The sequence below is a fragment of the Microcaecilia unicolor genome, chromosome 14, assembly GCF_901765095.1.
Source record: "Microcaecilia unicolor chromosome 14, aMicUni1.1, whole genome shotgun sequence".
NCBI classification, from domain to species: domain Eukaryota; kingdom Metazoa; phylum Chordata; class Amphibia; order Gymnophiona; family Siphonopidae; genus Microcaecilia; species Microcaecilia unicolor.
In genome coordinates this window covers 31,181,386-31,291,624 of record NC_044044.1, presented here as the reverse complement: position 1 = coordinate 31,291,624, position 110,239 = coordinate 31,181,386, and the positions used below count along the sequence as shown (strand labels likewise).

The 110,239-nt window shown below is 47.0% G+C and overlaps 7 protein-coding genes across 12 annotated transcripts in view; 1 reads left to right on the top strand and 6 right to left on the bottom strand.

Moving 5' to 3' along the window:
• The window catches only part of IRF9 (interferon regulatory factor 9), a 12,692-nt gene extending 6,715 nt beyond the window's left edge, over nt 1-5,977 (bottom strand). For 2 of the 4 annotated variants that reach the window (XM_030187368.1, XM_030187370.1), the window contains exons 1-5: nt 5,692-5,977; nt 3,757-3,937; nt 1,004-1,187; nt 506-624; nt 82-178 (exon numbers count right to left, since the gene is read on the bottom strand). In XM_030187368.1, the coding sequence (XP_030043228.1) occupies nt 82-178; nt 506-624; nt 1,004-1,187; nt 3,757-3,936 (580 nt within the window). In that variant the 5' untranslated portion in view covers nt 3,937; nt 5,692-5,977. Of the gene's footprint in view, nt 1-81; nt 179-505; nt 625-1,003; nt 1,188-3,756; nt 3,989-5,691 lie in introns of those variants that run through there. The other 2 variants (XM_030187369.1, XM_030187371.1) reach the window with 2 other exon arrangements.
• Nucleotides 5,978-9,846: 3,869 nt separating this feature from the next.
• RNF31 (ring finger protein 31) lies at nt 9,847-29,109 on the bottom strand. Of its 2 annotated transcripts, none has more exons than XM_030187307.1 (22): nt 28,957-29,109; nt 28,101-28,355; nt 27,705-27,851; nt 27,183-27,338; nt 25,971-26,030; nt 25,792-25,858; nt 24,951-25,140; nt 23,948-24,428; nt 23,218-23,475; nt 21,558-21,821; nt 21,282-21,464; nt 20,369-20,575; nt 18,891-19,064; nt 18,712-18,810; nt 17,070-17,159; nt 16,860-16,974; nt 15,731-15,849; nt 13,455-13,568; nt 12,881-12,938; nt 12,575-12,695; nt 11,800-11,968; nt 9,847-11,261 (listed from the first exon to the last, which is right to left on the bottom strand). In XM_030187307.1, the coding sequence occupies exons 2-22, from the start codon at nt 28,299-28,301 to the stop codon at nt 11,196-11,198; spliced, it is 3,339 nt and encodes a 1,112-aa protein (XP_030043167.1). In that variant the 5' UTR covers nt 28,302-28,355; nt 28,957-29,109; the 3' UTR covers nt 9,847-11,195. The 2 variants fall into 2 exon arrangements, with proteins under 2 accessions (XP_030043167.1, XP_030043168.1); XM_030187308.1 differs by having other exon boundaries at nt 12,575-12,671.
• A 1,157-nt stretch (nt 29,110-30,266) lies between these two features.
• Nucleotides 30,267-33,741, top strand: EMC9 (ER membrane protein complex subunit 9). Its single transcript, XM_030187373.1, has 6 exons — nt 30,267-30,704; nt 31,693-31,911; nt 32,069-32,148; nt 32,243-32,312; nt 32,444-32,538; nt 32,930-33,741. The coding sequence occupies exons 2-6, from the start codon at nt 31,714-31,716 to the stop codon at nt 33,111-33,113; spliced, it is 627 nt and encodes a 208-aa protein (XP_030043233.1). The 5' UTR covers nt 30,267-30,704; nt 31,693-31,713; the 3' UTR covers nt 33,114-33,741.
• Nucleotides 33,742-37,235: 3,494 nt separating this feature from the next.
• On the bottom strand, nt 37,236-46,165 carry PSME1 (proteasome activator subunit 1). Its single transcript, XM_030188116.1, has 11 exons — nt 45,939-46,165; nt 42,577-42,609; nt 42,079-42,141; nt 41,870-41,977; nt 40,787-40,823; nt 40,322-40,419; nt 39,850-39,918; nt 39,623-39,690; nt 38,900-38,954; nt 38,658-38,744; nt 37,236-37,432 (listed from the first exon to the last, which is right to left on the bottom strand). Exons 1-11 carry the CDS (start codon nt 45,975-45,977, stop codon nt 37,352-37,354), a joined length of 738 nt encoding a protein of 245 aa, XP_030043976.1. The 5' UTR covers nt 45,978-46,165; the 3' UTR covers nt 37,236-37,351.
• Nucleotides 46,166-52,422: 6,257 nt separating this feature from the next.
• Nucleotides 52,423-56,618, bottom strand: FITM1 (fat storage inducing transmembrane protein 1). The gene is made up of 2 exons (XM_030186395.1): nt 56,096-56,618; nt 52,423-55,227 (listed from the first exon to the last, which is right to left on the bottom strand). Exons 1-2 carry the CDS (start codon nt 56,284-56,286, stop codon nt 54,609-54,611), a joined length of 810 nt encoding a protein of 269 aa, XP_030042255.1. The 5' UTR covers nt 56,287-56,618; the 3' UTR covers nt 52,423-54,608.
• A 589-nt stretch (nt 56,619-57,207) lies between these two features.
• Nucleotides 57,208-68,676, bottom strand: DCAF11 (DDB1 and CUL4 associated factor 11). Of its 2 annotated transcripts, XM_030186393.1 has the most exons (14): nt 67,501-68,676; nt 66,888-67,015; nt 66,401-66,519; nt 63,079-63,143; nt 62,291-62,391; nt 62,027-62,173; nt 61,584-61,638; nt 61,177-61,245; nt 60,817-60,874; nt 59,616-59,801; nt 59,280-59,433; nt 59,025-59,177; nt 57,694-57,800; nt 57,208-57,592 (listed from the first exon to the last, which is right to left on the bottom strand). In XM_030186393.1, the coding sequence occupies exons 1-14, from the start codon at nt 67,650-67,652 to the stop codon at nt 57,464-57,466; spliced, it is 1,623 nt and encodes a 540-aa protein (XP_030042253.1). In that variant the 5' UTR covers nt 67,653-68,676; the 3' UTR covers nt 57,208-57,463. The 2 variants fall into 2 exon arrangements, with proteins under 2 accessions (XP_030042253.1, XP_030042254.1); XM_030186394.1 differs by lacking the exon at nt 66,888-67,015 and having other exon boundaries at nt 67,501-67,647.
• A 6,517-nt stretch (nt 68,677-75,193) lies between these two features.
• Nucleotides 75,194-86,413, bottom strand: PCK2 (phosphoenolpyruvate carboxykinase 2, mitochondrial). The gene is made up of 10 exons (XM_030187068.1): nt 86,207-86,413; nt 84,228-84,482; nt 82,436-82,620; nt 82,050-82,253; nt 79,938-80,125; nt 79,304-79,466; nt 78,705-78,923; nt 78,446-78,583; nt 77,134-77,229; nt 75,194-76,680 (listed from the first exon to the last, which is right to left on the bottom strand). Exons 1-10 carry the CDS (start codon nt 86,233-86,235, stop codon nt 76,226-76,228), a joined length of 1,932 nt encoding a protein of 643 aa, XP_030042928.1. The 5' UTR covers nt 86,236-86,413; the 3' UTR covers nt 75,194-76,225.
• Between the last annotated feature and the right edge of the window lie 23,826 nt (nt 86,414-110,239).

Sequence of the window (110,239 nt, the reverse complement as noted above, 5' to 3'; positions counted from 1 at the left end):
ACTGTCTGTATGTGAGTAAATTTATGCAGGCCTGGGGATCACAAGGTTTAGACAGATAGGAGAGCAGACTGGTTTCCTTACTCTCTCGGGGGCTGGGGCTGCTGCCATTGCTTCCGATGCCGGAGTCCTCCAGGGACATACAGCTACTAATATCTGATTCATTTTCCGATTTCAGCCCCTGCAACATGGAAAACAGTGACACACACTTGCTGCATTACAGCCCACCAGTTCAATAATGTCACAACACAAGCCAATAGATCACGATCACAATACAAATCCAGCACCACACCAGATCAGAGAATGCACCCTCACACCAACCCACAACAAAATTACAGACCAAAAAACTCAGACCGCCACAATAAACTCACAACAAAATCATGGTACATACAAACCCTGACGTCAACACACATCCGTGCCATGAGATCACAGAACACATCCCTACATACCAATCCACATTCCCACAACAAAATCACAGCACACACGTACATCTCTACCGAGATCTCACCAAGAGATGGAGGTCCAGGGTGACAGAAGCTTTGGCCTCAACCTCCTCCTCATACGACGGGTTCATCTGCTCATCCTTCGTGTTCTGCTTCCTTCCTTTGCAGCCAGGTAAGTGCCTTACTACAGAGAAACACAAAATGAGATCACAGTTGGGAACAACAAGTCTCTGGGTCACGGTGGGCACAGTATCTTCTTGGCAGCTCCACAAACACTCAGCATTCATTGGATCTGTCCTGTTGGGGACACGGCACAGTAAATCCTCAACCTTTCCAATGCACAGTCTTAGAACCTCATTCCCCTGCATATCCTCAGCACTTGTCCTAACCCATGCTTTGCTGCCCCGTTCCCCAGCACTCACTGTTCTGATCCTCATGGGGAGTAGAACATGGGGCCATGTACCCTCAACCTTTCTCATACAAATTCACAGCCCCCCATCTCTTGCAGTTCTTCAGCACCTTTGCCCATGCACGCCTTTGGAGGCCCCATGCCCAGCACTCACTGTTCTGTTCTGTGGGGGGCACAATGCGGTACACCTTGTAGGGTTCGGATATATCCAGCTGGGATCGCTCAGAAATCTCCTGGAACTCGGGGCTCTTGTTCAGCGCACAGCGCAGCCGCGTCTTCCACGTTGCCGGGTCTGCCTTGTCCCCGTTCTTATATTTCTTCTTAAAAATGGCCCACGCCTGAAGAAGCAAAGGGCACATGCATCATTTTCCAAGCTGGTATTTCCCAATTCTGCACAGGAGGCACACCTAGCCAGTGGAAGGGGGGGGGGGGGGGGGCGGTTTCAAGACTGATATAGTGAAGATGGACAAAGCTTATAGATTAACCTATTACCCCCCAGATTTATTGTGGCCGTCCTGAAACCCTCATTGGCTGGGTGTTACCTCCTGGGAAACACTGTTCTGAGCTCTCCTACTTGCACAAATCGTACGCACAGTTGGAAACAGGTAAAAGCTGGATCCGCCAGATCCTCCGGGTCACAGCTCTGGTGGCTTTTAAAGTTGAAATCCAGAGGATCTGGCTTCCTTATCCATAATCTGTCAACCTTTGGTCACCAGATCCTCCAGGTCACAGGTTAAAAGCAACGGGACTTTTTCTTCACTTCCAGATCCAATACTTTCAACTTGAAAAGCCAACATGGTTGCAAACCAAAGTATCTGGCTTTTTACCCCCAGACCACACACAGTTTGTTTCAGCAGCGATACAGGGTTGTCCTGCAGCGATCCCTTCTACACACACATACTGACTGCTCCAGCAATGAGCCAGGCCCTACCCCACAAAGACCCCCCTACACAGGGTGAGAGAATAGATATCTGATTTTTGAAAAGTTGTTTAAAAACATGGTTCTTTGTGAAAAGCATTTGGTTATGCAGAAAATTATGTTTGAGATCGGTCACCTGAGCTCCAAATCTTGAAAGGAGTTTAGATACGACCCGTTTGCGATGACTGACTTGTGCAGTTTTATTTATTAGACCAATATTTACTTTACTGTAACACCCTTCGGGCTTTCTAGTGAGGCATGAAGTCAAGTCAAGTACACAAACGTTTCTCAAACCAGCCTTGAGGTACCGCCTAGCCAGTCCAGTTTTCTGGATACGCACAGTGAATAAGCACGAGATACATTTACATGCTATGGAGCAGAGTATACAAATACATCCCATGAATATTCATTGTGGATGTCCTGAAAACTGTTTTTTGTTTTGTTTTTCCTGTGGAGTCTGTGGTTATACGGTCCCCTCTGATAACCACCTAGTCTCAGAGAAAGCTGTAATATGTGGGAATTCTTTCTCTGATCCTTCTACTTACCATAAGAAATATATCATTTGGACAAGTGGAGCAATAGGGTTCCTACTACTACTTAACATTTCTAGAGCGCTACTAGGGTTACACAGCGCTGTACAAATTAATAACTAAGGACGGTCCCTGCTCAAAGGAGCTTACAATCTAAAGGACGAAATGTCAAGTTGGGGTAGCCTAGATTTCCTGAGCAGAGGTGTTGTGATTAGGTGCCGAAAGCAACACTGAAGAGGTGGGCTTTGAGCAATGATTTGAAGATGGGCAGGGGGGCCTGGCGTATGAGCTCAGGGAGTTCCACGCATGGGGTGAGGCGAGGCAGAAAGGGCGGAGCCTGGAGTTGGCGGTGGTGGAGAAGGGTACTGAGAGGAGGGATTTGTCTTGAGAGCGGAGGTTACGGGTAGGAACGTAAGGGGAGATGAAGGTAGAGAGGTAATGAGGGGCTGCAGATCGAGTGCATTTGTAGGTTAGTAGGAGAAGCTTGAACTGTATGCGGTACCTGATCGGAAGCCAGTGAAGTGATTTGAGGAGAGGGGTGATATGAGTATATCGGTCAAGGCGGAAGATAAGGCGTGCGGCAGAGTTCTGGATGGACTGAAGGGGGGATATACTGGACCAGCCACCCCCAAGATATGGGGTGGCAGAGAAGACAGAGGCTATGTTCTTTCCAAGGAGAAAGTCTTTGCTTTGTTATTATCTTAAATTGGTAAGGAATAATCAGGCATTAAGGGAGAGAGAGACCACCGCTGTAAAGATTTACTCACTGTTGATCATCTCAGCCTCTACCTAAATACAACAGTGACTTTTATCTTATCCTTATGTGTCCTTCTGTCTGTCCTTCCCTTATCCTTTTTGGTCCTGTTTGTCCTGATTTAGATTGTAAGCGCTTTTCAGCAGGGACTGTCTTTCTTCTTCATGTTCAATTGTAAAGCGCTGTGTACGACTGGTAGCGCTATAGAAGTGATTTATAGTAGTAGGAACAGCGCTCCTTGCTGAAGATCAGCATGACCTTGAATTCACAGCTTTCAGCAGAAAGTACAGAAAGATGCAGCTCTCAGGCATTTTAAGTTTGAGCCTTTAGCTATGCAGTTCATGGGTCATAGCTGACCTGTCAGTGGTCAGAAAAGTGCAAATCAATTCAAAACCAAACTGGTTGGGGGATACTCTAGGACTGGCTTGGCCACCCCTCCCCTACACGCATACTGCTCCAACGATTGGGTTCAACCTTATCCTAGCAAGGCACACTCTCATATACACATTGCTCCAGACAGTGGACCCTACCGTACTCAGAGATCTCCCCTACACTGCTTTAGAAATGAGACCCAACCCTACCCAAAGAGACCTTTACATACACATCACACACACACTGCTCCAGCAATGACCCAACTCAGATCCCTTCACTCTCTCACACACATCACTCCGCAAAAAAATCACTTTGCAGCACCCCGCGAGGACCTTAAAGATGGCTGCATCCTCATCGTGGCGGAAGTCCTGCTTGCCTGCGTGCTTCCAGGGGATGCGGAACATGGTCTTTCCAGAGTCATCCCAGAGCAGCCCGGGATACTTGCCGCTTTCCACCTGCTCTATAATCCACTGCTTCAGTTTCCGTGTGGATCGGACACGTCCCGAGGCCATCCTGCACAGAAGAGAGATGGTCAGTGCGCAGTTGGTCCCCTTGATTTCTGTTCTGTAGGAGACACATTTGTAGCAGGGAACAAGGTCAGCAGGGGGCAAGCTGAAGTCTCTGAATGGCCTTTCTTACAGACCACAGAACTACATGGGGCTTTTTTTGAGGGGGTACTGAGTACCGGCACCTTTTCCATTGTCTGCTAAAATTGACCCATGGTCCCCAAGTTTTAATGGAAGAGCTCAGGCTCTACACACCAATTCTGCCTTGCCATAGATTCTGTGACTGGTTGCAGGGGGCCTGGCTATTGTGGGGTGGGTCCCTCAGTGATCACCCCAGCCATGAAGGGTAACATAGTAGATGACGGCAGAAAAAGACCTGCACGGTCCATCCAGTCTGCCCAACAAGACAAACTCATATGTGCTACTTTTTGTGTATACCTTACCTTGATTTGTATCTGTCATTTTCAGGGCATAGACCGTATAAGTCTGCCCAGCAATATCCTCGCCTCCCAACCACCAGCCCCGCCTCCCACCACCGGCTATGCCACCCAATCTCAGCTAAGCTTCTGTGGCCTGGCATTTGAGTACCGGCACCTTTATCACTAAAAAAAAACGCATTGGAACTACAATTCCCAGCATTCAGGGAGGGGGGGGGGAACAAAACCCAGTTCAGTCTATTCCCAGAGCCACCAGTTAATTCTCAGAAGATGAGGGTGATGACAAGGGGGACCTGTATGTGGCATCACGGCCTGTAAAGTGTCCACACACAGGGAAGAAAACACACTTGTAAAACTGAACACACACACACACACACACTTTGTGGTTCAGAAAAGGTCAACAAAAAGCATAAAAGGGATAAAGCACCTCCTTTATAAAGAGAAGTTAAACGTTAGGGCTTTTCAGCTTGCAGAAAAAAAAAACAAAAACAAATGAGAGCGAATACAATAGTTTATAAAATATGAGTCGTGGAGGAGGTAAACAGGAAACAGTTGTTTAACCTTTCAAACAACATTGACAAGAGGATGATATATGAGCAGGATTGAAAAGAGGTTTAGACAAGTTCCTGGAGGAAATATTATGAGCCGGGTAGACTTGGAAGAGCCATTGCTTATCCCTGGAAATAAATCTGCTTTTGAGATCTGCCAGGTAGTTGTGAACTGGACTGGACTGGCCTCTGTTAGTGACAGGATGCTGGGCTCCAGGGGCAGCAAAACATCTTTAGTTGGAGGGGCCCCTAAACTCACCAGCCCTTGGGCAAATGGACCCCGTGGCCCACCCCATTCTGCTGGGCTCAATGGACCTTGGCCGGACTCGGCATCACTAAAGTTCTTATGATGGAAAAGAAATGCAAAAGCAGCCTGGGAAAATACTTGTTCTGGAGTGAAAATGACACACCGGGGGGGGGGGGGGGGGGGGGGGGGGGGAGGGTGTCAAAATTAGGCAACCCAGACCTGTGCGCTAAGATTGTATTCTATATGGCATCGGAGCGCCTAGATTCTGTTACAGAATACACCCTAAACGTTTAAGCCTCATCACTTACATATGTCAAACGCAGGTGAAAACTTGCAGTATTCTATACATTTGCAGCTAAGTGTGTGACCCCCCCCATGCCCCACCCCCTTTGCAATTATGCACTAAAGCATTTAGGTGCTAATTTATAGATTTGCACCTTAAGTGCAGTTAGGCTGCTAACTAACCCCATTTGGGGGCTTAATTTGTGGCAGACTATACAGAATTCGAGGGTACCCCTGGTCCTCTCACCTGAAAGTTTTTGCAGGGTCTCAGCTCTTTGGGCTGTCTCAGGTTGGGAGTTCCCGGCGGTCTCAGTCTTGCCGTCTCTCTTTTAATTTCTGGAGGTCTCAATCTTCCTGCTGTCTTCTGCTGTAATTCCCGGAGACTTAAGTCTCCCCTGATGTGTTCATTGGAGAGTTCAGTTTTCTGCTGTTGCTCTGTCGAAATTCCTGGAGGTCTAGGTCTCCCTGCACTCTTCTGCTGTCTCAGTGCTGCAGTCCCTGGTCCCCCAGTTCCTGCTTCTGTTTCACTCACTTCTGTTTCTTTCACTCTTCACACCCTTTCCCAGAAATCATGTGACCTGAGCCAGTTGCTTCTGCCAAAAGTGCCAACATGGCTGTCTGCCACTTGGGGGCACCAAACCCCTCAGTAGAAATGATCACAGCCTGCCCCCAAACTTTTGTCCCATAAGCAGTGTCCCAGAGACCCGCACCGGTCACGCAGATCAGGGACTGAAAATACGAGGGCAGACTCTGGGAAAATGAACAGTGGGAATTCAAGTGCAGTCATTTGCAGTCTATATAAATAAAGATTGTGCAATGTCACAGCCTGTATGACAATGTTACTGTATAACTGTCGCTCCAGAACACTGTCATTATCAGTCTATGTAACAAGAGAATTGTATAAAATGTTGCTGTTAACATTACAGTCTGTTTAACATATAACAGTCACTCTAACAGTGCTACTGAATAACTGTCACTGTCTACATGACAATGTCACCGACTGCCTGTCAGTCTAATTATAACACATATACTGCAACAGCATCTTCATCGGTTGCAAAGCCCAAATCACAAAAACAAAACTCCAAACCGCACAAAACACAGCAGCCAGACTCATTTTTGCCAAATCACGATTTGAAAGTGCAACACCACTACGCGGAAAAACTTCACTGGCTCCCTATCAAGGAACGCATAAACTTCAAAGCCCACACAATGATCCACAAGATCCTCCATGGCGAATCTCCAAGTTACATGGCCGACTTGATCGATCTACCAACCAGGAACGCGTCCAAATCTTCTCGAACATATCTCGATCTTCATCTTCCCAATTGCAAAGGCCTCAAATACAAAACCTACTACGCATCCAACTTCTCCGTTATAGGCAGCAAACTCTGGAACGCAATACCTCGACACATCCGAACAACCAATGAACATCTACCTTTCCGAAAGCTGCTGAAAACTTACCTCTTCAAACAAGCCTACCCAAACAACCCAACTTAATTCTCGAACCTAATCCACACCACTAGCACCACCCATACTCTAATCCTCTCCCCCACATCTCTTCCTATTGTTCCACTCTCTATAACTGGGTTGTCTCTGTGATACTTTGTACCGTACTTTGTATTATCACTGTGATACTTTGTACCGTACTTTGTATTATCTCTGTGATACTTTGTACCATACCTTGTAAGCCGCACGGAACCTGCTATCGAGCAGGAAAGAGCGGGGTATAAATGCTATAAATAAATAAAATAAATACACATGAAGTCCACAGTCACTGTCCCAGAAATACACCAATACATTCTTTTCTGAACTCTCATCCCCCGTAATTTTATCACACTTAAACCTTCACTCACAGAAAATGTTATACCAAATGTTCTCTTTGCCAAGGTTCTGTTACCCCATTATTTGCCCATTGTCTCTTCCTATTGTCCCATTGTTCTTTTCCTTGTCCCATTCCCTAACGATACCTTGACTCTGTCTTCGCGTAACTTCTCACAATGTAACCCATAACTGAATTGTAACAAATTGTATTTCCATTATTTACAATGTATTTTAAGCCACACTGAGCCCGCAAATAGGTGGGGAAAATGTGGGATATAAATGCAATTAATTAATTAATTAATTAATTAATTAAATTTACCTCAGTGCATTAGTGTCAGGAATCATACTCAGCCCCTAGGCACCACCGGGATTCCTTCCCTCCCCCCTCCCCAGTACTAGGAATTGCACTGCCATCCTCTAGGTACAATGAGATCCTTAAATCCCAGCATAGTGGCATTTCAAGCTCTTTGAGGCAAAGGATCAATTCATTTGCAAAAAGATGCCCTAATCCCATCCATTCCATCTCCTGCATTAAGATCCTGAAATGAAAAGGCTGCAGAGATTGTCCAGACTTATTAGGACATGCTGTGTCACGTCTTCTTGTCCAAATGCCCTCCCTGTCCCACCCTGTCTTCTGGGTCTCACCGTCATCTTGGAAGTTCTTCCATGCTTCACATCTACTACTACTACTACTACTTAACATTTCTAGAGCGCTACTAGGGTTACGCAGCGCTGTACAATTTAACAAAGAGAGACAGTCCCTGCTCAAAGAGCTTACAATCTAATAGATAAGAGTGAGACAAATATAGGACAATCAAGCCATTGTGACATCACTGATGAAGTTGGCTCTTAGGCATTGGTGGAATGAGGCATTATGACATCATAATCTCAGCTCTGGTTAAATCACTGCTATATGTAATACTACTACTACTACTTAACATTTCTAGAGCGCTACTAGGGTTACGCAGCGCTGTACAATTTAACAAAGAGAGACAGTCCCTGCTCAAAGAGCTTACAATCTAATAGACAAGTGAACGGTCGGTCCGATAGGGGCAGTCAAATTGGGGCAGTCTGGATTCACTGAACGGTAAGGGTTAGGTGCCGAATGCAGCATTGAAGAGGTGGGCTTTAAGCAAAGACTTGAAGACGGGCAGGGAGGGGGCTTGGCGTAAGGGTTCAGGAAGGTTGTTCCAAGCATAGGGTGAGGCGAGGCAGAATGAGCGGAGCCTGGAGTTGGCGGTGGTGGAGAAGGGTACTGAGAGGAGGGATTTATCCTGTGCACGGAGGTTACGGGCGGGAACGTAAGGGGAGATGAGGGTAGAAAGATAGTGAGGGGCAGCAGACTGAGTGCATTTGTAGGTAAGAAGGAGAAGCTTGAATTGAATGCGGTATCTGATCGGAAGCCAGTGAAGTGACCTGAGGAGAGGGGTGATATGAGTATATCGGTTCTGGCGGAATATGAGACGTGCAGCAGAGTTCTGAACAGACTGAAGGGGGGATAGATGGCTAAGTGGGAGGCCGGTGAGGAGTAAGTTGCAGTAGTCCAGGCGAGAGGTAATGAGAGCGTGGACGAGAGTTCGGGTAGTGTGTTCAGAGAGGAAAGGGCGAATTTTGCTGATGTTAAAGAGGAAGAAGCGACAGGTCTTGGCTATCTGCTGGATATGAGCAGAGAAGGAGAGAGAGGAGTCAAAGGTGACTCCAAGGTTGCGGGCAGATGAGACGGGGAGGATGAGGGTGTTATCAACTGAGATAGAAAGTGGAGGAAGAGGAGAAGTGGGTTTTGGTGGAAAGACGATGAGCTCGGTCTTGGACATGTTCAGTTTCAGGTGGCGGTTGGACATCCAGGCAGCAATGTCGGATAAGCAGGTCAATACCTTTGCCTTTGTCATCTACTATGTTACATGGAAATTCAATGCCGGAGCCTGGCATCGAATGTCTGGGGATAAAGCTGCGTAATGGTGAACAAAATGCTCCTCTCAGTGGCAGCTGAATTCAGGAAGCGACTCGGGACATTTTTTATTTGGTCACTTCTGAGACAGGAAGATGCTGTTTATCATAAAGTAATTCTTTTGTTGGATATTTTTCCTAGCAGTTCTTTTAGAAAACCCACCTAGAATATAAATATATGCATTTGAATTTGTATCTAATCCACTTTTATATTTCAACGTTTTTATTGAAGACGGTACAAAAACAGCAATGTCAACCATGAATACACAACAGACAAACGTGAATTATCCAGTGAAGCTTAAATATGATAAACCGTCCTCAAACCTTTTTATTTTTTATCCCCCCCCCATCCTAATTCCCCTAGTGACCCTACCCCACTCCCCAGAAATACAACAACTTACATATATCAGCTTTACAGTGACAAAACAGAAGCATTGGACTAGAGGTCGTTGAGGCTGTAGAGTTTTACTCCCCCCCCCCATGAAGAGAGTAGAGGGACTGTACTCTGATAGCCCTCCTACCGCCCCCCCCCCTCCTGGAAGATCTCCTTATCAGAAAAGGTGATTGCTGATATACCCCCAATTGAATTCCCCCCCCCTGTAACCCCCCCATCTCCTAAATCCCCCCTCCCCCATCTGCTCTACCATCACTTTTCCAGTTTCAATGAGGTAAAGAAAAAGAAACCCTTAATCCCAATCAATTGCCACTCATTGCCGAGGGGAAACCTAGACAATGCTCCAAGTTTGTTGACAATATGACTCCTCGCTCTATGAGACATAGTGTTGATATATCCTTCCCATGTGTATCTAATCCACTTTTAAAGACCTGATGTTTTCACAAGGCTCATGGTGAATTTTGTAATCACAACTCCACCCGGTCTATTTGTCTTGCTGTTTTTCTGTTCTTGTGTTAGTTGTATCTGTTTTCGTTCATTGGCGCTGCGTACGTCTAGTATCGCTATAGAAATGATAAGTAGTAGCAGCCGTATATTTTTTTTCCGGTATTTTTACATTTAGGTTTTCGTTAATTGCTTAAGGGCCACTTCTTATACTTTAATTGTTTGGATTATTCTTGACCTGTAAAAGTCTACTGTTGTGTTAGAAAAGTCATTTCCAGCTGCTGGCCGCCATTCCCTTGAGGGAACTTGGGTCCTCCTAGCAGGGCCCCTCAGTCACTCCCTTCCCTTCCCCCAATCATGAAAATGAATGCTTGTGAAGAAATGTGGGTCCTTACCTCACAAAACTTAAAAAACAAAAATCAAAGGCATTCTTCCCACCGCAGCCTGTCTGTCCCTAACCCTTATCATCAGGCCATTTTCCCCCCTGCTAGTCTCAGTGGATCTTGCACTGTGTTCTTCTCACATGTAATGTTCTTGGCGTCTTTAGAAATGCATCACTTAGGTATTAAATACAATTCACAATTTATGCAAATCTGCTTTGTGTCTGACCCTAGGAAAGGGCGGGATATTTAGATTCATGTAAGCTACTAGTTCTGGTGTGTTAATTATTATTGGCTGACAAATGCTTTTTTTTATATCATCTCGTAAAAGTATTGTACCATGCCTTTAGGCATTCTGGCACATAAGGTGCGTCATCAATGCAATGTTTATATATATTTTTTTTACCTAATGGTTCAACGCCAGAATTCAAACTCCCTAGCCCTGAGCACAGCACCAATGCACAAGTGGCAGGATTTACGCACCACAGCTCAATAAGGAATCCTTTTTATTAGAGATCAGTGCACTTTTCATACGTAGTTGTACAAAGAGATTCACACAGATGGAGAAACAGGCTCTACCTGTACAACTTATTTTGGGAGAAAGAGATAAAAGCGAGGGGGGAGGGACCTTTCAATCACGTAACCTTCCCCTGAAGGTCTTGGGTCTGCCACGATTCTGGGTATCTCCCAATTAATGCTGAGGTTCACCGTCCACCTTTCACTCCCCAAACAAAGGGCTTCTAGAGGCAGGCTGAGAGAAAAGGGTTAACGTCCAACCTCGATCTTCTTTCGAGGAATATTTTCTCCGAGGCCGACCTCCTCTGTCAGCTTCTGTCCAGCGAGAGCGAGAGAGAAAGAGAGAGAGGAGTGGACTGTAAGCACCAATTTCTGTATGGGGACCTTAGAACAACCTAGAAGCCAGGTCACTGTCCAGCAAGAGAACTCTTGTCCCTCAGCACCACTGCAGGACTTCGTTCTCTCTTCTCCACCCCCACTAGTGACATCTCACCCTGTGTGGCACCAGTGTAAGGACTCAGGTCTGGCAGTCCTTTAGGACTCATCCCTACCCCAGGAACCGCTACAGAACTTGCCACCTCCCCAACTCACACCCACCCCCTCCTCCTACCAGGTACCACTGCTAGGCTCACCACCCCCGAGGAACTGCTGCAAGATTTGCCCCCCCCCCTCCCCTCCAGGAACTGCATCAGGACTCACACCACTCCCCTCCACGCACCAGGTGCCATTGCTAGACTCACCACCACCCTCCCCCCCACCCCCAACGAACTGCTGCAGGACTCATCACCCCCCAGGAATCGTTGCAGGACTTGCCTCCCTCCCCCTCCGGAACTGCTGCAGGACTCCTCCTCACCTTCAGCAACCGGGTCCTGTAGGTTCGATCATCCTCTCCAGCTGCTCGTTGGGGCACGGCCAGGAGATATCGCTTACAGACAATCTCGGCCTCTGGCAGGTCATAAAGCAGCACAGGATCCAGGGAATCACTGTTTATGAGTCTCACCAGATACTCCTTATAGTGCGACCTGGGGGGAAAGACACAGGGATTGATGGGAGGCAGGGGTGAGAGGAAAGGAGGGACTAGAGGAAGTACAGGGTCTGTCAGCACAGGAGGAATGAAGGGAGGCAGGAAGTCTCTCTGCACGGGATGGGCGAAGGGAGACAGGAGGGGTCTCTCTGAAGGGGATGGGCAAGGGGAGGCAGGATGGGTCTCTTTGCAGGAGATGGGCGAGGGGAGGCAGGGAGTCTCTCTGCACGGGATGGGCGAAGGGAGACAGGAGGGGTCTCTCTGAAGGGGATGGGCAAGGGGAGGCAGGATAGGTCTCTTTGCAGGAGATGGGCGAGGGGAGGCAGGGAGTCTCTCTGCAGGGGAAGGACAAGGGGACGCACAGAGTCTCTCAGCAGGGGAGGAATTAAAGATTAGAAGTCTCAAAGCAAGGGAGGAAAGAGAAGAGATGGGGTCCTGGAAGTGGGTTGGCGGTCTCAATGGAATAAGAATTAGAGGTGATAAGGGTACTAGAGGGACCAGAGGTCATAGGGGTCTCAGAGAAGAAAGCAGATGGGGGCCTCTTAGAAGGGGATGACAGAGAAGATGTGGGTCTCTCAGAGGTGGAGGAGAGCATGTCACTTACTGACAGAGGCCTGCATATCCCATAGGTGTCTCTTTCCCACAGGGCTCATCTTTCAACCCAGTCAAGGTCTCTTTCTGCTCCATCACACGACATCCTCCTGAGAGAGAGAGACAGAGAGAGACTGCAAATATGTAAGCCAGACACATACATAGAGGGAAACAGTGAGAAATAAACAGCTTAAGTCAGAATGGGGATTAAAAGAAGAGAGTATAGGAAGCCCGAGGGAACGAGACAAAAATACATACAAACATGTACAGAGGGTAGTGTGGGAGAAACCCCCCACCACTGAAACCCATGTGTTCTCACCTCCAGGAGCTAGTTGAGTCCCAGCTGGGGGGTCTGTGTTAAACCTAGTATTTTTAGTCTGGAATAGAGAGCAAGATCTATCAGGTACATTGTCTCACAAACGCATCTGCAGCACCGAGGACTTAAGCATAGTAACATAGTAGATGACGGCAGAAAAAGACCTGCACTGTCCATCCAGTCTGCCCAACACGGTAAACTCATATCATATGTGCTACTTTTTGTGTATACCTTAGCTTGATTTGTATCTGTCATTTTCAGGGCACAGACCGTAAAAGTCTGCCCAGCACTATCCCCACCTCCCAACCAGCCCCCCCCCCCTCCCACCACCGGCTCTGCCACCCAATCTCGGCTAAGCTTCTGAGCAAAGAGAGAAAATTATAACCATGTCTGCCACAGGCCAAACTGTAACTCGCACATCTGTAACAGAAGGGCACAGAAAGAAAGGAAGAGGGAGATGCAGAGGCCCCCATGTCTCAGAAGAAATGAGTAACAGAGACCCTCGGTCCCCCTGCACTCTCTCCTGGAGATGCCGTACTAAGATCGCCCTCCCCAGGCCCCCTCAGCCCTTCCTCACCTGGAGCAGCCTTTGCAGGTGTCCCACATCCCAGTCACGCAGGTAAAAGAGACAGTCCCGGGGGTGGTGTGCGTGGAGAGATTTACGAACAGGGCAGATTTGCAGAGAGCATTTCTACAAGAAGGGAGAGGGTTACAACTCACGACCCCACAGTAAAAACACATAACTTACATCTAACATAGTAACATAGTAGATGACGGCAGAAAAAGACCTGCACGGTCCATCCAGTCTGCCCAACAAGACAAACTCATATGTGCTAGTTTTTGTGTATATCTTACCTTGATTTGCAAAAAAATGCATGCTCACACCCCCACCTCCCACTCCCTTGTGGCAGAATCAACTCAGCTGTCTGCCCACTGGCTTTCTCTCATCCAATCCAATTTCCACCAGCAGGTACAGCCAACCAATCAGCTCAGCTAGAGAAGGGGGTTCAAAGGACCTGAGTGTCAGGGATGTACCAAGATGCAAGGGGGGGGGGGGGGCACAAAAACTGTGCCCTGTCCATTACCTCCCTTACTTGGCCAGCATCTCCCATTCTCCCTTTTGTCTCACTCCCCACAAGTGTACCCACCCACCTTCCCATAGCCCCCCCCCCCCCCGGGACCTACCTGATGGATGCCCTGGTGATCTAGAGTAGAGCTGGCAGCAGTGATCCCCGCTTGCTGCTGTCCATACCGGTTCCAGGTTCAAAATGGCGGCCACAATCTCTAGCGGTAGACCACCAATCAGGCAGGCCCAGGGAGAACCTATGGGGAGGAGGGTCCTCGGGAGATGGATGTGCTTATCGGGGGGGGGGGGGGGCTTACAGGAGAAAGAAGGATGCTCTGCGGAGAAGGATTTGGGAGGGGGATGAGTTGTAAGGGGCAGCTTGGTAGCTTGCTGTGGCCCAGCTAAGTGTACTAGCTTTTAACAGATCTTTATTGATGTTTGCATTTCTTCAAGAAGCAAAACCCTTATAAAAAGCAGAATAGCAATAACTAAGTAAATTAAAAATAATGAAATTACAGTAGGGGGAGCAGCAACTCAAACAGAGGCTCCGTCACACGCTCAGTACTGACATCCAGTGGCTGGAAGAGAGAACTGCAATCTGCTGTAAGTAACAGCCTAGTAGATGACGGCAGATGAAAGACCTGTACGGTCCGTCCAGTCTGCCCAACAAGATAAACTCATAGTATAATGTATGACACATATACTTGATCTTGATGATAAGTTTTGCCCTGTCACTATGGTGCTTATTTTTGAAGCAGATGGAGTAAGGTGGTGTTGCGGCTGGGTTTAACTGCAGCAAATACGTAGTAACATAGCCCAGAAAGGCAGGTACATTATATCTGCTACTACTATTAAAAATTTATATAGAACCAGAAGGTGTACACACCACTTTAAAGACACATAGAAGGGACAGGTCCTGCTCCATAAAGCTTAATACCTAAAGGTGGACATAGAGGAAGGAAGCATGGCACTTGAAGCATGACACTCCCCACACTCCTTCCCAGGAACTGCGTTCACTAGGCAAATCTCTCCTAATTGCACCCTTCTCCTCCATCGCTAACTCCAGACTCCGTTCCTTTTATCTCGCCGCACCTTATGCCTGGAATAGACTTCCTGAGCCATTACGTCAAGCTCCATCCCTGGCCGCCTTCAAATCCGGGCTAAAGGCCTACCTGTTTGATGCTGCTTTTAATTCCTAACTTGTCACCTGCTCGTAACCTTTATCTTGTCTTCCTGTCTTCAATAGTCCCTTTTCCCTATGTGTCCTTCTGTCTGTCCTACCCTTATCCCTTATTTGTCCTGTCTGTCTGTCCTGATTTAGATTGTAAGCTCTTTTGAGCAGGGACTGTCTTTTCTTCATGTTCAATTGTGAAGCGCTGCGTACCACTGGTAGCGCTATAGAAATGATTTGTAGTAGTAGTTGAAGGGTAGTCGGGCAGCACATCCCTTCTCTCATTCAATAACACATGGTTAGGTATGTAATAGCAATTTCTATTAAAGAGGAAATAGAGGTAAAGTGCTGCAGACTTGGACGACGTATTAGTCTTACAATTATTGTTATGATTTTTTTTTATTATTTATGTATGCAAACATATTTTGTGTTACCTTATTTTTTTTCCCCTGCTTTAATAAAATTTGGCTTGAGTAACGTGACTATGAACAATTTCCCCAGAATTTGCTAATCCTTGCCACAGAAACTGCTTCCCATGTGCAGGAAACTAGGGTGGGGTGGGGGGAACTTCCGTTGCCAGCCGGCGCAGCACAGACGCGCACATGGAGCTACTTACGTTTTTCGCATGGAAGGTGTTGTAGCAGCCACTGCAGAACTCGTGACGACACTGGGAGCATTTGAAGTGCATGCAGCCGCCCCGAGCCAGCGAGTAGGAGAATTTGCAGTTAGGACAGGCTGCAAAACAAGACAGCCGGTGTTCTGTCAACCCTGAGGTAACCCTTACTCATCAAACCAGCACAGAAGAGGTTAAATCCTCCTCCACCCCTCACAGAGGGGGTCATACTCTCCGCTTCCTAACACCAGGTGCATGACAATAATACCATCACCTCCATAGGCAAAGTTTGGGATGGGGGTCTATAAAATAATGAGTGGAGTTGAACGGGTAGATATGAAGCGTCTGTTTATGCTATCCAAAAATACTAGGACTAGGGGCATGCGATGAAGCTACAAAGTAGTAAATTTAAAACGAATCGGAGAAAATTTTTCTTCACTCAACGTGTTATTAAACTCTGGAATTCGTTGCCAGAGAATATGGTAAAGGCGGTTAGCTTAGCAGAGTTTTAAAAAGGTTTGGATGGCTTCCTAAAGGATAAGTCCATAGACCATTATTAAATTGGACTTGGGGAAAATCCACTATTTCTGGGATAAGCAGCATAAAATATATTGTACTGTTTTGGGATCTTTCCAGGTTCTTGAAACCTGGATTGGCCACTGTTGGAAACAGGATGTTGGGCTTGATGGACCTTTGGTCTGTCCCAGTATGGCAATACTTATGTACTTATGAGGGCAGTGCTCCCTCCAGATGCTATGGGTGTTGATGCTGTATTGGTCTCCCCCCCCCCCCCCCCCCGACAATATGAGTACCTAACCTTTTGCCACTCCCTCTCCACGAAGTAAGAAGTCCTCCCAGAACATTAGAACTGCAGAGAACAATAACCACCCCCCCCCCACACTCCCAGGAGCATACGGGTTACATTTTCCTCTCCCATCACACAAAAGCAGGAAGGGGGTTCTCTCTCCCATTCCAAAATACCAAAAAGGGGATATGGCCTTCCCTCCCATGAGCACTAGAGGGGAGGGACAGATGCTCCCTTTCCACAACACCAAATTGTAAGTGCCAGGAAAGCATGAGAGGTGGCCTCTCCTACAGAACAGGATGGCACGGACAAAGACCAGGGAAATACCTATCCCATTTTCCTGCAGATACATTGCGAGGCCCTGAACCTGATACTGGGGGTCATTTTTCCGCTTCCACTCCTGGAAAGCTTCACAGCTGATGCCCTGGTGCTGTTCTTCCCACTGTTATTGGATAAAGAGTAAGAGAGAAAAATATTAGTCTCGGTTAACGGGCACCCAGCTCCACCGGCTTCTTTCCCAGGGTTCTTAGTACTCACCGGCCTTTTGCAGGTAATGCAAAAGCTTTTGCGACACTGAGGACATTTCACTTCCAGCTGTTCTCTTTCATAGATAAACCCGAACGAGCACTGGAAAGAAAAGAAATGAAAAAAAAAATCAGAAATCAAGTGTGGCAGCAACGCATTGTGGCTTCTGTCTCTTATGGGGATGATACAGATCTATATATATAAAACTCACCCTCAACGTTCTATTGTCTGCTGACATCACTGAAGCCAAGGTTCGTATGTTCGAAGCTCTGAAGCCACGAAAATCACAGTCTCTGGGCCCCGCCCTCGCGTCAAACGTTATGACATTGAGGGCGGAGCAGATTCTCACTCAGGCCACAAACTCCGGATTTCCACACTGTAGCTCTGCTCCGCCCTCGCGTCAAAACGCGATGACGTCGAGGGTGGGGCACGAAAACCGCCACCCACACGGAGCTACAACGGAAACAACAGCGGTGCACGCCATGAACCAGGTAAAACTGCGACGAGCCATGCAGCCATGAAACCCTTGCTAGCGCCCGTTTCATTGCTCTCAGAAACGGGCCTTTGTTTACTAGTGTTTACATAAACCTCAAGTACAATATTTAGATTAGAAATTCAGCAATAAAACAAACAAGGACAAAAAAGAGAAACAACAATCATGAAATATAGACTTAAAATCATCAAGGCCATTGGGGTAGGGGAACCAAAGAAAAAGAAGTCATAACCAAGCCAAAATGAAAACAAGGAAATGAATACAGGATCAGCGGCCTACTACCCCACAGATAAATTGACATCATTGAATAGGTTCAAAGAAGGGTAATACAAAATATGTGCCTAAAATCACACAATCACTAGTCTTAAGCCCAATCGATTACTACAATGGCATAGACGCAGGGTGCAGAGACCCTACTTCTCAAAAAGCTACAAACTGCCCAAAACACAACGGCTCGACTAATCTTCGGTGCATCGAAGTTTAAAGTTCCAGACCACTTCGTGAGAACTTACACTGGCTCCCTGTACAGGAGCGCATAACTTGTAAATTTTGCACCCTAGTCCATAAGATCCTCTACGGAGCAGCTCCAGCGTATACGGATGCCCTTGTCAACTTGCCACCAAGGAATTCACTTAGCTCTTCTCGTTAATACTTAAACTTCCATTACCCTGCGTGTTCTGGACTCAAGTATAAAACCACATACGCTTCCACCTTTTCCTATATTGGCACTCATTTGTGGAATGCATTGCCTAAATCTGTAAAAACGGTTTAAGATCATCTGACTCTCAGGAAGTCTCTCAAGACCTACTTATTTGGGCAAGCTTACCCTAAAGATCCCGCCCTGCCTCTGTGATTCCTGGACTCCAACTCATATAAAGACCTTGTGGACTTAACTACTTTCTCTTAACCCTGTACCTTCCTGCCACCCATATCACTTTCAATTTATTGTACTTTGCTGCTTGTTAACTAAATGTTGTAACCCACATTGAGCCTGCCAGCGGTGGGAAATCGTGGGGTATAAATGATATAAATAAATAATCATATTTTATATGGCAGCTTGGGGGGGCGTGGCCTGTCACTCTCTGAATGTAGTGCTATAACATTACACTGCGGCCTAGTGCGTCGTGGAATTGTGCACCATGATCTCGGTCTCTCACTCACATGGGTGCACCACAGGAACTTGGGGTCTTTCATAAGCACTCGTTCTGTAAGTTTCTTGTGGAACAGGTTGTAAACGTCAGGGTCCAGGCAATCCCGAAGCTGCAGGGAAGAGGAATAAATGAAATTAGTCCTGGGACGAAAAGTGAAAAGAAACAGCCCTCTTCGTGGCCTCTGCCTACCAGGATGTCGAGGGTGGAGAAATAGTTGAGGAGTTCGGCTTCGTCGCTGATTTCTGGCTCATTACAGCTGGGACATACCATGTCCTTAATGTGCTTCTCCTTCACTGCGATGGTGAAATGCATCTTAAAGCATTCCGGGCAAATGGTGCACTCGCACGAGGTCAGAGACTGCATCTGTAACCAAAATGACAGTCACTTGCACCAGAGAACCTCATCTGTGACAGGACAGAGAGTGTAGCGCATCAGGTCAGAGACCACATCAGCAACCAAAGCGACACACGCACCGGACAGCAAAGAATTTGAACGAGATCGCGGACCACGTCTACAGCCAAAGACACACACCAGAGACCACACACCAGAGACCACAACTGTGACAGGAGAGAGTGCAGCATGTGCATGAAGTCAGACACTGAATTTAAAACCACAGAGACCACATGTTAACGGCAGAAAAGTGTAGCACAAGTTCAGTTCACAAACAACACGGTTTCGATATGCCAGGGGTAAGAGACTGCTACCCAGTTCCCCCTACGCCCTTGTACAGAGCCAGGCAGAAATTAGGTGGTGAAGGACTGCTCCTGCCAGGGCCGCCGAGAGACTAGGCCGGGCCCGGGGCAAGGGCGCCCCGCCTCCGCCCCCCGTCACTCCCCCCAACGCTGCTGCCCTCTGGTGCTCCCCCTGCCGCTGCAGTCCCCGGTCTCACCTGCCTGCCTCCACGGCTCCGGGCCCCCAGCATTCGAAGCGGCAGTCGCAAATCTCCTCTCTTTCTTTAATTTGCTGCATTTGTAACCCACATTTTCCCATCAATTTGCAGGCTCAATGTGGCTTACATTATGCCGCATTGGCGATCGCCATTTCCGGATAGAGAATTACAAGTGGTATTGCATTAAGGCAGATAAATGGTACAATAGAATACAAAGAGGTATTGCATTGAAGTTCCTGAATGATAAGAGTTATAAAATAAGTTAGATAATCAAATATAGAAAGTTAATTTCCGGCATGAGAGATACAGTTCATTTCGACATGAGAGATAAAGGGTAGTGTGTGTATTGTGTAACTTTATGAGTGGTAGTGAAGGTTTTAATTTGATGTAAAGAATTAATTTTCGTCTAGTTCATGTGGCGTCTAATTATCTTTTATTTAGGATTGGTCGTTGTGGTCTTCTGGCCTTCCCTCCCTGTGTCCCGCCCTTGTCTGATGTAACTTCCGGTTTCCGCGAGGTTGGGACACAGGGAGGGAAGGCCCGAAGAGAGGAGATCTGCAACTGCCGCTTCGAATGCAGGGGGCCCGGAACCAAGGAGGCAGGCAGGTGAGACCGGGGACTGCAGCGCCAGCGGCCTGACCCCGGGCCCGGGGAATTTTGTCCCCCCTGCCCCCCCCCCCCCCCCCCTCAGCGGCCCTGGCTCCTGCCAGCAGAAACACATCCACTAAAATGAGACTGCCTTCCCACCCTACCCTACTGGGCAGCAGAGATCACATACACGGTTCCTGGGAAGCTCCAGACTGCACACAGCGCACTCCTGTGCCAGCATCCTACGGATGAACTCCTTGTCATGAGACTGCCGGACGGCCTCCACAATGTCCTGCAACTCATAGCTTCGGTTCTGCTCTTGCATAAGGCTCACCACCAGCTCCGCCCGTCCCCAGCTGGGGAGGGAATACACTGCCAGCACACGGCGCACCAGAGCCTGCCAAAAGTAAACAGACATGTATCAAAAAGCATCATAGAGGGAGGGCTCAGGAAAGCCATGGAGAGTCCATGATGCAGGTAGAATGGCAGTGGCAGGATGCAGTGAGGCTGTGAATGCCATGGGATGGGTTGGGATGGGAGAGAAGAGAGTGGGAATGGGATCGGAGGATGCAATGATTCTGTGAGCGCCATGAGATGGGGTGGGAAGGTGGTCCATGGGAAAACAATGTGGCGTGAGAGCTGAAGGCAGTGATTCAGTGAGTGCCATGGGATGAGGTGGGAGGGTGATCCATGAGAAGGCAATATGGAATGAGACCTGAGGGAACAGTGATTCAGTGAGCGCCATGGGATGGGGTGCAAAAGAGGTCCATGAGAAAGCAATGTGGAATGAGACCTGAGGGTACAGTGATTCAGTGAGCGCAATGGGATGGGTTGGGAAAGAGGAACATGAGAAGGCAATGCCTGAAGGTACAGTGATTCAGTAAGCGCCATGGGATGGGGTGGGAGAGAGGTCCATGAGAAAGCAACGTGGCATGAGACCTGAGGGTACAGTGATTCAGTAAGCGCCATGGGATGGGGTAGGAAAGTAATCTGTGGAAAGACAAAGTGGAGCGAGATCTGAAGGCACAGATTCTGTGAGCAGCATGGGATGGGGAAGGAGGAAGCGACACTGTGAATGCTGCAGAGTTCAATCAGAGGGGTACCTGCTTATCCTGAGTACTGAAGTTGAACTGCAGCTCCTGTTCCTGCCAGAGTCGGGTGTGGAAGGGTGCCAAAAGTTGCCGCTGCAGATCCGTCACAGCTTTGTTCACATCTCCGGCATTCATGTACAAGGCCTGCAGAACCTGCTCCTGCTCCGTGAACCCCACCGCTCGGATCTCCTGCATCTGATGGAGAGAAAGGTCAATCCTAACTGTAAGATGCTCCACATATCCTCCCCCCCCTTTCAACTTCTCTCTCCCCCTCCACATGATACTTACCTTCTTCTTCCTCTCACGGGCACAGTACTGGGCAGCCTCCTCGATGTTCCCTTCACAGGCCAACCAAGCCCTTTTGGCCTCCTCCTGCGTCACTGCCCCCACCGCAGCTTCGTCCTTGGCTTCACTGGTCTGTGCAGCTAGCTCCACCACCGTCTCCAGTACAAACGGGAGTTCTGTTTGCAGCCAGTGCACAGGAACCTCAGTGCCGGAGTACTGAACCGCGCAGAACACCTCTTCAGGCTGCAGCCCAAACGCCTCTCCCACCTGGGGAAAGTATAGCACATTATCTTAATACAGAGAAGCAGGTGCCATCAATTTATGACGGCCTTTTATAGTCATGTTGTGCTTATGACAGACAGGAGTTTCCACTGGATGTTGTTCTTATTTCCATTACTGATTTTTTTTCTTGATTGTTTTGTTATTTTTATTATTATGGATTGTTTATGTTAGTTTTATTTTACCATACTTTTTCCCATTATTCTATTTTTTTGCACGATTGTACACCACTCAAATAAACTCCAGCCTTCACGAAAACACTTATACCCAAGCCTAACTCTAACCAGAACCAAACTCCACCTAAATCCAACCACGAACGTCAACATAACACTCGCACCATCCCAATCCAAACCCTAATCAAACTCCACCAAAACACCTAACCCGCAACCAGAACCCAAAGACCCACCTGCAACCACACACTAACCCTAACACAACATTCACCTAGGCCGAATCCAAACCCTCACTTGAATCCACACACTTGCACAAGCCCAATCCAAACCCTAATCAAACTCCAACCTCTACCCAAACATCTAACTCAAGCCTAACTCTAACCAGAACCAAACTCCAAATAAATCCACACACGAACCTTAACATAACACTCGCACCATCCCAATCCGAACCCTAATCAAACTCCACCAAGACACCTAACCCGCAACCAGAACCCAAAGACCCACCTGCAACCACACACTAACCCTAACACAACATTCACCTAGGACAAATCCAAACCCTCACTTGAATCCACACACTTGCACAAGCCCAATCCAAACCCTAATCAAACTCCAACCTCTACCCAAACATCTAACTCAAGCCTAACTCTAACCAGAACCAAACTCCACCTAAATCCAACCACGAACCTTAACATAACACTCGCACCATCCCAATCCAAACCCTAATCAAACTCCACCAAAACATCTAACCCGCAACCAGAACCCAAAGACCCACCTGCAACCACACACTAACCCTAACACAACATTCACCTAGGCCGAATCCAAACCCTCACTTGAATCCACACACTTGCACAAGCCCAATCCAAACCCTAATCAAACTCCAACCTCTACCCAAACATCTAACTCAAGCCTAACTCTAACCAGAACCAAACTCCACCTGACTCCACACCCTACCCTAACAGAACACTCGCATAGGCCCAATCCCAGCACCTCTTGATCCTGAGCTAAACCCAAGCTGTTATAGCCAGCTTAATTTCCCTCAGAACCCAAACCACCACCTGAAGCCACAAAATAATGAAACTCCTCAATTCAGTGTTCGCCTCGTGGGTACAAACCATGAACACAGTGTTTGTATCATGTGTACAGACGTGCTGTATCAAGTCTGGGCACGTGTCACACATGCAGCCTTAGAGTTCATTCAGATGGTAGACTCTGACCCGTATCATATTGACCAGTCGCTGCCCATCCTCTCGTAGTCTCTCCTGTCGCAGTCTCTCCACCTCCTCACAGGGCGCAGGTGACACAGACAGCGGCAAAGCATTTAAGCATTGGAAGTCGAGGCCCTTGTCCTGGGTGGAGTTCGCACCAGGGACAGCAGTGCTGTTGACATCATTGCGGCTTCGATCGCACATCTTACACACGCGTCCTGCAGCGGTGTTCCAAAAGGTGCAGTGGTTGCACTCCCACCCACCGGCCTGCAAAGAAAGAAAGAAAGAAAGAAAGGGAAAAGGGTTGCACAGCCACAACCACGTTTTCAGGCACAGAGAAGGGAGGAGAGAAAGACTCAGTGCATTTCTCCTAGCAAAAAAGGTGCCGGTACTCAAATGCCTGGCCACCCTTCAGGGGTGGGGTGATCACTGAGGGACCCATCCCACAATAGCCAAGCCCCCTGCAACCAGGCACAGAATCTATGACAAGGCAGAATTGGTGTGTAGAGCCTGAGCTGTTTAATTACAACTTGGGGAAAATGGGTCAATTTTAGCAGACAATGGAAAAGGTGCCAGTACTCAGTACCCCCAAGTACCCCCTCAAAAAAAGCCCTGGAAAGACTTACAACCTAACACACACATGCAATATCACATTCCCCACCTCAAGCCTGCAGGGAAAGGATTAGACACGCCCATCACCATACTCCCAACCCAATAAGACAGAAGCCTCTCAGTGTACCTCCTGTTTCGGTGATCCCACTTGAAGGATGCTTTCGGGCTGCCCCTCTCCTGGTGACAGGCTTGGCCCCCTGGCAAGACGTGGACGGTCGCACATTGCGCACAGTATGGCGGCTGCCTCGTTCTCAAAAGTGCAGGTCTGGCAGGACCACCTCCCTCGGCCCCCTGAGAGCCCTTTATCCTGATCCGGTATCCCCTTGTAGCCGCGAGGCTTATCACAGCACACGCACAATACGGCTCGTGCCTCATTGACAGTCCGGCAGCACGCACAGTGCCAAGGCGGTCGCCCCGTGCGAGTGATGGAAGCGTCCCACGTAGCAGATATCCTCGGAGCACTCCCTCCAGGGATCGGCAGTGCCTCTGAGCCTAGACTCCTCCAGTACGGGGCGGTCTTCTCGGAGAAAGGAACGGCGTTGGCAGAGTTTTGCAGAGGAACCCACGGAGAGGGGGTTACAGAGGGGTCTCCTGCCAGTGAACAGGGGCTGTGAGAAAAGAAAACAGAAGGAAGATCCTGAAAAATTAAAAAAAAGGTCTTATCTGCAAAGCCAAACAGCCCACCACTCTCACTATATTGAGGAGGTCTGGCTGGTGTGAGGTGTTCAAATCCCACCACACAGCCCTCGTTTCTGTATGGAGTCTTTAGTCTCAATTTTATGATGGTTTTGAATGTTTTATATTTTTATGTGGTTATTATGTTTAGCTTTTCTTATTCTCTGAACCGTCTGTAAACCGTTTCGGTTACCTTGTGCTGAGAAACGGTATACTAAATGCAATACATAAACTTAGGAAACTAAAACGAGACTGCACAGGCTCAGCACTCCTACCATCTGCTGAGACAGAGAACAGACTGACTTTCAGGGGACTGCACAGCTCACTTATAGGCTTATCTGAACCTCAGTGGTTCTCTGTCTCCACCTGCTGGTAGGAATGCATAACCATCTGTGCCGGTCTATAGGGACGCTATGGAAAAACACATTTGAGGATGTGGAAAGGGTAGGCCTTACCTGGTGCTGAGAGGGGAGGAGAGGAGGCGACTGCGACGTTTTGGCACAGGGAGACGGTGATGCTGGGCCCTCGACGGGTGCTGGTGCAGGCGTCGGTCACACTCTGAGCACAGAATCTGATTACAAACGGGACAGTGAACAGAGGCCTCCTCCCCTCCACACAGCATGCAGGGCCCTTGGGTCAGGAAACCTAAAAGTGAAAAGCAAGACGGGCAAAGATCAGCTGCCTCCACCATGACTTAAAGCAGGGTGGGGAAAACACCTTCTCCAAACGATGCAGTAGAACCCATAACTGGTTTGGAAGGCTAATGCGGCTTGAGGAATAGGAAGGGAGCCCCCCTCACAGTGCCAGTGCTGGTCCCTGAATTGGGCAGGCTGAGGCATCATTAAGGGATGAAAATTATTATGAAATTAATGGGGGTGAAGAGGGGACAAAAGAGAAAAACCCACAGAGCTTATTCCTGTGGCCTTTCTCCTTGGCTTCATAATCTCTTGGATCTCCGATTTCAGTCAGCCCTTCCCCTCTCCCAGCATCACCAAGAGATGTGCAAACAGCAGAACGTCACTAAATGTGGACCTTATCTTGCATCGCTGGTAGGTTTCAGCTGGACACACAACTTGACAAAATTAATACTGGGTGGTGGGCTGGATCCAGCTCATGGGCCATGGTTTCTAACTTAAAGCTTCCCCCCAAACCCAGCACTCCTCCCTCATGATAAAACGCCCTCTACAGCCAACACACCACCATTCCCTACAAACCCCCCCCCCCCCCCCATTGCCAGCACTCCCCACCATTCCCTACATTAGGAATACTAGAATAATGTTGACAAACGTTTCTTACTTTGAGGATCAGCAGGCCCCGGGAGAACTCCTTCATGCCTTAGGACCGAGTCAGAAACGAGTGGTGCCTGGAAGCAAAGGGAAAATGACTGTTTTTGAAATTCACAGACATTCTGTCACTTGTTCTAAGTTGTGGCTCCCACAGCATACCACAGAAAATACTTCCTTCTCATGGCGTACCTCAGGCAAGGGACCCCTCTGCAGGAGTTTGCTGAAGTTCTCTGGGTGAGGATGCATGTTCTGAAAACAGATGGAAAAGAATGAAATTACCTTCTTCCCCTAAGAGCTGAGGGGAGGCAATCGATAAAGGTAGTCCCAACTGCAGGGTTGTCTAAGCTCCAAGCATCTGCTCTGTCCTGCTGGTGTACTGAACCTCTTCCCCTGCTACTGCCTTATTGACCCCTCCCCATTATACGGATCCCACCTTTTAGGTTGACTGACGCATGGCCAAAATACAGGATATCCACTGCAAAAAAAAAAAAAAACTCCTACCAAAAACATTGATGGGCTTATAAAGTTGACTTGTCAGCTAGCCCAATGGCTTATGTAGTGAGTGCTATGCATGGCCATGGAGTGAAGGATTGGGTTCAATTCCTGACTTGGCTTACTGGAGTCAGATAGGGCTAAGGATTGCTGCATGAGGGGTTAGATTAGTGACCAAATAATGGGTCCATGCTAGCCGAGTACCTAAGAGACCTCAGTTGGCAGCTTCTGGCCAAGGAATAGCCCTACGATGGCCAGTTGAGGGGGTGAAAAAATTAGGGAAATTCCCATCTCTAGTACCTGGCAGATAGAGAGATTTAGCAATATCCCAGATTGAGGAAATGTAGAAGAGGCATATTTTTTTTTGGGGGGGGGGGGGAATGAAGGAGGAAGTAGTGGATGGATAACCTTGAGCGTTTTTCTGGGTTCTCAAGAAACCACGGAATACCAGAGATGGAAGCGGTGGAATGTTGGAACCGAGGACTGTATAAATAGGAGCCAGGTCACAGAGGAGAGGGTGAGAAGAGGCAAGGAGGAAGGGGGATGGGCGTGAGAAAGTTGAAATGAGGATTATGGAAACTTGGGAAGTTAAATGTTTGATGATAAAAATGGGCAACTTGCAACACTGGTACTGAATGTCAAACTGAGTAGTTGTCAAGAACCTTCCAAATAGAAGTTTATGAAACTATAGTCTGAGAAAGGCCAGTTCCATAGTACCATCTCCCAAAAAGATGAGGACCACAAAGGGAACGAGACAGAGCGTTTCCTTGCTAAACCACCACACTAGTGCTTTGGCTACGCCTAATATTCCACTCACTCTAACCCCAATTCCCTCAAGCCAACCCAACGAACCCCTTCACCCTGCTTCTTTCGTACGAAGACCATGTCCCTACATTCCTGGCTCCTTACCGAAATGAGAAGGTTCAGCTCCAAGCGCAGCAAAAGAATGTCCACAGTCACCGAAGCCACTCTGAGAACATCTGGGGCCTCCACCTCCTGGGGAAAACTCATTCCGTCTGCCTGCTCCTCTGTGTATCCGTAGAGTCGTAGGACCTGGCGCCCACCCTGCAGGGAAAAAAAACTGCCTGGGTCTGAAACACAAAGCAGAGAAGTGTCCCCACCCCTATTAAAGAAGAAATGGGGAAGACCCCCAGAACTTTACTGCTGGGTATCTTTGAGGGCTCTGATAGAGGGGAGGAGGGAATCCTCATAGCTTTACTGTAACTGGAGAGGTGTCTCATGTTGTCCCCTGAGAGATGTGACCTACAGACCCCATAGATCTTAGCTCCTCCTTGTACTCAAGTTTCAAGTTTATTGTAAACTTACAACCCCCCCTTATCAACAACGCCCAGCTAAAGCGGCTTACAGACTAAAAATAGCTGAGAGAGAAAAAGAAAGGACGATACATATTACTCCCAACCCTTCACATACAGTGATAGCGTCCACGGTGCTCCGGAAGACGGGATTGTTGAACTTCACGGCTCTCCAGAACTTGGGTTTCTGTGGGTTCAGCAGATTCCGTCCATACTTCTCCAGGATGTTTAAAGCGGTGGAGATCCTTCTCAGGAACTCAGGGGGCTGGGGAGGGAGAAAGGAGAGGGCCTAGACATGTTCATCCAAAAATCAGACTATGACTCGTTCGATTTCCCTACCCCTTTGGGGTAAAGCAGCCCTGACCTCTGCCTCTCCAAAGATGATACAGCTGGGAGACCTAACCATTAGCTCTTTAACAGTAGGGCACCCATGATCCCAAAGCCCTCTTCTATCTGAAGGTGGCACAGCTGTGACCTCCACTCTCTGATGGTGGTAGAATCATGACTCTCTCACCTGTCCGACGGCATTGCTCCGTATGATGTCACAGGCATCAATCTCATGATACTTCTCGGTGAGTGGCAGCGGACTCTGGATTAGTGGCTGAAGACAATCCTCGGGGACCTCTGAGGGCTGAGCACTCAGCACAGCCAACACCGCCTCCCGCTCTTCCAGAAACCGGTGAATGGTCTCCTCCCCTTGCCCTTCGTCTATCATCGCCCTTGTCGTGGTCTTCTGCAGTGCCTGATGCAATGTCGTGCCTGTGACAAGCTAAAGGGGAAACCAGGGATGTTGGTTAGTCCATAGGAAAAGCACAGTATCCGAGCCCAAGACCTCTACCCGCAGTTGACGGATGTCTTCCTGCTAACCAGTGTGCCGAACTTCCTCTGGGTAATCTGACACTGGGGTTAAAACCTGTGACTGGAGCTGATGTTTATATGGGTATCTGTTACTGACCCTTGACCACTGGGAAGCGGCCCGGGGCTCTTTTACTGGGGCCTCAGATGATCACAGCAGGAGCCGGAGGAATGGATGGATTATGGGGCCAGGGAATGAGGTTGTGACTTTCCGTGACACTGTATACAAAATCTGTATTCACTGTTTACGTAAAATGAGTTACAACATATACAACTGTACGTAAATAAACATCAATAGTACTTCATACAAGGAATAACAATGCAGGAAGAGAGCTGTTTTCCTTTTATAATGCAGGATACCAGCCCTAAAAGCACCTATGAACAGTGTATATGGCAGCGATGGGATAAGAACAGAGAGAGAAGGAAGTGAGTGTGTGTGTAGAGAGAACAGACAGTAAGCCGAAAGTGGGTGATTTACTCAAGCAGCAATGGCTCAACTTTCTGCAGTGACTCACCTGGCAGCAGCTGCCCTCTCTCCCCACCGCTTGACCAGTAGCCCCTGAGTGAAAGCAAAAATCCTGTAGCCAGTCCCAGGCTGGGAGCAGCACTCCCACCTCCTGCTTCCAGGAAGTGTCAGTGAGAGGAGGCAGACAGGCAAAAAGGAAGGAGAGGACACCCAGAGCAAGGGAGGAGACACTACAGTAGCTGTACTCTTCTGAAAAAACCTCCCCTCTCAGTTTACAGAGTAGTAGCCCCTTCTTATCTCTTCCCTTCTCTAACTACTGCCAACTCCAGACTTCGCTCCTTCTGTCTTGCTGCGCCCTAGGCCTGGAATAGACTTCCTGAGCCCCTACGTCTTGCCCCATCCTTGACCATCTTTAAATCTAGATTGAAAGCCCACCTCTTTAACATTGCTTTTGACTTGTAACCACTCGCCTCCACCACCTACCCTCCTCTCCTCTTTCCTGTACACATTAATTGATTTGCTTGCTTTATTTTTTGCCTATTAGATTGTAAGCTCTTTGAGCAGGGACTGTCTTTCTTCTATGTTTGTGCAGCGCTGCGTACGCTTTGTAACGCTATAAAATGCTAAATAGTAGTAGTACTTAGATTGTAAGCTCTTTTGAGCAGGGACTGTCTCTTTGTGTCAGGTGTTCAGCGCTATACAAATGCTAATAATAATAATAGTAGTAGCCCCTCCTCTGGGGGCCAGGGCTGAGATAGATATTGGTGATGAGCAGTGGCGTAGCCACAGGTGGGCCTGGGTGGGCCAGGGCCCACCCACTTAGGGCTCAGGCCCACCCAACAGCAGCACACATTTAATGGTAGCTGGTGGGGATCCCAAGCTCCACCAGCTGAAGACTTCCCCCTGATGGTGCTGAAAACATTGCTCTCCACTTCAGAAGTCTGAGCTTCCTAAGCTGCCGATACTGGCAACTGCGCATGCTCAGTTTTCAGCGCATACCTGCAGCAGGCTGCCAAGGTAGAGAGCAGTGTTTTCCTGTCAGCTGAGATATTTTTTTAAGTTGGTGGGGGAGGGGGGGAGAACACTTGTGCCCACCCACTTCTTGTCTAGGCCCACCCAAAATCTGCTGTCTGGCTATGCCCCTGGTGATGAGCATTGGCAGCAGGGGAGAGTAGGCTCAGGTATTTAGGGCTGCAAACTTTACCCCACATCTAAATTGTCCAGATCCAGGAAGGGGCTTGAAGGCCAGTCCCCTTCTGTGTATTATGGGACTAGGGACTACAAATACCACAATGCAACAGGGGCCGGGGCAACGTGGTAAGCAGGGTATGCACGGCAGGGGGCGCCAGAAACTGCAGATGCTTCCTTCTTGCTTACTCGTTGCCCTTCCCCAGCTGCAAAGAACCCGTGAGATTTTTGCTCATTTCAGCAGATTTCATTAAAAAATGCCAGATCTAATCCTTGATTATCTTTCAACTCTGCGCTCACAGTTCCTTTTGCCCCAAATTCTTTCTTTCCTCCCCTCTGACACGAGGAGGTTTTAAAGGGTTTTTAAAGCTGCTCCCCAGTGGTGTTGCTCTTAAAAGTGTCCCCCCACCCAGGCGCGGAACTAGCCTTCTGGTTCCCGGTTGCCGTCTGCTGTCTTAGACGGTGAGACACCAGCTCTAGCTTCTCGCTGGTGGCAGCGCAGGAGACAGAAAAGGCTGCTGAGGATTCTTTTGCAATGACCGGCACTGGTTCTCACGGGGCTTTTTGCAGATGTTAATGACCTTTCCTCCTGCATTGTTGCTATAATTGGTAAGATGGACTATACAATTAGCACTGTAACTAATATAAATAGAAGCAATATAATATAAATGGCATAGCAAACAACAAATATATGTATATAATTTAATATAATTAAAAATAATAATTGAGCTCTGCAAAAAAAGAAAAAATATATATAATTTAATATAATTAAAAATAATTCAGCTTTGCATATAAATATATATGAATATATATAAATAATTACAAATAACCTTTTCTCTGCTGCTTTTAGCTCCTAGCCACAATTGCCCTCCCCTTGTCCCTTCCTCCCTTCTCACCCATTACTTTCCTCACCTGTAACTGCCTTGTCTGTCTGTATTATTTAGATTGTAAGCTCTTTTGAGCAGGGACTGTCTCTTTGCATCAGGTGTTCAGCGCTGCATGCGTCTGGTAGCGCTATACAAAAGCTAATAATAATAACAATAATTCAGCTCTGCAATAGTTAATTTAGCTTGTTAAATTCTGATACAAAGCTGCAGGGAGATACAGTACCTCCCCAAGGGTCCATGGCACAGCTAGGGTTTAGAGCTGAAGCACAGGTAGATAAAATTACTCCAGGATTAGAACTGAGAATCTTCTAGGGAGATAAAGTAACCCTACGCCCAGCCTCACAAACAGGTCAGTGACAGAGCTGGGGATTAGAGGCAGACACAAGGAGATAAAGTTAACTCTCTTTCCCCCTCCCCGCTCACAGAGAGACTGCTCAGTGACAGAGCCCGGGATTAGAACCAAGAGAAGCAGGAAGATAAAGTGCATTCCTCCAGGGTAACAACGTGCCGCGCGCACACACACACAGTGACAAACCTAGGGTTCAGAGCTGAGGGACAGGGAGAAAAGCAGCACCCACAGACGGTCAGGGATGAGCGCTGAGACACAGAGAAAGTGATCGTCTCCCAGGATTTCACATAAGAGTTGCTGACACCTGGGGATTAGAATTGGGACAGAACTGATAGCTTTTGTTTGTCTCCTCCACTGTCAGGTCTCCTTTGCAACCCGGGAGATGTGTGAGGTGGAGATCTCCATGCAGGCCTACGTGAAGATGTGCCTGCATGCAGCTCGTTATCCCCACATGGCAGTGAATGGAGTTTTACTGGGATATGGAGGCAGCCGGACAGGTTGCTTGTACCTGATGGACTGTGTTCCTCTTTCTCATGGCCTTCTTCCACTCTCTCTTCCACTGGAGGTGGCACTGAGCCAGGTACTGTGGGGGTGGGGGGTTCCATTTGCCCCTTACACAAGACCTAGAACCCTGCATAATTCTCCGGTTCCCTTCACTAGCTCTGCTACATGCTGTCTCTTGTCTCACTCCCCATTTTGCTGCTCGGTACTCATCTGTGTCTCCCCTTTCTCTACAGATTGACTTCTGGAGCACAGAGGAAGAAGGTCAGCGGCTGGTTGGTTATTACCAGGCTAATGCCAGCTTGAATGACAAAAGGTAAGCGTGCTCCAGGAACTCGATACAGACACACACACACACCTCTGTGTTTATGCCGCTTGTCTCTCATGTTTTCCTTCTTACACGTCCTCAGTCCCAGCACTGCTGCCCTCCGGATTGCTGGCCGAGTCTCGGAATATTTTGAAGATGCCGTTTTAATTATGGTGAGAAGGAAGCGTTGTATTTCTCGTTTAACCCAGAACGGTAACCAGAAACTGGCACATTCCTTTTCCCCTTCAGGTAGTAGGGCTATTCTCTAACCCTTTAGATTTTCGTTTCTCTCTTCTGTCTGTAGCTGGATAACCGAAGTCTCTCCGTGAATCCGGGCATCCCTCCGGTCATCGTTCTACAGCAGAAGGACAGACGCTGGATACCAAAGGACAAGACTCTGTGAGTGACCTGCAGAAACTGCTCGGGGGGGGGGGGGGGGGGGGGGGGCACAGTGCTTGAGGATGGAGGAGTGGGATTTGTAACCTGGTTTCTTTGGGTTCGTGGTTTCTGCTGCCTCCTCCTCTGGGTTTCCAGCTGAACTGGAACCAGCCCCCATTCGGGCCTACAGCAGCACAGTGAGCCCTTCATTCGCAGATGCCAGGGCTATTTTTAAGTGCCCCTCTCCTCTAGTTTTTATCCACCCTATATCTTAACCGATCTAATGCAGCCACAGTCCTGAAACCTTGGTGGTGGGTAGCATTGCTGCTGAGCCATCTGCCAGCCTCAAGGCCCGTATCCCACAGGAAAGTCGACTGCTTTCATGGTGATTCATTTCCCTTTGTATTTCAAGGATTATGTGGCGGAACTGGGAAGAAATACGCCGTGTGGCCAAAGTGATGCTGGAATCTAAGACTCACGGCCGGTTGGTAGATTTCGATGCCCACTTGGATGACATCAGAAAGGACTGGACCAATCAGGACATCAATGTAGAGATAGCCCAGCTGGTCTCGACAGCCAATGGGAGCACAGGATAGACCCTGGTGCAAGTAGACGCTTCCCCCACTGACACTCCTTGTAATTTAGGCAAGTGGCTTCATCTCCCAGTTCCTCAGGAGCCCACTTAGACTTGAAGCTCGTTGGAGTAGGGACCGAATAAGGCTGTTAAGCATTATTTTAAAAGGCAAGCTAAAAATAATTTAAAAACATGGAGCCAGTAGGTAAGAAAATGTATCGGCTAGGAAGGTGGACATGAAGACGGGGCCCCACCCTGCTTCCTGGCTCTTGGATTGGTCAGTGGGAACTATTTGCAAAGCTTTTTGTTCTGGTTGACCAACAGGAAGAGGAACTAAGTGATTCCAACAGGTTGTTCGGTTTGCTGTTTGAGATTATGAATTGACCAACTTTCTAAGTGCATAATAAGTACTACTGGGAACAGAGGTTTTTCTGTTGCTGCCTTGCACCTTTGGACTTTATAAACCACAGACCTGCTTTTAAAAAGATGATTTAACGTTTCTCAGCAAAAGGTAAAGACTTTTGAATGTGGTATTTAATGTGTTGCTTATAAAGGTTATATTACGTATCTGTTTGTTTGTGCTGCAATCCACTTTGGATGATTTTTTTTGTTTGAATAAATATAATGCAAACGGTTAAATAAAGAGATAAACAGTGCTAAATTATTCCAGTGTGACAGAGTTTCTTTTTCTGTAGCATACGTGTGATTAATAGCATCAGTCGTAGGGAGATTTACAGAGAGTCCTCTTCTTCCACACCACTCAGAGAGATCTGCAGGCGTCCTATCCTACGATAACTTCCTGGATCACCTCTGCAGTATTAGGGTGCCAGGCTGATCTGGAAACTACAGTCCTAGGAGCCTAATATTGGTGCTGCTGAGTGAAAAGGTAGAACCTATACTGGAAAACAAAACTACTGGTCCAGTGGATCAACATGGCGCCGTGGGGCAGAGCCAGCATGGGTCTACCGACTCCTGGAAATTTAAAGAAGCAATACTTAATTGTGGATGGAGAACTGGTTAAAAGCAGGTTTCAGGGGCGGAGTGCCCCAGGGTTCTGTATTAGGACTGGAGCGTCGTGTGAGCTGATCCCTAAGCACACCCTCTCCAAAAGACATTACACAATGTGATACCCACAAGCGAGCCCCCACGCTCTGGCATGCACTCCCCAAAAGACTGTCTTTACTTCAGGAAGCAGGTGAAAGCTCGGCTCTTCAACCAAGCCTTTAACGGAAGATGTAACTAACTTGTTAGTCTCACTCACACAGACAAGGATTGACTCGGGCTGCACATACTGCAGCAGGACTTGTTTATCCACTCCTACCCTAGCTGAGATAACATTTAATCATCTCTCTTATTTATTTATTTATTGCATTTGTATCCCACATTTTCCCACCTCTTTGCAGGCTCAATGTGGCTTACAATACATCATGAATAGTGGAAATATATGAGAAAGTCAACGTTTAGTATTACAGAAGAATTTTGGGTAGCATGATAGTAGAGTAACAGCAAATATTATAATACAGTTTTAGATATGACCTCATGTGCACAGTTCTTTTCACCTTTCTAATTCTTCTTACTCTCTTACCTATCTATATGTTCCGTCTTTGCTTATACCCTATGCTGTCTATTAAAATGTTCTATTACATACTGTGTTGATATTGTAAAGTCATATACTAGCAATTTCTATATCGTTTTACCAGATGGTGTTTGGAGACTCCTCTCTCCACATATGTGCACAAATTCTGATTTTTTTTATCAACCAAGGACCTCAACGCTTCCAAGCTTGGCTATTCTGCAAAGAATACGTGATCTTTTTCTGTGAAAACAATCCACGACCACTTGAACTTCAGGAAATCACTAAAAACCAACCTCTTCAAAAAAGGCCTACCCCAACGACCCCACGTAACCCTCTTCACCTACCAACACAGCATGACTATGATCGAACAGGACAACACGCAATCTTCATCCATTCCGACCCTCCACTTATACCTCATACGATCACTATACAACTTTGTATTTGTTATCCACAGACTGGGCAAACGCCTTTGACGGTACTACGTAAGCCACATTGAGCCTGCAAGTAGGTGGGAAAATGTGGGGTACAAATGCAATAAAATAAATAAGAAAGCCACCGATATCACTGGAGCTTTGTTCCTATCATTGGTCAGGGGCACTGCAAACCAATGTAAAAAAACTCAAAACTGGAGAAAAAAAAACATTGGTTTCTCAGTTTACCCGCCAACTGCCAACACCTGGAAGCGTTGAGGTCCTTGGTTGATAAAAATTAGTATTTGTGTACATATGTGGAGAGAGGAGTATCCAAACACCATCTGGTAAAACGATATAGAAATTGATACATAACCAGTGGTTCCCAATAGATAGAGTTTAAGTAATATTGTTGTCTGAATATTTTTACTGCTGTAATTGTCTATTGCTTATGTTTGATTTATTCTTACTGTACACTGCCTTAAGTGAATTCTTTCAAAAAGGCGGTAAATAAATCCTAATAAATAAAAAGTCAGTTGCATGATGAGGATTTGCAAAAGGATCTTGGGCAACTGGGCATCTAAATGACAGATTAAATTTAATGTTGGCAGGTGCAAAGGGAAGCAGGCACTCGGGGAAAAATAATCCCAACTGGTTTAGGAACCACCCTAAGTGAAAAGGTTTTTTGAATCACTGTGGACGACACACTGAAATCCTGAGCTTAGTGTGCAGCAGTGGTCAAAAAAGCAAATACAGTGTATAGAATTCTTTATAAAATAAGTACATAAGTATTGCCATACTAGGAAAGACCAAAGGTCCATCAAGCCCAGCATCCTGTTTCCAACAGTGGCCAATCCAGGTCACAAATATCCAGCAAAATCATTTCATAACGGTCTATGGACTTTTCCTTTAGGAAGCCGTCCAAACCTTTTTAAAACTCCACTAAGCTAACCCCCTTTACCACATTCTCTGGCAACGAATTCCAGAGTTTAATTACACGTTGAGTGAAGAAACATTTTCTCCGATTCGTTTTAAATTTACTACATTGTAGCTTCGTCGCATGCCCCCTAGTCCTAGTATTTTTGGAAAGCGTGAACAGACGCTTCACATCTACCCGTTCAACTCCACTCATTATTTTATAGACCTCTATCATATCTCTTCTCAGCCGCCTTTTCTCCAAGAATAAAACAGAGAATATTACTATGCCCCTGTATAGGTGAATGTGGGTCCACGTCTTGAAAACCGTACGCATCTCTAGCTGCACCATCTCAAAAATATAAGCACAACTAGAAGGGTTCAGAGAAGGGTGACGTTCTAAAGGAGACAGGATAACTGAGGAAGTTTATGAAATCATGAGTGGGGTGGAGGAGGTAAATAGGGGACTGTTGTTTACCATTTCAAATAGTACTAAGACCAGGGGCCAATCTGTGAAACTAACAGGAAGCACTCTTAAAACTGGGGAAAATATGTTTTCACTCAGTGTAAAATTAAGCTTTAGAATTTGATGCTGGACCAAGTTCCCAGAGGAAAAGTCCATAAATTATTATTAGTCTGGGTGTAAGTAACAAGGCACTGGGATCCAGCCAGTGCACGACGGGATACTGAGCTCAATGGACCTTTGGTCTGACCTAGAATGGTACATTTTAGTATTCTGATGACCAGATATCTGCAGGACATCCTATCCTGCCAGTACAGAAGGACCTGCGGGAGGTGTTAGCCTTCAGGACTGTAAAGAGATCTACAGGGATATTCTGTTCTGGTGAAGCACAGAGGGACCTATCTGGGCAGTCTTTGTTGGCAAACCTCAGGAAGACCCTGGGCAATCCTGTCCTGCTGAACCATAAACTTAGGGTGATTTCCTATCCCACTGAACCAGAGAGAGACTCGTAGGGAGCCTATCCTGATGACCTGTAGAGGTGTACTATAATCACAAGGTGGCATCCTACCCTGGTGGTTTATAGAGACCCACAGGTGAACCAAGGAGGTCTATGACAGCGTCCCAACTCCATGAACCAGAGGAATACAGGTGGGGGTGGTTCTTATCCTGCTGGACCAGTGAGAGCACTAGGACCCTTCTATCCAAGTTCCAGTACCCCTCTACTCGTCAACAGTGCATTGACCCTGCTGTTACACAGTGACAGAATTTAAAATCAGGACATCGAAAGTGAAATAAAATATTTATTTCCAAACAAAGACTCTTTTCAGTAGAGCAGACAACCGGAAACCCCATCGTGAGCATGGCTAGATGTGCAAGTCCAGGAATCTCAGGCTTACTCAGTAGATCAGGGCCTTTGTGTCACTGCGTGGTTTCTTGATCTTATCTGAATTCTTCAGGACAACGTCATACAGAATGGCCTGGGAGGAATTAGAAATAGTGAAAATGACTAGAGGGGCTGAAACAGAGAGAAAAATGGCAGTCTGTTCAGTCTGCTCATCCATAACCTCTATCTCTTCCTCTCCCACACATTCTTGCTTTCAGATTCAGTCTTTGTCTCCACTACCTCTATCAAGAGGCACCACCCTTTCCCTACATAAGTATTTTCTTAGATTGCTCCGTCTATCCCCTTAACTTCATCCTATGCCCTCGTATTCCACAGTTGAAAGAGATTCACCTCTTGTGCATTTATGTCACAGATATATTTCAATGTCTCTATCATATCTCCTCTCTCCCACCTTTCTTCCAAAATATACATATTGAAATCTTCAGGTCTGTCCTCCATATGCTTTAAGATGGAGACTTTAGTATCTGCTCTCTGTACCAACTCCATTCTGTTTATATCTTTCTAAACCTGGGTCTCCAGAATCGTGCTCGGTATTCTAAACGGGGCTTCACCAGAGAATTATACAGAGGTATTATCACCTCCTTTTTCCTATTGGCTACCTTAAGATCACCCTCAAGTCCTGCTCCTCTTTCAACACAGAAGTACTTTGCTCCCTATACTGTAACGTTCCCTTGGGATTTTGCAGCCCAAATGCCTGGCCCTGCATTCTTTAGCATTAAATCTTTTGCCAGTTTCTGGACCATTCATCAAGCTTCCCTAGTAGTGGCGGGGCAGTAGGGGTAGTCCTCCCCAGGTGCACGCTGCAGGGAGCAGCCATGCAGCTGTTGGCTCCGCTGGTTCCCTGCTCCCTCTGCTGTTACTTCCTGTTCTGGGGCAGGAGGGAGCAGGGAACCAGGGGAGCCGACAGCTGTGTGGCTGCTCCCAGCACCCCATCAGGTAAGAAGAATGCACTTGGAAGGGGGGGGGGGTGTTGTACTGCACCCAGGGGGGAATGACGATGCTGCACCCGGGGAGGGGGTGTGCACCAGGGGACGCCAGGGGAGCGGCCGCTTCCCCAAACGGAGTTCTGCCGGTACCGGCACCTATTTGTTTCTCATCGTGTTGCAGTGAAAATGTGCGGCGGCAGAAGTCCACTCTCGCGCCGCTTTCGCTCTCCCCACGCCATCAACCTGGCTCCGCTTCTGGGGTGCATAGCAGCGATCCGCCCCGGATGGCACCCGACCAAGGAACGTCACTCTTCACTAGATCCGTCCTCACGTTATGCACAATTCGGTGCACTGTCTGTCTGAGTCACTTACGTAAGTATTCCGGATGTCGGTGACCATGATCCGGATCTCGGCGTATTCTGCCTCGTCTAATTCGTGCACTAGCTGCCGGTAATCGCCCTGCGAATGAAAGAAGAAACTGGCATGAGACACAATAATACTGGCAAGATAAGCCACGCGAACAGATGGAGCGAGCGAGAAAGAGAGACCATGCAGAAGGTTACTACAAGCACACACGCCTTCTCTGAGCTCCGAGGCTTCGGTTTCGTACTCACCACATGCGGCTGTTTGGCAGCTTTTGCAACTGCATCTCCTCTCTCAGAGAAATATCTGCAGAAGAAGAAAAGATGATGGGGGAGGGGCTCGCTTGAGTTGTCGGCTATCCTAAATCTATCTGCTTATCCTGTAATTTGAACACATGAGTAGCCGTATTGGGTCAGACCAATGGTCCATCTAGCCCAGTATCCTGTTTTCCAAACAGTGGCCAAGCCAGGTCACAAGTACCTGGCAGAAACCCAAATCGTGGCAACACTCCATACTACAAATCCCAGGGCAAGCAGTTGCTTCCAGTGTCTGTCTCAATAGCAGACTATGCACTTTTCCTCCAGGAATTTGTCCAAACCTTTTTTAAACCCAGATATGCTAACCGCTGTTACCATCTCCTCCGGCGAAGAGTTCCAGAGCTTAACTATTTGTTGAGTAACAAAATATTTCCTCCTATTTGTTTTAAAAGTATTTCCATTTAACTTCCTCGAGTGTCCCCTAGTCTTTGTACTTTTGGAACGAGTAAAAAAATCGATTTACTTCTACTCATTCTACACCCAAAACCTAACTCTGCCATTTCTTACACTCCATCCTTCTCCCTCACTATTCAGGCTGCCCTCTCTCCTGCACATCCCATGTTCACACTCCCCTCCCAGTACTCTCTCCCTTTCCTTTGATATGTCTCCATACTGGATTCCTGCATCCCTTCCCAAAACCCCTTTCCCAGACCATACTTTGAGATCTGTGTCTGGAATCCTTCCAACTTCGTTCGAGTGTTTGTCATCAGCTCAAAAACCTTTTCCTAAAGCATGAAACAAACAAACAAAAAAATCACAAACAAAACTAAGAGAAGACCCATTGAAGATCAAGAAAATAGAGACAGAGAAAGAGAACGGGGGGGGGGGGGGGGGGGCTTACAGGAGAAAGGAGGCTGTCACTTTCTCTCTCAGACATCACCTACCTGTACAGCGACCCCAAAGTTATTTCCATCTTCAATCTTAGGGACCTGCAGCTGCACCCACATGGAGACCTGGGACAAACACACAGGTTGGTCAGAGAGACGAAGGCAGGAATTGTTCCCGAGAATTCAAGTACAGAGCAACCTAGAGGGAATATTCCCAAGAAACCACCTGTAAATTTCTTCTCCCTCGTTTGTTTGACCCTGATCGAATGGAGGAGTAGCCTAGTGGTTAGTGCAGCGAACTTTGATCCTGTGGAACTGGGTTCAATTCCCGCTGCAGCTCCTCATGACCCTGGGCAAGTCACTTAACCCTCCATTGCCCCAGATACAAATAAGTACCTGAATATACTATGTAAACAGCTTTGAAAGCAGTTGCAAAAACCACAGAAAGGCGGTATATCAAGTCTTATTCCTTTCCTCTGATTTTTTGTGTGGATGAACCATGACACAGTGAGGTGCAGACTGGGCTTACCAGGTTCAGCTTTTCTTTCACCTCCCTAACTTCAGGTTTCACGCGGTTCAGCAGAGCTACAATTTTCTCATTGCAGCTGATGGGCCCACAGGGGGGTGCTGAGAAGAAAATACAATGTATAAATGCTCTCGTAGGATCCCACGTCTTGCCCCCTCCCAGCCTCTGTACCACAATTCCCAGACCGAACTATTCTGAACCACTTGTCACAGTCAGTAATCCTGCAAGTGATTTTCAAAAGGATGCAAGCCAAGCTGAAAAAGATTGCCGGGGGAGGGGGGTATAAAATGGGGAACCCCCACCCCATCTGGGTGGTTGACAGTGAAGGTTCATCATGCAATTGCCCAACGAAGGCTGGTTTGAAAGGAACTGGAAGCAGAGCTGTGAGAATGGCCAGGCCGAAAGAGGAAGAATGGAGGTCAGGAGTGGAACCCAGAAACCCTGTGAACAGAAAAACCCAATACTCACCCTTGTCGTCTTCATCCTCTTTCTTCCCAGCCTCCTTCTGTGGAGCAAATTCAATATGTCTGTTTTTAAGAAAGCAATTTAAGCTTTTCCTGCACCCTCTGCCCAAGCCGTGGTTTCTTCCCTCTTGGCTAAAAATCTGGCTAATTTGACAGCACCCTCTCCACATGAGTAACTGTCACCGTACACAGCAATGTAACCTTGCTTTCTGATTCACTCCCTCCCCGTTCCGGGACGCACGGAACACTGAAATTGTTTATTTGTGTATCAAGGAGTTAGCTTTTGGAATGCCCTTCCATTTAAACTAAGGCATACATCCAGTTACGACATCTTGAAGAAGGGATTAAAGAACAAAGTTGTTTTACAAATACGTGATAAGGAAGGACATGTTGCAGTACGTTAGTGAAGATGTATTTCTGTAAGGTTATTCATGACCATGATATTAATATCTGTGATAATTCTGGATTATTCTGTTACATCCTAGATTTATTTTTGATCTAGTATCTTAGTTGTAATCTGCTATGAAATATGTTACTGGTATTAGCGGGAATGGGAACAGAACCAGGCTCTTCAATGAACAGACCAAAGACGTTCCAGGTTCGTTCCAGATGCGTCTAGTTAGCACATTTTCTACTGTACCTCAAAGGTCTTTTCGAAGACCAGTACGTTACTCTCAAGCGACTCTATTTTGTACGCTTTGTCCACTAACCCCTTGAGACTCTTGAAGAGGGCACTTTCAGGGTACCTTGTAGAGTCTTCATTTAATAAATTGTATTTCGAATCTGGAACGTCTTTGGTCTGTTCATTGAAGAGCCTGGTTCTGTTCCCACTCTTTGGCTCCTGAGATTATCCGTGGCACACCATTGTTCTTTTTCCACCTGGGTGGATTTGTTGCTACTGGTATTAGCGGGCCATAAATAAACGATAACTGTAACTATTGTCTGTTGGAGAAGATTTGACTGGTGAGTTGTCCATCACCTGTCTGGGAGAGAGGAAGGCCATTGTTCTTTGGTTTATCAGAAGTAACCCTGATTCTTTTCAGGGGGGGGAAGGCAGAGGTTCCCCTAGGTTTTTCTCCTTTCTCACCTCCTCTTTTTTCTTTTTCTCTTTCTCTTTTTCTTTCTCTGGGTCTGGGATGGGAATGTCAAGTTCAGCCCTCAGCACCGATGGGTCACGGAGGTTCAGCTCTTTCTCCTGGAAAAAAGAAGGACGGGGAGACTGCAAATTAATATCCAGGGTTCTGTAATTCCCTCTCCTCCCCTTCCCAATAATCTCAGCCAAGAAGACAACCATACCTTCAGAAACCTGTCCAGCTCAATAATCTTTTGAGGAAAGTAACTTCCAAGGAGGGTCTCGGCCTGCAGGAGAAAAATCAGGGACATTTCACAACAAAAGCCAAAAGAAAAGTGATGTAGGTCACTCTGAGGGAGCTCACGCTTCTGGGACCTCTGTGACAGGGGCAACGCTTTAAAGAAGTTCACATTTCCGGAGTCCTCACACTACTGCAGCCATGGGCACTGCTGTGAGGAAGCTCACACTGCTCAGGTTTTGGGACTTTGAAAGCCTATTTATTTCAACTGCTGTCTCTATCTTAGGATACAGTGGTACACTAGTCCTTGGGACAAGGAGACCTCAGTCTCTATTCTGGCTACTTTTTCTTTACTTTCTCTCCTCTCCTATTGAAAAATGGTGTTTTTCCCCTTTGAATATTGATTGTAAACGGCATCGTTATGTCCTACAGGACTGCTGTAGATGAGGTTTATTAAATCATAGAGGTACCCCGTCTGTCTTACCTCAGCACACAGGTCCTTGCGAAACTTATCCACCTGCAGAAATCATAAGAAAGAGCATTAATTATTGTAAGTCTCTCTCTTGTTCAACCATTGCGAGACCTGTGCAAATGGCGGCTGCTACCCTAAATTTCCAGTTCCATTCCTTTCCCACTCTGTGGCTACCAGTTGTGATGATGTATTCATCTGACCTATTTCTCTCCCTCCTTCCAGGTGTAATTCTATCCCAGATGTATCTGTCTCTCCTGCCTCCTCCGTCCAGGTGTTATTCTATTGCAGGTGTGTCCATCTGTCCTGCCTCCTGTTATTCTGTTCCAGATGTGTCTGTATGTTCAGCCTTCCTCCCACCAGGTGTTATTCTCTCCTGGATGTGTCTTGTCTGTCTTGCTCCGTCCCTCAAGTTGTTATTCTGTTCCCAGAAGCCGACTGTCCTGCCTCTCTCCCTCCTGCAGATATTCTATCCTGGATGTATCTGTTTGACCTGGCTTCCTTCCTCTCTCTTTGGCACCTCTCTCACTCCTGGCTGCAGTTCAGGTTTTCCTGCGTCCTTTACTTACTTAGCAGTCAGCTACAAATGCACTCAGTCTGCTGCCCCTCACTACCTCTCTACCCTCATCTCCCCTTACGTTCCCGCCCGTAACCTCCGTTCACAGGATAAATCCCTCCTCTCTGTACCCTTCTCCACCACCGCCAACTCCAGGCTCCGCTCATTCTGCCTCGCCTCACCCTATGCTTGTAACAACCTTCCTGAACCCTTACGCCAAGGCCCCTCCCTGCCCGTCTTCAAGTCTTTGCTTAAAGCCCACCTCTTCAATGCTGCGTTCGGCACCTAACCCTTACCGTTCAGTGAATCCAGACTGCCCCAATTTGACTGCCCCTATCGGACCGACCGTTCACTTGTCTATTAGATTGTAAGCTCTTTGAGCAGGGACTGTCTCTCTTTGTTAAACTGTACAGCGCTGCGTAACCCTAGTAGCGCTCTAGAAATGTTAAGTAGTAGTAGTAGTATTACATATAGCAGTGATTTAACCAGAGCTGAGATTGTGATGTCATAATGCCTCATTCCACCAATGCCTAAGAGCCAACCTCATTAGTGATGTCACAATGGCTTGATTGTCCTATATTTGTCTCACTCTTGTCTATTAGATTGTAAGCTCTTTGAGCAGGGACTGTCTCTCTTTGTTAAATTGTACAGCGCTGCGTAACCCTAGTAGCGCTCTAGAAATGTTAAGTAGTAGTAGTAGTAGTAGTAGCTGTGAGAGCTGCTCGCAGAGATGACTGAAGTGGTTTGCTGAAATACAGGGCTCTGGGATGGGAAGACCTGGGACAAGATTGTAAGCTCCTTTGAGCAGGGACCGTCCTTCTTTGTTAATTTGTACAGCACTGCATAACCCTAATAGCGCTCTAGAAATGTTAAGTAGTAGTAGTAGTAGAACAGGAAGAATCACTGGAATCGTGTGAACCCGCAGTTTAGTTGACTGTGCAAGGGAAAATAGGGCTACCCCCAGCAAGAAGAAGGAAACCACAGCAGCTTAAAAGTTTCAAACATTCCCCCTTCCCCCCCAAAAAGGAGAGCTCTCCTTTGGTCTATGGGGCCTCAAAACCTTCATTCTTTGCTCTGTGGGTCCTCCTCCTTTCACTTGTCTGTAGGCCTCTGGTTCCTCTATTCTGTAAAATGAGAAGCCTCTAGAACGTTTGGTCTATGACTTGGGACACCTAGAACTTGTCTGCATTTTTCTGTGCTGTGCTTCTCCCTCTTTCCCTTGGTCTTTAGTCCCCTGTATCTGCCACCTCTGGTCTACGGGCTCCTGGCTTTGCCTCTCCCTATCCAGGGTTCCCTGCATCCTCGCTCCCTCCTTCTCTGTGGTCCCCTGCATCCTCCCTCTCTCTGTATCCTATTCTATGGGCTCTGGGCTTCTTCTCTCTCAGTCTGTGTCCTATGGATCAGCTCCTTCTCTCTGAGTCTGTGGTCTCTATATCCTCCCTCCCCCCCCCCCCCCCCCCCCCACCACCCTGCTCTATGGACTCCTGGCTCCTTCTCTTTCAATCTGTGGTCCCTCTATAGGCTCCGGGCTCCTCCTATCTCAGTCTGTGCCCCCTGTATCCTCCCTCTCTTGAATAAGGACTGGCTTCTCCTCCTTCTTTCCCTTGATCTGCGGCCCCCTATATTTGCCTTCTCTGGTTTATAGGCTCCTGGCTCCTCCTCTTAGTCTGTGTCCTCTGTATTCAAGGAGGTTTAATGACAGGAGGTGGCGTGACATTATTTGTCCCATTATCTGGGCTGAAGCCAGTGGGCGGAGCTTGCGCCAAATTGGTTTGTCCAAAACAATAGCAAATTTGTGAAGTGTATATTATTTTGCATTCTCTGTTAGGAGGGGATGGGAGTGCAAAGGGAGTTTGAGTGGTCTGTGAAGGGGAGGAGGAGGGTTATATTCAAGAGCTTGCTTTATTATCTGCAGTGCTGTATTGTGGATTTCAGTCCTGCTCTATATGCCTTTATTTTTTGGCTTACGATGACAATAAAGATCTTTATATTCATCATAAGCAAATGAGCTGCTGCCCACGTTGCTACTGTCACCGAGCCGGGCTGCAGGCACTCAGAAAGTGGCAGCGATGACGAGCTGGACCTGGGCGTCCAAGCTCAGGCTATTGTTTTAATGTACAATTAATACATAAAAAGAATAGCCTCAGACTGCAGCAGCAGCTGGAATGCCCTGTCCAGGGTCGCCACTGCCCCCTGAGTGCCCACATCCCTCTGCAGCCCGGCCCGGTGACAGTGGTGCGGTGTGAGCAGAACAGTCCCTAAGTTCTGAAACTTCTGCAGCTGTAACAGAGATACAATAACATGCAAAATGACAACACGGACGCAGCACCTGATAGGTTTTTTTTGGACAAAGGTGGTGACCAACTTCAGTTTTTTTTTTTTTACATCGCGCCACCTCTTGTCTTTAAACCTCCTTCTTCTCTCTCCTGCTTTATGGTCTCCCGGCTCCTCCTCTCAGTCTGTGGCCCCTGAATCCTTCCTCTCTCTTGGACTAAGGATCCAGGCTTCTCCTCCCTCTCTCCCTCAGTCTGCAGTCCCCTAACCTTCCTACCTTCTGTGGGCTCCTGGATCTTTCCTTCCCTCGTGCTACGAATCCCTGGATTCTTCCCCTCACTCTGCATCCTCTCTCCTTTACTCTGGGGCACTGAAGACTGTGAAAACAGACCTGGATCTTTCCCCCTTTTTCAGTCTATGGCACTAGGGGCCCTCTAGAACATTTGGCATGAGGGACTGGGAGCCCTTGGAACCTCCCTTGATAGGGGTCATCTTGTGGATTCATCCTCAAATAAATCTGTCTCCCCCGGTCAGTGCACTCTCTCACCTTCTCTTTAGCTTCAGCCTTGACTGGCAGCGCTGCCATCCTGTGCCCAGAGCAATGTAGTGGTCAGATTAAAACGATTTCCTTTGTCCCACAGCCAGAGCAGGGCAAGGACGTGCAGTGAAACTGCTCTGAAGGCCTCTGGTCTCCTGGTCTTTCTCACTCCTGTGCTGTGTTCGCTTCTCAGCTCGTGGGTGACTAAGTTAGAAATCTCAAAAGAGAAAGTGAAAGTCAGGGCTGAGGAGGAGGGGAGGAGAGCCAGGCAGGGACTTCCCAGTCTGTGGGAGGGAGACAGATGTGCACTTTTCCGATTTCTCATTCTTTCACGGGTAAAGTGATGTTGTAGCTGTGTTAGTCCACTTTTAAAGGTAATAAATAGAAATATACAGGGCTTTTTTTTTGAGAGGCTACTTGGGGGTACTGAGTACCAGCACCTTTTCCATTGTCTGCTAAAATTGACCCATGGACCCCAAGTTTTAATGAAAGAGCTCAGGCTCTACACACCAATTCTGCCTTGTCATAGATTCTGTAACTAGTTGCAGGGGGCCTGGCTGTTGTGGGGTGGGTCCCTCAGTGATCACCCCAGCCCTGAAGGGTGGCCTCGCATTTGAGTACCAGCACCTTTTCCATTGTCTGCTAAAATTGACCCATGGACCTCTAATGAAAGAGCTCAGGCTCTACACACCAATTCTGCCTTGTCATAGATTCTGTGCCTGGCTATTGTGGGGTGGGTCCCTCAGTGATCACCCCACCCCTGAAGGGTGGCCTAGCACTTGAGTACCGGCACCTTTTCCATTGTCTGCTAAAATTGACCCATGGACCCCAAGCTTTAATGAAAGTGCTCAGGCTCTACACACCAATTCTGCCTTGTCATAGATTCTGTGACTGGTTGCAGGGGGCCTGGCTATTCTGGGGTGGGTCCCTCAGTGATCACCCCAGCCCTGAAGGGTGGCCTCGCATTTGAGTACCAGCACCTTTTCCATTGTCTGCTAAAATTGACCCATGGACCTCTAATGAAAGAGCTCAGGCTCTACACACCAATTCTGCCTTGTCATAGATTCTGTGCCTGGCTATTGTGGGGTGGGTCCCTCAGTGATCATCCCACCCCTGAAGGGTGGCCTAGCACTTGAGTACCAGCACCTTTTCCATTGTCTGCTAAAATTGACCCATGGACCCCAAGTTTTAATGAAAGAGCTCAGGCTCTACACACCAATTCTGCCTTGTCATAGATTCTGTGCCTGGCTATTGTGGGGTGGGTCCCTCAGTGATCATCCCACCCCAGAAGGGTGGCCTGGCATTACCAACACCTTTTTATGTTTCAATCATTTTTATTCAAAACATAAGAAGAAAAGTTAACATCATCATGTATGAACCAGGGGCGTATCTGGACTCGGGCGGTAGGGGGGGCCAGAGCCAGAGGGAGGGGGCACATTTTAGCCCCCCCCCCCCCCCGGCGCCACCGATCCCCCCCCCGCCATTTCCGGACCCCCCCCTCGCCACCAATGACACCCTCCCCCGCTGCTGTCACTTACCTTTGCTGGCGGGGGACCCCAACCCCCCGCCAGCCGAGGTCCTCTCTTCCATGCAGGCTGAGCCGCTGCAAGTTGCAACGCTTCCTGTTCTTCTGAGTCTGATGTCCTGCACGTACAACGCGCAGGACGTCAGACTGAATTCCAAATTCTGAGTCTGACGTTCTGCACGTTGTACGTGCAGGACGTCAGACTCAGAAGAACAGGAAGCGTTGAAACTTGCATCCTGCACGGAAGAGAGGACTTCGGCTGGCAGGGGCTTGGGGTCCCCCGCCAGCAAAGATCGGCGACGGGTTGGTGGCGGGCGGGCGGGCGGGAGGGAGGGGGAGGTGGAGAGGGTCTGTGGTAGGGGGGTCCAGGGCGAAATCTGCGGGGGCCCAGGCCCCTATGGCCCCACGCAGATACGGCCCTGGTATGAACGTCTGATATTTTCCCCCCATGTGGCTAAACTAACACATAGTACTTCTACCCCAACATATAGGACTTAACCTTCCCTCCCCTTCCCCTCCCACCCCCCCTTTCCCTTGCTATGGCATCAAATGAACATAATAACGCAGGGTACAGGGCAATATCTAGAAGTTTAACAGTCTACTCCTGGCAGTTGGAGTCAGAGTATTCCAAAAGGGAGTCCAAGTGAGTTGGAAACGCACTCCAGTCTTCGTTTTAAAGTCTGTAATTCCCACCCTCTCTACCCGCAGTAACGTTATCATACGCACACGCCACTGCGATACTGTAGGGTAGTTGTATGTAAGCCATTCTGAGAGTATTGTTTGTTTAGCCACTACAATAGCTTTGCGTACAAAAGCGGTAAATCCTGATGGGACAGGGTGTATGAGAACAGGATGGCCCAGGAGCAGCGCCAAGTCATACTTCCAGCCCGCCTTCCACATCTCAGAAACATATTGTACTAGCTCCTTCCAAAATCGGACTATGCCCTTGCAGGACCAAAACATGTGACCAACACCTTTTTTGTTAGAAAAAAAAATGCACTGGAAATATAACACAACATAGAAAAGAAAATAAGATGACACCTTTTTTTTTTTTATTGGACTAACTTAATCCATTTTTGGATCAGCTTTTTAGAAGGTAACCCTTAATTTTCAGATTTGATATCTTTGAAAGCTAATAAAAAAAATACAGGTATCATCTTTTTTTCCATTCTTTCATGTATTACTTTGGTAACACACCTACAAATTGTTGGCCAAGAAGGGAAAATGGGGGAGGGAGGGTGAGGAAAGCCATCTTTGACCCATAATGCTGCTAAACCCAATGCAAACCTACAGCTTTTTGAATTTGCATTTTTTTTTGACCCTGGCAGTTTTCTCATAGAAAGAGAAAATGATAAGACCGTTAGCCTTTCAGCTGAATTAGAACTGGCCTTTTTGGGGCTACGACAGGGAAGGGAAGATTCTCATTTATCTTCCACCATGTTGAGAACATAAGCTCATAAGCATCGCCATATTGGGACAGATCAAAGGTCCATCAAGCTCAGTATCCTGTTTCTAACAGTAGCCAATCCAGGTCACAAGTACCTGGCAAGATCCCAGCACAGTAAAAACAGATTTTATGTTGCTTATCCTAGAAATAAGTAGTGGATTTTCTCAAGTCCATCTTAATAATGGCTAATGTACTTTTTTTTTTAAATTCCGCTAAGCTAATTGCTTTTACCACATCCTCTGGCAAAGAATTCCAGATTATAATCGCATGTTGAGTGAAGAAATATTTTAAACCAATTTGTTTTAAATTTACTACTTTGTAGCTTCATTGTGTGTCCTTTATTTGTATTTTTTTAAGTGTAAACAAGCGATTCACATCTACCCATTCACTTCCACTTATAGACTTCTATCATATCCCCCCTCAGCTTTCTCTTCTCAAAGCTAAAGAGCCCTTACCTCTTTAACCTTTCCTGATAAGGAAGTCATCCCATCCCCATTATCATTTTTGTCACCTTTCTCTGTACCTTTTCTAATTCTGCTATATATATATTTTTAGATGTGGTGACCAGATTTGCACACAGTATTCAAGGTGCGATCGCACCATGGAGCAATACAAAGGTATTATAACGTCCTGAGGAACTGAGTTTGATTCCTGGCACAGGCAGCTCCTTGTGACTCTTGGCAAGTCACTTAACCCTCCATCGCCTGCCGCATTGAGCCTGCCATGAGTGGGAAAGCGCGGGGTACAAATGTAACAAAAAAAAAAAAAAAAAACCTATATTCTATTTGCTTTCTTAGCCACCGCTGCACACGGAGCAGGTTTCAACATATCATCGACACCTAGATTCTCTTCCTGGGTGGTGACTCCTAATGTGAAACCTTGCATCACGTAGCTATAGTTTGGGTTCCTCTTTCCCACATGCATCACTTTGCGCTTGCTGACATTAAATATCATTTGCATGTGATTTAACAACTTTGAATAACTTTGTGTTATCAACAAATTTAATTGCCTCACTAGTTATTCCCATCTCTAGATCATTTATAAAGATGTTAAAAAGAAGCGGTCCCAACACAGATCCCTGGGGAACCCCACTATCTACGCTTCTCCACTGACAATACTGAGCATGTAACCCTACTTTCAGTTATTGAACCAACTGAAGACATACATATATGATGAGCCTCGAAGGACTCTCCATTCATCAAGCCAATGCAGAACAAGCTCGGGCTCTGTCTGGGTGTTATCCTGAGCTTGCTGTGCACTGCACTGCCCTGCTTGAAGGGACAGACCCCCACCCCCTCATAATAATGTAAAAAAAAAAAGGTATCATTCACCAGGGGCGTAGCTAGACAACAGATTTTAGGTGGGCCTAGGCAAGACGTGGGTGGGCACCAAGTATTCTCCCCCTCCTTCACCACCAAAAAAAAAATCTCAGCTGGTGGGAAAACTCTTCTTTCCACCTTGGCAGTCTGCAGCAGACGTGCTGAAAACTGAGCATGTGCAGGTTCCGGTATTGTGGAGAGTAGCATTTGCATTACCATCAGGGGGAAGTCTTCAGCTGGCGGAACTTGGGATCCTCAGCAGTTACCTCTAAACATGTGCTACTGTTGGGTGGGCCTGAGCCATAAGTGGGTGGGCCCCGGCTCACCTGTGGCTACGCCAGTCACTCACAGCTTGCAGCCTTTGAAGGACACAGCGAATGCATTCTCCAGAGCTGGGATAACCGTTTTTTTTATTGCAGGATGTACAAAGAGATCCTTCCGAGGGTTTCTTGCACAAAGCTCCCATCCCACCCGCCAGGAAGAGCCTACACCCCTCACAGCAGCTGGCTGAGGACTTTTCTCTATTTACAACAGTTATAGTCTGCTGTTCACCATCTTTTATAGCAGATTAGAAATCAACATAGGAAATAAAACTAAACATCACAAAAGGAAAAAAAAAATAAAAACCCCTATCCCTAGAACCCCACCATTGGCCCCTTTAAAAAAACAGCAGGGCAAACTTTAAAAAATGACGTTACCGCAACAGGGTTTTAAAAGGAAAGTTATTGTGGAAGTTACTAACCAGCACTACTGCCCTTCCACAGTTGAAAGCATATTTCTCTCCGGCTTTCCCAGGAATAATTTTAGTCCCCTTTTCATGTTTTCTTGGATCATTGTCTCTGGTTGCAGGGGACCTTCCCTTCTGTGTTTTGCTTTCCCACTTTCCCCTTCCTTCTTTTTCTTTTGTGTATGTCTTTTACTGTCAACTGGTTTTTATTGCTTTTGTTTTTATGTGTTGTCCAGTTTCCCCTTCCCCTATATTTCAATTACTTTGTAGATCGCTCTTAGGTTTTTGCTACAGTTGCAGTATATCAAATAAATTGGACTTGAACATCCCTGCTAAACTGAGCTGTGATACTGCAACTTAGTAACTACCCCTCTTAGTTGTGTCCCCCCCCCCCCCCCCCCCCCCCCGATGCAGCCAAGTTGGACTGTTGTAGGTTAAATGGAGCCCCAGCTTTCCATTTTGCATTCTGATATTTTATTACAAGGGCAGAAAATTCTCTCACCCCTGTATTTCTTACACTGTGCTTTTCTACAACCTACCAAACTGAATGGCAGTCTAACTCCTTGGGCACCGCCAACCTAGATCTCTTGGCCTGAAAGAGAGGGGGTTCTCCAGGAGACTGGAAGTTGCCTGGGGCCCCTGCAACTTCCATAGGTGAAAGGTTTTGTGCGGCAATAAAAACACACTCAGGGGAATACTCCCCCAGCTCCTGCTCAGCCCCCAATTCCAGACCTTATATTCCTCCAGGCAAACCTTGTCTCCAACTTACTGCCCCCTCCTGGCAAAGAGGGAAAGGGAAATGGGACTTGATATACTGCCTTTCTGAGGTTTTTGCAACTACATTCAAAGCGGTTTACATAGTATATACAGGTACTTATTTGTACTTGGGACAATGGAGGGTTAAGTGACTTGCCCAGAGTCACAAGGAGCTGCTGCAGTGGGAATCGAACTCAGCTCCCCAGGATCAAAGTCCACTGCACTAACCACTAGGCTACTCCTACATTTGTGCCTCTACCAGGTACAAATGAGCTCCCACCAGGAGAGGATGCAGCAAGGCTCCCTTGGGCGCAGACTGCTTGCCAGAAGCCCCCCTACGTCCCAATCTGGCCTGGGCCTCTCCTAACAGCTCTCCTAGCTTGCACAATGAAAGCCTGACTTAATTGCCTCCGTTAGCATCCATCAGGCCAACCCACCGATCTGGGCCATGCTGTACTGTTGGCTGACTGATGGAGGAGAAAAAACAAGCCCACTCTTGAGACTCTGCCAACTCCACTGCTCCAGTATTGGAGAAAGTGAAAGGATGCGAAAGTCGTGGCCTATCCATTAAGAGACAGCTGGTGCTGTATGGCACTTCAGCGCCTTCCTCACTCAGGATCACACAACTCGCCAGCAACGCAGGCCTACACAGCTCGTCATGGGAGCGGGGAGAGACCAAGAGCTCCCTCCTGTTATTGCTGCCTGGGGCTCCTTTTTTCTTGTTATTGCGTTTTTGTTTCTTCTTGTTAAAGAGGCCTGGGGAAGCCAATCAATCCTGCAGCGGGGTGGCTGGAGAAGGGGGAGGGACACAAACTGGGTACTCAGTGGAACTGAGAGGGCCTAGATTTCTCTCAGTCTGCTCACTGAGTACCCAGGTTTCCAATCAGGCCCTGGAGGTACCTCACCAGCCCAGAAACAAAGTGCACAGGATACTTGTCACCATCTACTGGAGACACAGAATACAGGTAACCTGTGGCTGAATGGTGTCTAAAGTATGGTAGGGCTCATAACTCTTCAGTTTCTGCCTCCATCTGCTGGTTGGCGAGCATAACCCATGCATTCTGGACTGGTCTGGTGGGACGAAAAGGAATATGATATACATGTATTTTTTTTTATTATCCATAAGTTATTGCTCCTACCTGTGCATGCATTATCATCCACTTATGCTAATATTCTGGTACTTTTCTTTATAGAATAAGCTTCTAATAGGGCCACTGAGAGGGGAGACCAGGAGTCCTCAGGCCCGGCCTCCAAGGGGTCACGGCGACGCTACTGCATTGGCAAAGCTTCCAGTGGCAGGCAGAAGAAGGCTGCGTTGGTCCAGTGATGTCAGTCTCATGTGCTGGCCGGGAACTCTCATTAACACATTAAGACATTAAGTCTTCTCTGCCGTGCTGCACTAGGTCCTTCTTTCTTCCTCCCTGTCCTGCCTCCTCCTGTCGATGTACTTCCTGCTTTCACATGGGGGAGGGGGGGAGGTGGAAATGTGGCAGGAAGAGGATCTGCACTGGCAGTCAGCAGAAAAGAGTTAACGCGATAATCTGGGTCCCACGGCCGGCAGCACACACGAGCACAAGCACAGTGGCAGGAGAGAAGACGTTCTGAGGATTAAGGAACAGAGGCAGTGCCAGGTGGGCTAAGAGTACACACACAGCTCAGGACTCTGTAGGAGCCTCAAAACTCAAAGGCACAACACAGCTGGTGGTTTCCTTTTCCCCCTCCCCATCTTGAGAACAGAGAGGAGGCAGAATGCCCAAGCCATTACTGAGTTTGCCTACCCACAGCCAGACCTACAGAGCTTGCTCTGTACCAAGGGCTGTGCCCGTCTTAGCATCTTCCAGACTATTACTGCCTCAGTAAGTAGTAGTCCGACTTCTGAATTTTGAAGGCAAGCAACTAATTTGGGGGGTGGGGAGGAATTTAAACTAAAACTATTAATATAATTATGGGAAATATGAATTTCAAAATTTTTACTTCTTGATGGCATGGGGGTTTGAGGGGAGCCCTTAAACTTTTCTGCCCCAGGCCCAGCTTTGTCTCTCAGTGGCCTAGACTTTACACAGGCACTCGCCTAACACGTAAATGCAGGCACCCTGTTAAGAGAATTACCCATTAAGAAAGCAATTCCATAAAAGGCCTCCCATTTGCAGCCTTCTTTCCTTTAAAAAGTACTAGACTTACAGGTCAAATACACACATTTAACTTAGACATGACCACTTGCACCAGCCATAAAGCGCCTAGGTTGCTAAATTATTATATTCTATGATTTATGTGCATAAAACTGTGCTCTTTGCCCAGACTTCACCCATGCAATAACTATACACAATCACATCTAAGCATCAGAGTTGGAATTATGTGCACACTTGTGTACATGCTGGTACTCTGGTCATTTACTGGAGCTCTTGGGGCCTAAATGTTGATGGGCTCTTATAGAATTACCCGTTAAGGGCCTACTTTTCTAAGCTTTTTTCCTCAGAGACACAGAATTAGGAAAGTTACATCCTTAGTACATTCACCGCAGACAGACATGGCCCTCCACCAGAGGCTGCATGGTCTAGGTACCTTGACTCCTCTTTTCTGTTTCCACATATTGTTTTTACCATAGCAAATAGAAAAGAAAAAAAACAAAGAGAGATGGTCTGAGGCCTAATGCAAACAGCTTTGCGGGCACAATTCCTTAAACTTCGGAAAATGATACACAGAGAGAAAGGAAAAGAAAGAGATGGAGGGCAGAGACAGATAGAGGAGACAGAAAGTGCCTTTCACAGAGAAATAACACCACCACAACCCTCAAGAAGGCATGAGAATGGAGGACAAAGCACCCTTCTCAGCCCAGACCAGGGACAGAGAGGTGGCAGTGTGGGTGGGGCACCTTGGCATAGGAAGCAAAGTCAGCAGGCTCCCTTCAATCTGTTTTTTGGACGTCCAGGTTCTTGTGGAACAGCCCATGACCTGGGCGGCCGGGAGACCAGCGGCTTCGGTACCACCAGCGGTAGGTCAGGTGCCAGCAGAGAGTGCCCAGGGCTGCCCCTACCACTTTATGGGAGTATTCGTGAAAGTACACGACCGTACACAGCAGCATGAAGTTCCATAGCGCCAGCAGGGCGGCATTCAGAAGGAAGACGATGCGCAGTGGCACACCAGCCGGCCGGCCCCGCTCCAGAAAGTGCCGGAAGACCGCCACCTCCTCCGCGATGGTCAGACAGCAGTAAGTCAGCATGAAGGTATGGCCTGAAACATCGTAGCCACGCCAGCGGTAACCTTCCCCCTCACAGGAGCGTTTGTCCATCAGGTCGGGTAGTAGCAGCAGGCGGCCCTCTGGTACAGGCTGGAAGCAGGAACCTGTGACATCCTCGATGAGCAGGAAGAGGTGGCTCGAGCCTACCCAGACAGCCCCTCCCACCACCAGGCGACTGAGGTGACGCAGGGCGGACAGGACGCTGTGGGTGGAGATGTAGGTAGTCAGTAGGATATGCCCGCCTAACAGGAGACAAGTCCAGCCCCAGGCAGACTGTACAAACTTACTGCGGAGAGAAAAAAAAAAATCGTACCATTATACAGGGGTTAGAGTGACAAGGAGCATCAATGAACACAGCCCTGTACCAGGAATTTAAACTCAGCATGTCCGGCACATTCCCAGCAGACCTTAAACAGGGGACACAAGATGAAGCTAGAATATGGTAGATTTAAAACAAATAGGGAGAAAGTTTTTCTTTACTCAGCATGTAGTTAGACTCTGGAACTCGTTGCCGGAGAATGTGGTGGCAGCAGCTGGCCTTACGGAGTTTAAGGGGGGTTTGGACAGATTCCTGAGGGAAAAGTCCATTGAACATTATTACATTTTTGGGGGGGTGGGTGGGCGGGGGGTTGCCGGGTTCTTGAAGCCTGGATTGGCCGCTGTCGGAGACGGATGTTGGGCTTGATGGACCCTTGGTCTTTTCCCATTACGGCGGTGCTTATGTACTTTAGAAAGACAGGACTCGGACCAAGACAGACACAGACAGAAATAAAGGCCTGCATGCAGAGTGCGATAGCAAAGTTACTTACCTGTAGCAGATGTTCTCCGAAGACAGCAGAGGAATGCAGCCAAACTAGTCGGTTTCTAATCTGGCAAGTTGGCTCCATCGGTGAAATCACCGACCAGTATGCCTGCATTGACCCTACTTTGCAGAGAAACAGATAGACAGACAGACAAGCATGCACACAATAAGACAGTGTGAGACAGACGGAAAGAGGGGCACGTAGACACAGAGTGAGATACAGACATACAGAGGGACAGACAGATAAAGGCAGAAACACAGATCTACAGGCGTGCAAGACAGCCACACACACAGGTGCAAGACACAAATTATTAATATCTTGTAACAGGCAGAGACTCTGCCCAGCTCTTACATGTTAAAGAAATTGCGGTGATTGGCAAAGATAGTCCGAGGATTCACGTAGTACTGCAGCAGGGGCCCAAAGATCACCAGAGCAGCCACCCAGAGGTGATAGACATGGCGCAAACAGCTGCTGGCCAGCACCCGCGAGCATTGATCACTCCAGAAGATCACCAGCGCCCGCAGGATGCAGAGTGGACTCATTGCAAGTGGGGACGATGCCAGGGGTGTGTAGTCTCTTGCTCTCGCTGTCTCAGCTGCCTCTGGTGGGGTGCCAGGGGTGTGTAGTCTCTTGCTCTCGCTGTCTCAGCTGCCTCTGGTGGGGTGCCGGAGGAGACCTGTCTCCCTCTTGCAGTGTCCCACTGTGGGCACAGAGGACAAAACCAGGGCCCAGCTACGACGTCAGTATAACAGGCAGCAACAGCTGAGATCCTAAAACAGGCCCCAGCATTCCCCCTTCTGAAGCAACAGCTGAGACAACACACGCATACCATTCTTCAGCGAAGGGATCCAACCCTGAGAAGCAAGAGAGAGACTAACACACACTGCCTCAAAAATAGGCCCCACATTACCACCCTCTACAGCTCCAGAGACACACCATCCCAGGTCAGGGCTCCAGCTGTGCCCCCCAAAGTAAAAGATGCATCTACAATAGTTATCACTGGTTGTCAAAAAAACATATGGGGACAGACTTAAAGATCTCAACATGTGCACCATGGAAGAAAGGTGGGAGAGGGGAAGACATGATAGGACATATTTAAATACCTCCGTGGCATAAATGAACAGAAGGCGAGTCTCGGAAGCTCTGGAATGAGGGGGCATAGGATGAAAGTGAAAGGGGACGGCCTTAGGAGAAATCTAAGGAAATACTTCTTGGAATGGCCTCCAGTGGAGGTGGAGGAGATGAAGACTGTATCTGAATCCAGGAAAGCACGGGGAAAAGCACACAGGATCTCTGCGAGAGAGGAAGGGATTGTAGAGCTGAGCACTGGGGGTGAATGTATAGACCAGATGGGTCGTGTGATCTTTATCTGCTGTAACGTTTTTAAGTTTCTCTTTATAAAGAGGCCCCTCAGACCCACCGCCGCCATCACCATCCCACACAAAGGTGCTTCTAAGATGAAGTTCACATGATTCACACTCAGAAATTTATTCTGTACAGACATCCTCGCAAGCTTATCACCACAGCATTGCGTCCTTCCATCTGTTGCTGCGCCTCGGATAGGCAGAGTCCTAGATACAGAATCAACTTTGTCTATTGTGCAGAAAAGCTAAATATAACAACCCTCCTGTCAAAAAAAAAAAACCCCATAATAAAGCGTAATGTCCAGAATCATCAAGTCTTTGCCACGGCAGTCCTTAAAACTGGCAATGAGGCAGCTCATGAAGAGGAAGAGGTGTCAGTTCTTGTGGCACGAGTGGCACGGGCTTCTCCAGGAGCAGGGTCACGGAGGTCATCTTCATAGTACTCTGCCTGCCGGTACTCCCAAAGCCGCAGGAATCCGTCCCACTGCCAGTGAAGGAGGGAAAAAAAAAAGATTACGTTTGGGAATATCGTGCTTCTCCTCCTCTTCTCTCCCTCCCCATCCCAGTTCATTCCAAGTCACTTACAGAGCTGCTGACGATCTTCTCTTCGTAAGGGTGCCAGCTTACGTCACGGACACAGGCTTTGTGATTGGTCAGTTTTTTCACGATCTTTCCAGTGAGCAGGTCATATACTGGTAGGTACCAAAAAAAGGAAAAATTAGGTCATACCTGCTAACTTTCTTTCCTTTAGTCACATCAGACCAGTCCAAACACCTATGAGTTGTGACTTGATGGACAGAACCCACATTCTCTGAACTGGTCTGATATAGATGGTAAGGAAGAAGAACTTATGTCTTATCTGATAATATTTTTTCCTTTTGTCCTACCAGACCAGTCAAAAACATATGGATTATACCCATCACTACACAATCCACAAGTTTTGGGCTGGTCTGATGTGGACGCTAAGGAAAGGGGAAAGACATTTTTTCCCACACAATTTGCTCCCACATCCCTGGCACAAATTCTCCTTACGGTTCATGGTTCACTTTATTTGATATACCGCCAATTGTTAATATATATCTAGGCGGTTTACAGATTTAAAAATATAAAGGAAGGATAAAAGAATTATTTGAAAGGGGGTGAAAAAAACAAGAGATGATAAGCTGGGAAACCTAGGTTACAATGATTTAATCAGATACGGTAAGGAGAGAGACAAGGGTTAAAAAGGGGCAACTAGACAGATGGGACATAGAAAGGGGGAAAGGATGAGGGACAGAGACAGGACCAAAATAATTAAAATAGTATCAGGAATATACATAACAAACCCTTTAGCCTGGAGGGAATGACTTAGTAAAGTACAGGATTTTAATTTTTGTTTGAAGATCTTGTGAGAGGAACTACTTTGAAGCAAGAGTTACTAGTGAACCCCTCACCAATGAGTTGACAGTGACCTGTCCATGCACTACAAAGGATGAAGTGAACTCTTGGCCTCGAAAGGTGATATTTCAATAAATTGATCAGTCAAATATCGTAATTTGTTAACTTTTTGGAAAATGCAATAAACAAAATTATTACATGAATAAATAAACATCAGTCAGTCCTTAAGGTGGCACAAGCCCCCTTCTGGAACTTTTCTACAATCCTGACTTAAGTATAACCTTCCCTGACCTGCAATGACTGGTATAGATGTTTTACCAGCACAGCCGTGACCTGCTCTGGCAAGGTCATGTGTAGGAGCAGGTAAAGATGTTTTTGCCACTGTGACCTGGTGTAAAGATTCTACCAGCATGATGGTAACTTGCCCGTTTAATGTAATTTAGCATGCAGTTTCCAGCTGTCATCATCCAGGGTGGTTTCCATGATCTTGCCGGAACACTAGCCCATTCAGATGTTTTGCCAGCCCTGCGGTGACTCACCTATGACTTTGCCGGAGCAGCAACCAGTGTAGATGTATTGCTGGCCGGTGCTGAAGGCTGGAGAGAAGCGGCAGCGGATGAGGGTGTGAAGTACACCGTGACCTCTGTAAGTCATGAGAGAGCTGTCTCCAGGGAGCGACTGTTTCCTCAGAGCTGGGGGAGAGAAACAGAAGGAGAAACGGAGGGTTAAGGCAGCGAGAGGACAGAAGAGATCTTCCCAGTGTGGCAGGTGGGCCAGGAATGAGCTCCTCTCACCTCTTTTAGGTACCTGCTGCCAGCGGTAGTCCCAGTTCTGCTGCGTCACGGCCCTGCGGGATGCTTCCAGCGCTTCCTGGCTGGAGAAGCGACGGATGTCCCAGAGCTTAATTGTCTGGTCTTTGGAGTTGGAGATTAGATATCGAGCATCATTCTGTTCAACAGACAAGACACATAGGGGGGCCAATCAAGGAAGAGAGTCAGGGATATATACCAGAGAGGGGCAATCACAAAGAGAATGACACATGCTCTTTGACAGAAAGAGAGAGTTTCTGGACATTTGTCCTGGTTGAACAAGAGAATCGGTTGCTCACTGAGCCCTAGTTCCGTCCTCACCTTGCTATCGATGAAGGTAACTCCGTCCTGATGGCCGGCCAGCACCCCCACAGTCTGGGGGTTGTCTTCCCGCAACGTGCGACGGTCCCATACCTTACAGAGCGCATCATCCCCTCCAGAGAAGAAGATGTTGGAGCTGGCATCAGCAAATGCTACAGCGTTTACATCGTCCTCATGGGCATCAATCTAGCGAGACAGATAAAGTCAGTGCCACAGGAAGAAAAGTTAAGTTTGAATACCACCGAAAGCAAAAGGGAGGGGTGGAGGCTGTCCCTCAAACTGCTCAGGCTCGCCTGCACCTGGGCATGTGATCTACACTAGCACCTTCCTCCCACCGATTTGGTCCCGCTTGCCTTTGGGCGAGTCTCCCTCTCTCAAGTTATTCCCCAGTGATTTCTAAGGGCACTGGGGCCACACTCTCGGGGGTCCCACAGTTTCCAGAAAGCACCCAGAGACACAAAATACAAACCAGCAGGATTCTCAGTCAGTCCAGGACAACAGAGCTAATAAACTAATGGGTTTATTATCAGATAAATAGAACAGTGAATGGTATAAAATAGGCTGAAAAACCACAAGCAATAACAGGTAACTGAATAAGGATCTATATTAAAAATATCTAAACACTTTGTTACTACCTGGGTAGCACCTGGGGAGTTTCAGGAAAATAACTACTCACAGGTCTTAAACAGTTTTCAGTTCTCTATCTCCACCTGCTGGTTGATGGACTTACTATCCCACAGGTTCTGCAATAGTGGGAAGCTACCTAATGGATTTGCTTGTTTACTCTTTCCAAAAATACCAGAATTAGGGGGCATGCAATGAAACTACTAAGTAGTAAATTTAAAACAAATACTAAGTAGCAAATTTAAAATGAATCGGAGAAAATATTTCTTCACTCAAAGGGTAATTAAACTCTGGAATATGTTGCCAGAAAATGTGGTAAAAGTAGGGTTTAAAAAAGGTTTGGATAATTTGCTAAAAGAAAAGTCCATAAGCCATTATTAAGATGGACTTGGGAAAATCCACTGCTTATTTCTAGGATAAGCAGCATAAAATCTGTTTTACTCTCTTGGGATTTTGCCAGGTACTTTTGACCTGGATTGGCCACTGTTGGAAACAGGATACTGGCCTTGATGAACCTTTGGTCTTGTCCCAGTATGACAATGTTTATGTTCTTATGTAAAAAAAACAGACAGCTTACCCTCAGTGTCCGTGTGTTCTGCTCCCGGTCAAAGACATACAGACAGCCATCGTTGGCACTAGAAACGGAGAGAGAGAAAGAAGCATGGAGAGGGGCTCCATGATGAGCAAACACCCAAAACCATACAGGAATCTCTCTCATCACATACACATCCCCCCCCCACTCCCTCTCCTAGCAAAACAGAAGAAGGTAGGAAAAAAAAAAAGTTTTCACAACAAATCTTTGGAGACCACAGAAAGGAGATTGAAGAATAAGAGCCAGAACACCAATTACAGAGATTCTCAACCCCGTGGATAGTACGTCTTCCTCTGCCCTTACCCCTACCCCATTCACCGCAAAGATCACACCATTGATTCTTACCCTCCAAGTATTTCCCGGCTGTCTGAAGAGACTGTAATGGAGAAGACGGCAAACCTGCGATTAGAGGGACTGTGCAGAAAGACAGAAAAGGAGGATCAGTGCTAAAGACAGTCACAGAACAGGAAATCTGTCAGGTAACACAAACTGACATACAGGGACTGCACAGAGAGAGTTAGGGAATGCAGGGGTCGGTACCGGTGTGCCAGGTGGAGGCAAGAAACATGTCAACACAGGACATGACGTAAAGAGACATCCAGACACACAAATATACACACACCAAGCTGCATTAAGCCAGCATCACCAATCCAGCAAAGCAGGGGGGGGGGGGGAGACGCTGCAAGGACAAGGCGCATCTCACCTACTACACAGCGCAGCAGGTACAGAGGGTCGCCGTAAAGACCACCAACCTTAAATCCAACGCTGTGTGCGTATCAGTGTCCCCATAGATATTGCAAATGTGAACTATGAGAAAAGGAACAGAATGAGATGGGGGAGGTTAGAGACTCAGGAGAAAGAGACATACACAGATGGGGGAGATTACAAGCTGCGCGGAACTGAAGGAAGAGAAGTGCACCGATGCAGACAGAGGGACAACATGACAGGAAGGGCAACACTTTGAGCATCACAAGCAGGTCTGGTCTTCTGCCTAGTCAAATACGGATGAAACTCTGCAAACTGCAGGAATATCCACTATGGCATCTACCACACGATGACTGTTACAGAACACCCATGACTCAGTGCAAAAGGAAGGTCCGAGGCAGCTCATGCACGCTCTATCCCTCACACACACAGCTGGCACAGCCTGTGTTCACGCCATCACACCTAGGCCCAGGTTGACCTGCTTACTCACTGTAGTCAGACCAGCTGGAATACAGGAATTGACTTCCATCGGGTGTGAAAGCCACATCAAGGACACTCCAGCCCACGTCACGTGCCTTCACCATCTTAAATTTCTTAAATCTCCCAGAGTGGCAGTCATAGAGGCGGATGTTCTGGTCTGTAGAAGACCGAAAATGGGAAAATAAAAAGAAAGGCAAGCCCCTGTGTTGGGAAAGAAGAGAATATAGGGAACGAAGCACCCAGCAGGGCCGTAGGGATCAGGGCATCAAGTTACCTTGACATGCAGACATGAAGATATGTCCATCCTGGGAATAGACGCCACAGAAAGCTTTCTGTGCATAGGAGTCTGTGTAACCCAGGTAATTGGGCAGGAAACTGTGAAAGACCAAGAGCAGGAATTATTCATAACACAACCTCTTACACTAAGAGGAAGACCCCACCCCAAGCAGACAAACTTCCCACTCACTCACTCACCATGACCAACACCTGCAGGCGGGGAAGGAAAGCCGCAAGAGCGGAAGACCTAGGTCCGCTACGTATGAGGATACACGTGAGGGAGAGTAGTGTGACCAGGAGACGAACTATGTGCTAAACTAATGTTTTTCAACTTTTGCAGTGATCGCCCACACTGCGTTTGTTCCTTGATCACACTTTCCGTCTCTTTAAAGACAGCAAGTGCTACATTTTGAAGCATACATACTTCAACACATCTTTAGCAGATTTTGGAGTATATCTTTATCCATTCTACTAAGACCCCTGAAGCAGGCACTTAGCTGAAACATGGTACCATGTCGGGTATTAGAAGAATAAAGTTTGTTCAGCACATGTTGTTCGTCGCCTGGTGTTTCTTGGAAGGGGCCTACTGGTCACACTACTCTCCCTCACGTGTACCATCTGCAGGCCTCATACCCCAAGACCTCTCCTGAACACCCAAACCCCTGGCCCTTGATATACCTAGCACCCTTTTCCTGATGAAAAAACAAGCTCACAACCAATCAAGGACTGTGCTGAAGCAGCCACTCTCTCCTCCTGTATCTCTTATGCTAAGAACAAGATACCTACTGAGATACCATGCGGGAGCATTCCCCTGGAGAGAAGCTGTCATTCCGGCAGCGGCCTTTCTCTCTCTGAAAAGTCAAACAAGGAGAGCATGAAAGTGCAGCTCAGTGTCCTGCAAAACCCCTCCCCCCCCCAATCCAAATCCATGCAAAAGTGCCACGCTTAAAGCTCATGAAACAGAGGGAGAGACATATAAAACACCAGAAAATCAAAGCAGAAATGCATTTCCTCTTGTACTGTGCCAAATCCAAAGAGAGAAGAGATGCACATTTCCCAAACAGCAAAGAAAGAAAACTCAAAGACTTCCCAGAAAAGAATGAGCAGAAAAAAAAAAACTGTGGACAAATTTTGACAAATGTATGAACCAGGTCGTTCCCCGAAATCTTCAGGGACTCGGCAGCTGTTGCAATCATCAGTAGCAAAAAATACATTATGTACATATTTTCAATAGCGTTTTTGTCCTTTGCAGGTCCATGTTTATGGAACAAATTGATTGGCTCTCTCCATATGATGACATCAATATCCGATTTTAAGCAGTTGAAAACAATTATTTGTACAGGATTTTATGAGATGTTGCTATGTGAATCTGTGTGCATTTTATTTATGTATGTAATATTTGAAAGGTGATCGGCGGGATATAAATGAAATAAATAAATAATTCTGAAGAGGAGAAACAGCAGCCGGAGCAGCAAAATCTGTGGGATCCAACATGAAAAGTGACAATCTGGGTCCAGCGCCAGAAACCAGGAATTTTCTTTGGCATTTCTCTTCTTGCTTTTGTAATTCTTTCCTTTATAATCTGTTTAAGGATAAATTACAAAGTCATTTTTTTTCTTACATTTGTACCCCGCGCTTTCCCACTCATGGCAGGCTCAATGCGGCTTACATGCATTTACCCAGGAAAACCAGTTTAAACTGTTTGCTTGAAGATCTCACCAAGGCAAGCAACCCAAGTGGGAGAGGTCAAGAGAAAGAAAACTCACAGACCTAAAAGGCCTTTGCAGAGAAGTCAGAGTCCACTTAACAGCAGGGGTCATCAAAACCTGTCCTCACCCAATCCAAGTAAAAGTTTCCATAATATATGTACTTCTATAACTGGACTCCGGTGAGACCTCATTTAGAATATTGTGTACAATTCTGGAGACCTCACCTTCAAAAAGATATAAACAGGATGGAGTCGGTCCAGAGGGCGGCTACTAAAATGCTCAGTGGTCTTCATCATAAAATGTATGGGGACAGACTTAAAGATCTCAATACGTATATGACAGAGATATTTAAATGCCTATGTGGCATAAATGCACAGGAGAGGAGTCTCAGTTGAAAAGCAGCTCTGGAACAAGGGAGCATATGATGAAGGTGAAAAGGGAGACTCAGAAGTAACCTGAGGAAATACTGAAATTAAATGGCTGATATAATCCTGCTTTTGGTGAGTAATCAATAAACTCCTTTGAGAGCTAATTTCTCATATTCACCTAATCCCAGTGTCTTTCTGATTATTGACGAGGTCTCATAATTATTTTATTAACAATACTTCCATTCCATTCCTAGTTTTTATATTGTGCAAATTTCCAACAGGAATCATAGTGGGTTACAATAAATTCAATCACAGTTTAGAATTTTTTTATAGATCAAAATACTTATCAGATACAAAGGTTTTCAAAGTTCGTCTAAACTGAAAATACTCTTTAATACTACAGAATTGAATTAGCATTGAATTCCAGAAAAATAACTACAAGAACTATCGTAAAAACATTTATAACTAATTTTATTACATTCAATGAGTAATTAAATCGAGAAGACCGACAAGATCTTCATGGAAAGGGAGATGAATTTGTGGAACAACCTCAAGGGGGAAGTGGTGGAGACGAAAACAGTATCTGAATTCAAGAGAGCTTGGGACAAGTACATAGGATTTCGAAAGGAGTAGATGGCATGGATGGACCTCTTTTTTTCTCCATCTATACTTCTTCCCTTGGTGCTCTGATCTCATCCCATGAAGACTCCAGATCTACCTCTCCACACTAGAAATCTCAGCAGGAATCCAGGCCAAAGTATCAGCCTGCCTGTCTGAAATTGCTGCCTGAATGTCTCACCGTCATCTGAAAATAAACATGGCAAAGACTGAGCTTCTTATCTTAACCCCTAAACTTACCTCTCCTTTTCCCCCATTCTCTATCTCTGTGGATAACACTCTCATCCTCCCTGTCTCATCAGCTCGTAACCCTGGGGTCATCTTCGACTCCTCTCTCTCCTTCTCTACACATATTCAGCAGACTGCTAACTATTGCAACTTGCTTCTCATAGGTCTCCCACTTAGCCATCTCTCTCCCCTTCAATCTGTTCAAAATTCTGCTGCACGACTTATATTCTGCCAGAGTCACTATGCTCATATTAGCCCTCTCCTCAAGTCACTTCACTGGCTCCCTATCCGTTCCTGCGTACAGTTCAAACTCCCCTTATTGACTTACAAGTGCATTCACTCTGCAGCTCCTCAGTACCTCTCCACTCTCATCTCTCCCTACACTCCTCCCCGGGAACTCCGTTCACTGGGTAAATCTCTCTTATCTGCACCTTTCTCCTCTACCACTAACTCCAGACTCAGTTCCTTTTATCTTGTTGCACCATATGCCTGGAAGAGACTTCTGAGCTGGTACGTCAAGCTCCATCTCTGGCCATCTTCAAATACAGGCTAAAAGCCCACCTTTTTGATGCTGCTTTTAACTCCAACCCTTACTCACTTGTTCAGTACCCACGTTTTATCATTCTCACCTTAGTAATTCATTTATCTCTTATTTGTCCTGTTTGTCTGTCCTAATTAGATTGTAAGCTCTGTCAAGCAGGGACTGTCTCTTTATGTCCAGTGTACAGCGCCGTGTACGTCTAGTAGCGCTATAGAAATGATAAGTAGTAGTAGTAGACTGGATAGGCCATATGATCTTTATCTGTCTACATTTTTCTGTTTCCAGGGGAAAGTTTAGGACAAGATTGTGAAAGAGCACTCAGACTACTAGATTTTCATTCCTATACACAAGCAGGATTAAGTCCGTGAGTCCTCTGTATGTGTGATCAATTTTCACAAAGGAAGTTAGTCACATAATTTATGCTTTCAAAATTGCATACTTTGCGCTTAGGTGGAACAAAATTGTTCCTTGTTTGTATGTAGAAACTGTCAGGCCAAAACGTTTCCTGAATTGGAGCGGGCAGGGAGATAGAAGGTGACTATCTCTGAAAGGGACAGACATTGAGACCCAGAAGAAAGGAGAGAGGTAGGAACATGCAGAGTGAGTGAAATGCAGCATGCCAGAGTTAGTGAGAATAGAGGGACCTGTAACAGGAGACGGGGGATACTGCAGTCTGTGCTGGACCCCAGTTTTCCTGCAGCAAGCAGGATCTGCGTCTTAATCTCATTGTGATCCAGTCCAGCTGTATCTGGAGTAGTGTCCACTGTGGAGAAAGGATTGGGATGGTTAATCAGCAAGCCATCATCTACTCACCTACCCAATCTGACCCTGCTGAGGAGTCAGCACTCCCTGTTCTGCAACATACGGCACATGGTCTACCAGAGAGAGAGGAAGATCTGTCACCCAATGTCACAGAGAGCAAGGGGATGCACTCTTCTTACACCAGTCCAGCAGATCAGACCCCGAGGGATGTTCTCTGGGACATAATTGGGTGGGAGTCTTAGTGTCCCTTGTGCAGCTTCCTCTGTGTTCCTCTCTTTCGAGACACAGCCAGGAGTAGGATGGGGAGGGGGAGCATACCCACAACCATCCCAAGGTAACCTCCCTGCTCCCTTCCCCCTCAGGACGTACCTGATGGGGTGTAGCGATCCCCCAGGCAGCCCTCCCAGGCACTTTCATTGTCATCATCTGAGTCCGAGAAAGCCTGAGCCAGTTGCAGGCTGGCAGCCCCTCCTCCCTGAACCAGCCTCACCTGGCCCCTGCAGAGAGAGCATAGAGTCATAACCTCCACATGCAGCGCTGAGACACAGTTTGTGTGAGTGCGAGACTCTGTGTGGGACAGTGATAGGGACACACTGCCTGCCACAATCTAATCCACTAACTACAGAGTCTAAGAACATGGCACTCCAGTCCAGAGGATCTTGGTGCCCCAACCTATCTGTGCAATCAAGAGGACCTAGCAGAAACGATAAGGAACACCTCTCATTGTGTAAGAGATGTCAAATCACTCTGCTGCTGTCCTAAATCAGGCTTTTTATATGCCTTATGCACAGTATATAAAATCTGATATAAAACACCACTAATCCCCTCCCCATTTTTCTACCCAGCCATATTGTAGGATATTCTGCTGACAGCAGATAAGGCATCTGATCAACAACTGGCAGTGCCATAGGTTGAACACTCCCTTTGTCTGCCCCATGTCCCTGCATTGTGGGAGAAAGCAGTGGGTACACTCCTTAATTACCTGCGCAGGAGGTATGCCAGTACCTGGGCCAGATCCACGTTCTCCTCCTCATCCTCCTCCTCCCCCCGGCGACCTGCACCCCGGTCCTCCTGAGACTCACCCCCACTGCCGCCACTGCTGCCACCTGCACTGCTACTATTGCGGGATCCCATATTCCATCTCTAAATGCAAGGCTATTAGCACTGACAATCACCAGCCTGATCCACCGGTCACTGGCAAGGAACTGCTCATTCAAGGAACTAGAGATCCACCCACTACAACAATCACAGCCCTAGAGATCCATGCGCTGCATTATAGCCCTGGCATCAACCCACTGTGCTAAGCTCCAACCACAAATCCCTACTGCAGTAACTGCAAATGTACAATCCCCAGTTTCCCCAATCACAATCCTGGAGATCCACCCCCCCCCCCCCAATACAGGAACCTCCAATCACAGCTCTGGAGATCAACCCACCACTACAATCACCTCCAGTTATTGCCCTAAAGATCCACCCAAGGCAATTCTCAGCCACCAATCAGTACTCACAGACCATGGATTAGCCCAACCACTCAGATCTTTGATGCCAGGGAGGTAAATCAATCACACCAACCAATAAGAGTTCACAGATCAGAGCAAAACCAAAACTTTCACAAATCTAGACTGATCCCACACTACAGGGTCAAATCAGACCTCAAATGGCAAAAAAAAAAAAAAAAATAGTCAACCCCCAATGACCAATCATAATTCAAGGCTCCTATACAGAGAAAGCCTCACAGACCAATCAGCATTCAGAACAGAAATCAGGACAACTATTGATCGAGACTGATGAATCGCAGGAGCCAATCAGAGCGCAAATACCGGAGAAAGCAGCTAACCCCGGCCACCAATTAGAATTCAGGGAGACCGAGAAGTTGCATTGACCAATCAGCATCAGAGAACCCTAGCCGCGCGCTGGGAAGTGAGACATTGCGCCGGGAAAGCCTATAGAGAAAACACCGCGCTACACCTTAACCTGGAGAACCGACCAATCCCGGGGCGGACAGCACAAGCTGCGCCTGACAACTGACTAATTCGAAGCGCCACCCCCCCCCCCCCCACCACTCTCCTCCTTGTCAACCCTAGGAGGCTTATGTCAACCACAACTACTTGTTGTTTACAAGCCAGCGACTGCTTCCTCTTCCGGCCTCCTGCGCCGCTTTGCGCGCCGGTCACGAGACCCAGATGGGCGGGACGTTCCATACCTTTTCCCCTCGCTGATTGGGAGGGTGGAAGATAATGAATCGCGCAGAGGGCTGTTATTGGGCAGGAAGGCTGTCTTTCCACACGGAGAAAAATAAAGAAGTGACGCGGAGAAGGGGAAAAAGGCAATTTTATTGGCGTCCCGACTGTCCCGCCCCTGTTGCCTGGTGGAAAAAGCCGAGAAAGGGGGCGGAGGAGCGTGCCAACCTCCGAGCGGCATCTGATTGGCCATGAACTTGTTGGCATGGGAACGGACGAACTAAGCCGTTAAACCTTGCCCTTCAGTCTGAGGGCGGCTGCTGTTAGTACTAGGAACTCTGACGTCATTCGGTTTAAAGGGCCAGCAACACTTGAGGCCACATTGTGTAAACAGTGGCCTTTGACATCTTTTTCTAGAAAAAAAACAATTCTTGGTTGTGTGTCTCTGCCTTTAGCACACAGGTGGTTGAACTTGAACTGCATTAGGACGAGAGGCAGCTACAGTTTAGGAGTGGAACAATAATATTAATTTATTATACAAGGTGAAGCTCCAGGGTCTATGTCAGATCTAGCTCATCACCTACATTCCTGAATCTCCACTATCCAAACTGTAAGGGACTGAAATATAAATTAACATATGCATCCAGCTTCTACATATGCACGGTTATCAATCGAAATCAAACAAAATAAAACATGGAAAAGAAAATAAGATGATACCTTTTTTATTGGACATAACTTAATACATTTCTTGATTAGCTTTCGAAGGTTGCCCTTCTTCCAGATCGGGTTCTACATGGAACGTTGCTACTCTTTGAGATTCTGCATGGAATCTTGTCACTCTTTAGCATTCTGGAATCTTGCTATTCTTTGGGGTTCTACATGTAGAGAGGTGTGGTAGCCGTGTTAAAGGTTATCAATAGAAATCAAACAAAATAAAACATGGAAAAGAAAATAAGATGATACCTTTTTTATTGGACATAATTTAATACATTTCTTGATTAGCTTTCGAAGGTTGCCCTTCTTCCTCAGATCGGAAATAAGCAAATGTGCTAGCTGACAGTGTATATAAGTGAAAACATTCAAGCATTACTATGACAGTCTGACAGGGTGGGAGGATGGGGGTGGGTCGGAGGTATGCATGGGGACATCAAAGCATATCATTGATATTCTAACAGGATGGGTGTGGATAGGTGAGGGTTGGGGTGATCAACAGAGAATACAGCTTTATGGTTTATAATGGGCTAGGAACCCCAGATCCTTGTTAATTCCTTTCTGTTGGGTGTTAAAATATTCAATCATTCTGACTTCAAAGGTCTTACGTTCTTGTATGGTTTTAAAGTTACCTTTCAGGATTCTCACTGTGAAGTCACTGGTACAGTGTGTGGGGGCCCTACTGGCTGTATTGTTCATGTGATGTCTATGCAAATTGAATCTTGTCTTAAGCATCTGGCCTGTTTCTCCAATATAGCATCCTTCGCTACATTTTTTACACTGAATGATATATACCACATTGGAAGATGAGCAAGTGAAAGATCCCATGTTTTATTTTGTTTGATTTCTATTGATAACCTTAAGAGTGGACTAACACAGCTACCACACTCCTTTACATATGCACGCAAATTTGGAATGAATTACCAAAATCCATAAAAATAACACATGACATAGTGAACTTCCGTAAACTATTGAAAACTTATTTATTTATTTATTATTTATTGCATTTATATCCCACATTTTCCCACCTATTTGCAGGCTCAATGTGGCTTACATAGTTTAGTTATGATATTGTCATTCCAGGAAATCAGATACAATTAGTAATATGTAGAGATTAAGTAAGGGGAAGAAGAAGGAAGTGATTGGGCGGGTAAGTTTAGAAGGTGGACTTTCATAACTGGATGGGTTGGTGAGGTGGATTGTTGGGGCCATGGGTTCTCTTTGTAGGCTTTGTTGAAGAGATATGTTTTCAGAGATTTGCGAAAGTTATTTCCTCAATTGTTTTTAGGTCTGTGGGTAATGCATTCCATAGCTGCGTGCTCATGTAGGAGAAGATAGTGGCATTTATTTAAGAAAGCATACAATAACAATTCATCCTAAATGCAAATTAATAAAACGTATCAATACAACATGTATTCTTTATATCTTAACTGGTTTTTTTGCTAAATTATCTTGATTTGTTGTTTAATGTTCCTAATTGTTCAAGTTAATTTTTGTCATGAATGAAGTTTAACCTATTACCTTCAGCTCTTATCATAAGACGAACTTTCCTCCTGTAACCTAACTTAATCTGTCCCTCTACCTCAACTATGTATTTCTCCTATCCGGAACTGGTAATCACCACTTACGGAACTATGTAAGCCACACTGAGCCTGCAAATAGGTGGGAAAATGTGGGATACAAATGTTATAAATAAATACATAAATTATCACATCTAAAAGCAGGTCTGTTGCTATCTTTGCGTATTGACCCCCCCCCCCCTCCCCACTGAAAATAAATCATTCATAGCAAACTGGTAGAAAATAAATGATGTATAGAACTTGTGCATCAACTCATTAAATCAGGTTAATGATGAATTTATCCTGCAATCTAGTGAGAAGCAGAACATTATTTATTGTAAATGTATTCTTATCAACTTCTATTGTACGTTGCCAAGTATGAGCATTTCTTAGTTGGGTATCTAATGAGTCAAATTCAACAAACAGATACGATAGCAGCAGGAAGTACAGAGAAGGTGGAAATGAAAAGAGGGAGGAGAAAGACGAGAATACACACACTCCCCGCTTATATTCCATTTATGCTGTAAATTTTTTAAATCTCGGGTCCCTAGAAGAATAAGAAGGCCTAAAACAGTGGTTACCAAAGTTGGTCCTGGACGGAGGCACCACAGCCAGTTGGGTTTTCAGGAAATCCACAATGAATATTCATAAGAGAGATTTGCATGCAGTAGAGACATGCTTGTGGGCCTTTCCTACGTGATAATGCCTAGGGTTCCGTACGTCTACATTTCCCTGGACATGTCTTCCTTTTGAAGGGATTGTTGGGGGTCCAGGTGTTTTATTCCCCAGTCAGCCCATTTGTCCATGGATTCGGGGGGCTCACCTCTCCTCCCAGCCTCATGGCACCCTCCCCGAGCCTTCTGTAATGAACCCTGGTGGTCTAGTGGCTTCTTCGGGGCAGGTACTGCACTCTTTCCTGCCTTCTGCTGACCTTACTTTATGTCTTACTAAGACATAAAGAGGCTACAGTTGGTTTAGAGGAACGTGAGTGAAATGGTAAGAAGAGATCTCCATCAGAAGACAAATGAGAAGAGATTAGAGGGCCTAAATTTGTATACTGTGGGGGAGAGAAGGGGTAGAGCAGATATGACAGGTATTAATATACAAACAAGACTTTTTCAGATAAGGGGAAGCAGGGGGCGTAGCCAGACACCAAAGCTTGGGTGGGCCTGGGCCCAAGATGGGTGGGCAGAAGAACCCCGCCTCATCCCACAGATGATGTGGTCTCTCCTCTCACCTGCATGCCGTATGGTCTCTCAAATATCCTCCCTCTCCTGAATACCTTTTAAAAGGCAGATTTTCACCGGCAACGGGCAGTAACTAATAAGCACTGCTGATGTTGGCTCCATACCCTTCCCTCTGATGCAACTTCCTGTTTCCGCATAGGCGGGAATACATCAGAGCGAAGGCTATGGGGCCGGTCCGAGCACTATGCATCAGTCACTACTCACTGCAGGCGAAGATCTGCTATTTACAAGGTATGCAGGAGGGACAGTTGTTTTTGAGTTTTCAGCTGGTGGGGCTTAGGGATCCCTGCCAGCCACATTATAGCTATGCTGGTACTGGGTGGGCCTGAGCCCAAGCCCACCCTTGGCTACGCCACTGAGGGGAAGTAAACATTTTGTTCTTTTACAGATTTATATCCTGCATTATCTAAAAGTCTAAGTGGGTTACAAAACAATACAACAATAAAACATTAAAACTTACAATTGTCTATGAGAAAACTTCAATTCTTGTACTCCCAGTTAGAAAACACGTGTTTAAACTAAGATTTCAGGCTTGTGCGAAACAATGAAAGACAGAAACTGCTCGTAACTCATATGGAAGTGGATTCCATAGCTTTGATCTTAAAACTGAAAAGATTCTCACCCGAGAGTCTGCAAAATTGATCTGTCAAAATTATTATGAATCTAATAACAGCTTATATTTTGATCTCAGATGCCTCACTGGTTGATATAGTCGAAGAGATGAGGACAGAAGTAGAGCTATGTAGATACTGAACAGGAGCTAAAAGGGAATCTTGTGGGACACCACACTGAACTTTATACTGAGGGGAGGATGAATTGTGCCAATAAACAGAGTAGGTTTGATTTGTTGAGAAGTTAAAAAAACAATGGTAGACCACGCCAGAAATGTCTAAATCGGTAAGTCTGTGAAGTAGTGTAGAATGATCAACCAAGTCAAAGGCGGATGGTAAATCAAGAGAAAGAAGAATGACTATCTTACCCTAGTCAAGATAGTGATGTATATAGTAGTTAGTCCAAGCAGGGCTGTTTCAGTGCTCTATGTGTTTTCCTAAAACCGGTTTGATGGGGATGTAATGCATTAGTCTTGTCTAAATAGTCAGTGAGTTGTTGTAAAACCAAGTGTTCCAAGATTTTTTTTAAAGAAATGGTAACTGAGAAATTGGACGGTAATTGGAAAGTATAGATTGATTGAGCTTCCAATCTTTCTGTTTAGGAAATATACAAGTGGGCTTTCCAAGTGGACGTGACAAAGAGGGAAGGTGAAGAGAAGCTGAGTGGAGGTAAGGAGAGTGAAAGGCAATCAGAAAAATAGAAAAACAAGTCTAAAGGGAATTTACTGAGAAGAAAGGTAAAGAGTAAAGTTCAGATTATATTGATTCCAGAAAGTGCTAATGTTCAAACCAGAGGCAAGGACTAGAGATAAAATCATTGCTGGGGGAGGGAGGGCCAGGCAGGAGAAAGGCAGGGGCAGAATCTGTAGATATAAGAACTGCTGAGGGGAAACAGAAATTAGGAGCGGGGGGGGGGGGGGGGTGCGGATGAGGAGGAGGAAAAAGCAAGGGCAGTAACCAGAGAGTAACTTAAAATGAAGACACATGTAGCACTATTTTGGACAGGTTGTAGAAGTAGGAATTGAGAGGTACATGTCAGTGTGCCTCAATTTTCACCTGTATTTTATAGGGGTGGGCAAGTAATGCGTTAATAATGCTATTAACATGTTAATAGTTTAATGCAGGCCGTGCATTTTAATGCGGCCCGATTTTTTAAACACTGACCCAACCCGCAGCCTTATTTTTTGTAAAGCCGACCTGACCTAACGGGATTCCCCCCCCCCCCCCCCCCCCGCTTTTACCTTTGCAGAAGGGCTCCTTGTCTCCCCCTGCACAACCAGGCTCTTTAGATACTTGAGCCTCCATGGTGCAGGAAACTGAGGCAGTCTCGCAGGACTCAAAACTGTGGAACCCAACTTCCTGCACCGCCGCAGCTCAAGTATCTGCACAGCCGGGCGCAGAGGAAGACAAGGGACGCTGAGGAAGGAGAAAAGGAGCCCTGCTGTAGAGATAAAAGTGGGGGAAGGGGAGAGAATCTAGGGGAGAGGCTGGGGAAGCAGGGCATAGCAGAATTTGGGGGAGAGGCTGGGGGGACGTAAAAGAATCTGGGGAGAGGCTGGGGGATATAAAAGAATCTGGGGAGAGGCTGGAGAGGGGGCATGAATCTGGGGGAGAAGCTGGGGAGGGGGCATGAGAGAATCTGGGGGAGAGGCTGGAGGGGGGGGGACATGTGAGAAACTGGGTGAAGGCTAGGTAGAGAGAGGGGCAGGAGGGGAAAGGCAGAGGCAATAACCAGAGATACAGAAACTGTTGAGGGGAGGGGAGGGGAGGCAATCGAAGGTGTATTTGCCCTTGGTAACAGTTCTTGGGCAGTTTCAGGGCACTGGGTAAGTTTTGCAGTTATTACTCTCGATGCTGGATAGGCTGGTTTAGCAAGTGAATTCCATCTCACCCACATATCCTGGTTTGACTTTGTTGGTCCTGTTCAGAGCAGTTAGAGGACGTGTCAGAATACACATCCAGCCTTCTGACCTTTAGCCCAGTACCCTGAGGAATGTGTGTGCCAGGGTGGGTGGGGGGTGTGTACCTCCACGTCACTGCACAGATGTGCGGCCTGGCCTGTGTGTTCTGGGCCTTACTGCAGCTGCTCTGTAACTTTTTTTTTTATGTGTTCTTCCTGGCTGTCTGTGTGTTTCACTCCTCTTTTGTTTGCAGTTACCCCCCCATCTCTCCACCAGCCATCTGAAGGATTCCTGGTGCCTCTGTTCCCCAGACAGTTAACCAGTAACTCAGAAGTGTGGCAAGACCATTGACTGGCTCCCTACCCGCTGCTGAGTGAGAAGGAATGGTATCAGTAATAAATCCCCCCCCCCCATCAGAACTGGAGCAAATACACCCCCCCCCTCAGAAAAATAAACTTTCACTCCGTCCAGCAGGCTTTAGCCAAAGGTAATTTTATTTAGAATAAAAACACAAGAAACATATGCGACATGAAAAATTACAAAATAAAAAAAGTCAGCAGAAAAAGTTATTTTTCAAAACATTTGCTTTTTTTCCTGGTGGGAACCCAGTAGCTAATTTAAAAAGCCCTCATACCACTGCTGCAAGCTGTGGCACTCCCTGGTGAGTACTGCCACAGAGACCCCTCCCTCCTGGCCACAGCCTGAGCCCTGGTCGGTGGGCTTTATGTACCAGAGAGCTTTCATTCAGTTTACAGCAACAAGTCTGTGCCTCAGTCTCTCTCCATTCACACTCTATTATGGGAAATGTCTGCCTGCCCCTCTTATCATACTGTAGTTTGGGGCCTCTGGCCTGTCTGTCCATCCGTGTTGTACGGCCCGTGGTCCCTGTGGCAAGTTTAGGGCCTTCAAATTAAAGTGCATTATCTTCTTAATTGCGCTTCTTTGCTCTGAATGAAAAAATATTAAGAAAAACCTTCCAGAATAGAAATCACAGTTGAATGCAGTATAGAAGTTCCAGTGGCAGCAGTATTACCTGTATACCCCCCCCCCCCCCTCCTCCCTTTCTAATGCCAGTCACAAAAGGTCATCTGGTGTATGGACCACTGCAACCATCTTCCCGTCCACCAGAACAGGACAACTGAGATCAGAGGCCTGTCAGGCATAACGGGAACCACTGTATACAGCCCACCCATCTCAAACAACCTGTGCAAGGGAATCGACATCCAGATGTTGCTAAAACTGCACCATAGATCTTTCCCTACCCCCATACACATGCATATCTGGTTTGAGAATTGCAAAGCAAAACCAACATAGGGATTTCAGCAGAGTTCATCTTTGGTTTCTGTGAATTAATCCCTGCCCCCACCCAGTATATTTATTAAATGATCTTTATGTAAACAGGTTTGGCTCTCATCCTTCCCCTGCCTCTCCCCTCTGCAAGGATGTGGCAGCACTCCCCTAAGGTCCCCTGGCAATTTGCTCTTTCTTCATCTTTTCTTCACATTTTCTTCACTCTGCTCTCCAGAGCTTTCAGTTCCTGGGTCACTTCCTTTGGGAGGTCTTCATTGACCTGCTCTGTCAGGTAGGCCCGCACCTCCTTCACCTCCTGCTCCCAGAAATCCTTGGGCAGGGAGAAGAGCTCCTGTGTGTCCACCTTGCCCAGCCCTTCCAGGTTAAGGGCCCCATCAGCGGGGACATAGCCAATGGGTGTCTCCCGGGCACTCTGCTCGTTATTTATGCGGCGGAAGATCCAGTCCAGAACACGAGAATTCTCGCCAAAGCCCGGCCAGAGGAAGTTGCCAGCAGAGTCCTTCCGAAACCAGTTGACATGGAAGATCTTGGGGAGCCGGACACCACGGCGGTCCTGCATGCTTAGCCAGTGCTCAAGGTAGTTCCCAAAGTTGTAGCCAAAGAAGGGGCGCATGGCGAAGGGATCGTGCATAATGACCTTCCCTGGGGAAGAAATAAGAGAGAGGATTATATGAGGACAACATTTTTACCACATATCTGAGACATCACAAGGACCCAGTGATCACACACAACCCATTTTGAACAGTGGCGGTTGACACAGGAAGGCAGCTAGAAAGAACATGGACAATGAATTAGGAATATTGACAGGTCCGTTAACCAGAAAGCCTTAGGTGTCTCCATTTCCTGCTTCTGGAAGAGAACAACATGGAATGGCCTTTCCTTCCTGGGATCTGATGGACACCTTCGGGCTGGCCGTAGAAAGGATGAACTAAAGAGAGGAATATGGCTGTAATGAATATTTATTTATTTATTTATGCATTCTTGTATCCCACTGTTATCCAAAAACAGGTTTTGGTTCAAAGTGGCTTACAGTTTACATTTGGTGAGTTACAGTTGCCATATGTGAGTCTTGGAAGGAGAAGGGGGCAAACTCACCTTTGTATTCTGCTGCAGCTGTAGCTTCTGACCTCATTGCACTACCCACAAACACACCATGACGCCAGTTAAAGGACTGATAGACCAAGGGTACCCCTGTGAAAAGTGAGAGAGATCCAACTTAAGACCACAAAAAGGGAAGGACAATCATGACACCCAACAACAGCACTCATCAGCTATACCCACCGACAAGAACCATAACCAGTGTCCAATGACAAAGATATCAGTACCCAGAGTCAAGGACAATCGTCAACTATACCCAACGACAAGAGCCATAACCAGGTAAGGACAACCATCGGCTGCACTCAATGACAAGGCCAACACCTAATCACGAAGCCCACCATCACTACCAGGTAGGATAGAACCCTGGTGAGGCTCAAATTGGTGCACTGAAATTTCCAGGTCTTTCCCTTTCCCAAAGGAATGATCTGCCTCTCAAGTAACTCTCCTGTCCATCTTTGTTCACTGCCTTGTCGCCTGTTTCTCAGTTTGTTCATCAGGAGCTTAACCCCGGTCACTCTATTTCAGCACTTCCTCTAACTGTGCTCCTTCCTGGTTCACTACTACTACTGGTCCAGCCTTAGTCCAGAATTTGTTCCTGTGTAACCAGTCCTGGAGTCTGACCTAGCCTTGCTTTGATAATTGTTGCTGTATTATTGACCTGACCTGGATTCCTTCCTCATTCCTGCATCCTGCCTTTGCTTGGACTCTCTGACTTAAGACTTTTCGCCTGCCTCTGGATTTTGCCTGTGTCTTAAGGCCTTACTTGGTTTGCTAGAGATAATGTGATAGCTTGTTTAGTAATAAACTGCTTTTGCAAATGGCCTTGATTTTTTTTTTCCAGTTTCTGCTAGATGCTTACATCACAGCTCTGAACCCCAAAAGCGAGGTCTCTATTCCTCAACCACCCACTTCCTGGCTGAGGTCCCTGACAGTGTCTAACGACAAAGACCATCTGTATAACCCAACTGCATCAATAACAAAGGCTAGCACTAGCATCAACTGACCACACCCTTTAACCAGGGCCATCATTGGTGCCTAAGGACAAAGAACCTCAGTACCAACAGTATTGCTAAAATATATGCAATGCGAAGGGCCATCACCAGAACCTAGTGAAAGAATCCCTAAAGAAAAATACCATCAGCAACCACATACAAGAACCGTCACCAGCAAACAATGAAAGAACCATCCACAGTCAAAGATTCCTACTAGCACATAAAGATGAATTGACTAGGAGACTTGAATGGGACAGCCTCCTCCTCTCTCAAGAACCCACAGTCCACACACTGTGCAGAGTGAATGAAATAGGTACCTTTGGGACGCCGTCCTCCAAAGATAATGGCTTCAATAGGCACTCCCTCCGGTGATTCCCATGCCGAATCCATGATTGGGCACTGTTTGGCTGGGGCACAGAACCGGGAGTTGGGATGTGCACAAGGCTCCTTGTTACCTGTAGGAAAATCAGGGGGCAAGGAAGAAAGGAGAGCGTGATCATTGAACTAAGGCAAATACGGGGAGGAGCAGAGATTTGACAGAAAGAGAGAAAGGGGGATAAAGGAACCGTACCATACCTGACTGCCAGGGTTTCCCAAGCCAGGAGGTAACAGTGACTCCTGGGGGCAGAGGCTGGTCAATGCCTTCCCAATACACCCCACCATCACTGGTCTCTGCCACATTGGTGAACATTGTATTCTTTAGGCAGGTCTTCATCGCATTGGGGTTGGTCTTCATGGAAGTGCCAGGAGCCACACCAAAGAAGCCATTCTCAGGATTAATGGCCCGCAGGCGGCCTAAGGAAAGATGTCCATTCAATTCTCTCTTCTCTTCTCTTCTCCCTAGACCCTAGTTTTTCTTTTAGTCCCATTTTCTCACCTTTCTCTTACCCAACCCCTAGCTCTTTCCTTCTAATCATTATAGTATCCCAACCTTGACTCTTCCCTTTCTTTCTCCCATAACCTTTGGTTGTCCATCTTTCCATAGTATCCCAGCCCCTGGTTCTATCCTCCTCTCTCCCTCCAGTTCAGCTTCTCTCCTTCCTTATCCCTGACTGTCCTTTTCTTCATGCCCATTTCCCCACCAACTTCTGGATCTCCACAGTCTCTCCCTAATCCCTGTCTCTCCAGTCTCTCTGCACAGTTCTGTAACTCCAGGCTTCCTCAAGGCCACCAACCTTCACTGTCGAACTTCATCCATGCAATATCATCTCCAACGCATTCCACCTTCCAGCCAGGCAATGAAGGGTTCATCATGGCCAGGTTCGTCTTACCACAGGCACTAGGGAAGGCTGCAGCGATGTATTTCTTCTGTCCCTGGGGGTTAGTGATGCCCAGAATCTGTACAGCACAGAGAAATTATGAGAGTGGGGGGAGAGAGAGAGAGATCAGCAAAGTACCACCTACATCTGCCTGCAGCTCTCTGTTCCGGTTTCCCCCTTCACCCTTAGGTTCATCTCTGCTCTATGACATCTGCCCAGGTGTATATACAGTATGTCCTTCCCCAAGACTTTCAAGGGAGGGACCACTACATGGTCATCGTCATCGTTCTTGAGAAGTCGCACATTGACCTGCAAAGGGCACAACAACTGCAGAATCCACTTTCCAACACACTGTCTCTCCTTTTTCTGATACACTCCTCCTTCCCATCCTTTTCTCTCTTACCTTTCTAACACACAACCTCCCCCTTCCCAACACGCCATGTCTCTTCTTCTCTGAACTATAGCTGATGCCATTCTTAGAGTCTACGGTGAGCCACTCTACGGTTTCCCAGAGTTCGGCAGTCCCTCAGCCGTTCCACATTCCCCTCACCAGCATGTGCTCAGCCAGCCAGCCCTCATCCTTGGCGACCCTCGAGGCGATGCGGAGAGCAAAGCATTTCTTCCCCAACAACGAGTTCCCGCCATAGCCACTACCAAAGGACGTGATCTCGCGACGGTCAGGAACATGAGCAATCAATGTCTTCTCCGGGTTACACGGCCAGTTGTTCGTTAGCTCCCCTGCAGAGACAAACCATGATCAGTGAGTCACTGGAGCCAATATTCAGACCGCGGGAGGTAGCTGGGCTATTTCCGGTAACTGTCATTGAATATCTGGTTTAAATTTGGCTGGTTTCAACTTAACCGTCGATATTCAGCACTGGTCAGTTAAGTTGGAACTGGCCAAAGACATTCCACCTATTGAAACGACCAAAGATGGCCGCCAAACTAGCCTGCTTCGTGCTGAAAATTGGCAGATAACCGGTTATTTCACGTGATATAACTGGCGATATTCAGTGTGGAATAGCCAGCTATCTCCTGCTGAATATCACTCGATAGTTGCTTAAGTGCGATTAACCGGCCTAATGATTCTGAATATTGGGGAAACTGTGTCTTGGTGTCCTTGGAGTAAGGAAGTGGGAAGTAGCCAATGGGACGAAAGGTGGATGTTGACCTGGGAGTAGGGGAGCAACCCCTACACAGCGGAGTAAGGCTCTCTGAGATCATCCGAAATACGATCGCCAGGTCTGATACTGACGCTCTCTTTCTTACCTTTGGTGAGTCACTTTGTTACCTGTGGGGCCAGTTCAGAAAGCCATGGCAAGCCTAGCTGCGGGGTTGCACACATGCGTTAATGGCCAAGCTGAGCACAGAAGGGTTGAGTGCGGGTGTTAAACTTGCTCAGAGGACATGGCCGCACATTGGATTACTATGTGTGGTCATGAGGCCGTTAAGTATTGCATGGCAGGCATAGAAGGGAACTGTGGCTTTTGCCACCTGGACAATACGAGAAATTTTTTAGCAGGTCCAGGGCAACGTGGAAGGGTTAGCGGAGAGGATGTAATGCCAGGTTTTAACTGCCAGCTTTGTCTTCTGCAGCTAGAAGTGCCTGGAAGTGTAAATGAGTGATGGGGGCAAATAGAGTTTATGTGCTTGTCAGAACAGAAACAAAAATGTTAGCAGGCATCAGGGCCTATCCTTCTGCGCATAAATATCAAGCCTCTCAAAATCTTTCTGTGCTAGAAATTTTTACGAGGCTCATAACTATATGCAGAAGAACAGGTGCCGATGTGTGCATACAACTTCCATTTTTGTTCCAATATGCACACAACAAGTGGAGGAGTGGCCTAGTGGTTAGGGTGGTGGACTTTGGTCCTGGGGAACTGAGGAACTGAGTTCGATTCCCGCTTCAGGCACAGGCAGCTCCTTGTGACTCTGGGCAAGTCACTTAACCCTCCATTGCCCCATGTAAGCCGCATTGAGCCTGCCATGAGTGGGAAAGCGCAGGGTACAAATGTAACAAAAATAAAATAGATACTATTGGAGATTCTACATGGAATGTTGCTACTATTGGACATTCTACATGGAATGTTGCTACTATTGGACATTCTACATGGAATGTTGCTATTCCACTAGCAACATTCCATGTAGAAGGCTGCGCAGGCTTCTGTTTCTGTGAGTCTGACGTCCTGGTGATCTGCAAGGGCCGACTTCTACATGGAATGTTGCTAGTGGAATAGCAACATTCCATGTAGAACCTCAAGTGGAGGAGTGGCCTAGTGGTTAGGGTGGTGGACTTTGGTCCTGGGGAACTGAGGAACTGAGTTTGATTCCCGGCACAGGCAGCTCCTTGTGACTCTGGGCAAGTCACTTAACCCTCCATTGCCCCATGTAAGCCGCATTGAGCCTGCCATGAGTGGGAAAGCGCGGGGTACAAATGTAGCAACAACAAAAAAAAGCTGCGCTTTTCAGAGAACCTTTGTGCATAGCACATGCATCCCACAGGCAAGTTCTGCGCGTAAAAAATTTTGCACAGCTTTCTGCATGTCACAGTAGAAGCTGGCGTCTGCGTGTAGTCTACCCAAGGCTTTCTGCATCGGCCCCTGTGTTTCAGTTCTAATCCCCACTGGACGGTTGTGTGGGGGACGGGAGGAGGGATCTGTACCTTGTAGTGGCAGGGGGCATCCCACGGAATGTAAACATTTCACGAATGAATCATCTCCAAGGGTCTCCAGGACACGGGAGCCCATCCGTGTCATGATTCTCATGCTGGCGACAACGTAGGGGGAGTCTGTCAGTTGTACCCCAATCTTGGAGAGCGGAGAGCCGATGGGACCCATGCTGTATGGAATGACATACATCGTACGACCTGTGGAGAGAGGAGGGACAGAGGTCAGATACACACCGGGATGTGGCAGGACACAAGGTCCAGCCACGGGGAGCCCCTAGGATCTCAGCAACACAACATTAAGTGACAGCTGTGTACCACAGATAGTGAGCGGATCCTTCTGACTCCCCTGTGAACGATAAATGGGATAATAAGTCCCTCACCTTTCATGCACCCAGGGAACCTCTCGTCCACCGCCACCTGGAAGTCCTGTGGGGACATCCAGTTCCCCAGCTGGCACCTAGCCCCTCCTGTGGGGATAGGTACAGTCTCTCTCCGACTCTCTGTCACAATGACTGTTTTGCTCTCCACCCTCGCTACATCTTTGGGGTCCGTCCTAGCCAGCCAGCTGTAAAAAGGAAGTGAATTTATTTATTTATTTATTGCATTTGTATCCCACATTTTCCCATCTATTTGCAACATAGTTTAGTAATGATATTGTCATTCCAGGATATCAGATACAATTAGTAATATGTCGAGATTAAGTAAGGGGAAGAAGAAGGAAGTGATTGAGTGGGTAAGTTTGGAAGGTGGAGTTTCATAACTGGATGGATTGGTGAGGTGGATTGTTGAGGCTATAGGTTCTCTTTGTAGGCCTTGTTGAAGAAATATGTCTTCAGAGATTTGCGAAAGTTAGTTATTTCCTCAATTGCTTTCAGGTCTGTGGGTAATGCATTCCATAACTGCGTGCTCATGTAAGAGAAGGTACTGGCATACATCAGCTTGTATTTTAGACCTTTACAGCCGGGGAAGTGCAGATTGAGAAATTTGCGGGACGATTTTGTGGCGTTTCTGGGAGGTAGGTCCACAAGGTTTAGCATGTAGATTGGGGCGTCTGCGTGAATGATTTTGTGTACAATCGTGCAGATCTTAGGGTAAAAGGTGAAATGTGAATGCAAGAAAATTCCCCCAGCTTCATCTTCCAAGATGCATACAGCACAGCGGCATCCAGGATCATGCACGAGCCTGTTCTGAGAGGGCCACAAATGGAAATATCCCCTATAGACCTGCGCTCAGAAGCATGCAGCTGAGGCATCTTAGTGCAGTGTTAGGTGCAGGGGTAAATGGGGGCAGATTCTAGACTGACACCAAACATGCAGGTCCTGGATGCCTTCAAAGGAGCATTGAGTCAGAAACTTGAAATCTTACCACAGGCCCAGCAGCACATTCACTGTGAGGCCATGCCCCACTGACAGATATCCATCAGTAGGTGTCCTATGGCCACCAGACGTTCAACTCGTGCATTTGCGAACGTCTTGGTGGCCATTTCACGGAAAATCTTGTGCATTGGTTTTCAGCCTGGTCCTCATGCAAATCCCCCAGTTTACCCCACCCCCTCCTCAGCCAGTTGGGCTTTCAGGATGTCAATCATGAATATACTTGTGCTATAATTCTATACCATTGGTTCGGCACTCCAGCCAATCGGGTTTTCAAGATAGCCGCAATGAATATTCATGAGAGAGATTTACATGCACTGCCTCCGCTGCATGCAAATCCCTCTCATGAATATTCATTGTGGATATCCTGAAAACCTGACTCTCTGGAGTGCCTCCAGGACATAAGAACATAAGCATTGCCATACTGGGACAGACCGAAGGTCCATCAAGCCCAGTATCCTGTTTCCAACAGTTGCCAATCCAGATCACAAGTACCTGGCAAGATCCCAAAACAGTAAAAGATTTTATGCTGCTTATCCTAGAATATACAGTGGATTTACCCTCGTCCATCTTAATAATGGCTTATGGACTTTTCTTTTAGGAAATGATCCAAACCTTTTTTTAAACCCTGCTAAGCTAACTGCTTTTACCACATTCTCTGGCAACGAATTCTATACAATGCAGGCAGCACTTGCAGATCTACTTCATACATATTCATTGGGACTGGCTCTGTATATTCGTCCCTCTCTTCTGCAGTCTGTCCTGCATGTCCCCCCTCTGGGCAGCAGCAGCCCCTCACCAGTTCTCATATTTGTTCAGCCTCTTAATGGCACCCCCCTCCTCCAGAAGCGCCAGCACTCGGTCGTTCTCCTCTGCAGATCCATCGCAGATGTGGATACTGTCTGGCTGGCAGAGCTTCGCGCCACTGACCACGAAGTCTTGGACTTTCTGTGACAACCGATCCAGGTCCCCGTTTAGCACCCTTAGCGCATGGATGGAGCAGACTCGGGGCCCTTGAGCAGCAGCCCAGCGTTTCACAGAATGGGAGCAGATCCTGCAGGGGGGGAGAAGGAGAAACAGAACCAGGATGGGTTAGAACCGAGGCAGAGCCAGAGATTAGAACTCACGAGTCCCAAGCTCTTTATGTTCTATAGTCCACTTGCTTCCCAGAGATGGACGAGCGTATGATTGAAGAATACGCATGTGTATTTCAGTGTCTGTACATACGTGACTCATGGAAACATGACGGCAGATAAGAGCCAAATGACCCATCCACAGCCATCATTATCTCCTCCTTTCCCTAGGAGATCCCCTGCTTTCTTAAATTCGGACACCTCCACCGGGAGCCGATTCCACTCAGTTAACACTCCTGTGCATATGTGCTGTGTTTGTGAACACGTGTGTACGATAGCATTGTCCTGTGGCACATGTGTGTGAATGCATGGCTCAGCCATGTGCTTGTGCATTGGTTCTCAAGCCATCCATTCAGGTTTTTAGGATATCCATAATGAAGATGGACGAGAGAGATTTACATAGAATGAATGTACTGCATGCATCTTACTTCATTGTGGATATCCTGAAAACCTCATCGCGTAAGTGTGTCCCGAGGACCGGGTCGAAAACCCCTCTCCTTGTGCATACGTGCTTGGCAGTATGAACACTTGTAGTCAGTCATTTTCTCTACAATCCCCTCCCTTTCAGGAACTCCCTTGGGCTCTTCCCCTTTCCTTTCCAGCAACAGCCCAGCTCAGTGTCTCATGAACTTTCGCCTACTTGCTTAGCTGGGGCCAGACAGCACCGTTTAAACAATTCAAGGCTGTGAGAATCTGCCTGTTCCCTCCAACTCTCTTCCCACCTCACACTCCTGCCTCTCACCGAGGCACTGGGCATTTCGTGGGGGGCATTCCTTCTGCCCTGCATCAAGGAGAATTCATTTTCTTAGCATCACTACAGATAAACCTTCAAAGGGCAGGGGGCACAGCCCACGGCCAGACTCTCACAGAAGTGATTTTGCTAACATTTACCCGCTGCCAAGACCCTTGTACAGGAAAACGCAGGCAGCACATGGCATCACGTCAAGCCGAGAGGGAGAGAGACCCAGACCCCCCCTGAACCCCTGAAACTGGTCCTGTGAGCAGGAGGGTCGCTGATGATCTAGCAATCAGGCCCCTGAACCAAAAGGTCAGGGTTCACTGACTGGAGAACTCATTGGAGCCAACTCTGTGGGTGCTGTGGGTGCTTGAGCACCCCCCAATATTGAGAAAATTCCTTTTATGTGTCCAGGGAGGGGTTATTTCCATTGGGCTTAGCACCCCCAATAATTTTTAAAAGTTGGGAGAACCCCCCAGATAGGAGGGTTGGGGGGGGGGGCATGCTCACAGCACACAAAGTACCCGGGTAAGAGTTGGAAAGGTGGAAGTGTTATGATATATCAGCGAGCCTCGTTAAGGACTCAGACGATGGTATGGTGGGGTTCTGATGTTACCATTGTGGTCTCAGATGTCACTGAGCTCACATGATTCACTATGAAACTGTAGCAGAAATCCGTGTCTTCATTTACAGTACTGTGAGCTCCCCCACCCCATCAACAATAACCCACCCAACAGCTGAGGAATGTGTAGCAGGGTCTTGCCCCCTCCCCATACTCAGAAAGCACTTTAACCCCTCTCCTCAGGATACCTAGAGGTGAAAGCGTGTTCCCGCCAGCGTGTGGTTATAATGCTAATAATAGCAAGATTAATTATGCTATTTCTCATATTAAGAGACAGCTGAACTTACCCCAGCATCTTGCTGTAGAAGGTTGCCATAGCGTGACCGAGACCCCTGCTTCCGGAGGGGGGTAGGAGTGCAGAAGAGCAGGCTGGAGACAGCACAGGGGGCTTTACTGAACAGACAGCTTGGAGGAGGAGGGGTCTCTCTGTCAGAGGATGCAGGCAGGGGATTCCCTCAGTTCAAAGGGAACAGTGTGGCAGGCTGAGAGCTGGCAGCAGGGAGCTTTATAAAGAGGGCAGGCAGGGGAGGGGAAAGGGGCGGGAAGGGACACTGCCTGCTGCATGTCTTTGCCGCTTCTGATTCAGCTCCCTCCTCCCCGGGCTCAGCCTTGCTCCTCCTCTCTCTGCAAAGGCCCCTGTCCCAAAGCCCTGTCCCTCATTCTGGGGTGACTCTGGCCTCCTGGCACAGAGCCAGTGAAGAGCTGTGCCCAGCCCCTGGCCCTGATTGGCTGACAGGAGACATACCCCTGTCTCTCCTCCTGTCCCTCTAGGCTCCCTTCCGCCTGCATCCTCCCTCCTGGCTGATGTAAGAGCCAAAGGACCTTACAGGAGAGGGAGGGACAGCCCACAGCTATTACTGCCAGAGCAACACTGCAGGCTGTCATCAGGGAGCCATCCCTCACAGCTTCTCCCCTCCCCAGAGACCTGTTGAAGCAATACGTTCCAACCAGGCATCTCATGTCCACTTCACAGAGTCTCGGAAATACCAACTAAGTCCACTTGTAAAGGTTCTTTTGAAATTCAAGGACCTACATTGTAGAACCAGCTGCCTTTAGAACTTCACCGAATTCATAGTTGTGAAAGATTTAAGAGATTTTTAAAGGCTTGTTTTTTTTTTTTTTAGGAAATGTTTTAGTGAGCTGGGTTTGTTTTCCATTGTAATTCGCTTTGTGCTTTCAAAACATCAAATAATGTGAAGTAAATATCACATACAGTATCTCCCCTTCCTCATCCAGCTCTCATCAGGGAGCCATCACACACCATCTGTGCCACACAGCCTCTCCCTTCCTCATCCAGCTCTCATCAGGGAGCCATCACACACACCCTTTCTCCTCCCCATTTGGCTGCGATCAGGGAGGCATCACACAAAGCCTCTCTCATCATCCAGCTCTCATCAGGGAATTATCACACAAAGCCTCTCTTTTCATACAGCCGACAGACACAGCAGCGATTATCTCGGGAACTGCACGCATGTTAAGGTGCGCAGCATGCACAAAACCCTCCAGCGCACACGCTGATCTGTGCCCTGAAGATTACTGCAAATTGTATTTATTTATTTATAACAGCACGTGTTTTGTTCAACGTTGCTTACAATGGAAGATATCAAAGGTAGAGAATTACATTGTATTATAAGCAGTGGTAACAAAGTTGCATTTGAGATGAACATTGGATACAGTGTTACATTAGAGATGAATTTTAGGTAAAGGGTTGCATTTGAGATGAAGTTAGAAAGGGAGTTACGGTAATACTTCGGTTTGAAGTCATCGTCGATTTTTTTCTCGAAAAATTTGTCTCGGATTTTGTCGGTTGCCTCGGATTTCGTCAGCGTGCCCACGTGACCTCGCTGCTAATTTTGTGAAAACAAAGGGTGACCCACGCGTTCTCCTGCTCAGTGTGCCCAGGATGTGCGCATGAGAGAGATTTTGAAGGGTTTGAGCCTTCCCCCGATGACCCTACACATGTGCCTCGGTTTTCGTTGGTTTCGGATTTCGCCGATTGTTTTCGGACGGATTATGGACGAAAACCGAGGTATCACTGTACTTTTAGGATGAGAAGTAGGTGATCCTAGGGGAGCAGGTGATGGAGGGAAGGTTCCTGTTTGGTTGGACCAATGGGGTTAGGTTGTTTGGGATGTTGTGGGGTAGAATTGAGCATTTAGATGTGTTGATCTTGATTAGTGGGAGGGGGGGATTGACGTTTATGTCGGTGGGGTGGTTGGGTTTAGTCGATTAGCTTTTGTTGTCTGTGGAATTCAAATCAGGTAATTATATATTCATGCACCGAAGACAGCGCAGAAGCTAATGCTGGCCTTTAGCGCCGAAAACACACCGCCAGGTCGGGGATGGTGCTCGGGTTTTTTTAGGAGAGGATTTCTTCTGCATTTTTCACATTAAATTGCCAGGTTTTGGCTTCTTTTGAAAGGAGAACAAAGCCTTTTGCAGCCTGTAGTGCTAATGGAATTCAAATGATGTGTATTCTGTAAAAGCGAAAGCAAAAGGGGAAGAACGTGCTTGACACATACATAGTAACATAGTAGATGACGGCAGAAAAAGACCTGCATGGTCCATCCAGTCTGCCCAACAAGAGAACTCATGTGTGCTACTTTTTGTGTATACCCTACTTTGATTTGTACCTGTGCTCTTTAGGGCACAGAGCGTATAAGTCTGCCCAGCACTATCCCCACCTCCCAACCACCAGCCCCGCCTCCCAACCACCGGCTCTGGCACAGACCGTATATCTGCTCCGCACTATCCCCGCCTCCCAACCACCAGTCCCACCTCCCACCACCAGCTCCGGCACAGACCGTATAAGTCTGCCCAGCACTAACCCCGCCTCCCAACCACCAATCCCGCCTCTGCCAGCCAATCTCGGCTAAGCTTCTGAGGATCCCTTCCTTCTGAACAGGATTCCTTTATATTTATCCCATGCATTTTTGAATTCCGTTACCGTTTTCATTTCCACCACCTCCCGCGGGAGGGCATTCCAAGCATCCACTACTCTCTCCGTGAAAAAATACTTCCTGACATTTTTCTTGAGTCTGCCCCCCTTCAATCTCATTTCATGTCCTCTCGTTCTACCACCTTCGCATCTCCGGAAAAGCTTCGTTTGCGGATTAATACCTTTCAAACATTTGAATTTCACTGTAAGCGCAGCTGTTGCATGCAAGCGAAACAGGCATCGGCGCTGCTCTTCGGCACCTTTAAATATAAGCTTTTCAAAAATGTTTTTTTTTTTCACTTGAAAGGCTTATATTTAATCACAGAAACAAGCGCCCTATGTTGTGCTTTTCACTTTCAGGTTTGCTTGGACTTGTACGCATTTGTTTTTCAGTGCTGGCGCTTAGAGGCTTGCACGGGCTTCCTTCCACTTGCAAGGCAAATGAAAACTGGCAGGTTTTAAAGAGACAATCACAAGAAATCCGCTCAGGGTTTGCTGATGTTCTGAACATGGGGAGGGAGTACCAAATGACTTAATTTACATCCATTTGACTACATTTAAATACAATTTGCAGCCATCTCTGGTGTGCATGCTGTTTCCTGCACTAGAGCCCTCTGACCATTCTGCATACATCAGTACCAGGTCTAGTCTGGCGTTGTTTGGGTGTAATGCCAAAGGAGTGGAGGAATGGCCTAGTGGTTAGAGCACTGGTCTTACAATCCAGAGGTGGCCGGTTCAAATCCCACTGCTGCTCTTTGTGATCTTGGGCAAGTCACTTAACTCTCCATTGCCTCATGTACTAACTTAGATTGTGAGCCCTCCTGGGACAGAGAAATAGCCAGAGTACCTGAATGTAACTCACCTTGAGCTACTACTGCAAAAGATGTGAGTAAAATCTAAATAAATAAACCTTAGGTTTTGAGCATCAGGCCAGATGTCTCCAGGAAGCCAGCTTGTGTCTGTATTTGTCACTTGTGTCTGTATCTCAGGAGAGCAGCAGGAGGTATCTCTCTTGAGCTGATGCAGGAAGACATGTGACAGAGCCTGGCGCTGATGGCTGAGCAAGCGTCTTCTACTGGGAGCTTAGCAAGAAGATATTCCACAGCAATGCAACCAGCTAAGAGATGCCAGCTTTGAAGCTTGCATAACTTGCACACTGATCAGGGAAAGCCTGCCAGACCCGTGCAGTAGGTGCGGCCTTCACGGTGCGCAATTCCAAAGGAAGCAAAAGGGACAGCCCGCACCTGTGCGTGAACTAGAATGTTCTTCTGCACGTATTAGCCGCACAAAAAAGTCGCGCCAATAACGTTTTTCCAAGGTTGATATTTCTGCACAGAAAAACGTGTGCGGATGTGTTCCGGCACTTTCGTTTTCTTCGGATACACGCACCGCTGTTGCCTCGCTGCAGAACTGTTACTTCCGTTATCTCTTTTAAAGTTGCAGAAAATATTGGCGCAGTTCTCTGAAAACTGGCATTAAATCCTCTTGACTGCACTGCCACAGTGGTGAATTTCTCGCATTGCGCATACCCCACATTTTCCCACCTATTTGCAGGCTCAATGTGGCTTACATAGTACCGTAAAGGCGTTTGCCAGTTGGTTGATAACACATACAGGGTTGTATTGTGGTCGAATGAGGTAGGTGTGTGTCAGGCACCGTGAAGGTCGAAGGGAATGAAGATTGTATATTGTCCAGGACGATCATTGGTTATGTTGTGTTGCTGGGTGTGGGGATTTACGTTGGATCGGTGGGGTAAGCCTTTTTGAAGAGGTTGGTTTTTAGTGATTTTCTGAAGTTTAGATGGTCATGGATTGTTTACTTCTGTGCATTGCAGAGGAATACGTAATGGCCCCATTACCATTCATTTGAATATACCGTGTGCCTTCTTTCTGCATTGCGTGGCCAATAAAATGCGTTCAAAATGCTTGTTAACCACACAGTTCTGCCCAAGGTAGCTTTCTGCTTCAGGTGTCTGACTGTTTCTCTGTCCCCTTCTAGGAGGAATAGCTGAAGGGGTGGGGGGGGGGTCTCTGCCTTTTTCTCAAGGAAACGGCTGACAGGATTTCTCTGTGCCTCTCGGGGGAGCAGCTATGGGGGTGCAGGAGCATAGCCACCACTTGATTTTGAGGGGTGGACTGGGGGGGGGCAACACATTTCCTCCCTGCCTCACCGTGATATTAATTTTACTTTTGCTAGCAAGGATGTTGAATCCCCACCAGTGGATGAGATCCACTGCCCAAGTTGGAAGAAGTCAGCGGTCTCCTTTCTGCTGCCAATGTCTGCATTCTTTGCGCATGCTCCGTTGGTAATGGCAGCTGGGAAGGAGTCCCATGACTTCTTCCTGCTGAGGCAGTGCTGGGGCGGTTTGGGTAGCATATCTTGTCATCCTTGCTAGCCATTCGATATCTACTCCAGCTGTGGAGGGGGCCTGAGTCAAAAGTTGGGGGGGGGCCCAGGCCCCCAAAGCCCCCCCCCCATGGCTATGCCACTGTGGTGATGTCTCCCTGCTTACTGCCCCCTTGCCGCTTTCTCTATGGAAACAGCACAAGTTTGTCCCATTGTCTCACATTTTATCAGGGACATATTGGGGGGGGGGGGGTTGTCTTTACTATTCTGCCTGTTTCAAGCAACAGTTAAGGAGGTTTCTCTCCTCTGTCTCTTTCTTAGGGCAGCATTTGGGGAGGGGTCTCTCCCTGCTCCTCTGTCTCTTTCTTAGGGCAGCAGTTGGGGGGGGGTCTCTCCCTGCTCCTCTGTCTCTTTCTTAGGGCAGCAGCTGAGGGGTCTCTCCTTGTTCCTCTGTTTCTCAGGTGAGCAGCTGAAGAGAAGGGGTGTTTCTTCTGATCCCTTTCTTCTGGGGGAGGGAGTAGGTAAAGAATCCAGAGGGTCTTTCTGAAGGGGGGGGGGGGTGTAAAGAGTCTCTTGATGTGTGCCTCTCCCTTCTCTGAATGCTGATTTCAGCTTATTTAGAGCCCTGCTAATGAGAGGCTTAGTGATAAACTCACAAACAACTTGGAAATGATTAACAGTGTTGAACCAGCAGCAGATACACAGAGAGACAAGCCCAGGGCACTTCTGTGTCTGGGTCTCCTTCTGCTTCTACCTCCTATTGCTCTCTCTCTCTTCAATTCAAGCCTCCTTCTGGTCCCCAAAATTAACTTCTTCATCGGTTGGCGAGAAGTGATATATGTAAAACTTGACGTCTTCTTCTGTATTTATTCTGTAATCTTCATGGTTCTTGTCATCTATACTATTATCTACTTGAAGGTACTTGTGGCTGGGAAAAAAGGCCAGGCCCCCACTCCAAAAGGTTGTTAACAGTTGCTTAGAGGCACATCACGTTTTTCAGTAACACCATTACACTTTACCTGCATTTCCCAGGTACCTATGAAAGGCCTGTTTTCAACAATTCAGGAGTATATTATCTTCAAACCTTTGTGACAGGCATGGAGACGGGTGTGTAAGCGTCACCAGTATTCTCCCACCATTACTCCCGTCTTCTCACTTCAGGGTAATAAAAGATTTTGAGCCACTGGTTTTCCCACAAAGGAATTCATTACCTCTACCAAGTCCTGGAGGATTCGGAGGATACTCTTAAACATTTTCAAATTATTTGTGAAGAATTCCACTTACATAGTAACATAGTAGATGACGGCAGAAAAAGACCTGCATGGTCTACCCAGTCTGCCCAACAAGATGAACTCATGTGTATACCTGTCATGCAGTATCTGTATAGTCACTGAGACGAAAACCCATAAAAGGAATTCAGGAGGGCGACGAAAATGATAAAGGGGATGGGACGACTTCCCTATGAGGAAAGGCTGTTCAGCTTAGAGAAAAGGCGGCTGAGAGGAGATATGATAGAGGTCTATAAAATAATGAGTGGAGTTGAACGGGTAGACGTAAAGCGTCTACGCTTTCCAAAAATACTAGGATTAGTGGGCATGCGATGAAGCTACAATGTAGTAAATTTAAAATGAATTGGAGAATTTTTTCTTCACTCAATGCGTAATTAAATTCTGGAATTTGTTGCCAGAGAATGTGGTAAAGGCGGTTAGCTTAGCAGAGTTTTAAAAAGGTTTGGACGGCTTCCTAAAGGAAAAGTCCATAATTAACTTGACTCGGGGAAAATCACTATTTCTGGGATAAGCAGTATAAAATGTTTTGTACTTTTGGGGGTTTTGCCAGGTATTTATGACCTGGATTGGCCACTGTTAGAAACAGAATGCTGGGCTTGATGGACCTTTGGTCTTTCCCAGTATGGTAATACTTATGTACTTATGTACCTTACCTTGATTTGTACCTGTCTTTTTCAGGGCACAGACCATATAAGTCTGCCCAGCACTATCCTCGCCTCCCAACCACCAGCCCTGCCTCCCACCACCGGCTCTGGCACAGACCATATAAGTCTGCCCAACACTATCCCCGCCTCCCACCACCGGCTCTGGCACAGACCGTATAAGTCTGGCCAGCACTATCCCCGCCTCCCACCACCGGCTGTGCCTCCCACCACCAGCTCTGGCACAGACCGTATAAGTCTGCCCAGCACTATCCCCGCCTCCCAACCACCAGCCCCGCCTCCCACCACCGGCTCTGGCACAGACCGTATAAGTCTGCCCAGCACTATCCCCGCCTCCCACCACTGGCTCTGGCACAGACCGTATAAGTCTGCCCAGCACTATCCCTACCTCCCAACCACCAGCCCTGCCTCCCACCACTGGCTCTGGCACAGACCGTATAAGTCTGCCCAGCACTAGCCCCACCTCCCAACCACCAGCCCTGCCTCCCACCACCGGCTAAGCTTCTGGGGATCCCTTCCTTCTGAACAGGATTCCTTTATGTTTATCCCACGCATGTTTGAATTCCGTTACCGTTTTCATTTCCACCACCTCCCGCGGGAGGGCATTCCAAGCATCCATCACTCTCTCCGTGATCAGACACATAGATTTGCGCCTGATATTGAGGCCACAACGGTAAGTGGAGTCTGAGCTACTCACAGCTGCGGCCTGACCTGACCCTGGATATTCAGTTCCGGGTCATACGCTTCTACCGGCATTGAATATCTGGGTATCAGCGGTGACCCAGAAGCAGTGGCGGCCCTACCATTATTGTGGATATCCTGAAACCCTGACTGGCAAAGGGGTCCTCCAGGACCGGACTTGGGAAACACTGCTGTAGGCATTGTAGCTGTACTGGATCAATGTGATCTCCTTTTTCTGGAGCCATAAGGTAACCCTATGTAAACATCTGGGGTAGACGTTTACTCAGGAAGGTTGGGGGGAGGGGAGAATTATTGAGGTTGGGATACGGTGGGCGGGGGGGTGTTACTTACAAAATATTGTTCATCAGAGGAGACTGGGCACATTGTGAATTTACCAGCGTGCTGTGTATTGGGTACTTTTGTATCATGTTTCATTGTTGTTACTTTCATAAGGTGACCTAATTATACTTGGATTATGTGTTTAATAAAAATATTTCAACATAGGTGGACAGGAAAACATCTACTGTTTCTGAATGTAACTTGCCTTGAGCTACAACTGAAAAAGGCTTGAGCAAAATCTAAATAAATAAATAAATGATTCTGCTGTATAAACCCTGAGTGCTTTCGAAGATATTGCAGTTGCAATATGGTTTTGGTTTGTATGTTTTATGTATTTTTTATGTGTGTGGATAAGGGCGGGTTATAAATAATACATCTAAATCTAATTCATAAAATCATAAAATAAATTCATAACAATGTAATTCATAAAATCATAAATCAAATAAAATTAATAATGTCATCTGGGTGACCCTTGCATCAGGCAGAATCACCCAGGCCTGCAGAATTCAGGGGGTGGCACAGATGGGGGGGGGAGAGGGGGGAGGAAGTTAGGGAAGGGAAGGGGGATGCTGGCCATAGTTGCGTAGGAAAGGGGAGGTGCCCAACCCCGGCTGAGAGGGAAATGCTGGACATGGGCGGGCTCAAGGGAAGGGGAGAAGAGATGCTGGACACAGAAGATGGGAGGGGAGTTAGGGAAGGAAAGGAAAGGAAAGATGCTGCACCCAGAAGGTGGGAAGGAAATTAGGGAAAGGATGGGGAGAGGTTGTAGGGCCTTGAGTCACACCTGGGGACGAGCAAAGCTGAAGGTTTGTCCAGGGCATCAGATACCCTTGGGCTGACCCTGAAAGTATTAAAATGAGAGAAAAGAAATACTGAAAATTCCTCTCTTACTCCCCCCCCCCCTCACATTCCTAGGACTGACCCCATCTCTTTGTACTCACTAAGATCACCTCCCCTATTTCTGTGGGTCTCTACTGACCTCTGCTGGCCATTGGTGGAACAGGCCCTGGAAAACATTTTCAGAACTGAAAGATTGCAGAACGCTTTCCTATCAAAATCATGCTATAACTGCTTATAGACACAGATACACAACACCCATCACAAAACTGTATCCCACAGTGCTTTATAAACACAATCACACAGTTCCTTTCCTTCAGACTCTATGTCAGAATGCTTTATAACCTTAAGAGTGGACTAACACGGCTACCACACCTTTATACACAGACAAAGTGCCTTTCACAGAAACTATATCCCAAAGGACTTTACAGAACCCCTCCCCCCCAGTGATTTTCACCCAGACTCTATTCCAAGTTCTTTATAGACACAACACAGTTGATTTTACACAATCTGTATTCCAAAGCACCTTATAGATGCAAACAGACAACCCTTAATTCTATAACCTTTGAAGCCCAATTTTACACAAGGGGGACAGAGAAAATGTTGTGCTCTAAGAGGGAGGAAAAGGCAATGTGTGTAAGGGGGAGGGGAGGAGCACAGTCTGGAGGGAAGGGTGGAGGAGATGCTGAGTGTAGGGGGAAGGGACAGGAATGAAGGGAGATGCTGCAGAGGGGAAAAAAATGGAGAAAGGATGGAGAACAGAGACTGAGAAGGTTCAGATTGATATCTGGCCACAAGAATGGGGGAGAGAGAAGAGAGAGGGAGGGGGGCGATGCTGGGCTACATGGGTGGAGGGAGAGAGATAGAGGGTAGATGTTGGGAATGGTGGATTTCTGGGGGAAAGGCAACGGTGGGTTATCAAGGAGATGAAGGAATACAGAGGTTAGAAATGTGATAATGGGGAGTGGATGAAAGATAGAAAGGGAATAGGAGACTTGAGAAGGAATGAGACAGGGGAAATAGGAGAGCTAAGGAATAAGAGAAGGAGATGGAAAGTTGATAGGTGAAAATGAAAAAGGAAGAGACAGAGGACCAGAATGCAAGAAAGTAGCTGACATTTGATTGGACAGAGAGACAGAAAAGGAAGGACACATCTAAAAGGGAACAATCAATATGCCAGAGACAAATGTGGTGGGTCTTTTTCTGCCGTCATCTACTATGTTACTATGTTATGTAGTGAGGGAATGGAACAGGAGGAGAAAAGATTTGACAAATGGGACCTGCAGCTACTGGAAAGAGAGTTAGTAGAAGACAGACGGGAAAGCAGAAAAGAGAAACTGGGACCAACATGCTTGAAAAAATAAAATGCCCAGAGGTAGAAAAAATAGTTTTATTTTGAATTTATTGAGTGGAATATATTAGCTTTAGGGAATGTGCATTGTGGATGTCTTTGTATTTTATCCAGTACAACAGAAAATGTGTTTCTCTTTTTATTTCTCCTATGTTGTGGTACTTGATTAGTTTGACTTCTTGGAGTCCCCAGTTCAATTTTTGTCTTGATATTTTCTATTTATAATTTGTGATCTCTTGCTCTAGTGAGGCTTTGTCTGTGTTTTGCGTGTGACCGAGGTGTGGTATTTGGGAAAGCAAAGTATGAAAGCGCAAAACCTCTAAGAGAAAAACTACACTGGCTTCCACTCAAAGAACGTATTACTTTCAAGGTCTGCACTCTAGTTCATAAAATCATTCACGGAGAGGCCTCGGCATACATGTCGGACCTGGTCGACTTACCACCCAGGAACGCTAAAAGATCATCCCGCACATTCCTCAACTGTAAAGGACTAAAATACAGATTAACACATGCATCCAGCTTTTCCTACCTAGGCACGCAGATGTGGAATATATTGCCACTTAACCTAAAAACAATTTACGATCTAACTAACTTTCGCAAATCCCTAAAGACGTACCTCTTCAACAAGGCATACCACAATGAGCAACAATTATAATCGTAGCATATCACTACTGTACCTTATAAACTGAACCGATTTCTTCCGAGATTTGTTTGTATAACTGTTTTTTTTTTTTTAATATCATTTTTATTAATGACCAAAAGATACAGGTGACAATAAAGTGGAAAAAAGAAACATTGCATTACAAGTGTGTTCCAATAATCTAATTACATCCATGGTCAACCTGGTCATTTATAATTTTTGCTTTCATAATGTGCCTATCTAACCTCCCACCCTCCCACCTCCCACCCACCCTCCACCCTGCAAGCTTACCCATTCAGAATTCTACTGCGAGCCATGGGAGTCAAGGTATCCCAGAACAGTAACCAACATTGTAATAGTCGATCTCCTTTTGGGGATGCTAAGTCATTTATTTCCCTACGTTCTAGGGCTCCTAGGGAGATCATAAGGGATCGCCACCGTGGCATGGAAGGGGGTTCCGATGAGATCCAATTCAATAAAATCGTTTTCTTTCCCATAGCAGTCGCCCTGCGTAGGAACGGTAACATACCCCTCCTTCGGTTCCCTCTCACCTTATATTTGTCAAATAAAAGGGTAGGTAAGGGGCACCACTGCAACCCCCAGATACTCGAGACGAATGCACAAAGCTGTGTCCAGAAGACACGGACCTGGGGGCACAACCAGAACATATGTCCCAAATGCGCCCCAGTTCCCGCACACTTAGGGCAGTCATCCAAAGGTCTTAAGGCAGCTCTAAACGCTCTATGTGGCGAAATGTACATTCTCATGTTAAATTTATATTGGGATTCCTGCAGTGTCACCTCTCTAAAGGTCTTATACCCCATTACCAAATTAGCCTGTACCATCACTCCAGTAATAGAACAGCCCAAGTCTCTAGTCCAGGCCCCAGCAATCTGATCATATGATATCTCCGGGCAAAGCTCTTTGAGTTTAAAATGATAGAATTTTAGAGGAACCGAAAGCTGCGCCTCCAAATCTAGCAAATCTGTAATTTGTCTTCGTCTCTGCGAGGTCAACGACGCTCGGGGGAGGGAGGCAATGTAATGGCTCAATTGCAAGTAGGAAAGGGTAGCCTGTACTGGAAGTCCAACATTCTCACACAAATCCTTGAAGGACTTACATTTGCCTTCTTTTGTTAATACTTGAAACAGGAATATTATCCCCCCCTCCCTCCATGTCTGAAAAGTCTCAGTATCCGTGCCCACTGAAAAATCTACATTGCCACCAATCGGTAGGAAGGGGGAAGAGTGGCACTCGAACCCTCCAGCTTTGCCCAGCCATCGCCATGCACGTCTCAGCGGCGTGAAAAGAGGAGCATATCCTTTGGCGGTGGGTGCTTTGCCAACTGGTGCATGCAACCAATAGCTAAAGTGATATTTGCTCACTAGTTTAGTTTCAGGAGTGGGAAAGGAAAAAAAGGATGTGCCCCTAAACCAATCCGTAAGATGTCTCATGCAACCCGCCACTGACATACGTTGAATGCTGTGTACACCCAATCCTCCCTTTTGTATTGGAAGGTATGTTTGTTGTAGTGTAGCCCTGGGTCTCTTCCCATTCCATAGATATCTAGCTAGTAATCTGTGTAGTTTCCGCTCGTCTTTATATAAGAAGAATAGAGATAGCACCTGGACCACATATAGCCATTTCGGAACCAGGACCATATTGTACAGAGCTGCCCGCCCCCACAAGGACAGGGGAAGGCGCTGCCACATTTCTAAAGTGTGTTGAGTCTCTTTCCACAAGGGGGCTAAGTTGATTTTATAAAGTTGCTTGAGCGATGTTGGCAATCTGATCCCCAAGTAGACCAAGTAATCAGCGGTCCACTTCAACGGGAACCTTCCCTCCCAGCGCTCCCGCACGGAGAGAGGTATTGGTAGCACCTCGGACTTCTGTGAATTAAGTTGGAACCCCGAGTAATATCCGAATTCTGCTATGTGATCTAAAGCTATTGTCAACGATGTCTGAGGTTGTGTCAGCACTAGGAGAATGTCATCTGCATAAGCCAATACTTTAACATGAAGCTGTGGTAGCTGAACTCCCTCCACCTCTGGGTCTTTTATAATATTGCGCAGCAGGGGCTCCAAGTATATCAAAAACAGAAGTGGAGACAGGGGGCAACCCTGTCTCGTGCCCCGTCTTACCAAAAAACGTGGAGAACACATTCCATTCACTAAGACTCTGGCTCCAGGATCCGTATATAGTGTATCAATTGCATGCAAATACCACCCGGACAACCCTATGTATTTAAGTGTTTGAAAGAGATAGTCCCAATTCACTTGGTCAAATGCTTTAGTAGCGTCCAGGCCTGCCAACATTAAGGGATGACCCGTGGCTTCCGCATACGCCACTGCCATCAGGGCCCTACGGACATTGAGACCTGGGTGTCTCCCCCGCACGAATCCCACCTGATGGTCCCCTACTAAAGCCGGGAGATGTATAGCCAGCCTGTCAGCAAGGACTTTAGCTAAAATTTTTACATCTACATTGAGAAGAGATATTGGCCTGTAAGACCCTGGCAAGTCGGGTGGTTTACCCGGTTTCGGGATGAGAACAATTAAGGCTTCATTCGAATCCCTGGGCAGCCTCCCCACTCCCACAGCTGCTTCAAGGTGAAGTGTCAGGGGAACACTCAGTTGGGTCGACAATAATTTATAGTATTCTGTAGAGAAACCATCCAGGCCCGGAGATTTTCCCAAGGACAAACCCTTGATCGTTTGTTGAATCTCTCGGGCCTGGAGGGGAGCATTCAACTGATCCCGGACCACCTGTGGCAGTACCGGGAGGCCTGCGTCTCTCAAATAATCATCCAATTTTGGTCCCCCCTGCTGCGCCTCCGGTTGGTATACTCGGGAAAAATAATCTCTGAATATGGCCAATATATCCTTAGGACAAGATTTACGGGAACCATCAGGTGCCAACACCGTAGAAATAAATGTCTTCTCTGACCAGGCCTTTGCAACTTTAGCTAGTAATTTCCCAGGTCTATTACCATATTTGAAATAGTGATATTTACGGCCAAAAGCTTGCCTCTTGGCCCGTTCGTGGAGTAGTGAGTCTAGGGCCACCTGTGCCGCAATCACATTGTCATAATTGGTCTGGGTTCTACATCGTATGTGCGCACGTTTAGCTTGTTGGTATTTACGCTCCAGTAAAATTATGCCTTGGGAGATCTTTTTATTTCTTGCGCTTAAGTATCCGATGATTTCCCCTCTCATAACTGCTTTAGAAGTTTCCCAGAACAATGTCGGGTTGTCTTTGTGGGCTACGTTATCAGATTCAAACAGTTTCCATTTTTGTACTAGGAAATTGCCAAAGTCTCCATCCCCCGCTAAGTAGGATGGGAACCTCCATGACTTAAATCTGTCTACATTTTGTCCCAGTGCTATATCAGCCCAGACTGGGGTATGATCTGATATCGCCATTGTTGCCATATCTGTCTTAACTACCCGAGAAAAAAGCGATGTGGAAACTAAAATGTAGTCTATACGGGACCAGGTTTTGTGGGCCTTCGACAGATGGGTATAGTCCCGCCTTTGCGGGAATAGTAACCTCCAGGGATCTACTAAGTCCATTAACTTACAGAGATAAGGTAATCCTTTACTGCGGGGTAGTGCGCTCCATGCCCCGACCGTCGAGCGGTCGAGGTCCGGGTCAAGCACTTGGTTAAAATCTCCCGCCACAATCCAAGGGGCCGTATCGTATTTGAGACCCAGATTTATCAATGTCTGGAAAAATTCTGCATCATAACCGTTTGGCCCATAAACAACACATAGGTAGTATTCCTGTCCCATAATATTGAGATGAAGTAGGACGTATCTTCCCTTAGGGTCTTTCCCTATTAATTTAGAAGTGCATGGGAGCCCTTTCCTAATCAATATCGCCACTCCTCCCCGTCTAGCCCCGGAGGAGGAGTAATAACACTCCCCCACCCATTGCTGGCGCAGCTTTCGGTGTTCCTCGTCTGAGAGTTTGGTCTCTTGTAGGCATACTATGGAAGCCTTTAGGCGGTTCAAGTGTGTTAAAATTTTTGATCTCTTAATTGGAGAGGTAATCCCCGCCACATTCCAGGTCACTAATCTTAAATGTTCAGTCAAAGCAGTCTTCTAACTTTGTCAATTTAACATATAGCAAACCTAACTTAACGCCCCGGTTGCCCAGCCTCAACCAAAGGCTCCTTATATCAACCAACACACAATCATACCATGGTTTACCCAAGCCCACAGCTCTTCTTTGTGTCCCTTCATCAATCTGCTCGCTTCTGCTTCCATTCCCTCCCTCTCCCTCCCCCTTCCCCTGTATCTCCCCCCCTTGTCCTCCCCCCATCTTCCCCCCACTAACTATCTGGCCTGTCTTACCAATCTCACTGCGTTCAGTGAGTGTAGCAGGCAGAGGTCTAGATGCTATAGGAGCCCTACCCTTCTTTCATATCAAGATAAATGTATCATAGTTAGTGTCTCACATAGCCCAGAAAGCCACCAAGATCACACCGTCAGGTATTCGAACAGCTTTCCGCTCCAGTCCATTCCTGAGCCATTCCGCCATATGTCTCTGGTCTACCATCTTGTTCACCCAGCCATTCGGTCTCACTCTTTTTCACAGTCAATTTTCGCCGTTAGCAGCCCAACAAGAACTTTCTAGAACTCAAGCAAAGTAGTAATCCAACCGGCAACTGCCAACCAAGAACTCCATCAACATATTGTGTGGTTAAACCATCTGTGGAATATATTGGCAATCCCCCCAATGTCAGGTCTGGTGGTGATTCAACCACTCCGCTACAGCATCTGGTTCAGTATAAGTTGTCCAGGTTCCATTCGCCAAGATTTTCAAGGTTGCTGGATATTGCAGGGTGAATTTGAACTTTTTTTCCACTAGACAGGTGCAAACCGTGGAAAAAGCACGGCGTTGTGCTGCCAAAGCCGCAGAGTAGTCCTGAAAGATACGTATTAAGGTTCCATCATACTTTGTAGTTTCCCTGCAGCTTTTATACTGTCGCAATATTGCCGCTTTTTGGGCATAACAGTGAAATTTTGCTATCACCACTCTGGGCCTCGATTCTCTTGTCGGCCTAGGTCCTACACGATGTGCACGTTCAATTCGGATCGTACGGCCTTCTCCAGCCTCCGGGAAATGTGCCTGAAGCCATGTTTCCAATGTGCGTTTTAAGTCTTTATCTGCCAAGGATTCTGCAAATCCCACAAAGCGGAGATTATCGCGGCGCGAGCGATTTTCCAAATCTTCTACTCGCTGCACATTCTCCTGGACCAGGCGTTGTAGTCTTTCTATCTCTCCCGAGTTATTTTGTTGACCATCTTCCACCTCCGCAACCCGGGCCTCCAGCTCCCCAGTCCGACGGGAAAGTTCTGTCGTGAGCGCCGACAGCCCCGTTATCTGGGCAGAAAGCTGATCAAACTGGGGGGCCAATGCGCCCACCACTGCTTCTGTAAGTTCTGGCAGCGTGAAATCGGAGGCCGGGCGGGAGGGTGAATTCGCCGGCGAGGCGGCCGCCATCTTGGATTCGCCAAGTCTCGGTTTCTCCTCTTTTTTCTTCGTGTTTTTTGCGGTTTGTGCCATCGCCGATCGCGTTAAATATTTGTCCATATACTGGGAGAGCGTGTGCGCCTTAGATTCTCTACTTTCTGGGGTCGGAGACGTCTTTAAAGGTTCGAATTTCGGGCAGGGCTCCCAGCAGCCGAAAATTCACTTCCTTCCCAGCTCACAGCATCACGTGACCATATCAGTTTGTATAACTGTTTAATTTTATTCTGCTTTCTGTGTTCTCAATGTAGCACCAATCTGTATTCTGGTGCATGCCATAACGGAGCATTGTAAGCCACATTGAGCCTGCAAATAGGTGGGAAAATGTGGGATACAAATGCAAAAAATAAAATAAAAATAAATAAAAAATTATTCTGTTTGCATGTAATTTCTGTACTTGTCCTAATTTACCAGCAGTGGGTGTATTGGTTCTACGGCCCAGTGTAATATTTGTGGTGGTTCCTATTCTTAGGCAGGGTTCTTGCTGTTTGAATGATAGGAATTAGTGCTACGGTTGTATGGCAGGTTTGCAACATGTATGTTAAAGTTAGTTTGGGGTTTTTTTTCAGGTTTTAGTATTATTTCACAGTTTACCTAGTAATGGAGAAGTTTATGTTGCTATTGCTCAGATGGCTTGAGAATCAGAATATTTTTTTGCATGGTAACTTCCGTGTAGAACTGTCTACTTCAGATCTGCAGCTGTCATGGGGGGGGGGGGGGGGGGGGAAGAGAATAGGATTTTTGTAGCTGCACAACATGCTTACATTTAATTCATAAGAACTGCTATACCACGTCAGACCAAAGGTCCATAAAGGTCATATATGCTGGTATCACATATGTGAGCAATGCCCATCGGGCGTGTCCTGACTGAAAAAGGGTTTAGACCCACTGCTTATAGACCTAAAAATGGATTCAACGCCTTCTACACAACCTATATGCAAACAGGCTGTGTGCAAAAACCACCCATAGCCTGGGAGAGCATGCCGAAAGCACGTGCACCCTGGCAGCAGCTCTATATTCCACACAATGGGGGGACTATGGGGCATGCGATGAAGCTACAATGTAGTAAATTTAAAACAAATCGGAGAAAATGTTTCTTCAACCAACGCATAGTTAAACTCTGGAATTCGTTTGTGGAGAACGTGGTGAAGGCGGTTAGCTTGGCAGAGTTTAAAAAAAGGGTTGGACGGTTTCCTAAAGGACAAGTCCATAAACCGCTACTAAATGGACTTGGGAAAAATCCACAATTCCGGGAATAACATGTATAGAATGTTTGTACGTTTGGGAAGCCCACCAGGTGCCCTTGGCCTGGATTGGCCGCTGTTGTAGACAGGATGCTGGGCTTGATGGACCCTTGGTCTTTTCCCAGTGTGGCATTACTTATGTACAAAAAATGGTATCGGCGTTCAGAGCTGCATGGGCTTCCATCTGCGCACGTGCTGGGAATGTTATTCTGGGCCCAGAGCTTTTGCCACAGCAATATTCAAGCACAGATATTTGTACATACAGCTCCAGGTGCCGCTACAAGTTTTGCAACACCAACCATGTTTGTCAACAGTCCAGCGCTTTACTCTCTGTTCTAGTGCGCTTCCCCCCCAGCTCTCTCTCTCTCTTCCTGTTCAACAAAACTGCAAAACAGTTGTGGGTCCTGCATGCTTGTAGTAAAGAGAAGAAACAAGCATGGAAAAAGCCACCTTTTACTCCTCCTCAGACCAGTGTTAGAAGCCCCCTGCGCTCAGCCTTCTCTGCATCTGCACTGAACAGCGAATACCTTCGTTACCCTGGGACTGAAATGAGCAGTTGCGTGGATATTGGAGCAAATCTTTGCACACAGGTAGCTCATGTGCAAAACTTGTTTGACCCATGGTGGTCTGACAGCCAAGCTGATCTGTGCACACTGCATTACATCGACCTTCAGTGGGTTATTCTATAACTTTACAGAAGGGAGCAGATACAGGTTTGTCCTCTCGCTGAACTTATAATTATGAATGTAATTGATCCACTTGAGATGTTAATTTTCTTTTTTTTTTTTCTGGTTGCTTAACATACCAGTTTTTGCTGGAGCTCTGTGCCGAGCACTTTTACTGAACTGTAGGAGACGCCCCTGTTAACCTCCCCTCATTCTAGAAAACTCTGCGCCAAAGTGCACGCTTAGTGTGCAAAGTTGCATGTGCAAGTTATAGAATAAATCACTCGCAAAGGTAGGCAATGTCAAATTAGTTTATGCAGGAGACTCCACATTTGCATCTATATATCTCACTCTCTCAGCTCCCACTATATATATTAACATCCACACTCTTATATGAGTGATTCACAGCAAAATAATCAATTTCCTTAGGTAGATTTCACGATTCTTGGTGACCTCAGCGGTACCACTTGCCTGTGGACTCACAATAGCAAGATACTCAGCACACGCCTCTTCACCAGTTCACCCCCAAATGTTTTTTTATATATGTACTAATAAAAATGAAACGGGCACTAGCAAGGTATTCCCCCCCCACACACCACCCACCCTTCCTTCCTTGCTCCCTCCCGAGTTCCAGACCCCCCCTCCGAGTTCCACCCCCCCTGTCGCTCTCTCCCTCAGTTCGTTGCGAGTTTCTTCTTAAACCTCGCAGCGGTGTCCCCGCTGCTGTCCCTGAATCTCCCAGCTGCCGTCGGCATACCTGGTGCGAAGGGGAGCGTGTGAAACGGGCGGTAGCAAGGTTTTCCTCGAGGGCAGCGGAACGGCGAGCGCATTTCTTTACTCCTGCCCCTGCGCGGCTCGCGGTTTTGTGGAAGTCGTGCCTTGTGGCTTTCCCGGGCCGCCCTCGACATCATCGCGTTTTGACGCGAGGGCGGAGCTACACTGCAGGGCAGCCAAACCGGATATCTCCGAGCCTCAAGTTCCCGGTTTGAGGCTTCAATCGAACGTTGGAGGTGCCTTTTATATAGAGAGATAATGCTTCGTCCATTTAAAGCGAGAAAACTATTAAATGCTGATCTTAATATTGTTGGACTATGTCCGACATGCATGTTTCGCCTTCCCAGGCTTTGTATGGTATTGTAACATTTATACCCCGGGCTTTCCCACTTATTAGCGGGCTCAATGCAGCTTACAAATATAACAGGTTTTACAAGAATACAAAATGGATAACACACCTCCAACGTTCTGAAGCCGAGAAAGTGAAGCCTTCAAGCCTTGAAGCATTCCTGCAACGTTCTGGAACTACAGCTTCAGAACATTGGAGGTGCGTTTTATTATACAGGATGTGCTCGGTGCTTTTCTGTAGCACATGGGGGGAATTTAATATATGCTGATTAAAGTGGAGGAGTGGCTGGAGGGGGGGGCAGGGGAGATAGAACAATTGCTGGGTGGTTGGAGGAGGGGGCAGAGAACTGAGGAGATTCGCTGGGTGGCTGGAGGGGGAGCAGGGGACAGAGGAGACTCGCTGGGTGGCTGGAGGGGGAGCAGGGGAGACACACTCGCACCCAGCAGTCTCACTCTCTCTCTCTGTCACACACACACACTCGCACATTCACTCTCTCTCTCTCACACACACACAGTTAGTCTCACACACACTCTCTCAAACATACACACTCCGAAGACAACCTTACTAGCGCCCGTTTCATTTGTGTCAGAAACGGGCTTGTTTTACTAGTACTATATAAAGAGGTGGACAAGGCCTGTCCTCTTTCACCGTCTCTGGTGCTCCCAGTCCGAAAATATTACGATGAGTATTTAATCGTTTTCTTATTTCTTTAAATGGAAGAAGCATTATACATATGTATAAAAAAGTTTTTGGGGTGAACTGATGAAGAGGGTGTGTGCGGAGTATCTTACTATTGTGAGTCCACAGGCAAGTGGTACCGCTGAGGTCACCAAGAATCGTGAAATCTACCTAAGGAAATTGAATATTTTTCTGTGAATCACTCATATACAGTAACATTGTGGATGTTATTATATATAGTGGGAGCCGAGAGCGTGAGATATACAGTTATAGAATAAAGGCAGTTGGGTGCCTAACTACATTTTAATTAGATGCTCATTGGCTTTACCAACCAATAATTGCTGCCTAGGGAAAACAAATGATTTTTATTTTGGATTAATTAATGAGGTAGGATGGACGAGCAGATACGCTGTGTATTATAATACCCTGCATTGTTGTGTGTGATTGTAATGTATGTGATTGTTTTTAGAATTGTGTGTTTTTAAGTAGTTATGCAAGTTTTATTCTTTAAATTTTCACGATTATGAGGGGTTTTTTTTAATTGTGATCTGCCTAAGTCTTGGTGATTATAAATATGTAAATAAATAGGTGAGTATGTGTTTTCACAGTGTTTTCTGTTTTTTTTTTGTGCATATCTTGATCACTGTTGAAGATTTGGACAAGATCTCAGTTGGAGGGGGAGGGAGGGATGGGGTATCTTGAGTAACTCTATATGCGGTGGAGGTGGGGGAGTGTTTGCTTCTTATCTGGACAGGACAGTGAGACCACAGGGGGGGTGATGTCGACAGTTTTGGCCTAGTCTGAGTACAGAGGCTCTGGGGCTGTGGTGCTGATGAGAGAGGAGAAGGAAGCTGCTGAAAACTGACAGGAAGACTTCGAAATCACCTGCGGCTCCCTCCCTTCCTCCCTCCCAGTCTCTCTGTCTGTGTACCAGAAGGCTTCACCTGCTGCTCCCTCCTCACATCCCTCTCCTCTGGGATCTCTTATCCCATCTCCATCCTCTGGCTGCTTTCAGCCCCTGTGCTCTCTGCGGTCTCATCTGCATTTTGCTGGAATCTTGCCTGGCCTTTTGCTGAAGTCTCCCCTGATGTTCAAGGCAGCTTCCCACCCCCTGAGTCAATCGCCACCGCTATGAACCAACCTACCTTTCACAATTGCTCTGCAGGAACGGAGCAAGCTCACTCCAGCTGCCTACCAAGACAGGGCTGCAAGAAGCCTTTATGAATGAGAACACACCTCTCCAACTTTTGCCTGAGTTGATTTCACTGTGGTTTGGGTGCAACAAAACAGTTGAAGCTAGAAAGAGGCTTTACCCCACTGGTGTCACCCCTGTATAGTTCAAGCGACAGAATAAGTTACCTGAGAGGGGAGGGTGATCTTTATTTTTGGCTTCTTTGTAAAAGTTAGGCAAGCATTTGTCAGGGATATTTTTTTAGGGGCCTTTGGCAAAGGTGTGGTGAAGTCTTGGCTTAGCAGGTGCTGACATGGGACTTCCCCATGAGCTAAGCCTAGATTTACCACGGTGGGCTTTTCCTTTTATTTGCAGGTCCTGTGCTAATGTTTACCGTTAGTGCAGGGGCACCTGCAAAAAAATAATTGGGGGAGTAGGTACGGCATCACTAACCCTGCATTACCTGCAGTTAAAAGCATTGTTATTCGCACAGGCATTACCTTGGGATTTAGATGACTTTTTTTTAATGTATGTATGTTTTTTTTTATTTAAATGTTTTTATTGATTTAGCATAATCACCAAACACAAATGCAAACAACAAATATATCCAATAACACAACCTGCACACATGTATATCCGCCCATGCAGGGGCCTTCATCCTCACATCCCATCCCCCCTCCCCCCAACAATAATATTAATAACATAACATCATAAACATATCTTCCTATGTATCCCCAATTTTTTTCTGTAAACTATCCCATCCCACGATATGCCGTGAGGCGTTCCATATGTATAAGGTGACTCAGCTTACTCTTCCACTCTCTTAATGTATGCTTTATATATGATATTTTAATAATATATTTTTGTTACCCGCCTACCCTGTTTCCCCGAAAGTAAGACATCCCCCGAAAATAAGACCTAGTAGAGGTTTTCCTGAATTGGTAGATATAAGGCCTCCCCCGAAAGTAAGACCTAGCAAATTTTTGTTTGAAAGCAGGGCCGCCCCCCCCCCCCCCCACCCGAGGTCACCGGGCCCCCCCTCCACCCACCCTCCATCGCTCCCGGAACTAACCTTAAACACCTCCTTTCACCTTCGCAGCAAGCAGCAGCAGGGCAGACCTCGCCTTCCTTCCGTGCCCCACCCGTTACGTCAGGCGAGGGCGGGACACGGAAGGAAGAAGTGGCCTGCCCTGCTGCTGCTTGTGCCGAAGGTGAAAGGAGGTGTTTAAGGTTAGTTCCGGGAGCGACGGAGGGCGGGCGGGCCAACCCCGATCCAACCCCAACGTTTCCCCAAAAAATAAGACAGCCCCTGAAAATAAGACCTAGCGCATTTTGGGGGGCAAAAATTAATATAAGACAGTGTCTTATTTTCGGGGAAACACGGTAGTTAATAGGTGGGCTATAAATGTTTGAATAAATAAATAACCCAGTCAGGGCCCTGTTTACTAAGGTGCGTTAGTGTTTTTAGCTTGTCTACACCTAGCACACGCGCTAACCGTGTAGGCGCCTCTAGGGACATACATGGTTAACGCGCGTTAAAAATGTTAACACGCCTATAACGCTGCTTAGTAAACAGGGCCCTCGGTGCATGTTAATGTGAAATCGCTAACTGGTTAGCACTTCCACGCCCTAAACAACATGTTTCAAAAATAAACTGCGCATTGCGTGTGCGCAAACAAGCAAAATACTACAAACGCAGTAGCCTGTTAGGGCTCTCTCTGGCACCGATGGCGTCTTCCAGTTTGGGAAGGTCCGATTTAGAGGGGCATAGCCAGACAGCAGATTTTGGGTGGGCCTAGGCAAGAAGTGGGTGGGCACCAAATGTTCTCTCCCCCACCCCCACACCAAAAAAAATATCTCGGCTGATGGGAAAATGCTGCTCTCCAGTCTCCACTTTGGTAGTCTGCAGCAGGCGTGCGCTGAAAACGGATTATGCGAAGGTGCCAGTATTGTGGAGAGCAGCATTTTCATTACCATGTGCTACTGTTGGATGGGCCTGAGCCCTAAGTGGGTGGGCCCCGGCCCACCTGTGGCTACGCCACTGGTCCGGTAAGGAAGATTTCATTCCGGCAGTGCCCGTGAGGGTTTGTCTTTTGAACGCTTTGGTCTCCTGATGACGCCATGAGACTAACACAGCATGCAACTCACACAGCATGGGGGGGGGGGGGGGGTTGATTGTACACGTGTTATGTGAACTACAGACCTCTGGAGTCAAGGTTTTCTGGACTGTGGATAAAGGGTTCATTTGAAGGTTTGCGACAGGTTGACAGCAGAGACTAAGTGGGCCAAAAAGTCAACATTGGGGCAGTGAAAGAAGGTGATATTTGATGGACGCCGTTTTTTTGGGACAGGGGATGAACACATTCAATGGCTATCAAAGGAGAATAAACTCTTGAACGTTGGACTATTATTTATTAATTTATTGCATTTGTATCCCACACTTTCCCACCTATTTGCAGGCTCAATGTGGCTTACATAGGCGATCGCCATTTCCGGTATAACAGATACAGAGCGACATTGTAGAAGGTTCGTGCATGACAGACACATTAGGGAATAAGGAGGAAGGGTTGAGTTGTGTCCAGTTCGAGTATTAGTTTCGTTGTGTTACAGGATCGAGGCCCATTCATTTATGAGGTACATAAGAAACAAATAGTGATGAAGAAACTTCGAAACATGCTTAATCAAGGCCGTCCTGCGGCTTTTTCCATCCATGATTAAGGAGTGGTTTTTTTTTCTTTAAAGTTTCAGCATCATTATTTTGATAGTTTGGCTTTTGAAAAATAGCAGGTGCTAATGGAGTTTTCGTTTTCATTTGGTTGCT

Excerpts from the sequence above, each read along its gene's own strand:
- FITM1 (XM_030186395.1), bottom strand. The coding sequence starts at position 56,286 with ATGAGTCCACTCTGCATCCTGCGGGCGCTGGTGATCTTCTGGAGTGAT. Across the intron at positions 55,228-56,095 it reads CACCGCAATTTCTTTAACAT|TAAGTTTGTACAGTCTGCCT; the intron begins GTAAGAGCTGGG and ends TTCTCTCCGCAG.
- PSME1 (XM_030188116.1), bottom strand. The coding sequence starts at position 45,977 with ATGGCAGCGCTGCCAGTCAAGGCTGAAGCTAAAGAGAAG. Across the intron at positions 41,978-42,078 it reads AGCTGGACAGGTTTCTGAAG|GAGAAAGAGCTGAACCTCCG; the intron begins GTATGGTTGTCT and ends TCTTTTTTCCAG. Across the intron at positions 38,955-39,622 it reads TTCCAGACACAGATCTCAAA|ATATTTCTCTGAGAGAGGAG; the intron begins GTATGGTCTGGG and ends CTTCTTCTGCAG.
- RNF31 (XM_030187307.1), bottom strand. The coding sequence starts at position 28,301 with ATGATAGACGAAGGGCAAGGGGAGGAGACCATTCACCGGTTTCTGGAA. Across the intron at positions 25,141-25,791 it reads GGGGCCTGCTGATCCTCAAA|GTTTCCTGACCCAAGGGCCC; the intron begins GTAAGAAACGTT and ends TTTCACTTTTAG. Across the intron at positions 13,569-15,730 it reads ACACCTTCCATGCGAAAAAC|AAATGCTCTCTGCAAATCTG; the intron begins GTAAGTAGCTCC and ends CCCTTCTTGTAG.
- DCAF11 (XM_030186393.1), bottom strand. The coding sequence starts at position 67,652 with ATGGGATCCCGCAATAGTAGCAGTGCAGGTGGCAGCAGTGGCGGCAGT. Across the intron at positions 61,639-62,026 it reads TTCCAGCTGGTCTGACTACA|TTCACATTTGCAATATCTAT; the intron begins GTGAGTAAGCAG and ends CTTTTCTCATAG. Across the intron at positions 60,875-61,176 it reads AGCCGGGAAATACTTGGAGG|TGCCAACGATGGCTGTCTGT; the intron begins GTAAGAATCAAT and ends CTCCGTTTCTAG.
- EMC9 (XM_030187373.1), top strand. The coding sequence starts at position 31,714 with ATGTGTGAGGTGGAGATCTCCATGCAGGCCTACGTGAAGATGTGCCTG. Across the intron at positions 32,149-32,242 it reads GCCAGCTTGAATGACAAAAG|TCCCAGCACTGCTGCCCTCC; the intron begins GTAAGCGTGCTC and ends ACACGTCCTCAG. Across the intron at positions 32,539-32,929 it reads ATACCAAAGGACAAGACTCT|GATTATGTGGCGGAACTGGG; the intron begins GTGAGTGACCTG and ends TTGTATTTCAAG.
- PCK2 (XM_030187068.1), bottom strand. The coding sequence starts at position 86,235 with ATGGCAACCTTCTACAGCAAGATGCTGGG. Across the intron at positions 79,467-79,937 it reads GGCTGGCTGAGCACATGCTG|ATTCTGGGCATCACTAACCC; the intron begins GTGAGGGGAATG and ends TGTGCTGTACAG. Across the intron at positions 77,230-78,445 it reads TGGAGGACGGCGTCCCAAAG|GGGTACCCTTGGTCTATCAG; the intron begins GTACCTATTTCA and ends CACTTTTCACAG.